Here is a 144,179-nt window from a genome sequence, read left to right as displayed (position 1 = left end):
GGAAATAAAACTGTAGAGTATCTCCATTGACCTTTAGCTTGGTTTGAAAAAGCTGTCTCACAAAATAATACAAATATTTGCTTTTTATAGTAGAACCCTCAACCAAAAGGAATAATTTCTAGAGAACTAGATATCTGTTTGTTCTGAAATCACCACCTAACGTTTTGAAGACTCTTTTCGTAAGGTAAAAGGTCTGTAAATCATTCTTGGTTTTCAAAATTGGTCTCAAAAGATTATCCATTTTAAGATAAGAACTAACCCATTTTCAGCATCTTCAACTCTTCACCTGTCATCCATTTATTCTTAAGGAGAAAATTGTTCACCCCATTCACTAAAGTTTATGGTTATTCAGAGTGTAATTCTAAAATATAGAAGATTAAAGATAAGAGGTCTTATTACAAGCCTGCTTACCATGTTCATAGGAAAGTAGTTTGACTGACATTACCAATACTGCCTATCATAACAGGGTAATGGCTTGAATCTTCAAGACAAGAGGTCTCATCACGAGCCGACTTGTTCAGTTAAATTATTACCAGTGAATGGCATTGTCAACAGCTGGCCACCAAACCAGGACAATGGCTTTTTATCTTATCAATGACAAAAAAAAAAAAAAAAACAGATAAAAAAATAAAATATGGAAACATATTTTAGTTGCATTCTGTTAACTACACGCTTATGTGAATGGAAAAGTGAATAATACTATGGTTAAAAGGTATCCTTGTCGAGACTATAAACGTTTGCTGGCAACAGAGGCTCTACCTATGACAGAGGGGTTAATTATAAAAGCTGATTTGGGAAAGTTTTTGTTTTATCATTATAAACTAATAAAGGCCTATTTTAAGACTTAGAATGTATTTATTTTTCTTGAAACCAAAAGAAAAGAAGTTAACTGAATTCACTTTGTTCAGAACGCGCGAATATCTAGTCAAATTAGAAGTTTTCCCTTCTGATTGAGTTTCTAGTTTTGAAAAGCTTAAGTGTTTGCATTACTATCAGAGATAACTGGTTCTTCCAGCGAATCGCCAATTGTTGTGCCCTACAACAACCCCCCATTTCATATCATTCTTATTTTCAAAAATTAACATATGGAATGGGTCCCTTTTTAAAAAATTTTGGCATCAATGCTTGTATGTTCAAAATAGGCCGCATAATCAAATGAGTTGTCATATATTTAAGCCTTTTTGGGACATCAATGTTTCAAATAATAAATCATCTTTTGTTATTGCGATAAAGCGATCGCAAGATCGCATATCGCAACAACATGAGAGATGCATTTAAATGGCATTTTGGTCTCCGCCGATGCGATATCGCTATCGGCGATTGGCAATGTTACATGCACACCACTAAGGGCACATAACTCATGTCCCGACGCGACACGATGTCGGCGATCGGCTATCGGTGATACCTCATGCGAAACCACTTTATGATTTAAATCCCGACCCAATGCGATATAGCTATCGGCCGTCGGCAGAATTCCACATACTTCGGTGAGGCACCCGGCTCCTATCCCCGATGCGATGCAATATCGCAATCGGTAACCCCAAACCATTGTATATGCGCCTACCTCTGTTTCCATGCGCTAGCCCGATGAGATATTGCTTATCGGCTGTCGGCACCACCTTTTGGTAATAATTGTGCAGCACCTATTCCCCGAAGCGATGCGATATCGCTCATCGGTGATCGACAGTTTTAAAAGCCATCTGTCAAAGCTTTAATTTTATATTCATATCCGGTTGATAAAGTGCGAATCCCAAAAATGCCGTTAATGCAAGGGATAAGGTAATGCGTGTGTATTTAAAAGATTTTACCCCTTCGATTAATGAACACCTGCGTTTAACCGTCAGAATATCTGTTGCACACTTAAGTGAGTCATTCACCCAGATAATGGTATAATCATCACATTTAATGGGTAGAAGACTTCAAATCACCATTAATTGCATCTGCAAATATCCTCTCAGCAATTGGATCCGCAACCACTTTTGGAAATTAATCTTGCCACGCTTCAAATGATATATCTATCCCACTGTGTAGCGTCATTGTTATTATGTTGTTACGATTTCTCTTGCAATTGTGTAGAATTCGTCTTTTGAGAGAAGCTCAAGTATGATGGTGAAAAGATCCAAGAGGGCTACGGGCTCTACTGTTACACCTGTAGCAGGTCAAGCCACTGAAAATAGCAAGAAAGGACTTGTTTCAGACACTACATGCACTGGTCTTAACAAGACTACATGGCAGGGCACATATAATTTGCTAGAAGCTGAGCAACCAAAAGTTTCAGGGATAGTAGCTACTGCGGACCCACTCAAAAAGTCTAATGCAACTCTTAAAGAGTTGGCTGATTCCTTTCTTCACAGAATAACGGCCAGAGAGCAAGTCCTTCCCTACACTGATGTAGTGCGATGGGCAATTGAGGAAATCCCAATCGTTGACAGAACGTTCCACACAAGAGACGAAAGGATTTTTGGGTCTTTCAAGTCAGAGCACCTGAGGGAAATGTATCATTTGCCCGAGCCAGAGAAAATCTACAACAAAGACTTCGTGGAGAAATTTGCAGCTGAAAATGAAGTACCATCCGAGCCCATTCGGGATTGGAGGCAGAACCCGGCCAAACACAAGCACGAAAGCTCGGGTAAGTACTCCGTCGATTCCTTGGCTTCTCCCTATTGCTATGCGGGAATTATGATGTGTAGGCTATGGGGATTACATGATTCTGCCAATTTTGATATAGAGATGGTTCCCCTAATGGAAGCAGCTGTTAATGGTTTTATCATGGATTGGGCCACCATTCTTTCTGATAAATTGACTATAGTTGTTCGGGATTTTAGAGCTAAATCTGTGGTCACCGAAAGGAAAATCCCTCCATTTTATTATAGTGCCTACATTATGGACACATTGTGTTTTAACTCTGAGTTTCCCATTCTCGGTTGGAGATGGACCAGCCAAGACCCTTTGCCCATTCATTTGTATCATCGGAAATTGTGGAAGTCCTCTTACAAGGACCATTTGTATCAAATTTGCAATGGATTTATGCTTCCCATTCATTACTCCATTTTTGACCGGCCTATTCCTAAAATCTCATATCTCGCTTCCTTCGACTTACCAGCTGTAGTAGGTTGGTTTGGAGAAGAGAATTTTACCTATATTAGGGTTTATGGGACCCAAGCCAAACCGCATGTTCTCCCTCTATATGTTCCAGACAAACTGTTAGCCCGAGAGATCTCCTACCAGATTATGGCCGAGAGTGTCACTCAAACTCTCAAGAAAGAGAAGAAGAGGGGCTGGCCCCCTTTTCCCTTGAGGATGGGTGTTTTTACTCTACATAATATTCAGCATGCAGAAAAGGAGGCAACAAAGATGCAAGCTTTATCCCTGCCCACTATGCCAGCCAGACTCTATGATCCACATAAAACTGCCTACAATGCTCTAGAACAGGCCAAATTGACCAAGATTGACCATCAAGAGGACGAGTTTGATGACCTGTTCGTAGCTGCTGATTCAATAGGCCAAACCAAGCAGCTTGCCAAGATGAGATACAATGATGAAAATTTAATCGAATTCAATAAACTTAGGGAGCAGAGGTTGCAAACTCTGCCCCTAAATTTATTGTCATTAACCACAGCATCCTCCTCAAGCGAGCCAGGTCAGAAACAGACGAGCCAACCTCCTGTTATAAATAAAGAACTAAAGAAACAACAGGCGGAAAGGCAAGAGAAGCAGCAGGCAGAGAAGCAGAGAAAGGAGCAAATGGATAAGCAGCAGAAAGAGCAGAAGGAATAAGAACAGAGAAAGTAGAAGCAGATGGAGGAACAGCGGAAGGAAGAAGAAGAGAAACAAAGGAAAGAACTGGCAGATAGGCAGAAAAAGGAATTAGCAGATAAGCAAAGAAGAGAGCAAGAAGAGAAACAGAGAAAGGAGTCAGAAGAACAGCAACAGAAAGAGTTGGAGGAGCAAAAGAGGTTGGAACAAGAAAAGGAAAAGAGTAAATCCCAGACCTCCATAGATCCTGAATTGCTGAAACAATGGAATCAATTCGATTCCATTATCAGTGGAAAGGAAGGCTCCAAAGACACACCGGACACCACTTCTTCTCAGGTTCTAAGCGGAACCAGCGGCCCACCCACTTCAAAGGAGCTCGAGGTAATCACCAAAGACCCTTCCAATCAGATTGTGCTCCAGGTGGAAGATATTCCTCCCCTGGATGTTTTCTACAGCCCTAGGCACAAAGCAGTTGTTAAGCGCTCAAGGAAGAGACGAAGGCTTGATCAACCTTCCATCTTTCCTGAGCAGACAGTTACGGGGAGTGTAGTCTGGAAGGAAGAATTGGACCCCTCCGATGATCTAACCAAGCTATCGCAGTATGCGGGAGCTTATTCTGCAGCGACTATTGATAAAGCATCGGAGGTAAGTCTTTTGTTAAAGACTAAGGACCAAGAAATTTGTGCATTGCAAGCAGAAGTAGCTGAAGCGCGAAACAAGGAAGCAAAGGTAGAAGAGCAGTTGCTGGCACAACAACAAGCAAACAATGTATTAACCCAGCAACTGCAGACTGAAAAACAGAAGATTGACCAGAGCGCAATCCAGAAGCAGAAAGAGTTAACAGAGGCATTGGCACAATTGAGAGCAGCAAACGAGCAAATGACGAAGTCAAAGGATGAGCAAATCGCTCAACTGTTGGCACAACTCGAAGATATCAAGGGCACCAAGAAAGTCGAGGATTTCAGAGCAGAGGCAGCTCAAATAAATAATGCATTAATCTCTCAGGTTAGACTCTTGTGCCAAAAACTAACTGAGGCTGAGCCATTATGTGAAGTATCTACAGTAGTATGTCAGCAAATTGAAAAAGCCAGAAATGAGCTAGATCAGACCGAAGAAACCATAACTTCATATCTTGATTGGCAAGATACTGATGTGGGGAAAGAAGCAAAATTGCCTAGGATCTATGAGCCATTCAAAGACATACTCTTCACGGAATGGAACACTCAAATGATGAAAGCGGAAAGGGCAGCTTCAAGGAGTAAAATGATTGCCAACAATATGATTGATTTGGTCAACAATACACTCTATTGGGCCAACATGATCTCTCAGTGTACACCTGGAAGCATAACCACGGCGAACATGATTGAGAAAACAAGTTATCATGGACTGGAGGAAAAGAGAAAGTTAATCGCTGGAGTAAATACTTTAACCTCCGACGCATATGCACTTTCTAATCAAGCCGCACACTCAAAGGTCGGCTCTTAAGTGTTTAACAGATGCTCTCAAGTGCCTGATCCTCGACTTTCAGGATGCCACATATGATGCCCAGCTCACGTTGCGTCTCAACACTCCACCGGAAGTACAGCCCATGCTTGCGATATGTCAGTTGAGGTTTAAAGGCAAAGAGCGCACCGAATGAGGCATTGCTGCCGACTGCCAGATTGCCAAGATAGATGGAGAAATATTTATTGATGCCAATTTCATAGTTTTCAGTTTTTCTTAGATATTTAGATTAGATTAGTATTTATAGACCCTTTCATTGTTTTGGAAAGGGTCGTAAAATTTTGTAATAGACTTAAAGGCTGAAGTTTGCACTACTGTGCTTCAGCCTATATTCTTTTATGAAACTCGACCGATAGTCCTTTATTTGACGAGAAGGTTGTTTTATGCATTTGTGCACTATTGTCTCTTGTTTGGAATGCTTTCTGGTTTGAAGGAAGGACTGCGACATAGCGATTTATATAATGGATTGTTGAGCAGCTTACATGGTACTATTATCTGCATCTGTCCTCTTTCTTTTCATATGAATTGCTGTGTTATTATCTTTTGCTATTATTGAATACATGTATGCGCTGTAACAGCAAATCTTCATTTCATTCCACTATTGGATGTTTTGTGATATGCCTTTCTTTTAATCATGCATGTAGCAATGATATGAAGGTCAATGTGTAGTAATTCGCTATGATCACTCTGCATAACTAATTATGCAGAGCAATCTTAAATGGTTTAAACGTCTATGCTTTAGTGTTAGAGTCATCTATATGCCTGCCTTAAAGCACAGATTATGAAACGCTACGCTTTGAAAGATTGATAAGTCCCGGGATTAGATTATTAGATTATATATTTTGCTAATAGTTTTAGTTATTCGCTTATCACTATCCTACCTCATAAGCTACTCGTCCATCCCACTTTTATCTATTATTGGGAAACTGGTCCCATTATCCCCAGTCGGAGCCACTATTCCAAACGGAAAAGGAACTGCTTTCAAGGTCCAGACCGGGTGGTTTCCCCTTTGTTTTGGCAGCGATTTTCGAGGCCTCAACAGGTCCCTATAACACTACTGTATTCCCCTTATTGTTATTGTTAGTGTAGCCCCGTATTGTTATTATTATGCCATACATTATTATTGTTATGTAGGCTTTGATTATATTATGACCCCTTAGACTCCTATATATACCAAGGAGGTTGTATCACTTGTATCATCTAAGAATTGTTCATTTATGTAATGTAAAGGAGGTTTCCCCCTTGAAGAGGCTAATTTTAAAGTTGTTGATCTATATTTTCTTCTATTTTTTGAGTTGATTGCATAACATTTGGTATTAGAGCGAACTTGTACAGAGTGCCACATGGCACTGGTGGAGCACATTAAGAAATATGAATTATGATGTTAAAGACACTTCCTTCCATACTACAACAAAAATGACCCCATTTATGGCACTTTATGGATATCATCCACCATCCATCACATCATCTTTATGAGAAAATTCTAAGGTTCAAACAGTGTTGTCAGAACGTGACGAAGAAGGAAAAATCATATTTGATCATGAAGAAGTAATGGAAACAAGAACTCAAAAGCTACATAATCTATTGATTTTAGAGTATCTCATTAAGTGGAAGAACTTACCCAGTGATGATTCCACATGGGAGGATGAGAATTTTTATACAGGAGCATTCAGAACTACTCAAGAATTGAGGACAACACTTTTTTGAAGGAGAGGTGTATGTTAGGTCCCTATATTACTAGTGTATTACCCTTATTGTTACTGTAGCCCCCTATTGTTATTTTTGTGCCCATGTATCCCCATGTTGTTATTGTTGTGCCCTATAGAAGTGATCCAAAATGATACAGATTGATCTAAAAGGGATTAATGGCAAAAAATTCAATGTGATGTGATTCGAGCGAAAACAACGGAATCACGTAGAGGTTAAAAAAAACGATTCTAACACAACTTGAACGGGAAAAATTTGCCTATGTATGCAGAAATTATTCAAGGTCAAAGTTACCTTCCAAGAAGGTCAAAGTCAAAGTCAAACTAGTCAAAGTCAATAGTCAACTCATGGTTCCAGGCAGTCAAGGGTCATGGTTCCAGTCTAACACATGGTGCATCTAGATGGCAAAAATTGGCAGCTTTTGATTGTTGGCATATGGACTAATCCCAAGGTGACACGTGGCCCTATCATAGGGTGACATGTGGCCTTTTATGGTTGGTAAAAATTATTGTTAGCAAATAGATAGACCAGATGGGATTTGATCTTGAGACCTATGCTCTGCAAATCCAACAACTTATCGATTGGGCTAACGATGGGTCTTGTTATAGAATCCCGCCACATATATTTAAAGGGATATGATTTATCATTTAACAAAAACAATGGCAGGAGCCCTCCATTATTGGTGGCCCCCACCATACCTCTGCCAACATATCCTCTGCCATATCATTAACCAACTCCTTTCACGTATGGTGATAAGGCCTACAAGCCATAAGCTTTAAATGTTTAATGTTATATATATGGTATAGGTGTGGGGTAGTAGGTCCGTTGAACTCGCCACTGAATCCTTTGAATTTTGTTTTTAATATGTTTTATACAATATACCATATTATAAAGTTTGGCAGGGAGGTCGGGATTTGACCCCTTGACCTCTCAAACATTATTATAAAAATTTAGCCAATGTTCCATAGGAAGCATAATTGTATTTTTATGCAACAAAGGTGTAATTGAGTAGAGAGTAGAGGTGACATAAAATAACTTTGGAGGCTCATTGTGGGAGTTCTAGGAGGTATTTTTGAAAGCCGAAATTTGCGTCGGGTTCCTGAGGTTGAAAAGAACATAGTAGGACCAATAGGGAGTCACATTTATACAAAACTCATTTAACTTGATGGATTTTATCAATTAATAGAGAAGGCCTCCCCACTATTAGAGTGGTTATTGATAGTTTGGTTTATAAGTGTGCATGTTCACTAGGTAAAGAAGCATTTGTGAAAGTAGATATGAATAAAATATTGAAACGAGGAAGGGTGCAAAAGTTGGAGGACGTTAACCACAATATTCAACTGGAAAATGCAGAACTGAAGAAATTACTCAAAGCCACAAATGTCGAGAAGCGAACATTGTGTCTTGAGTTGTAAAGGCAAAGTAGGAGAAAGTTGGAGAAAGTGTTGTTATACCTCTTGTAATAAGAAATGATGAAATGTGTGTACATTTAGAGAATATGTCATATGTGCTAGAGACTCAAGATGAAATTGAGGATACCTCCTATGTGCCATCCATGCAAGAAGATCGACAAAAATCTTCGTTTGGTAGTAAGGCATGCGAGATGTGAGGTGAATGAATGAACACAAAATCTTCACGACATACATATGCCAGAGATGATCATCCAAGGAATAATAAAGTTAGTTTTTATAGCATTCCTTTTGATTTTAGGAAGATTGGTGATGTGAAAAGTTTATGGCATAGAAAACTGCGCACTTTTTGTGGTTTATCTAACCATTGCGTTGTCAAGTGCTGGAAGAGAAGAGATTTATACAAGAAGATGATGGCCATGACGAAGAAGACGAAGTATGAAGAAAGTATTCCATGTTTTTGTGATGAGAAGAAATATATGAAATGATATTGCTCGTATTGCAAGAAAAATGACCATGACAAAGAACACTGATGAAGCTACATCCTAAATAGAAGCCTAAGTAGTTCACGATTAGAAAGGGAAGTGGAAGGGAAAATAGGAAGCGGGGAGCATAACAGAGCAGAATCATGGATTTGAGTCTGACATGAGACTAAAATATTAGTAGTGAGAATGAAAAGTGAAATCTTTCTGCTTACGTCTGCAAAAGTGTGCAAAGTAGCTGATCTAAAGTAAGAAAGCAAGATGGTGGCAACAGGTAGATCTGACCATGTTATGTTTCAAGAGACAACAACATTACGACATGAGGTGTCATCGTGAAGACTTGAAAAGAAGGGTAAAAAGATTGGTTTGTTTACCTTAGCATCTTTGTTTTTATCATCGCTATTGATGTGTTGTACATGGGTTGTGGTGAAAGAAATAGAAACAAAAATATGTGGAAACATGTAGACAACTAACAATATGTTTTCAGTTGTGATGGTGCTTTTACAATTGATTGTGATGAGACAGGTGCACATGACAAAATTACTTGGTGATATAGAATAGGTGGAGGAAAATTGTCTTCATGTCAAAACTAAGTAAAGTCTTTTGGTGGTCCAAAAGGTATTAGTGGGGAGGAATGATCCGAAATGATCAAGATTGATCTAAAAGGGATTAATGGCAAAAAATTCAAAGCCATTGGATTCGAGTGAAAGCAACACCATCGTGTGAAGCTCAAAAAAACAATTCCAACGCAACTTGAATGGGAAGAATATGACTCTGTATGCAAAAGTTATTCAAGGTCAAAGTTCTGGCCCAAGAAGGTCAAAGTCAAAGTCAAATTGGTCAAAGTCAACAATCAACTCATGATTCCGAGAATCCAAGGGTCATGGTTCCGGTCTGACATGTGGCGCATCCTGATGGCAAAAAGTGGAAACTTTTGATTGATGGCATATGGGCTTATCCCAAGGAGACATGTGGCCCTATCAAAGGGCGACACATGGCCTTTAATGGTTGGTCAAAAATATCGTTAGCAAACAAAAAAACCGGATGGGATTTGATCCTAAGACCTCTGATCTACAAATCCAGTGGCTTACCGATTGAGCTAATGGTGGTTCTTGTTATAGAATCCCACCACATATATTTAAAGGGATATGATTTATTATTTAACAAAAAAAATTGCGGGAGCCTGCCATTATTGGCGGTCCCCACCATACTTCCACTAACATATCCTCCACCATATCATTAACCAACTCCCTCCGTGTATGGTGATAAGGCCTACGGGCCATAAAATTTAAATTTTTAATGTTATATATGGTATGGGTGTGGGATGTCGGGTCCATTGACCTCGCCACTGAATCCTTTGAATTTTTATTTTATACATTTTATAGAATGTACCATATTATAATGTTTTGAAGGGTGTTCGGGATTTGATCCCTTGACCTCTCAAATATTATTATAAAAATTTATCCAATGCACCATAGGAAGAAAATTGTATTTTTATGCAGCAGAGGTGTAATTGAGAAGAGAGTAGAGGCAACATAACAGATATTTGGAGGCTGATTGTGGGAGTTTTAGGAGGTATTTTTGAGAGCTGAAAGTTGCATTGGGTTCCTGAGGTCGAGCAGAACACAATGGGACCAGTCAATAGTCATTTTTATATAAAAATAATGTACTTTTATAGCTATTATTAATTAATAGAGAAGGAATACCCACTGAAGACTGGGCCCGAAGATGTAGGATTTGAGATAGCCAAACTATGTTATCAACTTTATGGTATTATTTCTCTTGTGTGTTTTGCTATTGCTCTTTATTTACTGCAATTTCATTTCAATTTTTGTATGTCATTTAAGTTGAGATTTGCTTAACATTGATTTTAAATATATGCAAACACTTTTAAAAAGTCAATGAACCAAGTACTAATTTCGATCAGGATTCAAATCAAGAAGCCCACTATTTTTATTGTTGAGCCCTTACATTATTATTTTTATGTACTCTTTGATTATATTGTGATGCCTTAGACTCCTATATATAGCAAGTAGGTCTTATCATTTCTATCATCCAATAATTGTTCATTTATGTAATGTAAAGGAGGTTGCCCCTTCGAAGAGGCTGATTTTTAGGTCGTTGATCTATCTTTTCTTGTATTTTGTGAGTTGGTTGCATAACAATACTTCACCTCACAACTTGATATTATGCCACTGTAGGCTCAAGTAGTCTAGATTGATAAGATCAATTCCTTTCTTTTGGATTTGGATTGATTAATTAGAATCTTATTTTACATTGCAATCATTTAAGTAGAGATAACGTTTCTTTTTGAAAAATATTGTTAGCTTGCACATATAGTGCATGGTATCTCTCAAGTTTATGAATTCCCAAATTGATAATTTAATGTCCTAATTTATGCTAGTAAATTAGACTAACACTTCCCTTTGGTAGTATTTGAACATTTTTCTCCGTGTAAATTCAAAGAGTGATATACCTTCCATTGTTGAAGTGTTTTGATAGAAGTGCTAGAATACATAGTATGCATAAGCAATGTTGGTAATTTAGAAGACATGACTAGTGCAATCCAATGGTATCATAGACATTTCTTTCTCTTTCAAGTAAAGGAATATTGAGGCAAGTGTTGCATTGAAGGAGAAATATTATTGTGAAGTCTATTGTTTAATTCAATAATAGGCATAATTGTTCCTTCACTTAATTGACAAAAATTCAAATTTTAGGTAGAGTATGAAAAAGAAAAAGTGCAACCCTTTTAATTGGCAATCCATTGGAGAAGTTTGATGGGCATTAGTCTTTGATTTCCATAGCAAACAAGCCAAGGATTTGAAGCCAAATAATAAATATATCCTTTAGTCATGTTGGAGAAGAGAAGGACTAGGAGCTTGTATTTGACAAAGAATCTAGTTGAACTATCAATTCCATAGAGGATTCATATTAGTGAAATGAATACGCCATAAGTGTACCATTTATATATCATATAGGTATAAGAGAAGTTAAATCCTTAACCTTGAAATAGTTTCTAGAACTTTGGGGAAAAATAGACTCAACATGGGTAAATGATGAGAGAGAGAGAGAGAGAGAGAGAGAGAGAGAGAGAGACCTAAGGTTAATTAATGTGTAGATTCAAGAGGGGAACCACCACTTGAAGGAGAAGTACATATGTTGATTTTAAGATAGCACGTCAGGAAAAGGACCTTAAGACTTTTGTAAAATTATTGTCATTGCTAAAGGATCACTTTGTTGAATTCAAATACTTCCTACCTTTTTATGATAGATTGGGATAAGAGAATTTCAACTTGTGTAGTTGGTAGAGAAAGTATTTTAGTTATATAGGTGGAGATGCTCACTCAAATGATGGATTGACAATACTATGAAATAAAATGAAGGAGGAGGCATTGATAAAGATATAAGTAGCTTTCTATGATACCAAAGAAGAAAAAAATGTTGGAAATACTGGGGGGGGGGGGGGTGAATCAGTATTTCTTTTCAATTATTATTTTTATCAGTTAAAAACATTTATATTTGGAACAAAGAAATAGATAACAAGAATAGATGCTTTTATTACTGTGATCTTTGCAATAAATCAAGTACTATATATATATATATATATATATATATATATATATATATATATATATATATATATGGTTTCAATCAGTTGCCAAGCACCAGCTTGGACTCTTTGTGAGGCTCCAACCTCCAGAGCACCAAATTTGTCTTGTCAAGGCACCAACCTTGAATTTAGGAGCACCAACTCCCAGGACACCAATCCTTTCAGTTCTGAGGCACCAACCTCAAGGGCTCCAACCCTCTGCTGTAAAATATTTGGATCTGTTTGGTTGTAATTCTCTGCTCCTAACCCTGTTGGACCTATGACTTACTTCTGTCCTCATGTTCCTTCCACTTCTACTAGAACTTCGGCTTCCTTTGTTTCTTACAGTTTGCCAGCAAGCCTAAACTTTCCTTGTTCTATGTTTTATATGCCTGATACGCCTGACCTTTGGCTTCCTCCTTGCTCACTTGTGCTTTGGCTTCCTCAATGCTCGCTTGATCTTTTAGCTTCCTCTGTGCTCACTCTTTGGCTTCCTCTGTCTCTTCGAATTCATCAATACTCACAGGACACGTTAATTAGGAAGAGAGGTCATCTTTATTATTATTCAAACAATAGACTTATTCTTTACGGAAATCGCAACCTTCATGAACAGTCGGAGTTATTCCTTTAAACCCACAATCACAATCGCAACATTCTGGAGGTCTTTATAAGTCGTGCCCATAGTATAGCTGATGGTCGATAGTCGATTCCCCTATTTCCAATGAAGCGGAGGTGATTATGTTATTAACCAGTTTTTAATAACTACGTCAGGTCCATCGCCTTATCGCAATCGACAATTTATATTGTTACAATCCTTCAAGACTTACGATTGAACCGGATGCGATATTACATTAAACAAAAGTTAATACACCCATCAGGTCCGTATATATATATCGTAATCGCAGGTTTGCATCCCTTTGAGACTTGCGATATTGCAATTGGAGCTTTAATATGACAAGGCCTTAAACACTTGCGATACATAACTCCCGATACGGTGGATGTGATATAACATTAGGGCATATTACAATGGTGCAGTCGGGTCCATTCTCCACTGTACATTTCAACCCCCAAAATCCAACGGTCTACAACGATTTCGGGTGGATTGCTTGCATGAGAGTTACCCACCCGAAATGAGTAGTTTTTCTCTCTCCTGTAGTTGCTATTTGTCAACCATTGAATGGAATCGGGCGCTCTCCTCTAAATACCATTTACCATTTTGCATCTGCCTGAAATCCTGCTTATATATTTAAATCCACCCTTTTTCTTGGTTAACGCCCTGAATTCATTCGCTTCCGATGATTGTAGATCTTCTACCATCCTCAGCTCCACGGCTCTCGTTCGGATTCCTTTTCCACTAGAATGAAAACTCATCTCTGTCGTTCATCTCTTAATGCCATCCAATATGACTCCACAACTGACAACTTACAATATTATCTGCTTTGATATGTTCCTCTATGCTTCCAATGACCTATTCCTCTTACACTTTGGCTTCATGATGGCTTTCGATAACCTGTTTCCGATGAATTCTTTCAATATGCTTCTCTTGATAGCTCCTGTGACTTTCAATATTCCCTGCTCTAATATTCTACAATACTCCTCTGATGTGTTTCTCTTCTGATGGCTTTCCTGATGGCTTTGCTCCTTGGCTTCTTGCTCCTGTTTCTTCATGGATCCACTCTGCTTGGCTTCACATCATTGTTTACTCATCCAGGATATTGAAATATTGACATCAATGACAATCTAGGTCAACAATCTCCCCCTTTGTCATTGATGAAAATATACTTCTTCTCTCCCCCTTTGACATCAGTGGCAAAGGAGTGCACAAGGACTCCCCCTGACAAACTGCTCCCCCTGTCCTGCAACATATTTATGAATCAACTTAAGTGATGCTAAAGAGATAACCCCCATATTTTGATGAAGATGTTCAAATGCTTCTCGAGGAAGAGGTTTTGTGAAAATATTAGCTATCTGCTCCTTAGTATTGATATATTCCAATATGATGTTTTGTTCAGCTACTTGTTCATGAATGAAGTGATACTTGATTGGTATATGTTTGGTCTTTGAGTGCATCACTGGATTTTTGCTGAGGCTGATTGCACTTGTGTTATCACAATAGATAGTAATTGGATGATTTGTACCTATGTTGACATCTTTTAGAGCTTCCTTCATCCATAGTATTTGAGTACAACAATCTGCGCAGCCATATACTCGACTTCAGCTATAGATAGTGATATGGATGCCTGTTTTTTGCTGAGCCAAGATACTAAACAGTCTCTGAGGAAGAATGCATTTCCACTAGTACTTTTCCGATCTTCGACACTTCTTGCCCAATTAGCATCGGTGTATGCAGTCAAAGTAAGAGTTGAGCTCTTAGCGTACTAGAGACTGAAATCAGGAGTTCCTTTCAGGTATCTCAAAATTCGTTTTACAGCCAACAAATGGGATTGTTTAGGAGCTGATTGAAATCTTCCCACCATTCGTATTGCTTGCATAATGTTGGGTCTCGTAGTAGTTAAGTATAGAAGGGCTCCAATTATTGACCTGTAATGAGTTGCATTTACCGGAGGGGAGTCATTATTTTTTCTTAATTTGCAACTTGTGGTCATAAGTGTGCTCATGGGTGCACAGTCTTCCATTCCATATCTTTTAAGCATGTCTTTAAGATATTTGGCTTGAGATATAAACATGCATGTCGTGCTTTGAGATACTTGTAGTCCAAGGAAGTGAGATAACTCTCCTATCATTGACATCTTGAACTCTGTTGACATATTTTGAGAAAACTCATGGCTCATCTCATCTTATTACTAGAAAAAATCGGATCATCAACATAAACAAGTGTGACTAGTAACTTATCCTCATCCGTCTTTATGTAGAGATTACTTCCTGCCATGCCCTTCTTGAAGCCTTGTTGTTGTAGATAGTGATCCAATCTTGCGTACCAAGCTCTAGGAGCTTGTTTCAACCCATATAATGCCTTTTTCAACTTACAAACAAAGTCTTTTCCTTCTGTTAGATTAAACCCTTCTGGTTGCTCCATGTAGACTTCTTCCTTGAGTTCCCCATTCAAAAATGCTGATTTTACATCCATTTGATAGATTTTGAATCCTTTTGAGCAAGAAAATGCCAATAACATACTGATAGCTTCCACACGAGCTACTGGTGAAAATGTTTCTTCAAAGTCAATTCCTTCAATTTGTGAATAGCCTTTACAAACAAGTGCTCCCTTACTTTTGATGATTTTTCCATCTTCATTCATTTTGTTTTTAAACACCCACTCGGTTCCTATTATGTTTTTGTCCTTTGGACGAGGTACCAACTCCCATGTCTCATTCTTCCCAATCAGGATCCTTACTTGCTTGAGTAAATGTTTCTAGTTCTATCATGGGTAGAAGAGCAAATAATTTTTCTTTGGTGCATTTGTCATCCTTCTTCGGGTTTGCATCCCTTCATCTATATTGCCAATAATATGCTCTTCCAGGTGATATTTTTGGAGAATTTTCATCTTTGAAGGAGTTTGAGATGGTTCTTTTTCCTTGGGTATTTCTCGATTTTTTTCTTTTTCTTTAGGTTCTTCTTCTTCAATGAGAGGATCAACTTCATGTTCTTCATTTTCTTTCTTTGGAAGGTCTTCATCAATATTCACATTAATGCTTTCCACTATTTTCCATAGTCGGTTATTATAGCACTTGTAGGCTTTGCTCCGTGTAGAATATCCAAGGAAGATCCCTTCATCAACCCTAGAATCAAACTTTCCTGGTGAGCCATCATTGATTTTTATGAAGCACTTGCTTCCAGAATTCTTGAAGTATTTTATTGAAGCAGTTCTTCCTTTCCATAATTCATAAGGAGTCTTCTCATTATTTGGTCTTAACTGAGTTCGATTCAAGGTATAGACAGCTGTCTCGACTGCTTCTCTCCAGAATTTTGGCTATAAGTCAACTGCTATTAACATTGTTCTTGCCATTTCTTGAACTGTTCGGTTTCTTCTTTCAACTACCCCATTTTTCTTGGGTGTTCTGGTAGCAGAGAGTTCTCTCTTAATTCCATGTATTTTACAGAATTCATTAAATTCTTTTGATGTGAATTCTCCCCCTCTATCTGTTGTGAGGCACTTAATCTTTGAGTCCTTTTCATTTTCTACAAGAGTTTTAAGATTCTTAAAACACTCAAATGCTTCGGATTTATATTTTATAAAATATATCCACATCATTCTAGTATGGTCATCAACAAATAAAGAAAAGTACCTTTCTCCTTGGAGTGTCGGAGTTCTAGTTGGTCCACATAAATCAACATGGGTGATCTCCAAAGGCTTTGATGTAGAAAACTCCTTGGTCTTGTGGCTGGTTCTGGTTTTCTTTCCATGTTGACATGGACCACATATTCCTTGATTTGGTTTGAATAACTTTGGAATGTCTCACACTGCTTTAATCTTGCTGATATTGATCAAGTTATCAAAGCTTATATGTCCAAGTCGCTTGTGCCACAACCAAATTTCATCTATTTGACTTAAGTAGCGTTTATATTCTTGAATCTTGTTTAGAATGTAGATGTTGTCTGGTGTTCTAACCACTTTCGCTACAAGTTCCCTTGAGGAAGAGTTCCTTATTTCACAATCTTTGGTGCTAAAGACAACATTATGTCCTTGATCACAGATTTGGCTAATACTCAGGAGGTTGTGTTTGAGCCCGTTTACTAGCAAAGCATTTTGAGCTTTTCCTTTTCCATTAATAAGAGTAATAGTTCCTTTTCCAGCAATTTTGGCAGATCCACTTCCAAAGGATGCATTTCCTTCCTTTTTGTTCAATGAGACAAACTTCCTTTTGTCCCCTGTCATGTGTCTGGAGCATCCACTATCCACAAACCAATGATTTTCATTATTTTGAGCACATAGAGCTAGGCCACATTTATCCGTGTTGGGATTCTCACTTCTTTCTTTTCCTCTTTTGAGTGGGCAATTTTGTTCATTGTGTCCATTATTATTACATAATGAGCAAATCAGATTAAATTTGGCCAAGTGATCAAAATAATTGTAGGTCTTGATTTGTCCTTTCACTTTGGGGACATATGGTTTGTTTATTTGATCCTTCAGTTTTGGTGTGTCATTCTTATGAGACATGCAATGTCTAGCTTGATGACCAAAATTTTTACAATCGAAACAATGCCCAAAAAATATAACTTTTTACTTGTTGTAATAGCCATGATTTGAATCAACATTCTTCCTTGGAGTTACTCCCGCTTCATTCTTTGGATTTGAGATGGGCCTTTGATGAAATACTGTTTTGTATCTGTTGTAACATCCATGATTTGAATCAACATTCTTCCTTGGAGTTAATCTCTCTTCATTCTTTGGATCTGGGATGAGCCTTTGATGAAATAATCTTTCTTCTTTTGGGTTGCTGGAAAGTACGTCGGCATAGCTTTTCACATTATTCTTAGTACTTGATGATTCTCCTTTAAAACCTATTCCAGATTTTTCATGTTGAGGTTTTTGATTATTTAGGATAGTGTCAAGTATTTGAGAGATTTTCCAACCCTTTTTAACTTGCTCCAATTCCTTCCTTAGAGATACTATTTCAGCTTCACGTTCTTCGCAAGCTTCTTCTTTTTCTTTTAGCTTATTTTTCAAGAGATCTTCCCTTCTTTTCGTTTCCTCGTTTTCTACCTTCAGAGAAATGATTTTATTCCGTAATTTCTCATTTTCTTCAATGGCACTTATTAACAATTCATCTACATTTCCATCTAGCCCTGAGTCATCATCATTTTTGAATGCCATGAATAATACTTCTTGGCTTCCAGCATAGTCATTTTCTTCATCTAATTCTTCATTACCTCCTTTGCGGTGAGGGAACTGGTTAGTTGATTTATTTTTGATGACTACAAATTCATCTTCATCAGACTCATCTTGCTTAGAGAGTAAATTCTTCTTATTGAACCCTTTATTTTTGTATACCATCCTTTTAGAATTTTCTTCATCATCACTATCATGCTTATGAGGAAAATTTGTAGCATAATGACCTATTTTTCCACATTTGAAACAAATAAGAGGGTATTTACCTTTTAGCTTAGATCCTTTCTTCAGCCTTCATACAAATTGTGCCAATTCGGATTCAACATCAGAGTCATCACTACTGACATTCTTTTCTTTCCTCTTTTTTGATTTTGAGGCCTTGAATGTTGCATCTTTGGAACTTGGGCAACCTTTTCTCATCTCATAAGCAATGAGGATTCCATGGAGTTCATCAATCTTAAGAGTATCTAGATCCTTCATTTCTTCTATGGCACTTGCTTTGGAGTCAAATCTATCTGGGATAGATCTTAAGACCTTTTGAACAATGGCGCTTTCTTCAATGTTTTCTTCCAATCCTTTAAGAGAGTTGACCACTTCAGCTACTCGGAGAAAGTATGATGCAATATCTTCTTCATCATCTATTTTCAAACTTTCAAATTTCCTTCTATGAGTTTGAAGCTTTGCCTTCTTGACTTTGGCGTCCCCGTCGTATAAGCCAATTAGCGTATCCCATACTTATTTGGCAGAGTTACAATTCATGACTTTTGGAAATTCAGAATCAATGATTCCACTAGTGATGGAGTTTAAGGCTTTTGCATTTGCAACGTAGACTTTCCTCTCGTCTTGATCTGTTGGAAGAGTGGAAGGAGATATGTACTCATTTAAGACCAAATGCCAAACTTCAGGTCCAAGGGACATTAAGTAGTAGGACATTCTCTTTTTCCAGAAACCAAAATTTGTGCCATCGAACAGAGGAGGTCTTCCTGACACTTCTTGATTTCTCATCATGACTAAGAATCCTTCTTCAAGCTGTTAGGCTGATATGAAGAAGCCCACTCTAATACCAATTGTTGGAAATACTGGGGGGGTGAATCAATATTTCTTTTCAATTATTATTTTTATCAGTTAAAAACATTTATATTTGGAACACAGAAATAGATAACAGGAATAGATGCTTTTATTAATGTGATCTTTGCAATAAATCAAGTACAATATATATATGTATATATATATATATATATGTATAATATATATGTATATATATGTATATATATATATATATATATGTATATGTATATATATATATATATATCTATATATGTATATGTATATATATATATATATCTATATATGTATATGTATATATATATATATATATATATATATATATATATATATATATATATATATATATATATATATATATATATATATATATATATATATATATATATATATGGTTTCAATCAGTTGCCAAGCACCAACTTGGACTCTTTGTGAGGCTCCAACCTCAAGAGCACCAACTCCCAGGACACCAATCCTTTCAGTTCTGAGGCACCAACCTTAAGGGCTCCAACCCTCTACTGTAAAATGTCTAGATCTATTTGGTTGTAATTATCTGCTCCCAACCTTGCTGGACCTATGACTTACTTCTGTCCTCCTGTTCCTTCCACTTCTGCCAGAACTTCGGCTTCCTTTGTTTCTTACAGTTCGCCAGCGAGCCTAAAATTTCCTTGTTCTTTGTTTTATATTCCTGATATACTTGACCTTTGGCTTCCTCCTTGCTCGCTTGAGCTTCGGCTTCCTCAACGCTCGCTTGATCTTTCAGCTTCCTCTGTGCTCACTCTTCGGCTTCCTCTGTCTCTTCAAATTCATTAATACTCACAGGACACGTTAATTAGGAAGAGAGGACATCTTTATTATTATTCAAACAATATACTTATTCTTTATGGAAATCGCAACATTCATGAACAATCAGAGTTATTCCTTTAAACCCACAATCACAATCACTACATTCTGGAGGTCTTTATAATTCGTGTCCATGGTATAACCGATGGTCAATAGTCGATTCCCCTGCTGCCGACGAAGCGGATGCGATTATGTTATTAACCAGTTGTTAATAACTCTATCCGGTCCGTATATATATATATATATATATATATATATATATATATATATATATATATATATATATATATATATCGCAATTGCAGGTGCATCCCTTTGAGACTTGTGATATCGCAATCAGAGCTTTAATATGACAAGGCCTTAAACACTTGCGATACAGAACTCCCGATGCGGCGGATGCGCTATAACATTAGGGTGTATTAAAATGGTGTAGTCGGGTCCATTCTCCACCGTATATTTCAACCCCAAAATCCGATGGTCTACAACGATTTCGGGTGGACTACTTGCACAAGAGTTACCCACCTGAAATGGGTGGTTTTTCTTTCTCCTCTAGTTGCTACGTGTCAACCATTGAGTGGAATCAGACACTCTCCTCTAAATACCACTTACCATTTTGAATCAGTCTGAAATCCTGCTTATAGCTTTAAATCTGCCCTTCGTCTTGGTTAACGGCTTGAATTGATTCACTTCCGATGACCGTAGATCTTCTACCATCGACAACTCCACAACTCTCCTCTGAATTCCTTTTCCACTAGAAAGAAGACTCATCTCCATTGTTCATCTCTTAACGCCATCCAATACGACTCCACGGCTGACAAATTCCAATATTCTCTGCTCTGATATGTTCCTCTTTGCTTGCAATGACCTCTTCCTCTTATGATTTGGCTTCATGATGGCTTCCGATAACCTATTTCTGACGAATCCTTCTGATATGCTTCTCTTGATAGCTCATATGAATTCCGATATTCTCTGCTCTGATATTCTACAATACTCCTCTGATGTGTTCCTCTTTTGATGGCTTCCCTGATGGCTTTACTCCTTGGCTTCTGCTCCTGTTTCTTCATGGATCTGCTATGCTTGGCTTCACATCATTATTTACTCATCCAGAATATTGCCATATTGACATCAATGAAAATCTAGGTCAACAAAAAATCCTTCAATTTCTAAGGCAAAAGGCAACACAATTACCATGAAAAGCATGGTAAATTCACCTTCCTTAGATCCTTGTTTAGAGCACTCAGGTGCTTTTGAAATCATGCTTAATGCACTGATTCCAAGTTATAAAAATATATGAGATACGGTGGCCATGAGCTGGGAAAATAAATTAAATAATCATAAACCTCATTGTGGCTAAACCAATTGGTAGTATGTATGTATTGTCATTGATGTCAACTGCAGTGTCATTGATGTCAAAGGAAGTTTTATGTAGGTATGCATTGTCATTGATGCACAAGGAAGCTTAGGTAGATCCAAACCAAGATCAAGCAACAAAAGTAGTATGAGAGATTGAATGAAGTTTTAGTTTTGGGTAGTCTATCTTTGACGACATTTCTTATTCAATTTGGCTTAATCCAAATGAGAATTAAAAGTGTAGAATTGCTTAGCTTTCTCAGAGACCTTTCTAACGGTAGATGTCACTTCTTCTAAATCCAAAGGAATGAGGAGAAAAACAAGTTTGAAGTAAGGTAGATCAATGAAGCTTCCAACCTGGTCAAAGTTTCATATGGTAAATTGGAGCTTAGACTGGTATAGACTTCCTCGGGAAGTGAGCAAAATTATGAGGTCAAGGGCTAGTATGATCCTAACCCTTTAGAATATACCATAAGCACAAGATGGGATGAACATGATTGATGGGCCGAGGGCTAGTAGAAGGGCACACAAACTAATCCTGTGTGTGAAAATTTAAAATGATCATTTTTAGATAACTACAAAATTGTGTTTTCTTGTGAACTTAGTCTGCCTTAATCATGAACACTAATCCATGATTAACACTCATTAAACTTGATTAGGAAGATACCTGAGAGGATTGAGGAAGCTTAATTATACCAGGGAATCATATCCCTTGGGTTTGTATGACATGGCAAATCCACATGGATGACATAGTGGCAGTGACATGGAGGCCTCAAAGTGTGATGCATGGTACATGGAAATGACACCTTTGTCCATTCAAATGGATAATTGGCAAGTGAAACGTGGTAGGTGATGAAACCTTGACTAAACTAAGAGGAGGGGTGAATAATTTTAGTCCATTCATGGACACTAATATTATTTTCATTAAACTCATTAATTGAAATATTACATGAGAAACTTAACAAATAACAACCAACATATTGAATATGTGAACAACAAGTAATAAGCAAACCAAAACATCACACCAACACATAATAAAAAACATATTGACACCATATATAAGTGTAAACCCATAAAGGGAGAAGTCACGATTTTATTATTGTTGTGATGCAAAAGCAAGCTCCTAGTCCTTATTACATTTGATTTTCTATAGGCTCCAACCTATAGGAGGTGACTACCTCAAATTTTCTACAAGCTACAACATGCAAGGAAGCTCCAAGTCCCATATGATTCTGTAGGCTACAAACCACAAGAGGTTCCTACCTCAACCAGGTCTAATTGGATATTGATCAAGCCACAACTTGAAAGGAGACTACAATCCCTCGATATAAACAAGAAACAACAATTTTTTGTCACACCTGGTCATAAATTCAACATATCTCCATCTTCATTCTGCCTCTTCTTCCCTTCAAATTTGCTTCACATAAGCTTCATATGTGCTAGGTAACTAATGCATAACACCTAAATCAACTCTCACAATTCTCCAACTCTCTACATCTTCCATGCCTTCCAAAGACATATTTTTATAAAAAAAGGTTTGCTGGCTATTTGTATTCCACATAAGAATATGAAGTGAACAAGCTTGACTCTTTTCCTTCCACTCATTCGTTCTCAAAATATTCATATCATGAATATTAGAATCCAAAAATAAATAATCCATCCAATATTAATTTCAGCCACATGTAATGCTTAAATGCATCAACCTAATGCCAACATTATGTAAAAATATAGGAATAACATATGATAATTCATTTCTCATGATCAATAAAAGCATTTATCATTAGTGCATCATAACAATCTTTGAAACATATTTTCCTTTGCCTTGGAATTGCATCACAACATCTTCATGTCATTGTCTTAGCAGCCTTGTTGTCATGGAGTCTTGCCTTTGCCTTGCATCACAAAAATTCAGCTTAATCACAACAACAAATTCAATAAGCATTCTCTTGCATTATATAAGCTCATCATGACTTATCAAATCCATCAACACAACATATGCAAGCATAACTCAAACTATTTTGCATGCACCAACTATGCCATGATAATCAATGATAACAATGCCATCTTTAGGCACACATTAACAGTTAGAATCATGGCAAGCTCTAGTTGGGTGCAAAGAATGACATCGATACAATAGTGGCAGATGATGTGGCACATGGGTCCCCTATCGGGGCACTAGGGTATCAAACACTAGATACATAAATAATAGGCATCTCCCAACACTGCCTAATACCTGAAATGACGTGGTAGTGAGTAACATGGAAATTGAGTAGGCAAAGGCACCACATGAGAAGTCCTTATTGGTTCACGTTGGCCTGATGCAACACATGATGTAGAAGTGGCAGGTCCCTCCCAGGGATACCAAGGCATTGGGCACCAGAGTGTAGTTTGGTTTTGAAAGTCAAGGCCAAGCCAGTATGATGTGGTAGAGTACAACATGGTAGTGATGTGAAGGCAAGGAAGACCACGTGGCAGCTTGTGGTTTGTTCATCTTGGATTAATGTGGAAAACCAAGGAGCTTTGTGATTCACACCAAGGACTAGTTTGGTGAGGTTTATATGTGTATATCATTTTGGTCAAAATGGACAAAAACTAAAGTTTTATGCTAGAATAGTGTTAGATATTGTGGGTTTCTACTGGCCTACCGAGAGATCAAAACAAATACAAAGCAATGTGGTATGTGTGGGCCCATGTAATAAAGAAATTGTTGTTAATTAACAGAGTTGGAAGTTGACATGTCCTAGGCTACTAGGCATTCGAGGAGTGCGTAGAGCATTTGAGGGTTTAATCTTGTGGTCCCAACCCTAGGTTGTGAGGACAAGAATGGTAAGTGCTCAGTTCTGTGAAGAATGGAAAAGGTATTCATTTTGGACTGTGGTCTCGAGAATTGGTCATAAGGTTTCATAAGTCTAAATTTAAGCCCCCGAGGAGCCAAGGATCCATTGAAATAAATATTATCTAGGTAATTCAAAATGGATTTCCAACCATGAAATCAAAATAATAATCAAGGTTTTCTAGACCGTGCTTGATGGATTGTCGGCCCTGCTAGGATTTTGTTGAGCTAATGTAGTATAAATATCACAAGGCCAGAGATGTTTGAAGCAATAGTAAGTGCGTGCTATAGATATAGTTATGGTTATGGAGTGCGAAGAGTGAGAAATACAGGAAAGTCAAATGAAGTTATGTGCCATTGAACAAGAGAAGAATCCCGAGAATGAAATATATGGAAGATGTGTGATCGAAGAAGAATTCAAGAATGAAATTTGAATGGACATGCCAATATTGTATGTAGGTACAGAGCAAAGAGTGACATGCAGAACAAAGGAATAGCATATAAGACTTGGATAATATAGATTTGAAGATACAAAGCAAAGAATGATATGCATAAGAAAAATATACTTTGAATAAAGACAATTTGAATTAGCAATCAATCAATCTATACAATGGGAAAATCATGTGAATCTAAGTTTGAAAATGTGTGAAAAAGGGATATAATAGGCAACTTAGGTTGGTTCCTACAATTCTCAGGGGATTGGTGTCTCCTTCTAGTTGGTGCTTGTAAAACATTTTAGGGGATTGGTGTCTCCTTCTGTTGGTTTCAGTAAAACATTTCAAGGGATTGGTTTTTCCTTTTGGTTGGTTCCAGTAAAACATTTCAAGGGATGGGTGTCTCCTCCTTATTGGTGCCAATAATTTTTTTTAGGGGATTGGTGTCTCCTTCTAGTGGGTGCCATAAACCATTTAAGGAGATTTGTGTCTCCTTTTGGTTGTTATTAGTAAATCAATGTAACAATAGGTTGGTGCCTACCACGATAATTTATCATAAAATATGTTTCAAACTTATCTGGTGTATTCTTATGTTGTTGATGTGATTGACATTGTTGATGCATTGAATTGTTTTGATTGGTTAAAATTAGCCACTATATTGATTCATTCCCCTCTCAGTATAGCCATTTCTAACAAAACTAAGTGTCAAATATGAAGGCCTAGGTTTTAGGGGCATAGAGGAAAAGGCCATGTCCACCAATATAAAAAATTTGAAGGAAAAAGTTGTATATCTGATGTTATAATTAGAATAAAGGGAAACAACAAAGAAATATGCAAATAAACTACCACCATATCCTTCTTGCAGTGGACTGTAGAAGTGCATCAATGAGGAAATTTTCAGAGACTCAAGTTGCACCAGCACTTAGAGGAAGTAAGAGCAAATCAATTGGAACAAGAAGAAAAAAAAAAAGAGAGTAAGGTATCCCTTGTTTTTTACTATTTTAAGAATAAAGGCCATAGAAATTTGAATTGATGGTATGATAAGGTATATTACTTCTAGAAGGGAAGAAAGGCCATTATAAGGCTTCCCCGTAGGAGAAACATGCCACATGCCACAATCTTGAATGTTTTAAGAGGAATAATGGCAAGAAGAATTCCCCAATATAACATTAAACTTAGAGGCATATGCATTTAAGCAATCCCAATACTAGAAAGAACTTTTTCCAACATTGTGAAACAAATGGACATTGGGAATCTAAATGTTGGAGACTTCATCCATAATTTCATCTCAGAAACCAAAAGGTGATGAGAAGAGTGTGGAGAATAAAGAGTAAAGGGGATGAAGAGCTCCCTACATGTCAAGCCCAAGGAGCAGACTTTGTTCAACAAAGTGGATACCAAGATTATTCAAACCTCCATGGTAGCATTGATATATTTGTTTCCTACAACATATGGTTTACGCATATAGGTCATTAACATTAGGGATACCTTTAAACTCCATGACAAATGATGAAGAAAACAACTATTTTTTGTGCTTGGTTCCTTTAGTGAATTTTTTGAATGTATTCTTACGAGAAGTTTGGAGAAAAAGCTACAACCTAGATAGGTATCATAACTTATTTTCACTACATGTTGGATAATTTATATTATATGTAATTAAAAAATTCATGCACTAAGTCATTGATCTATGTAAATGGTAATATGGATGATTAGTTTTGCATCATTGGATTGTATTGTTGCACTTTATTGCATATATAACATTGTCACAATGGTTCCATTTAATTAATTATATGGAGTATGTTTGCATTGAGTTAACCATTGGCAAAAATAGTTTCTATTGGGACAATTTTTTTCTCAAAATACTATGTATATTTTGTGTCCCTAATGATGGGTGGAACATCCACTTGAAACATTAGATGTTTCCTATTCTCTACACAATATTTCCAGAAGAAATTTGTCACAATATGAACTCCAAATGTGAAAATATACACATTTAGATACAATAGTTTCTTGAAATTGTCCACTAACCATTCCTTATTCTATCCAAACCTTGAGAATTCCCCTCATCCTCAAGACCATAGGAATTGATGTCACTTACATCCATATATTTGTATAGTTTCTCATTTGTTTCAAGTAGAATAAAGTTTGTGATTCACACAAAATAATCCATTCAATTGATATTGCTGCAAAAATACAATGTTGTGTAAGAACATGCAAACAACAAAGCTATCTGCACGTTTGAAAGAAATTTATCTCAAGAAAAGAAAGTAGTCCATAGTTTTGTGGATTTTTTTTTTGTGATGGGACATTGATTGTTTGTTCTTGTAATTGGACATAATCATTGTTGAATGTGTGATGGGTAAGCACAATAGACAAGAAAAATCATATACATTTATTGTGGTAGAGATATTACTCGTAGGAATGTGTATATGTATATGGATCTTCAATGGGTAGAGGAATGGTTGTTAAGAGGGTTGTGCCATTACACATTTCAAGATGATGAATGCATTTGCAATTGACTTAAGGGTAGAGATTATAGTTGATTGAAATTACAGATACTTGGTTTTTAAGACCATAATTCAAATTAGTTTTTATTTACTGCCAGGAAAAACTACCTCCAAGTTTTATAATGAAAGAGAATTACACAATAAATATGGGAATGGATTATAATTTATGAACTAAACATATTTTTAATATTTAAAAGGATGATTCTCATAACAAAGAACCAATGGGAAAAATTCTATACTATTGGAATGATGAAACCAAAAACTAGAGCGAGAGCCATATCTATAACTAAACTAGAAGCCAAAGCCAAGAGATGGAGTCAAATCTAGAGTTACAGTGTACCCAAGAGCCAAATTTGAGAGCCACATTCCAAAGAAGCATATAGGGGGCACATTGATAAAGATTTTGGTTTCCTTAGAAGTTTTTGGAGACCAAAAGCCTCGCAATGGGGAGGCGTGATTTAAAATGGATAAAGAACAAACAATAAATGGTTAATGAGATTAATACACACAAGTAGTTGACAAAAGTTAGGTTTAACAAAGACAATGGAAGCACTAAACATGAGAAGACAAGAATGTGGGGAAATTTGAAGAGGAATGCTATCAACACGGGATGAAATATGAAAGAAGAGCATTGGAGACAAGGAGATGAAAGGAAAAGGATGCTTTGCCTTCAAGTGACACATCCAAGCCTACCGTGGCTTATATATTTTGGTGAATTTTCTAGGAAAGGGTTCTTTTAACAATTAGAAGAGGATGCAAAAGATAATCCTGACAATTGAAATTGATAAATAGCCTAGAAAACCATGAGACTACATTATAACCCTATAATTGTCAAGAATAAATACTTAACAAAGTCATTTGAATATTAGTTTTCTCATTTGGGTTTATTGGGTAAATAATTGTCTACTGTGAATGTATTCATGTGTGCATTATTGTTCTCATAATTTCATTTTTTGTATGAGTTCATAGTTCATAGTCAAAACCCATTCTCTTTTCATTTTGTGAAATTTGATATACATTATATGGTCAAATGCATTCACTACTCTTTATGGTTAATTCAATGACAATATCTAGTTAATGAAATACTTAGTTGTTTATCTAATAATTAGAATATACACAAGTCAATTAATACTACTATTGATTGATTTTGTGTTTTTTTTTTTGTGAGGATTGAGCAATAAATGGTTTATTTTGGAGTTGAGCTCTTTGCTTGTATACCCATATAATGGTATGGATTAGAGACAATTATTTGGACTCTTAATGATATCATTAACCCATTGGGGTGTTGTTGTACACACCGTTTATAGTAGTATTATTTCTATCTTAGAATAAATTCTTGTGACTCTTTTGGTCAATTACAATAGTTAGAGGACTTAGATTGTCCACTTATTGTTTAAGGGAGATCAATGGCTATGGTAGTAGATTGAATTATTTTTTGTCTTACCATATCCCAATTACTATTTTTAGTCCCTTAAAGTTACAAATTAGTACATCCTTAGACTAGTGGATATTTTTTCGTAAACTACATATGGTATAATTTAATAATCTATCCATCTCCCATGTTTTTTTACACACCATTGATGCCTCCAAGCCAAGAATCAACCTCTTAGTATTTCATGTGATATGTTCCATATGGTAATGTGGAATGGGGAACAAGGTGTATTAATTGAAGTGATTCATTATCTCCCTTAGAAATTTGTGTAGTGAATTGAACTTATTGTATGCTTAGATTGCTCCCCTCTCTCTCAATATAAGTTTAAATGTCAAGGAATAAGTTATACAACTCTAGGCCTTCAAACTAATTGTTGAGAATGCAACAAGATGATGGAGCTTAGTGGAAAGAAGTTGCCTTCACTAAGTGGGCCCGCAGGCTATTTTTGGCGCAAAGTCTATTTTTAGACTATGTCTATTTTTAGACATATGGATCATGGTCTATGAGTTCCAGGATGCTATTTATGGATGATTGGTCATGTTGGGAAAAATAGATGGAATTCTATTTTTGGATCACGACGGAGTGATCATAGTCTATTTTTAGACTGCTAGTTCAAAAATAGAAAAGTCAAATATTATTAGCTCATAATAATATTTGGACTATAAACATTATCTTATCCTCTTGGAGCACTTTAGTTTGAGCTACAGATGTGGCACATGCAGCTGTCAGAAGGAAATATGCTTTCTTTGTGGGTCAGTTGAGCTATTGCATGCAGGACTTCTGTTAGAACTCATGTGGTTGAGTTTCAGTGGAGTTTCAGTGGAGTTGATGGAGTTGTGTTCAGTTTGACTTGGTTGAACTAGTTGTATTTTAGTCTAACTAAAGAATACTCTAGTAATGAGTTGTGTGAGTTAAATATTAATTACTTCACTAATTATTAACTCATAAAGCAACTGAAGAATACATCAGTTAACTAAGTGCATGTACAGTTTAGTGGAGACAAGTGTTAGAGGTTGAGATTGCTATCAGTTGTGACTATTGTTGTGCATGAGATCTTACACAATCAATGGGATTGAGTTATGCCAATGAGGACTATGCAGTGTGGGCCAATACCAAGGAAATTATAGCCTATGCTCACGTGATTTTCACTTTGTATTGTGCAGTGGAGGCAGGAAAAGCAGCGAAGGAGATTTGAACCTGTGACTTGTTCGGATCTGAGCTAGTTTTGTGTGTAACAGGTGGAGATAGTACTGAGTACTTGTGAGGAGTATTGTACTATGCATTGTTACATGTTCTCAATCATTATAATATACAGATAGTGTGGGGTTTTCAGCTGTATGCTTTCCCCGGGTTACATACTGTGTTAATGTGTGCATGCGATTGATGTTTCATTGTTTTTAGTGCTGCTAAAGTGATGATCAACGTAGAGGAGGTTATGTATTATGCATGTATTCCGCAATAGTGTATAATCGGGATAATATCTGTGAATAAGTGTCATATTATTCAAAATTTCTACATGGTATCAGAGCTGTTGATCATCAGATCTATTATTCAGAAAGTGTTTACATCTTATTTCTTCAGGCAGAGTTTGTAATCGGGCCAGGTAGCCTCTGGATTCATCCTTCCTTTGGAAGGTGAGATATCCTGTAAAAGCCCATACAGTCAATCTCTGTACAAGAAATACTTTGTTCTCACGAATCTTAGATCAGAGGCAGTTGAGTTGTTGAGTAGGTGGAATTCTAATTTGCAGCAGTGTTTTCTTGGTATCAACGTGGCAATATCTTTCAACGGATTTCGATTGGAGTATGCTCTTGAGGGCAGCTCAAAACTATATTGCATGGAAGGACAGGATGGAGGCAGTGTTGGATGATAATGGGCTTAAGGATTTCATAGAGGTTGATGTCCCAAAGCCTACTGATGCTACTCAAGTTGATGCTTGGCAAAAGAAGACAACAAAGTGTCGAAGGATTCTGTTGTAGGGCGTGAAGGATCACATTATATCCAGCTTGCATGGAAAGGCTTCTCCATACTTGATGTGGAAAGCGTTGATAGATCTATTCCAAAGCAAGAGTGATCAGAGGAAGTTGGCGCTCAAGGATAAACTTAGAAACATCAAATGCGAGAAGGGAGACAGTATGCCCAAGTATCTCACGAAGTTCACTCAGTGTAGGGATGACCTGGGAAGTGTGGGGGTGACTGTTGATGATGAGGACTTGGTGAGCTTGGCTCTCCTTGGTCTTCTAAAGAGTTGGCATTCCTATCAGGACTCTGTCAATGGTCAGGAGAAATTTCCAGGATGGGAGAGACTTTGGTCAGATCTTGTGCAGGAGGAGATCAGGCGGAATATTAGGGACGAATCTTCATCAAAGGGACCCGATGAAGAAAATTGCGCTTTTGCTGCCAAATCAAAGAAGAGGAAGAACAAGAAAGCTTCTCATTCTGGTGTGAAAGGCAAGAAGTAGGACATGTCCAAGGTGAAGTGCTTTCACTGTCACCAACACGGACACTATGCCACAAATTGTCCGCAGAAGAAGAAGAACAAGCAAGCTGCTACATCTACAGCAGGAGAGGCTCTTGCCTCGCAGTTTGAGCTTGATTTTTCATTGATCGCATGCTTGGTTTCAAGTGTGATGGGATCGGTGTGGTTCTTGGACAGTGGTGCGTCTTTTCACATGACAGGAGATCAAGATTTGTTTTCTGATCTGGAGGAGAAAGATCTTGGAGTGCACATTGAGATGGGCAATGATGGTAGATATAGTGCGACCGGTATCGGTACCATTTCCTTTGAGAGGGAGTCTGGTAAACCCTTTGTATTGAAGGAAGTGATGCATGTTCTAGGATTGAAGAAGAATCTTATCTCTATGGTGATGTTAGAAGACAAGGGATATGATGTTGTTTTCTGCGAGGGAAAGGCTTTCCTGTGCAGTAAGACAACTAGAGAAACCTGGAAGATAGGGGTTCGAGTGAGGAACCTTTATCATGTAGATGGCTGCGCAGAAATGGCATGCAAGGCAGAAGGATTGGTGAGCTGGGATGATGGCAAGCTGTTGCACAGGAGATTGGGTCACCTTCACCATGGAGCCTTGAAGATACTGTAGTAGATCACTACTGGGCTTCCTAAAGGCACTCTTGCACAGTCAGATCAGTGTAAGGAGTGTACTTTGGGAAAGTTTGTGAAATCCACCTTTCACAAGAAGGATAGTCACGCCATGACGATCCTTGAGAGAATTCACACAGACGTGTGTGGACCTTTCTCAGTTGCTTCAACAACAAAGCACAGGTATTATGTGATTTTTGTTGATTATTTCTCTCGTAAGTGCTGATCTTCTTCATGCAGAAGAAGAGCGAGACATACTCAAAGTTCTGTGAGTTCAAAGCACTGGTCGAGAAGGAGTCGGGGAAGAAGGTGAAGGCTCTTAGGAGTGACAATGGTGGTGAATACATCTCTAGCGAGTTCAAGGATTTCTGCAGTGCAGAAGGGATTTGAAGAGAGCTCATAGCTCCCCATAACCGACAGTAGAATAGGGTTGCTAAGCGGAAGAATAGAATGATCGTGGGTGTTGCACAGGCAATGTTGCATGATCAGGGCCTACCCCTTCACTTGTGGGCGGAAGCATGCAGTACTGCAATATATGTGCAGAATCGTTGTCCTCACATGATACTTGGCATGAGTACACCTGAGGAGGTTTATTCTGGTAAGAAACCTGATCTTTCTCATTTGATGATTTTTGGTGCTAACATTTACATGCATGTGACGAAGGATGCCAAGAAGAAGTTGGAGCCGACCGCAGAGGTTGGGATATTTGTGGGGTACAATGATACACCCCACAACTATCGTGTGTATTTTCGAGACAGTGGCAAGACTGTTGTGCGACGGGATATAAAATTTCAGGAGGAGAAAGCCATGAAGTGTTCGCTTGAGAGGGAGCCACACTTGCATGAAGATGAGGAGCTATTAGTTCCTAAAGATGAGCTTCAGGACGTGGATTAGCCACAGGAAGAAGTTCATGGAGTGGAAGTGACCACTCATGCAGCGCCAACCATTAGAGGGCGAAAGCGCTTGACAGAAGTTGAGCGATTGGCTCAAGATGCAGAGAAAGTTGTAGGACCACCTACAGCCCAACGCAGGCAGAGACAGTCACCTGATCGGTACACTGGATACATGGCTCTTATGAGCAAATGTGTTGTGGCTGAGCCATCCTCTTTCGAGGAAGCTGTGTAGGATCCCACATGGGTAGACGCCATGGTGGAAGAGTATGATTCGATTGTCAGAAACAGTGCATGGGAGATTGTCCCAAGACCGGAAGGGAAATCAGTGGTGGGTTCGAGATGGATCTACAAAGTTAAGCAAGAAGCTGACGAGAGTGTGGAGAAGTACAAGGAAAGATTTGTTGCCCGAGGCTTTTCACAGATAGAGGGGATCGATTATGAGGAGACCTTTTCACCTGTCGCAAGGTATTCTTCCATACAGGTGATTCTTTCTCTCTCAGTGCAGATGGGATGGCACATTCATCAGAAGCATGTGAAGACTGCATTCCTCAATGGAGTCATTGAGGAGGAGGTGTACATAGAACAACTCAAAGGTTTTGAGATATTCAGCAGCGAGTCGCATGTGTGCAGGCTCAAGAGAGCGTTGTATGGGTTGAAACAAGCACCACATGCTTGGTATACACAGATAGACAACTATTTCACCGGAATTGGATTCTCCAAGAGTGAGGCGGATCCTAACCTATACCAGATTGTGGTGGAGGTTAAGTTGCTTATCATTGTACTTTATGTAGATGATTTGATTCTAACAGGTGATGAGCTGTTGATTCTTTCATGCAAGGATGATCTTGTTAAGGAGTTTGAGATGAAGGACTTGGGCCTCCTTCATTATTTCCTGGGATTGGAAATCTGGCAGCACAGTGATGGACTATTTTCTTCTCAGGGTAAGTATGCTCGGGAGATACTAGAGAAGTTCAACATGTATGGCTGCAAGCCTGTTGATACTCCTCTTCCTGGAGGTTGGAGGAAGGAGGATGCCACTTCAGCAGAAGAAGTGGATGCCACTGTTTATCGACAGTTGGTGGGGTCGCTTATGTATCTGGTCAATACATGACCCGATATATGCTATGCTGTTAACCAGCTTTCACAAGCTATGGTTAAGCCAACCAAGCTATTCTGGAAGGCAGGCAAGCATGTATTGCGTTATTTGAGAGGCACATCGAGATATGGATTGTGGTATAGACAGGAGGATGAGGTGAAGCTATGTGGCTTCACGGATGTAGATTGGGCAGGGAACCCAATGGACAGAAAGAGCACATCAGGAGGGGTCTTCAGTATCGGGTCGACAACAGTTTCTTGGTACAACAAGAAGCAGAGATCCGTGGCACTCAGTTCAACAGAGGTTGAGTATATGGCTGCAAGTTTGGCTACATGCGAGGCTATATGGGTGAGGAAGATTCTAGTCGGGTTGTTCGGTTCTCACTTGGAGCCTACTGTGATTTACTGTGATAACCAGAGTTGCATTAAACTCTCAGCTAATCCTGTATTTCATGATAGATCTAAGCACATTGACATCAGGTACCATCATATCGGAGATTGTGTGCAGCGGAGAATCAGGTTACTTTCATACATTCCAACGAAGGATCAGGATGCTGATATCTTGACGAAGGCGCTCACCAGGAGCAAATTCGAATACCACCGAGGCAGGATAGGGGTTTCTGATAATCCATATCTTGTTGAGAGGGAGTGTTGAGAATGCAACAAGATGATGGAGCTTAGTGGAAAGAAGTCGCCTTCACTAAGTGGGCCCGCACGTTATTTTTGGCGCAAAGTTTATTTTTAGACTATGTCTATTTTTAGACATATGGATCATGGTCTATGAGTTGCAGGATGTTATTTATGGATGATTGGTCATGTTGGGAAAAATAGATGGACTTCTATTTTTGGATCACAGCGGAGTGATCAAAGTCTATTTTTAGACTGCTAGTTCAAAAATAGAAAAGTCAAATATTATTAGCTCATAATAATATTTGGACTATAAACATTATCTTATCCTCTTGGAGCACTTCAGTTTGAGCTACATATGTGGCACATGCAGCTGTCAGAAGGAAATACGCTTTCTTTGTGGGTCAGTTGAGCTATTGCATGCAGGACTTTTGTTAGAACTCATGTGGTTGAGTTTCGGTGGAGTTGATTGTGGAGTTGATGGAGTTGTGTTCAGTTTGACTTGGTTGAACTAGTTGTATTTTAGTCTAACAAAAGAATACTCTAGTAATGAGTTGTGTGAATTAAATATTAATTAATTCACTAATTATTAACTCATAAAGCAACTGAAGAATACATCAGTTAACTCAGTGCATGTACAGTTCAGTGGAGACAGGTGTTAGAGGTTGAGATTGCTATCAGTTGTGACTATAGTTGTGCATGAGATCTTGCACAATCAATGGGATTGAGTTATGCCAATGAGGACTACGCAGTGTGGGCCAATACCAAGGAAATTATAGCTTGTTCTCACGTGATTTTCACTTTGTATTGTGTAGTGGAGGCAGGCAAAGTAGCGGAGGAGATTTGAACCCGTGACTTGTTCGGATCTGAGCTAGTTTTGTGTGTAACAGGTGGAGATAGTACTGAGTACTTGTGAGGAGTATTGTACTATGCATTGTTACATGCTCTCAATCATTATAATATACAGATAGTGTGGGGTTTTCAGCTGTATGCTTTCCCCAGGTTACATACAATGTTAATGTGCGCATGTGATTGATGTTTCATTGTTTTTAATGCTGCTAAAGTGATGATCAACGTAGAGGAGGTTATGTATTATGCATGTATTCCGCAATAGTGTATAATCGGGATAATCTATGTGAATAAGTGTCATATTATTCAAAATTTCTACACTAGTACTCATGGCAAAGAGGGGGTACCCTCAATTATTCTAAAGTTATTTTCCTAGCCTATCACACTAGAACAAATTTTCCATGAACTTCTAAATAGATTTATTGCAAAGACAATTTGATGCACGAAAAATAGTCTCTATTACTTAAGATGATTTGTTGTTTTCTTTATAAGTGGTGAAAGGAGAGATTAAGTATATATTATTGAAACTAAATTTTATTAACCTAATATAGAAGGATGCCTTAATTATGATTCCATATACACAAAAAACAGTGCAAAAGAAAATAAACATGCATCATAAGAAGAATCCAAACACTTTTCATTTAACAAGTTAATTTAACACTAAAAATAAAATGTATAAGGAAAGCATAGATCCATTAATTCATTCAACATAAAATATAAGACAAACAATAGAAGAACACATGCACAACTTGATTTATTTTTATTATTTCACTAGTGGAAATGTGTCAGCCAATCTTGATTACATAATAAAATCGATAGTTATGTAAATTACAATGGGGGTACTAGATGGGGACTATAAAATATTAGTATTATGCCTCCCTATTGGTTTCTTCCCATCATATAGAGCTCACAAAGGTGTTTACATAGAAGGAGAGAGACATAATAGAAATAATAGATGGATCCTCCTGCCTTGGGATGAATGAAACAATACAAAATGATAGGCATTTATTCTTTCAAAATCTAAGTATCTTATTGTTATCCAAAGTTTTTATTCTTTCTTATGATACTTGGGGCCACTTATATAGACTCTAAGAGGCCTGTTGTTAATATAAACAAGGCTTTACTCCTTGATTAAGGCTCACCACTCACTCTTAATCCTATAAAATTAAGGAAACATGTGAGAAACATAAATAAAAATGTGTGCTTGTTGTTTTGACTTCTTTCCCTTTTTGGAATCACTTCCATATTCATTCTAGGAAGGTGGTTTCATCAATTATGAATTCATAAAGAAGGGCAGCTAGGAAGGTGCTTGTTGTCTAAACAATATTTATGTTATAAGAGGAACCTCTTTAGGCACTTCCTACTATGGGTCTCTTGAGGTGAGTTCATATATAATGTTGAGTTGTCACCGCCCCTCCTCATCAACTACCTTACTTCCTCTCAAAATATTGAATTACTTCTTTATCTTTTTTGTGTGGTTGATGGGGCCTAGAGAGAGAAAAGGTTTATTTATGAGAGTCCAAGGGGAAATTGAAGGGTGCAAGTAATAGAAGGAGAGAGGAATAATAGAAATAATAGATGGATCATCCTACCATGGGATGAATGAAACAATACAAAATGATAGGCATTTATACTTTCAAAATTTGAGTAGTTTATTGTTATCCATTTTTTTGATTCTTTCTTCTGATACTTGGGGCCACTTATATAGATGCTAAGAGGCATATTCTTACTAGAAATAAGGCTCTTCCTTTGGGGTTCACCCATTGATTAAGGGTCACCACTCACTCTTAATCCTATAAAATTAAGGAAACATGTGAGAAACATAAATACAAATGTTTTCTTATTGTTTTGACTTATTTCTCTTTCTGGAATCACTTCCATCTTTATTCTAGGAAGGAGGTTTCGTCTATTATGAATTCATAAATAAGGGTGGCTAGGAAAGTGCTTATTTTCTAAAAAATATTTGAGTGAGAAGAGCACCTCTTAAGGCACTTCCTACTAGGGGTCTGTTGTGGCGACTTCATATACAATGTTAAGTTGTCACCACCCCTCCTCATCAACTACCTTACTTACTCTCAAAATATTGAAGTACTTCTCAATCCTTTTTGTGTGGTTGATGGGCCCTATAGAGAGAAAATGTTTCTTTATTGGATTCCAAGTGGAAATTTAAGGGTGAAACTAATTGAAGGCTTCTATGTGTGACGAAATGGTCCCTTTGTCTATTAAATTTGATAATCCACCCCTTAATAGCCCAATATAAATATGTGGAGAGTGTAACCCCAACTGATCGTCCCATGGATAAGGAACACATGACCTATCATAGTTACTAGGTCACTCATGAAGCCTTTAATGGGGTTTTACGCTATAGAATCCATCTCATTAATGATCCTCCATATTTTTAGTATGGAAATATAGGTATCAATGTCCATATACATGAACATTTCATCCTTAAATCCTAATAGATCCAAAACTTTGGTTGGGATCTTGTTAAGGATTTGGTTGACTGTCTCAACTATTGCATCCTTATTTTCAACTTCCTCCTTGGTTTCATTCAAATATTTCCTCACTTGCCAAAGGAGACCGTAAAATTATAGGTAGTATTATAGATGGTCTCAAAGTCTAGAAGTTACATTAGATACATAAGCCCAAACTATTATCTAAATATATTTCATAGTCATGTAAAACCTATCCTCTAGTAAGGCTTCTTCATACCTATTTTTCCAAGCATTCTGCTCAGTGAGTGGCACTTCTCCCTTTTTCTCCTCCTTCCATTTCTAAACTTAATCCATTTTTTACCTTACCTTTTTAAGTCTTATTTTCTCTTTTGGCTAATATTTGGGTGATAGTATCTTGGGTCAAACTATTTTGGTTCTTTTTCTTCCACTCAACTTGAAGAGTTGTTTAATCTATACTAAAGCTACAATACATTATCATCTATAACACCTTGAATCATAGTATTGAAGGTGATGGCCTTGTTCAATTTATCCTGCATGAGTTCATATTTTAAGGGCTTGATCCTCTTGTTCGCCTCATTCAATTGTAGGAATGTTCCTATTTTATTTATTTTATCATATTCTAGTAATGCCACCCTTTCCTCTAAGGTTCAATTTTTGTATTAAAGATGACATTTTAATTTCTCAAGAAATTGCTCTAAGGCTTGGTTTTTGCATTAAATATAACATTTTCATTTCTCAAGAAATTGCGTTCACTAGTCAATTTCTATTTTTCCTCTACCATCTACTAATTCAAAGGGAAAATAGAGCTATTTTATTAACTTATAATGCCTCAATCCCATTGTCCTTCTCCTTAACTGGGGAGACAACTTCAACAACTATTTATGATTTTCCCACTTTGTAGAAAAACTTGTCTTTTAGCTACCCCTTTCCTCCAAGTATTTTACTTGGGTAATCAAGAAATGGGTGATTATAAATGAAAACTTCTCCTTCAGATAATTACTTGAATGGCCACCTCTCACATACCTGTCATACACCATATTGCTAGATATATTTTCCATTCAAATATCACTCTTGCGATGCAATTAAAACTTCACTTGGGTAGCCCTCTAGTGCCTTAATTCCCATTTTTGATATGGTTTTTTGTGAGGGGATCTTAAAGGTGGTTATAGTTAGGGAAAAATTTGGTAGATGTGCGGATTTTCCATACTTTTTCCAAAAAACATTTTGCAAGTGTCCTTTTTTTCTAAAAATAATTCACCCAAATTTTAGTGGTTAAAATTATTTCACCTTAAGAATCACCAAAAATTTATAGAGACTATATAAATCATTAGAAATTTTAATATTTTTACAAAATTATCACCAGAAATTTTACAATTGGCATAGTAGGCACTAGTAAGAGTCACCAAGATTTCTACACATTAAGATAGATTTCCATCCTTAAAATCTTCCCATGTTATAATGTATTGGTTCATTTTTCATTGTGAATTGGAATGAGTTTGGGATATGTCATGTAATTAGAGGGTTTTATTGTAGATATATCATATTTGTCGCCCTCCTTTTCTTTTATCCTTGACTATCTCAAGAGGGTCACATGAGTCCAAGCACTGAATTATATCACACCATGAAGGTCACTAAGTAGTATTATATTAGATGTTAACACTAGGTGTGCCATGCATCCCTCTTGGTTTAGCTAGAGAATGAATGTTGGAGAATTTGAAAGGGAAAAGGGAAAATGATATAAAAGGTGAAGGTTCTCTACCCTATTGTGGTATGCTTGATTTAGATATGGCATTTTCAGCCTCATATTTTTTTACTCCTCCAATAATCCTATTCTATGTTTCTTACTCTCAAAGTCCTCTTCAACTTGCCCATCATCCGTCTTCCTATTCTTATATTATGTAGGGTCACCAGCTACTTTGTCTTTTCATCCATTCTTTCCTCATTTTCCTTTATTACCTCTTATACTTCCTCGATATCTTTATTGGATACTTTTTATTTTGCAAATTTTCCCCCTTCCTCTATCTTTCTTTCTTTTGCTTATTTTTCCTTTTCTTATGATTTCTTCTTTGGCCTCTAGCTCTAATTTACCTATTCATTTCCCATTGTGTCTTACACCTCTACTTGTTTTTCTTTACTCTCTTCCTCCTTTATCACTTTTCATGATTTCCTATATGTGCTAGATTTTTTGGCGTTCTTCTTACATTCTTTGTTTCTATTTTTGAATAGAAGTGGGTGGTGTGGGGTTATTAGGAGTAATCCCTTGGGTTAAAATCTCCATCATCTTCTCAAAATCAACATTTTGATTCGTTGGGGAGATAAAGGTAAGCAGTAAATTCATTTTTTAGTCTTGTGGGCAACAATATGCCCCCTAGACCTAGGTTCTTGGGTATATACTCCATGAATGAGGGGATTGGTTTAACCTTTCTAATATTCCCCTATCTCTCTAGTGACTTTAAATCTCATGGAATTCATTATAGGCATGGATTTCCCATATTTTGGGGATTCTCCCCAAATAGGTGTCATTATTTTTATAGATAAATATTCAAATCCTTCCTTTTCTCTTTAGATGTGCTAAGTCATATGGATTATCTTTTCTACTTCTTTTTCCTCCTCCTCCTCATCTTCTTGATTCCATTTAGATTCATCACTGTAGTGTGGAGAACTTCTCATCTTCAATCATATAATGATAATGGACCTTATCAAGCCAAAGCTACAACCTCATTCTCTACCATGCTTTTAGTTTTTCTTATTACATTTTTCATCCACCACCTCATGTCTTCTTAACATAGAAAAGGTTTTGAATCTCATCTCTACCTCATTGATCATAACATGCTTGGGCATATAGAAGGTGAAATAAATGAGTAATTTTGGCCTATAAAGTTGAGATTTAGTGAAGGATTTAAACATGAGCTTATTAAGGTCTACATCAACCTCCAAAATGGTGTTTACCTCTAGCTAGGTGTGCATGTTAACAATTTTTTCCTGTAGGGGCTTCTTCTCATGGTCATCAAGACTTTGCTTCTTTTTCCCTTTCTTTGTTGAAATAGTGAAATGTGGGTCATGCTTTTAGGGAGTATCCTAAGAGAAGTTCAATTTATTCACGATTAAGGTGGCCAATTTGTCCCCTTTTGAATATGAGAAAACATGATTTCCCATTCCAATGGGATAGTTAACATGACTCTTCTTTTTATACTTTAGAAAATGAACTTTCTTAATCTCCATCAACTGTTTGACATATTAAAATAAAAAAAATTATTGGATTAAGGAACTTAGGAAGTTTGGATGCAGAAGAATGAATATTGTACGTCTTGATCACCATGAAATCTACTCCTAACTACTAATTACCTCCTATGAGAGAATTCCCCAATTTTAGTTAAGGTTAGGTATTCTCAAGAACTCTTTTGGGTTTTTTCTCTAGTATGATAATGAAAGTAATGAACATGAATTTGTTTATGAATTCAAAAATAGAAAAAATTAGTTGACTATTCTTGATCCATGGTAGCTATTCAATACACTTAGTGGGTTGGCCATATTTGAATTATTAAAATCTAGGTGAACAAAGTGTTTCTTTAATAGAAAATGAATATATATACTAGGTATGAGGAGTAGCAAAACAACCTATCAATATTAAAGTTGGCTAATTGATGCCTCATGTTTATAGCTATGATGTCAACATATTTAAAATATGAGGTTGGGTATTAATGAAAAAGGCCAAGGATGGACATTATGCTTCCATCTATTGAAGAATAATCACCCCTTACTAGGATCAGGGTGAAAAAGGAAATGGATTCCTAAGCCTACATAGAGAATTTCTTGGTTTTGAAAGTGGAGGACAAGATTTGTGTAACACCCTAGTTACATAACAATATTTGGAATACAACTTTCTATTTTCTCATCAAGCTTGGTCATATATGTGAATTTACTCTAAACTTATGAGGATAATAATATAGTACCTATAGAGGTTCCTAACATGTAAGAGATTGAATTGGTAATGATTTGGAAAATCTTGATCTTACCATTTGTAGACATGTCAAACCAAATAGAGGGGTTCATTAGGGAACTTTTGAGGTCTAAAATGGGCCTCCTAAGAAAAATGTACAACCAAAATAAACTTTATAAGAACCAATAGGATTCAAGATGATGATCTCAACCATGGGGGATGATTCACCATTTTTGGAGTGAAAAAGTAAAAAGATTAAAAAATAATAAAATAATAAAACTACTTGTTCAACTCGTATTTTCAACTTATCTCATTTGCTAAAAATTCGAGTGGAAACACTTGTTGGATGCATAATTTGATTCCTCATCCAAGGAGTACCCATGTTGCATACTTTCGATGGGCCCTACTACACGAAAAACTGAGAAATACATGAAAAAACGTGATTGCAATCACATTTTTCATGTGTTTCTCGGTTTTTCGTGTAGCCGGGCCCATCGAAAGTATGAAACATGGGTACTCCTTGGATGAGGAATCAAATTATGCATCAAACAAGTGTTTCCACTCGAATTTTGAGTAAACCCATAGGGAGATAAGTTGAAAAAATAGTTTTTTCTTTTTTCCCTGTAAGATTTGATGATGTAATCTAATCTTATTTTATTATTTCCACTATTATTTTATAATTTCCTTAGGAGACCCATTTTAGACCTCAAACATCCCCTAATACAGTAGTGCTCAATATAGAGATCCATGAACTTTAGGAAAGGCTAAGTATTTTGGATGGTGTGACGTGCTATCTTAAAGACATAATAGGGGGTTCTCCCTCATCCCTATATAAATAAACCATGGGTGGCCCCAATTAACTAGTGAGGGTTGGTGGAACCTAGCTCAAGGTTTGTTTCCTTAATAAATTCATCTATGAAAGGGGGGATATATAAGGAAGGCATGTCACTTATGTCCAAGCAATGACCATTCCAATAGGAGAGTATTCTTCTAAAGGGTTCTTGACAACCTTCAACATGGTGTAAATAATTTTAAAAAGGAATAGAAACAATAGAGTGGTATTGTAGATAAAAATAATTGGGTGAACACTAGGGATAGAGTTTTCTTAGAAGGTGTTGGATTCAAGGTTACAGGGTCTAAACTTGTTCCAAAATAGTAGGGAAAAATAGAGCTTCATTGAATTTTGGGTAGCGGAGGCCCCGCGTAATGGTTTTGGGGCTCAAAGCCCACAATTTTGGGTAAAAGTATGGTAAAGGCTCCACGAGGTGCGCGGGGCATGAATTGTAATGAGTCACATCAAAGGGTTGTCTGCTCGAAAATAATGTAAGAAAATAGAAAGTGAGTCGGCCTTCCCATGGTCTGCGGACCATGGAAATGTATAAATAGAGCAAGGCTCTATGGTTAGAAAGTAGTTTTAGTTTTGGATCTTAATGTTATGGGTTTATGAAGACAATATTCTCTCTGCGTCTGTAAGTCCGAGTCAAGGGTGTTGGTAGATAGATAGAGGCTCTGCAGCTATGTGCGTAGAGGCCTAGTAGAGTCTGCAGTTGTGTGCTCGGACCCCCGCAGCTGAGTGCACAGGGAAGATCTGGTTGTATTGGCAGAAGATAAATAAAGATAAGAATTTCTGAATCATTGTGTGCTTTATCGCGAATCTCTGTGTTGCTTATGTTCTAATTTTATGCACTGTATTTAAGAATTATGATTGCGTGCATTGGGTATTATTGTTAAATGTTTGCTTAAAGACGGTAAAAAGAAGATCATATCTGTAATAAATTTAGTATTAAGAAAGCACATCTGTATAGATCTACGCGGAAGCCTGACAACAGTACAGAGTGGTGTGAGGCTGCAGAATAGTTCGTGACCCTTCCAGACCACATCAAGACATCCCAAGGGTGCAGAAACCTGGTTCCAGCACCCTCCCCTACTACCTCGGGTGAGACCTCAGTCTGCGCTCCGCGGGTTGTTGCCGAAAGGGCCAATAGTGTGGGATTTGTTTGGCTAATAACTCTTACGAACCTGGGTCAGGCCCTAATAAGACAACAAATGGTTCCATTGTTGGGACTAGGATTTTCCTAAGGATGTATGATGTCGTAACACTAGGACCCTACGAAGAAAGAACTTGAAGATTGGTTGGATCAGAAGCTTCACGAGTTCGTGGTATAGGAAAATAGAAATCCGCGAATATCTGAGGAAAGGTGGCTGGATCGCTACATATACACATAAATCTATGAGATCTTCTTCACGTCCTTCTCGACAAAATTGTATGAGTGGATCACGAGGCTTGTTGATAGTCAGGGAAGGTACAGGCTAGATCAACCCATCGTGTGGATGCCAGAGTTGGTGCGTAGGCTGGAAGCATCTGAAGATAAAATTGCACGGGCAGTAGATCACTGGTTGGATTGAATAATAGGAGGGTTTATCACTGAATTCGCGATAGACACAACTGTGAGTTACAGCAAAGCAGAAAGGCACTTTCTCCAAGGACCACAGGGTAAGTACATCAAATCGCTGAATACTTGGATTAAAATGCTCTTATGTGAAAAATGGGTTATGCACATCCATTGATGTCTTGGGTAACAAGGAGTGGAAGAGGCTATCGAGGGACAGAAGGATTAGAAAACAGTCCTCTAATTTCACTTTCGTGAGAAAGTGAGGAGGAGCTTGCAGGGTTCTCTCTGAGAAGCGCAGTCTAATTGATAAAGCAGTGCATTCCACTGATACCACTGCCATCCATGCCATCACCTACTTCACCTACATCAAACCCATCTTCACCTACCCCACCTCTGCCACCACCGAGGGTTGGAATGGTGAGTGCGATCAAGTTGCCGGTATTTAGAGGCGTAGGAAATGAGGAATCAGTTTAGTTTTGGTTCGTGGTAAAGGCTGTATGGGAAGCCCAAGGTGTAACAGATGATAACATCAAAAAGGCTACGCTAGTTAGCGCGTTGTAGGACCACGCATTGACGTGGTATATAAAGTACTCGATTGATCACCCGAATGTGGGAATAGCGGCGATTCAGGATGCATTGAACAAAGAATTTAGCAGGCCAAAATCAGAAACACAATCGATCATCAGGTTCAAGGAGATCAATATGCTACTTGGTGAAACCCCATGGGATTTGGATAAGAGATTGAAGAGTACAATCCGCGAGGTTAACATGACGCTGACAGATGCGCAACACTATCCGTGGTTTGTGGCATCTTTGACACCACATCTAAGGATGACGCTATCACAACAAAAGATTTCAACCCAAGCTGAAGCATTAGAGACAACAATGAGGTTGCATGAAACTCCAATACAAGATCCGGGGTTGGGAGTTCAACAAATCCACGCGCAACTACAAAACCTATACTTAGAAATGCAAAGTTTGAAGCAAGAAAGGGCGCCCTGACCGGAGGCGTGTACAGAAGTGGGGTGCATCAAATGTAAAGGTCAAGGTCACGACAAGGACCACTGCCCCGTATTCATGAACTATTTAGCGGGAGGGGGGTGATGCCATTAAGGCTGGAGGTACAAGTAGGGCCAAGTGCGGCACCTGCGCTCTGCTGCACGATTTGTCAAGTAGGAGGAATGCATGCAACAGACCACTGTCACCTGTTGTATAAGTATACCCAGACTCTGCAGCAGCTGTATTGCAACTTTTGTAGATCAGTGGGTCATGACGAGCGAACGTGTTGAAGCTACGAGCCAATGATGGAGAGGACCCCAGCCTATCGAATGCAGACTAAGGCATGGGGTTTTGACCCAGACGCAGGGCCACGTGGTGGATTCCAAGGACGCGGGCGAGGAAGAGGAGGAATCGGGACTGGATGAGGGCGCGAACAGTTTATCTATTATAATGCGGAGGGTCACGGTACTATGCTTGCAACTGTACTAACTCTACGAGAATATCTTGTCCACACTGTGAGCAGTTTGACCATGAAATGATAGATTGTCCGACACTGATTGCCCAAATGCGCGAAAAGGGGGTATTATAGCCTACTCCAAATATCCAAATGATGAGGTCTGAACCACGCGAAGAGGACCCCAACATAAACATGGTACTGAGGAATGGTGAAACTACAGGGGGAGATGCGAGGAAACAACCCGAAGAAGATGACAAGGGTCACAACGCTCCTACAAAGGAACTTGACTTTGAGATGGAATAGGTGAAGGGGACGTCTAAGGAAGCTCAGAAGAGTTTCACATAAGTCTCTACTCCAGGTAGTAGGGATCCAAGTGAGCCGAGAATGGATCCCTCTATGCTTACTACCTTTTTAGAGACATGTATGAAGTTGCTACGCGACAATAAGGCAATTAAAGGACTGCAAGAGCTGATCACTAGGTGCGTAGGATCAAGGGAGTCATGCGTAGTCCGGAAATTGGGAAAACATTCACTGTGCACCGGGCGGGAGATGCGAATGACGGTGCAAATCAGTGAGTATGAGATGGATTAGGTCATCCTAGATTTGGGGTCGGATGTGAATGTGTTGCCTAAGCAAACGTGGGAATGCATGGGTAGGCCCGCACTTCAGTGGTCTCCTATTCAACTACAAATGGCCAACCAGCAAAAGATCTTATCGATGGGAAGATTGCAAGGGGTGATAGTGGACATTGAAGGCGTAAGTACGCAAACAAACTTTGAGGTAATAGAAATTGTTGATGACAATAATCCATACCCTGCATTGCCAGGAATAGATTGTGCCATGGACATGAATGGGGTCATCAAACTAAAAAGATGCAAGATGACATTCGAGAAAAAGTCACTCCGTGTTATAGTTCCACTGGATCCAGCCGAAGGAGCACGCTACATCGAACTGGTGTGTGACGAGGAACTAGACTGCATCTACCAAATAACAATGCAAGACCAGGATCGGGTGAATCCCACAGCGGACAGGAGAATCTCATGGGAGCGCGATAGTTCCTGCACATCGGATTCAGATGAGGAGATCGAATGATGGCAGAACTGATTACATGAAGTCACAACACTCAACTGTAACATGATGATTAGATCATTGCGATGTGTGACAACCGAGGTACAGCAACAACCAGTGGATAGCGGTGCAATAAATAAGGAGGACTTCGTCAACCTCTGTGGAACTTCAATCATAGAGCAGAAGTGACATGGTGTGACGGAAGAAGAGCTGCATGCGACAATCACACCAGTGTGGCATGCACATAGGAAGATGAGGTGGAATAAGCGTGAAGGTAGAAGGCGGCTGCGGGTATGGGTTGGAGGACTTCCGTGGAAAATGCAGCAGTTTGGCACCCATCTACAAAGGAGGGCATGGCTGTATGCTGTGCAACCATTGACCCAACTGAATTTGCATGTAACAGGGGTTCGTTGGGCTGATAATACTATAAACAAAGCAGGGTGTGCGAAGAGAACTCTATCCATGGTTGGACGCGATGAAACCAGGGAAATGAAGAGAATTTCCCCGACCATCGCCCCTACAGTTTGACCTGAATGAGAAGACCTAACGAAAGGATCCAATAGTTGCAGGAAGTCATTCAACGTGACAACATGAGACTTGACAAACTAGAAGAAGTGGGGGCAAGGCTAAGGAGGAAAAGCACGAGGCTCGATGAAGAAATTGAAAAAATAAAAATAGGAGTCACACAAACGGGCCGCGCGAATGTGCAAATGAGGGGACTGGACCTGGCCGGCCCTCCTATGATACTAGAACGAGCCGTGACCCTGCTATCATGGTTGCAACTGCACCCTACTGAACAAGGGAGCACAGACCGCGATGCGCTACCTGATTCAAAGGTACGTGAAGGGTGCCCACAACCCGGGCTAGTAGGGAAGAGGAAGGCTCGCACGAGGGGTGCAACCACCTGACTATCTATAGGAGGCCCAGTCTCAGCGCTCCACGCAATTGAAAGAGGGCGTGAGACTATAAAAAAGTCTACAGGAAGGTTGCACGATTCGGTCGTGGTGCGCAAGGCCAATAAAAAGCATAGAACGTGTCCGCATACCAGGGACTGCGCTGTCATGTGGGAAGGATGGAAGGTGACTGTTGTAGCTACTATTCATGACAAGATGTCCCATTTAAGACATTGAGGAGCAGGTGGTGGGCCATTAAGACACAAGGCTGAATGGATTTGCTGCCAAAATCTCATTAATAAGCCACGAACGAGGAGCATGGCCAAATTTGAAGTCGAAAGGGTATATAAAGCACAGGTGGCTTGTTACCACACACCCTTTGGCCCCTTGCATAGTAAGTTGTTCAGGGTTCAAATAGAGTGGCATAGGATGAATGAGGCAGTCGTAAAAGGAAGCCCATGGTTTAAAGACATGCTGAAGGTAATACATGAGTCCCTACTCAGGTAGATATCCACAACCAAGGACGTTACAACTGAAATACATAAATCACCCGAGACGCCGCAGACCAAGAAGAACCCACAGGTAGCAGGACTGGTCCAGATGTCTCCGCGAAATCTGTGATTTGGCAAATTGTTGATGGGGGAAAAAGGAAAAATCGTTACTATTGAGAGCGATGAAGAAGAAGAGGATCCTCCGACCTATGTCGAAGAAATAGAACCTGAAGAAGAAATGAAAGAAGATATCCAGCCAGTAAAGCGACCCAAGTATGTTCCTCCAAGGAAAGGGAAGGCCAAGATACCTACAAATTTGGATGTCGTTGAGAGCATACTCATCACCCTGTCTCTCCCTAAAGGGGTTTCGTTCGAAGGCACAGTAACCGGCCGCATCCATACTATGAAATTTGAAGACTGGGACCTTGTGGATACTGCAAAGTTTCCCCATTTGGCAACTAGCGAACTAATGGAGCAAAGCATGGAGGTGGTTGTTACGACACTTCAGCCGCACGAATGGATGTGAAAGTTAGAAGAGGCTGAACTACTTTGCCTCTTGTCAATTCCACATTTTCATTGGCCCCCCATTACAATATTGGTCATTGGGCAACTGCTCTGCCTGGTACACAGTGGGTACTTATGGATAGAAAAACTTGTCCCCATCATGGCGGAGCTCATTCATAGGATCTCTCGGCTTCCCTGTGAAGGCAGGGACCCCGCGAAAATCATTGATATGAGTGGCAATCTGACGATGATAGAAGCCTTGAAGAAGAAATACAAATTGGAGAAAAAGTAGAGAGGGTATGCTATTGATAGTATTCCATACAAAGGGGTTTGCATTGCTACCCATTTTCTGGCAGGAAAAGTGATGCAGAAATGCCGAGGCAATGAGGCCCCAACAATATTTGTTGCGCTAGCTGAACAATGCGTAGAAGGGGAATGGTTCAATTGGGCACAGTTCCTCTGTGACGAATTCCTGACCAACTATAGAGGAGGCTCAAGAGGAGGGCAGGACCTTCCACTATGCGTGGTTGTTGTTATCCATCCTTTTGGTTACAAGTGAATTACCCAAAGATAGTCAGTTTCCTTCCCTAGACCAAGATTGGCTAGAGGTCTTAAAATATGCGTCGCTCTAGGTGACGAAGGACGCCACAAGAATCTGGGAAGTCAAGATTTTTTAGATACTGATGGATAAGAACATCCAATAGTGGATCAACCAACAACCCTGTCTATCTACCAAGATATATGACAGTGTGAAGAACGTAGCTGATTATAAGGTGGATGTGCACCATGTATACATCCGGGCGCGTAAGGATCCAGCACAGACATGGACCACACTTCCCTTCAATGCCATTGACGAGGCTATTTTTGCGGTATTGGATATCTGGCCACTGAAGTGGCACAGATCAGATGTGTTAGGGTGCGATGAGACCACCATCCAAAAAAAGAAGGCTGAGGCCAAGCACTTAGCACAATAGAAGTAGAACGAACAACATGCTGCGGAAGTATGGGTGACCAGGGAGGCAGCGTAGGCTTTTACAGGTAAGGCAAAAGCAAGAGGGGCTGCTACGACAGAGGATGAAAGCGGCCCAAATGTGACCACATAGCTGGCCACAGATATAGGGACGGAAGGTACAGTGCCAACCACCATCTGTTTGCCCTTAAAAAGACCACGACTGACAGAACAATCAAAGCCACGGAAGAAGACCAAGGTGTCTAAGTTGGACAGGGAACTTGTCACATTGACTGAAGGTGACCTGGGCGACATTAGGGATACAGTTTGCGAAGTCACCCGAGAGGCGCTCAACGAGGCCATGACGGAGCAGCAGACTATGTTGGGGTTGCTCCGCACGTAGCTGCAGGAATTCGGAGCACGGGCCTCACAGCCGGGAATCGTCACTACCCATGGAGCTACGGGTATGTCAGCAACTGAGCAGCTGCTACAGGCCAAAATGGCTAATACTATCACACTCCTGGCAGGAGCATTGACAGCAGAGAATGCAGCAGACAGAGTTGTGGTAGGCCGACTGACGGGGCTTGGATTAAATTTGGCTTCCCTCCCACGCGAGAGCTTATACTAGCTCTAGGATAGTGCAATGATGGAGCTCGGTGCTAGGGAAGGACATGCGGTACATGTACTTAATGAGCAGCGAATTAACATAGAAAAGTTGAGCCTCCAACGTAATGAAGCAGTAGCACAAAATCAGTAGTTGGAGAAAATTGTGGGGTAAGCATGTTGTCGTGCCCCTGAGCTGGAGATTGCAGCAGATTTACCTGTCGACATATGAATCCAAAAGTTGGCCAATGGGTTCCACAAAGAAAAGGAAGAAGCCGCGAGGATCCAGTTGGCCCTCAACTTGCATATTGCAGAACTAAAACTGAAATCATAGCCGTCTACACCACCGGAGGTCACAGAGTAGCGGAGAGGCATCATTCAATTCGGGAGAGAAACAATAGCACGTGCCATGCAGGAGTACGCCAGCTTGTTGGATCAATCACTTATTACGCTCACTTCACTATAGGAAGACCCAACCATACAAAAGTTGGAAACAAAGGCAAGGGAGCTACAACAAGCCTATGATAATGTCAGGGGGACCGTGCAGAAAATTGCTATTATGCAGTGCTTGGCCAAGATGAGTGAGGCTCGGGCTCTTAAGATGCAAGCTGACGCCACTCACCAGAAGGAAGTAGTGATTAAAGAACGTATCCAGCCTTGGTTGGATGAGTCATTCGCGGTTTCCACAACCATCAAGCGAAAGATGGCACACATGCAGGCAATATATGAACCTGGACAAGCAACTGACATTGATATTGATGCATCGGTGGCTCGCGTAGAATAGGTACAACAGATGGCGAAAGATTTTGTTGCAAGTGTAAGTGAAGTGCAGAAGTTTCTGAATGACCTCTGCACGAAGATTGCCGCACCAGATGAGTGACTCGGGACGAGTCACGATGATTGTGTTGGGGGCCTGTTGGGTAGCGGAGGCCCCACGTAATGGTTTTGGGGCTCAAATCCCACAATTTTGGGTAAAAGTATGGTAAAGGCTCCATGAGGTGCGTGGAGCACGAATTGTAATGAGTCAAGTTAAAGGGTTGTCCGTCTAAAAATAATGTAATAAAATAGAAAGTGAGTTGGAAAATGTATAAATAGAGCAAGGCTTTATGGTTAGTAAGTAGTTTTGGTTTTGGATCTTAATGTTATGGGTTTGTGAAGGCAATATTCTCTTTGCGTTTGTAACTCTGAGTCAAGGGTGTTGGTAGATAGATAGAGGCTCTATAGCTATGTGTGTAGAGGGTTGGTAGAGTCCACAGCTATGTGCGCGGACCCCTGCAGCTGAGTGCGCAGGGAAGATCTTGTTGTATTGACATAAGATAAATAAAGATAAGAATTTTTGAATCATTGCGTGCTTTATCACGAATCTATGTGTTGCTTATGTTCTAATTTTATGCACTGTCTTTAAGAATTATGATTGCGCACACTGGTTATTATTGTTAAATGTTTGCTTAAATATAGTAAAAAGAATATCAGACATGTGATAAATTCAGTAATAAGAAAGTGCATCTGTGTGGATCTACGCGGAAGCCTGACAGTAGTACATAGTAGTGCGAGGCCGCAGAACGGTTTGTGACCCTTCCAGACCACATCAAGACATCCCAAGGGTGCGGAAACCTAGTTCCAGCACCCTCCCCTACTACCTCGGGTGAGACCTCAGTCTGCACTCCGCGGGCTATTACCGGAAGGGCCAGTAGTTCGGGATTTGTTTGGCTAATAACTCTTCCGAACCTAGGTCAAGCCCCAATAAGCCAACATTGAATTTGTTAAAGATTCTTTTAATCAAATTTCACATGAAAAATGGTAGGGGAAAGATGAGTCTTTTATACATTTAATGAAATAACACTTCATTATGTTGGTCATGAGACTTCATAGATGGTGATCTAGTATGTTAACCACTACTTTTTTATTTCACAGTGGATATAAGGTAGGTTAGTATTTTTCAAAGGGATTTGGTCTTGAGGGCCCTCATGGAATTATTACATAGGTTGATATTTTATATCTCCATGGGTAAATATTCCTCCTTTTGTAGAACCAATTCTTTTTTGATGAGGTATCGACTATTCTTGTAATTTAACTAATGTTGGGCTAGTCTTTCCTTTCATTCCCTGTGTTGAAATTTGAATCATCAATAATATTTCATGGGATGAATCTCCACCATTCATGAAATCCTCATATTTTTTATCCCCTAATGGAACGATCTCTTGTGATGTAATATGAGCTACAGACACTTGATATTTTTTTAGGACCCATAATAGCTTTCCTCCCACAATTAATTTTAAGTCATCAATGTGTTTTGGCAATGTGAATATATTCCCTTCGTGGTACTTTTATTTTTCCTTAGTATAAACATGATTAAACCTTATGAAAGGTTCTAGGCCATTGATCTTAATCAATGGGTACTGATCTTGGATAGGATAATTGTTACAATGAAATATTAGCCATATATATGTGATAGAGGGACCTTGATCCAAAATTCATGATGTTTGATATTTATTTTATTTCTTGATGGGCCTACCTCATGTGATGAACTACTTGTTGTTGATCATACTTTAGTCAAGTTGCATGTTGTGATGAACTATAGGGTTGATGATCAACAACCCATAGTTCATCACAAGAGGTAGGCCCATAAAAAAGGGCTACTAGTTTTTGAACCTTAATTAGGTTGAATGTTGTGATGAAAATAGACCATTAATCTAACATAGTGGGGCATGTATCCGCCATTCATGGTACTTAAAACCTTTTCAAACACCAAAAACCAACCCATGTCAAAATTTAAGCTAATGATATTTTTCAATGTGGTAAAGATCTATCATTTGTGACCCTCTACCTTCTTTCAAAATTCAATAGGCCCATCCCCGATAAGACATTACCATTTATATACTTTTTGTGGGAGGATTTTTAGCTCTCTATGCCCATTAAAGGGAATATTCAATAATCTCATGCCCCTAGACAATCTTACAATGATTTCAATCTTTGGGGGTTTCTTTTGTAGAAAGGGTGATCACAAAATGCTTTTTGGATTCCTCATGGATTTTTTTTGGAGGAAAAAGGGGAGATTGAGGTATCATAGGATGATGAACAAACATAGGATTTACCTCAAGGTGGTGGATTTTATTAGGAATAAAATCACAAAGAAATGAATGAAAAATAAAAAAAGAGAATTTTGTGCTATGTCCACAAAGAAATAGCCATTCCTTCCTTTTATTCCATCCAAAAAAAATTTAGGGATTAGAACTTGTAGCACATATGCATCAACCTCCTCTTCTCTTTCTCACAATTTACTCTCTCTCAATTACAATGCTATCTTAATATTACATAATTGTTGTATAATTTCCTCATAAACAAAGGGCTTCCTTATAAGGAAGGAAAATAAAAAATGAACATAAAATCTACCATTAGATATATGACCTAAATATGGATGCTCCAAGTTGACTATGAAATTGCAATACTTTACAAGACAAAATATTCAAAAAAACTTATCTTCATGGGCACTTCCGTTGAACCCCAACACAAGGGGCTCCAAAGAGTTGTTTCTACCCTCTTTATAACCCTTGGAAATAATAGTATGATGAAACCCCCCCTACAAAATTGGGGTTCAAACATGACTTAAAAAAAGACCTATAGACTAAGAAGATAATTGTGCTCCACAACCATCAATCTCCCAATTGAATACTTATTACATTAGCTCCACTGCTACTACACCTACTAGAATATGCTTCAACTTTGGACCTTGCTAGTTTCTCATCTTCATAATCATTCTTGAAGACCAACTGAAACTAAGGAAAATCTTAATTTCTCCTTTGTTAATTCCTTTATCAACTTATATGTAGGATTTTGGCTAGTACTTTAGAACCCTTGGAAATAATAGTAAGGGGAACCCCCCCTAAAAAATTGGGGTTCAAACATGACTTAAAAAGAGACCTATAGACTAAGAAGATAATTACTATTATGAAACCAGCGCACAAAAAGATAGAAAAGAAATATCAACGCCTTAGAAATCAATATCTTCGAGGGGGTAACCTCCTTTACATTACACAAATGAACAATTCTTCGATGCTACAAATGATAAAACCTCCTTTCTATATATAAGAGTCTAAGGAGTCACAATACAATCAAATCCGACATAACAATAATAATATCAGGGCACAACAATAACAATTGTGGGCTTCGATGGGGCACAATAATAATAATATGGGGACAATAAGTGCACAACAATAAAAATAAGGGCTACAATGACAATAGTAATGGGGGAATCACTAGTATTATAGGGATATAACATGCCCGTCTCCTTCAAAAAAGTGTTGTCCTCAATGCTTGAGTAGGTATGGATACTTCTGTATAAAATTCTTATCCTCCCATGTGGAATCTTCAGCGGGTAAGTTCTTCCACATGACAAGATACACTAAAATTGATCGATTTTGCAGCTGTCGAATTCTTGTTTCTGCGACTGCTTCAGGTTCCAATATGATTTTTCCTTCCACATCAAGTTCTGACAATATTGTTTGAACTAGGATCTTGTCACCAATAACCTTCTTTAAGCATGAAACATGGAAAAATGGGTGCACTCAGGAAGTTGTAGGAAGCTCCAATTTGTATGCCATATTACCAATCTTTTGCAACACCTTGTATGCCTATAATACTTTGGTGATGATTTATTATCCTTCTTAGCTTGCTTGAGGGACATTTGTTTATATGGTTGTAGTTGTAGAAATACCTAGTCACCTATATCAAAACTTCTTTCACGGCGATGTTGATCTACTTGTTGTTTCATTCTATTCTGTGCCAAAGTTAGGTTATCCTTTAAGAGTTGGAGAACTCGTTGCTGATGCTCAATGTGATCTTCCATTGCTTGAACCTTAGAATTTTCTCTTAAATATGATGTGATGGACGATGGGTGATATCCATAAAGTGCCATAAATGGGGTCATTTTTGCTATAGTATGGAAGGAAGTGTTATACCACCATTCAGACAAAGGCAACCATTTGACCCATTGTGTCCGTTTATCAGATACAAAGCAACGAAGATATCCTTCTAAACATTTGTTTACTATCTTAGTTTTCCCATCAGATTGAGGATAATAAGATCAACTATAAGCTAACTGAATACCAAGACAAGAAAATAATTATGGCCAAAAATTTCCAGTGAAAATGGGATCTCTGTCGCTTACAATAATCTTTGGGTTTCCATGTAGCTTTTGAATTGTTTCCATAAATGCAATAGAAACTGTACTAGCTATAAATGGATGAGTTAATGCACAAAAGTGTGCATACTTGGTAAGTCTGTCAACTACCACCATGATGACACTCTTTCCTTCAGACTTGGGTGAACCTATGATAAAATACATTGAAACCTCCTCCCAACATTGACTTGGAATGGATAAAGGTTGTAATAGCCTGGGGTCTTAATTGTTTCAACTTTATTTTGTTGGAAAACAAAACATTCCACCACAAAATTTTGAATATCAGATCTAAGGCCATCCCAAAAAATTCCTTAACCATGTGGTAAGTTTTTAAAAATCCCAAGTGCCCTCCTAAGGGAGAGGCATGCAATTCCATAAGAATCTTTTGTTTGAGTTGGGAATTTTGACATAGGTATAAGTGATCCTTGTACCATAATGAATCATTTTTCTAGCTAAATGTATCAGATGTACTGGGATCTTGTTGTAACTTTTGAACGAGTGCCCGCACTTCTTCATAATTCTTCCATTCATCCCTTGCTTCGTTTATCCAATCTGGTTGGATAATAGAAATGGCACAAAGCAATGCTTCCACATCTTCATCCTTTCTTGAGAGTGCATTTGCCACAACATTTTGATTCACTTTTTTGTATATGATTTCAAAGTCATAACCCAACATCTTTGTGACCCATTTTTGTTGTTCTTCTGAAGATAATATTTTTTCTAAAAAGTATTTAAGACTATAATGATCTATTTTTACCTTGAGGTGTCTTCCCATTAGGTAGGGTCGCCATTTCTTAAGTGCATGTAGTATTTCCAACATTTCCTTCTCATAAATATCTTTGTGTAAATACTTTCCTTTGATTGGATGAATTTCGAAAGCAATGGGCCTTTCTTCTTGATTTAAAACATCACCAATTCCATTTCCTGAGGCATCACATTCCACAATAAAGGTTTTTGTGAAGGCCAACGTAGCTAATATCGGTGCTTGGAACATGGCCTCTTTAAGATGTTCAAAGGTCTTCGTTTCTTCTCGAGTCCATAAAAATGCATCTTTCTTCAATAATGTTGTTAGAGGTGCTTCTATTCTCCCATAATTCTTAACAAACTTGTGATAATACCATGTCAACCTGAGAAATCCTCACAAATGCTTTATGGATGTGGGGATTTTCCATTCCTTAATGGCTTTAATTTTTCTAGGGTCTACCTTAACACCTTCATGAGATACAATATGGCCCAGATATTCTACCTCTTGTACTCCAAATAAACATTTGGAATTTTTTGCATGTAATTGTTTCTCCTCCAATAGTTTTAGCACCTTGTCAACATGTTGAACATGATCCTTCCAAGACTTGATATAGATTATTATATCATCAAAAAATACTAACACAAATTTTCTAAGGAAGGGTTTGAAAATGGAATTTATCAAACCTTGAAATGTAGAAGGTGCATTGGTAAGGCCAAAAGGCATCAAAAAACATTCATAATGACCCTCATGAGTTCTAAATGTTGTTTTCATAATGTCTTCAGTCTTCATTATGATTTGATGATATACCGAATGAAGATCCAACTTGGTGAAGTAAATTGATGCATGCAATTCATCCAATAGTTCATTCAATAACAGGAATGGGAAATTCATCTTTAAAAGTGAGCTTGTTGATCTCCCTATAATCTGGAAACATGCACCATGATCCATCCTTCTTGTGCACCAATACTATTGGAGCAGAGAAATAACTTTGACTTGGTTGAATTTTACTAGCCTCTAGCATTTCTGCAACCATATGTTCAATTTCACTCTTTTGGGAATAAGGATATCTATATGGCCTGATGTTTGGAGGATGACTTCCTAGAATCAAATGAATAGCATGATCATGATCACGAATAGGTGGGATACCTTTGGGAGTCTCAAATAGCTTGGAATGATTATCCAAGACTTTTTGGGGATCTGGAGAAATAGATGATTTCAATGTGGGAACCTCTAGCAAACATAATCGTGCAATTACGTGTCATTTTTCTTTATTTATAAGCTTTGTCATTCCATTAGATCTGATTATCTTTCCTGGTTTACCTGTGATACCTCTTAATTCAAATTCCTTTCCTTCCAAAGTAAATTTCATGAAAATTTCTTCAAAATTAAAATCTATTGTACCCAAGGATTGTGGCCATTGGACTCCTAGTACAACATCAGAACCACTCATTAGAATGGAAAGCATTGGCCTATTCAATACATATCCTCCCATGGATAGCTTGATATTATGGCACTTTCCAAAGCAATTTATGGTTCCTCCACTTACAACCATCAATTGACACTCTAGTGCTGGATATAGGAAGCAATTCAATTCCTTGGCTATCTTACAAGGAATAAAATTATGGGTACTGCCCGAATCAATCAACACTATTACCTTTTTCTCTTGATATGTCCTTCTATCTTGATAGTTTCAAGAGTGGTAATTCCGGCTAATGCATTACAAGATATGGCCATATTCATTTCTTCTTTCTCTAGGGTTTGTTCATGGTGTATATCCTCTTCTTTTGACGTTTCTTATTCCTTTTCTTCCTCTTCTTCATAATCTATGTAAAATAATTTCTTCTTAGCACACTTATGACATTTAGTGTATTTTATATCACAACTGTAACAAAGACCTCTTTTTTCTTCCAATTGTTGGGGTGTCAACCTTGTAGGTTGTGGAATGCTAGGGGAAACAATAGTTTCATCCTTATAGTTGTGAGTGGTGGGATTCCTTGTTGCCATAATTTTTCTTTCCATTTTTCTTTCCAACCTGAATGCCTTCTCCAATGAGTCAGTTTCCCAAAGGAGAACTTCGTGTTGGATGTCATCCTTTAAAGTCCCTATGAATACATCAATCCTATGCTCCTTTGGAATATATTTTACCCTTATAGTAAATTTTTGGAAGTCCTCAATGTGCTCCATCATTGAACCCTTTTGTTTGAGGTTTATCAATTAGCTAAAAAAAATGTTGCTTTTTGTATCCTCATAATGTGCTATCATTTATTCTGTAAAAATTTCCCAAGTGACCATTTGTTTATGAGAGAAAAGGCATCGATACCTTACAAACTAATTTGTCTTCGAATATAAAGTTTCAATGCATATCTTTTGTATGTTTTGCACATTATGGAGATCGAAATATTGCTCCATTTGTAGTATCCATGTTACGAGATCCTTGCCATCAAAATTCCTCATATCGATCTTTGGAACATGGTGGCTCTTCAATCCAATGTTAGAGTCTATGAAATCATTATTAAAATTTCTTTTGTTCTCATCATGAGTTTCCTTTACTAGCCTTTCACCATTAGTAAGAATTCATTGTAGCAACTTAGTCAAATATATCTTCAAATCTTCCATGTCGCCTTTCAGTTTTTCTTCTGTACCATCCATCTTAGCGTCCATGCCACCCATCTTAGCTTCCACACCATCCATATTAACTTGCACGCCATTCATATTAGCTTCCATGCCATTCATATTAGCTTCCACGCCTTTCTTTAAACCGTCAATCTTAGCTTCTGTTACCTTTTGTGAGAGTGAAATTTGTTGCACTTGGTCTCGTAATTTTGATATATCATGTTGCATTTCTTCCTCTTCTTCATGAGTCATGCTAGATATTTTAGGTTTCTTATTAGGTGTTTCCATTTTATTTCTTCGGGGCATAAATTAATGATAATTATGCTTCACTATGCCCTTTGAAATTCAAACTAATTTTTCAACTCAAACTTATGAAATTTTTTAAAAAGACTATACAACTTTTTTCTCTTTTTAGAAGATTGATATTGAATCTATTGTATCTCTATAATTGAAAATCTCCAAGGTTTGAAATTTCTTCCTGAGATAACCCTCTGAGTCCTTTTCCAATGCCACCGGTCGGATCAAAATTGGATTCTCCAAGAAAGCGTTATGCCAAATCTCCCAAGATGGCCTGATTATATAATTTTTCAATAGAGAGAACTTGTATGACATGCCACGTGTCACAGTTTAGACCTTCGGATCTGAAAAAGATACACAAGAAACTACATGCCTTCCCATTTCTGTAACTTCTTACGAAATTTCATTTTGATGCTCAAAGAGAAAGTTATGACGATTTTCCCAAGGTCTCCTATTTGGAATGTAATTCAAGACTCTGTAAAAACCTAACTTCCTCAGATCATATCTCTAAAAATATAGCGAGACAAGATCTGAAATTGGGACCCAAGGTTCAGAACGAGTTCGACTCAAATGGGTGTTTCTTTTAGCTTCTGAAACATCACATAAAAAACATTATATCGAAAATTACACGATTACCTATTTGGAGTAGCGAAACCTTATAATCCAAAGCTCTGAAACAAAATTTTATGAAACCAGCTCACAAAAATATAGAAAAGAAAGATCAACGCCTAAGAAATCAGCCTCTTCGAGGGGGCAACCTCCTTTAGATTACAAAAATGAACAATTCTTTAATGCTACAATGAAAAAAACTCCTTTCTATATATAGGAGTCTAAGGAGTCACAATATAATCAAAGTCGACATAACAATAATAATATAAGGGCACAACAATAAAAATAGTGGGCTTCTATGGGGAACAATAATAACAATATGGGTACAATAGGGGCACACCAATAAAAATAAGGGTTACAATGACAATAGTAATGGGGGAATCACTAGTATTATAGGGGCCTAACAATTACGCTCCATAACGATCAATCTCCCAATTGGATACAAATTACATCAACTCCACTGCTACTACACCTACTAGACTATGCTTCAACTTTGGACCTTGCTAGTTTCTCATATTCATCATCATTCTTGAAGACCAACTGAAACTAAGAAAAATCTTAATTTCTCCTTTGTTAATGCCTTTGTCAACTTATATGCATGATTTTGGCTAGTCTGTATGTTTTCCAATTCAGCTACCCCTCTTCCAAAATTTATCATATGAAATGGTACCATAACTTCTTAGTCTTAGAGTGAAAGGAGGAGTTCTTTGCAAGATGAATGGAAGTATTGCTATCACTATATAACATGATATTCTCCCTCTTTTCTCCCATTTCCTCCAGAATATTTATAAATAAATGATCTCTTTACTAGTCTCTGTAGCAACATCATACTCTACTTTTGTTGTTGAAAGTGAAACAACACAATTTAAAAATTAAACTTGTTGTTGTTCCACCTATAGTAAAAAACATACCTAGTGGTGCTCCTCCTGCTATCTTTATCATCTGCCACATTTGAGTCAATATATCCTTGTAGAACAATGTTTGAAAATCCAAAGCATAATTCTTGAGAAGTAGTACCTCTCAAATACCTGAGAATCCACCTTACTACCTTTCAATGCTATTTACCTAGATTTAACTTATATTTTCTCATAACTACCACTTAATGTTAAATATTTGGCCTTATTCACACCATCATATACATCAAGCTTGAAACTACTGATGAATATGGAACCTTGGACATATAGTCTATCTCATCATCTGTCTTGGGGCACATCTCCTTAATCAATTTGAAATGGCTTTCCAAAGGGCTACTAATTGATTTTTGCATCTTCCATTTTAAATGTTTCCAACATATTTTCTAAGGAAATGCTATTTTATGATTTATCCACTCCCTTATTATTTTCATACCAAAGGTTTCCTTTGTAGCACCCAAATCATTCATAGAAAATGAATTAGCTAATTTTATTTTGAGCACATTTATACATTGCATGTTAAAAATTGCAACAAGCATGTCATCTACATACAATAACAAGACAATATAAATTCCATTATCTAGTCTCTTAAAATAAACACAATGGTCACATCGACATCTACAATAACCTTGTTCTATCATAACCTATCAAACTTCAAATAACATTGCCTTGGAGCTTTCTTTAACCTAAACAAGCTCTTCTTCACTTTGGATAATAAGTGTTCCTTCCCTTTGACTTCATATCCCTGTTCTTGTTGCATATAAATATCTTCCTCCAATTCCCTATGAAGAAAAGTTGTCTTTACATTTAATTTCTCAAGATGAAAATATTCCACTGCCATTAAAAAAAGTTTTAATTGAAGTCATTTTGACAATAAGAAAAAAATATTTCATCAAGATCTATACCTTTCTTATGTGCAAACCCCTTTACAACAAGTTTTTCCTTATACCTCTTTTGGCCTCCATCTTCTTCCTTTAACATGTAAACCCATCTATTCAATAATGCTCTTTTAACTACAGGAAATGGGACCAAGTACCAAGTCTAGCTATGTACTAAAGATTCCATCTCTTCTTTCATTCCTTGCTCCCATTTATTTTCATATTCTACTTGCATCGCTTCTTCATGTCTTTATGGTTCACCAAAATGAGTTATCAATACATAATGTGATGAAGGAGAGTATCGTTCAAGTGGCCTACTTAGCCTAAATGATCTTCTAATAACACTTGTAGGAGTTTTAGGTACTTGTTGTTGATGCTACTGTCGGACATTTTGATTTTCTGGCACCTTTTGGAATTTCTTTTTCTATGATTTCATCAAGCATTGTGTATTATATGTTTTCCTTTTCCCATTTCTTTCATTACAATTGATATTTGTACATGACATCATTAAATACCACATCTGTATTCTTAATGATTTTGTTTATTTTCATAATCTCATAAGTGATAGCCAACATCAATAACTCCATAGTTCTATTTTCTCCATCGATATGGACAAATGCTTCACAACCAAAAGTCTTCATAAATGAGTAGTTTACATTTTTACCTGTCCATGCCTCTTTTGGAATTCCACCATCCAAGGAAATTGAAAGCCTTCAATTTATTAAGTAAAAAAAAATATTACAACATTTTCCCAAAATTGTAAGAGAAATCTTACATGTAATCTCATAATCCTTGGACACGCCATGTGTGTCATATTCATCCTTTCTAACGCACCATTTTCTTGTGATCTTCTTGAATTGTATTCTCCCTACAAATCCCATGGTATGAAGTGTCTATCAAACTCCTTGCTGTAATACTCACCTCCATTATCCCATTTGCAACACTTCAACTTATTTCCCATCTCATTCTAAACCAATTGTTTCCTTTTTTTTTAAAAGTATCTAAGCCATCAAACTTGTTTCTAATTTAATAAACTAAAATTTTCCTAGTTGCATCATCAATTAAAGTAACATAATAATAAGATCCAACAAAAGATTGTTGGCATTATGATTCTGGTATGGCTCTATGTTACAGGTGTTGTAGTTGATGGAAACTCTCTTAAGTACTTGATGGCAACTCTCTTAAGTGGCAATGCTCTGTTCAGGCTCTCAAAATATGTTGGAAAATAAGAGGTACACAGGTACACTGTACAAAAGCTGTGGACCCGCAAGAATATCATAGATAAAGTGCGTACATACCCGCTGGTTACCCGTTCATGAGGTGCGGACCCCAGTTCACTCACTTCAAGGCAGAGAAGCGCGCTCACGTGGAGTTTCTTATGTTTGGCTCGTGGTATTTAGCCCGTCGTTCTTGATTCTATGGTTTTGGCCCGTGGTATAGGATCTATTTTAGCCCTGGTTTGGATCCCTTGTATTGGTTATTGATGGTTTTGTCCCATGGTGTGAATAAGGGATTGACTATAAATAGGGAAGGAGATCACTTGGCTAATGTATCTTTGCAAATTGAATATCTTAAGATCTGAAATATTGGGTTATCGGTTTAAAAGCTTGATCTATATAAAAGTGAAGTTGAAAGTGAATCTATGAAGTGTGATCTCTCGGGCGCATGATCATATCTGGGCATCTGACTATCTGTGGCACACTGGTGGACTGCCAATTTGGCCCTAATCAGAGGTACGCAGGTAATTAACAGTGCAAGTGTGAGGGTATGCAGAGCAGAAGAAGGCGCGGTGCGTGGGTACGCAGAGCAGAAGAAGGCGCAGTGTGTGGGTACGCAGAGCAGAAGAAGGCGCAATGCGTGGGTACGCAGCGCGATAGAAGGTTCAGGTGCGGAGGCACAGTAAAGATACGCGACGCGACAAAAGCCGCAGGTGCGGAGCTACAGTAGAGGTACGCAGCACGATAGAAGCTGCAGGTGCGGAGCTACAGTATATGTACGCGGCGCGACAGAAGGTGTAGGTGCGTAGATACGCAGTGCAACAGAAGGCTCTCTGTGGGTATACGTAGGGGAGAAGAAGGTGAAGTGCGGAGCCACGCAGGCCAGATAAAGAAAAACTAGGGATCTGTCTTAAGACTTTTGTTGGCTGAATTCTTTTATGTTGATAAGGTGTTCTGGGTTTAGTTTACTGTTACTATTGATCTGGTTACTGCAGTTGACTGGGTGATTTACTTGTACTTGATGATCTCTTGATGTTTATGGATCCAGTTTGAAAATTTATGAAAAGTGGTCCTTGAAAGAAAAGAAGTAGGGGTTGTAGCTCCCTTCCAAGAGAGACTGGAAAACGAGAGAGAGTTGTAGCTCTCTGCAGGTTGCAGCCTGCGTACTGGTAAAGGACTGCACCAGTACAAAACCATTGTAAAAGGATTTTCTAATTTGAAAGAAGATAGAGACATATTGCAGCAGGTGGTTTTCACCCACATTGGGTTTCCACCTTATATCTGGTGTTCTTTGGTGTGACTATCTGTTTTTCTTGTTCATGCTCATTATTTTATGGTACTGACATGCAAAAATAATTCAAAGTATAAATACGGAGGATTTATTAAAAGAACTTAATAATACTGATTCACCCCCCCCTCTCAGTATTATTTCCAACAATTGGTATCAGAGCAGGTCCTTCAGAGAAGCTTGATCGCTTGAAGGAAGATCATTCATCATGAGCAACTACGAGAGGGAAGCATCAATCAGGCCACCAATTTTTGATGGGACAAACTTCAATTATTGGAAGGTAAGAGTTACTGCCTATCTTCAATCTCTTGGTACAGAAGTTTGGGATATCATAGATACAGGCTACACTTTTCCTTCAGCTACTCCTACAGATACGGCCGAAAAGAAGAAATATGAAACAAATGCTAAAGCAGTCAATACTCTGTTGGGATGCTTATCTCAAATAGAATTCGTGAAGGTTATGCAATATAAATCCGCAAAAGAAATATGGGAAAAGATTGTCTTGAGCTACGAAGGAGATGAACAGGTAAAGCGTGCTAAACTTCAAACCCTCAGGATTCAGTATGATAATCTCAGAATGTATAATGATGAAAGTGTGGCTAACTATTTCCTTCGGGTAGAAGAGATTGTTAATTGCATGAAAAACTTAGGTGAAGAAATAAAAGAGGCTATTGTGGTTGAAAAAGTTCTAAGATCATTGTCCCCCAAGTTTGAATCTAAAGTGTCTACAATAGAAGAAAAGGAAAATCTACGAACTCTTACTATGTCTCAGTTACACGGAATTCTAACTGCTTATGAAATGAGAAAGGGAGGTCCATCAGACAAGAGAGAAGCTGTCTTCAAGGCTTCAGGCAAAGGAGACTACTATGAAGCAAGTCACGTGCCAGAAGAAGAAGAAGAATCAAATTTTGTCAGAAATCTTCAACGGGGTATTGGAAGGTTAAGAGGTAAGTTACCTTTTAAATGTTTTGCTTGTGGAAGAGTAGGTCATTATGCTGCGAAATGTCCTCATAAGGATAAGATTGACAAAGGAAAGGAACCTGCTAGATGGAGCAAGAAACAAAATGCAAATAAGAAAAGCTACTACACTCATGAAGATAGTGATGGTCTATCAAATAGTGATGAATATGAACGAGGTAATGACCATAAAATTTTAATGGCATTTGAAGATGATGATTACATGGATGCTATAGATGTGGATAGCTTTCATGAAGAAATTTCTAGACTCAAGACATGTATAGAAGAAAATAATATGATCATTGATACTCTACAATTTCAAATTGATGAAAAAGAAAAATATCTTGAAAAGTTAGAAGGTGAAATTGTTTGTCTTAGAAAAGAGATTGAGAAAACAAAGGCTATTAATCTTAGGTTTGTCAAAGGATCTGAAACTCTGGATGAGATCATCAATATACAACGTTCTCCACTAAACAAGACAGGTCTGGGGTATAATGGAGAAACTTCTCAAGCATCCACCTCAAAGAGTTATCTTGATGCAGCAAGAAGGAATGAACAAAAGCACAATGGAGATCACCAGGTAAAGCAGGGACGAATTACATCAAGAACAAACAAAGACTATCAGGTAAACCAGGGGCAATCTGTCTTAAGAATGAACAAAAGCTACAACCAGCCACAGGTAAAATCCTCTCAATTTGCTTCAAGAATGGATGACAATAGAAATTACAATCATTTGGCCAGAAGATTTGATAACCGCAGAAGTTTCTTCAATGGACAATGCTTCTCTTGCCATAATTTTGGTCGCAAAGCAACTCAATGTGTTGCATATAAAACAATCATGACTAGAGAAGCTCAAAAACAAAGAAGTATGACCGGGATTACAAAAAGGACCTATAACAACTTTTCGGCTCTTGAAAATGAAGTTGAATGTTCTATTTGCAATAACTTTGGTCATGAAGATTCTGAATGCAGGAGCAGGTTTCAGCAGACAAAGGAACAAGCCTCAAGCACCAAAACATGGAGAATAAAGGAACCACAAACAGAAAGATGTGGGATAGCATTTTATGCAGAGGGACAAGAAAATCTATGGTACATTGACAGTGGATGTTCGAAGCATATGACAGGTGATAAAGAAAAACTTGAATCATATTCTGCTTTAGAAAAGGGAAAGAAAGTTTCTTTTGGAAATGATACTCCTGCAGCTATAAAAGGAAAAGGCACTGCTCAGTTAAAAGAAAAGGTCAAAGCTGGAAATGTTTTGTATGTTGATGGATTGAAGCATAATCTTCTGAGTGTCAGCCAGATGTGTGATCAAGGAACCGAGGTGATATTTAGATCAAATGGATGTCTTGTTCGTGATCTTGATACAGGTAAAACAATGATCAAAGGTGAAAGAACTCCAAATAATCTATACATATTTGAAGAAGGACAACAACAATGCTATCTAAGCAAGGATGATGAAAACTGGTTATGGCACCGGAGGTTGGGGCATCTAAGCTTTTCACAAATAAGGAAAGCATGAAAATATCAGGCAGTTCGCGGTCTTCCAGATATCAAAATTGCAGACAACACCATATGCAAATCATGTCAATTTGGAAAGCAAACCAGAACTAACTTTCCAGAGAAGGAAGGATCAGCTAGCATGCCTCTTGAACTAGTACATACAGATATATGTGGTCCATTCAGGAAAAGGACATCTCAAGGAGAAGAATACTTGATATTATTCATTGACGATTTCTCCAAGTTTGTCTGGTTAGGACTTATGAAGCACAAAGATGAAGCATTTGAGAAATTCAAATCCTTTAAAGCCTTGGTTGAAAATGAATCAGGATACAAAATTAAGTGCCTCAGATCCGACAGAGGTGGGGAGTATACCTCAAATGAATTTTTCGATTTCTGTGAAGAACATGGGATAAGAAGGGAATTCTCTACAGCTAGAACTCCTCAGCAAAATGGAGTGGTGGAAAGGATGAACAGAACAGTCCAACAAATGGCTCGTGCTATGCTTGATGAGTCTGGAACTCCCGCAACTTTCTGGGGTGAAGCTGCATATGCTGCGGTTGTTATTCTCAACAAAACAAATGTCCGGGTGAACAGCACTCAAACCCCTCATGAGCTCTGGTATGGTGAGACTCCTTCGGTAAAGCACTTCAAAATCTTTGGGAGCAAATGCTATATTAAGAACACTGATGAGCAACTTGGCAAACTTGAACCTAGAGCAGATGAAGGCATTCTTCTTGGTTATTCTCCACACAGCAAAGCATACAAGTGCTACAATAAAAGACTTGGAAGAATTGTTGACAACATTGATGTAGTGGTTGATGAGAAGGGATACATTCCTAGGCAAGTAAATCATGAAGATATCGAAGAAGATGAAGACTACCCTCAAAGACAGAATGATGAAGAAGAAGGACCTCAAGAAGAACCAGAGGAGCAGATAAGGATAGAAGAGAAGACTCCATCCAGATATGTTCATAAGAATCATCCAGAATCTCAGATTTTGGGGCAGAAAGAAGCAGGTGTACAAACAAGAAGAACAATTGCAGAAGCTTCAAGCTATTTGGCATTACTCTCTTCTACTGAACCACAAAATTTGAAAGAGGCGTGCAAAGATGAATGTTGGGTCAAAGCAATGGATGAAGAACTTGAGCAGATCGAAAAGAACAACACTTGGGAGTTGGTTCCTAGACCAAAGGATAAGAATGTTATAGGGACAAAATGGGTCTTCAAAAATAAATTGAATGAAAATGGAGAAGTAATTAGAAACAAGGCCAGACTTGTTTGTAAAGGGTATGCGCAGCAAGAAGGAATAGATTTTGAAGAAACTTTTGCTCCTGTTGCAAGACTTGAGGCTATCCGAATGTTCCTTGCTCTCTCAAGCTTTCAAAACTTCAAAGTATTTCAAATGGACGTGAAATCAGCCTTTCTGAATGGAGACTTGGAAGAAGAAGTATACATTGAGCAGCCAGATGGTTTCATTCTTGTAAATGATCCAAATCTTGTATGCAGATTGAAAAAGGCTCTCTATGGTCTCAAACAAGCTCCAAGGGCTTGGTACTATCGTTTGGACAAATATCTTCATCGGCAAGGTTTTTCAAAAGGATCAGCAGATAGAAATCTTTATATAAAAGTTGAAAACGACAAATTGCTAATACTTGTTGTGTATGTAGATGACATTATCTTTGGCAGCAATGAAGAAGCTATGAGTCAAAGCTTTGCCTTGGTAATGCAGAAAGAATTCGAAATTTCCTTGCTGGGAGAACTGACATATTTTCTTGGTTTGCAAATCCAACAAAAAGAAGGAGGGATCTTTTTGTCTCAAACCAAGTATCTCAAGAAGATTTTGAAGAAATATAGCATGAAAGATGCAAAACCAGTATGTACACCCATGGTCACAGGATGTAGCCTCAGTGCAAATGATGAATCAGCAGCAGTGCATCAACCAACCTACAGATCTATGATTGGAAGTCTACTTTATTTGACAGGTACCCGACTAGACATAATGCATGCAGTAGGAATAGTTGGAAGATTTCAGGCAAATCCAAAGGAAACTCATCTTCAGGCAGTAAATAGAATCTTCAAATATCTTCAAGGAACTCAAAACTATGGCTTATGGTATCCTATAGATACAGATCCCACACTTCATGCTTATACAGATGCAGATTGGGCCGGAAGCGTGGATGAAAGGAAGAGCACAAGTGCTGGTGCATTCTTTATGGGTTCCAGATTAGTATCTTGGTTCAGCAAGAAACAGAGTTCGATTGCCTTGTTTACAGTTGAAGCGGAATATGTTGCTGCTGCATCCTGCTGCACTCAACTCCTTTGGATGATGCAGACCTTGCAGGATTTTAAAATCACTTGTATACCACCCATCTCCATCGTATGTGATAATACAAGTGCAATCAGCATTTCAAAGAACCCAGTCATGCATTCAAAGACCAAGCACATACCGATCAAGTATCATTTTCTCCGGGAACAAGTACTTGAACAAAAGGTCAAGTTGGAGTATGTTCCTTCTAAGGAACAAGTTGCTGATATACTCACCAAACCATTGCCCAGGGAGACCTTTGAATACCTCAGGCAAAAGATGGGGGTTGTTGATGCATCATCTTCTTGTTGAATCTCTTCTGATGGTTGGTTGTATGCAAGGCTCATATGCGTACATGTGCTAGGTTGCGGATTGATCGAAGATCGAATGGCACAGGTTCAAGGGGAGCATATAATGCATTGTTGGCATTATGGAGGAAGTACAAAAGAAGACCATGGATGCTGGTCTGAATATTGCTGCAATATGTCTCTATCTCTTTCATGGTCATTTATGGTGTTTGGTGGATTATGGTTCTTCTTTGCAGATCTGGTTTATAGTCAGGGGGAGCATGTTCTTAGGGGGAGCATAACCCTTTGCCCTTGATGTCAAAGGGGGAGAATGACGTTGAAGACCTTGAAGTTGCCATCAAGTCCAAAGGGGGAGATTGTTGGCATTATGATTCTGGTATGGCTCTATGTTACAGGTGTTGTAGTTGATGGCAACTCTCTTAAGTACTTGATGGCAACTCTCTTAAGTGGCAATGCTCTGTTCAGGCTCTCAAATATGTTGGAAAATAAGAGGTACGCAGGTACACCGTACAAAAGCTACGGACCCACAGGAATATCATAGATAAAGTGCGTACATACCCGCTGGTTACCCGTTCATGAGGTGCGGACCCCAGTTCACTCACTTCAAGGCAGAGAAGCGCGCTCACGTGGGGTTTCTTATGTTTGGCTCGTGGTATTTAGCCCGCCGTTCTTGATTCTATGGTTTTGGCCCGTGGTATAGGATCTATTTTAGCCCCGGTTTGGATCCCTTGTATTGGTTATTGATGGTTTTGTCCCATGGTGTGAATAAGGGCTTGACTATAAATAGGGAAGGAGATCACTTGGCTAATGTATCTTTGCAAATTGAATATCTTAAGATCTGAAATATTGGGTTATCGGTTTAAAAGCTTGATCTATATAAAAGTGAAGTTGAAAGTGAATCTATGAAGTGTGATCTCTCGGGCGCATGATCAGATCTGGGCATCTGACTATCTGTGGCACACTGGTGGACTGCCAATTTGGCCCTAATCAGAGGTACGCAGGTAATTAACGGTGCAAGTGCGAGGGTACGCAGAGCAGAAGAAGGCGCAGTGCGTGGGTACGCAGAGCAGAAGAAGGCGCAGTGCGTGGGTACGCAGAGCAGAAGAAGGCGCAGTGCGTGGGTACGCAGCGCGATAGAAGGTTCAGGTGCGGAGGCACAGTAAAGATACGCGGCGCGACAGAAGCCGCAGGTGCGGAGCTACAGTAGAGGTACGCGGCGCGATAGAAGCCGCAGGTGCGGAGCTACAGTATATGTACGCGGCGCGACAGAAGGTGCAGGTGCGTAGATACGCAGTGCAGCAGAAGGCTCTCTGCGGGTATACGCAGGGGAGCAGAAGGTGAAGTGCGGAGCCACGCAGGCCAGATAAAGAAAAACTGTGGATCTGTCTTTACGACTTTTGTTGGCTGAATTCTTTTCTGTTGATAAGGTGTTCTGGGTTTAGTTTACTGTTACTATTGATCTGGTTATTGCAGTTGACTAGGTGATTTACTTGTACTTGATGATCTCTTGATGTTTATGGATCTAGTTTGAAAATTTATGAAAAGTGGTCCTTGAAAGAAAAGAAGTAGGGGGTTGTAGCTCCCTTCCAGGAGAGACTGGAAAATGAGAGAGAGTTGTAGCTCTCTGCAGGTTGCAGCCTGCGTACTGGTAAAAGAATGCACCAGTACAAAACCATTGTAAAAGGAGTTTCTAATTTGAAAGAAGATAGAGACATATTGCAGTAGGTGGTTTTCACCCACATTGGGTTTCCACCTTATATCTGGTGTTCTTTGGTGTGACTATCTGTTTTTCTTGTTCATGCTCATTATTTTATGGTACTGACATGCAAAAATAATTCAAAGTATAAATAAGGAGGATTTATTAAAAGAACTTAATAATACTGATTCACCCCCCCCTCTCAGTATTATTTCCAACAGAGATGATAGCTGAGATTGTCCCCATAAATCTATATGTGCAAGCTCTAAGTTTTCACTCTTATTTTCATTCCCAACTCCGAGGAGCTTCTTTTCATTCACCCCTCTACCCTACACAAGCTTTCTCTAGTGAATTCAGCACACTTCTAGAATCGAGAAATTCGACCCAATAAATGGCTATGACTTATTCCCTACAAAACACTACCAACTTTTTTGTCTCAAGGTAGGAAAACTCTACAAATTTTCAGATGTCCTAACGCACTCCACCTGGAGAGATTTGTGCTCCATGAACTGTCTTTACACTTAGGAAGTGCGCAAAATTAGGAAAATTCTTGTAATGTAGCTCTAGGAGAGCCTTGAATTTGACTCCCAAACTTTCTTACTAGGGAGACACTCGAAGTCTCTTAAATTAGGGTGGGATTTCACTTTAAATCCCTATGTTAAATAACACTTCTCGTCTTGTGCTCAACATATCCAAGATAAGATGGAATGTAAAGTGTAATAAACGAAAGAAGATTGAAAAATGAATCCATCCTCCTTTTATAATTTCTCCTCATGCTTCTAGACTCCTTTTTAATTTTATTTTATTGGTGGGGGCCATTTTCCACTAAGTGACTTTTGCTGCCATTTTAATAAAATTATAATTTTCCCCTTTTAAATTAATATTACTGAAATTGGGAAAAATTCTTTAGCGACTACAATGTTCACAAAATTTTGGATATTACAAATTTCCTATAAATGTGACTATACAAACTTCACTTCCCAATTTCCCTGTTGAAATTAGATTTCTTCTTAAATTAATAATGCGCCTTACCTCTTTAAAAAAATATTGGTTTCCATTTTGTAATTTTACCCATGCCTTACCTTTTTCCAAAATGTTACATGGTTAATCATCACCCAAATAAACCTACCCAAATTAACCTTTAACATAATACTGAAAACATTTCCAATGGGGTGTGGCATGAAATGAAGCCCCTGAGCCTATCACCCAAGAATCAACAATGTTACCTAATGAAATGATTAAAGAATCTTGTAACACATCACCTAATACATTTGATTCCTTACTATTCTCTTGTTTTCCATCTCCTTTTTTTAATTTTAAAGACCAACAATCCTTCTTCTTATCTCCTTTCTTCCCATAGTGCCAGCATTCCAGCTTCCCTCGAGATTTGGATCTACCCTTCATAGAATTTCCATGATTCCCCAAGCTCTTTCTTCTCTCCCTTTTTCTTTCTCTATTCTCTATAGTCAAAGAATTACTTAACATATCACATATGCTTTTCCATTACGTTTCCTCACTAAGGATAAAACCAACAACACAATAAAACTTTCAAGTGTTTGAAACAAAGAAATAAGTGCTCATAGCCATGAACAAGCCATTCTAGCTTTCTGGAAATCAACATGTTGACAATGTTGGACTTGCCAACATTCAAAAGGGTCTCCCCGATATGTGGTCCCAATTATACCTCACACCTTTTGGTATAGGAGCCCCATCTTGAATACGACCGATTGTCATATTCTTAAATATTTACGTTGGATTTAGTTGACAGCAAGAGAGATAATCACATATGTGCCTTCGAAAAGCAAGTAAGTGTGCCTGGTGAATGTTCGGTTGTGAGTGCATCAAGGTTATTCTACTATGGAAGGGAAAGAAAGTGAGCCTATGAGAGAGAGGTTATAGGACCACCCTAGTAGAGACAAACAAAAAAGAGAATGTTTCATCTAACATCCAATGGAATAGTCCACAAAGACACGATGATAGTTACAACCATTAAAACACATTCTCAGTAGGATAACCACTAAAATAACCAAAATAGTTCAACTACTTTAAAATTGGTGAAAGAAACAAGAATCATAAACATTTATAGAACAGTCTTACAAATATTCATAACCCATTCATGAAAACAGGAAGGCCATTAGGATTCAAATATTAATTAAAAGTCCCAAGATGCATGAATACAATTAACATCAATTTCTTCAATAGTGGAGCATTGGAGCCACTACTTGCTCCCCAAAAGTACTAACTTGTCTCTCTAATTCCTTATGGGAGGAGCCAAGGAGAAAAGTCCTCTACATTAGAAAGGATGATCTATTTATAACTTAAGGAGTGGCCTTTCACATCCTCATGACTCTTGACTTTCTAACTTCTAGTGACCTTTGGACTTTTACAACCGTTGGAGTTCCAAATGAATTTTAGAATTACATATGAATTTTGGTATTACATGTCTTTTAGACTTCCATGACTCTTGGACTTCTACTCATTTGTATTTTAGAATGGTTACAATAACACACCTTGACTTCCACATCAACACATGATGAAACTAGACACATCGCTCTCTTGGATGACTGGGACTGACAATGATTGATGACATGGACTCTCTTTAGTGGTGACATAGATGCCACTATATTTTCTCTTTGTTCATCTTGTGATCATAGAACTTTCACCCTCTAAAGGGTCTTCAATATTGGAGTTCTTAGGGTGCTTCTATAATCAAGTTTCAACTGTGTTCTTAGTTCTTTTCATGGTTCCTTAGTTCATCCTCTTTGCCTAATCTTGCTCGTGGATGCTTTCCATGAGGTCCCTAGAATACCTGTTTCTACAATCACTCATGAAGAGAAATTATCAACCTGAAAATATCCTATTCTACCATGTTTTATGAAAATTTTCTTGTTTATGGCTTTTCATTGCACTAAAAATGGTAAAAAAATGCTTTAGGGTGAATGGGCACACTTTGAAAGGCTGAAGGGCTAAAGAGGAAGAGCTTCAAGGCTTCGGCATGCACTCAAAGAAAGAAATAGGTCAAGTTAGGGCGCATGTCACAAGTCCAAAGGACAACGGGGAAGGCTCCAGGCTTCCCAAGTGCGTTTTTTCTCAAGGGTGAGGGGAGGCTACAAGGTGCACTCCTGGAGGCTGAAGGCTAAGGCTTCGTGTTTTCGGGGTCCACTCATGTGACCAAGAGGCTTTAGGAAGGGCGCAAGGAGCACTCTTAAAGGCTGAAGGTTGGGGCTTCGTGCCTTTGGAGTGTGCTAGTGCACTCAAGAAGTTCAGGAGAGTGCATGGCATGTTGGGCAAGGTTGAAGGATTGAGATTCAGGTCTTCAGGGTGTGTCTATGCACTCAAGAAGGGTGCACTTCTTTGAGTCGAAGGAGTGCGCTCAAGGAATACTTAGTCATTTTAGAGGGCACAGTTCGGAACATGGAAGGGGATTCAAGATTTTGGAGTGCTCCCAACTCTCAAGGAGGGCGTAGGGTGCACTTCTGAACAACGAAGGGTCTCCCATCAAGGCTTTGTAGTGTGTTCATGTGCTCTTGGATTCAATGGGCTCGTTTTGCAACCGATTTTGTTTTAAGTCTGGATGGTCAGTCAAGGGGTAGGAAAGATGAGTTATAGGCACAAAACCATGTGCAACACATACTAACTCATCAAGAAAAATTAGACAAACTTGATCAGTAATGGATATACATAAAAAATGCCACTTTATGCACCTTCCTTAAGTATAACCAATGAAGTGTGTGCAACTGTGACCTAAAAGTGTTTTTACAACAATGGAAGTCCTATAACCATGAAATCCATATAGATATGTTTTAATCAATGTAGAGACACTTGAGAACATTTAAGAACACTTAAGACATATAAAACAACATAAAATGATACTTGATGACGGAGGAGACACTTGATATGACAATGAAGTAGGATCTAAAATTTGAATGTAGTGAAATTTTGAAGGGTCTTATAGCAACTACAACACTTGATGACACATTGGGTGAAATTCAGATTCTCTATTTGGGAATATTTTTCAGTAGAGGGTTGGACCTTTAGGAATTATTTATTGCCCAATTTCTTCGTTTCGACCCAGTGTCATACATAGCATCTTTTCTTTTCTCTACTTGGTTGAATTAACACAAAGATACACTGTATCACAATTGGTTCAATTCAGGAAAGGGTAATGTGCACAGTGATTTTATGATATTAAGAGTGTAGATTTTCATCTCTGGTTTTGCTCTACTACCAGTAGGCCTAGATAACACCCTGATAGAGTCACTTCAGGAGCACATACGTTGCTTCACTATTAGCGATCCTAGACAGTACCCTAGTGAAGTTGCTTGCTTCACCTCTCTGTGTAGGAAGCCTTTCTCTTCTTTCAAACTTTATTTATTTATTTAATAAAAAATTTCATTGGAACTTATTATTTTCAACAGGCAGAAGATGGATCCTGACTTATTGAGAGAAGAGGAGGTTTCCCCTTCAAAGAAGTATTTTAAGACCTCTGATATTGGTTTGTTCGTTTTAGATTTTCCCCTTATCCCTTCTCTACTAGATTGGAAAAGCATTAACACACAAGCATACATATACCAAGTTGAGTAGTTCATGTACTATCATAAACATGGATCTAATAGCTTCCCTCAAAGTTCTTCTATTGGATGAATCGTATTTTCCATCTGGACTTACCTCAACCTTTGACCTTTTCCCAAATAAAGAAAGTGAACAAACAAAAAGCCAAGTGTTGTAGTTGTCACACTTTCCTTTGATCGCACTACAAATTATTTGGGCCATGCACTTTACACATGTTTTATTTATGTACAATGATAAACAATAAGACACAGAAAGACAAGACTACATAACAGACAAACAACTGACACGAATAAAAGAACAAAAGGAAAAGAGAGCACAAACAATATGTAAAATAAGTGGAGCTCGTAGTTGCTATTGAAAATAATGCTTAAGGTCTTGGCCATTTACAGGAAGGGGGTCAATCCTCTCATCCAAATATTTCAACTTGAAGGCATTGTGGTTGAGCCTCTCTTCGACTGTGAATGGTCCAATCCATAATGGTTGGAACTTAGTGTGTTTACCTTTGTCTTCATGGTCGTTTTAGAACTAGGTCACCCACATCAAATCTCTTTGCCCCTATAGATTTTCTATCAAACCAATGCTTTACACGGTTTTGATGTGTGGAAAATCACTTTTTGGCTTTGAGCCTCTCTTCCTCAAGTTTGATTAAATTGTCTATCCTGCTCTAAACTAGTAGGAAAGGTTTTTCTTGTGACTCTTAGGAGAGATGCAAGGCTAGGAGATACAGGTTAGGGGGCAAGATAACTTCTTTATTGTACACTAGAAAGTATGATGAGGTTTTTAGGGATGGATTTGGAGTTGCACTTTCATCCCAATGTAATAGCCCTGGTCAAAAATCCATGTAATAAAAGTTAATAAAGGAAAAATAATATCCATGGTCATGGGATATGTATTCCAAGTTGAATGTTGGGAAAAGCATCCTAGTATGGGTGTTCATTTGGTTTATTATGACTATGGAAATTGGTAAAGGAAATGACTAAGGCTTTGGAAAGGAAAAGTGGAATTTATTGGCATTTATTTATGAAAATAATGGAAATTATGAGAACATGAAGGTGAAAGGTCACATGTTGCAAGTGAGGAGGAATATGAAGGAAAATGAAGAAAATAGAGGCCTCATTAATAAAAAGGCTTTTGAGGATTAGTTCATGGCTTTTGATCAGTTCAGTTTTCAAGCTCTCATTATATTCTCTCTCTCTCTCATACTCTTAGACATAGATTTTTCTTGGAGCACTCTTGGAGGAGAGTGGAATACCTAGGATTTGGAGCAAGAAGGAAAGAGTAGGAAATAACAAGAGGACATCGAGATCAACAACTATAATGGTTTTTTCTAGCAGGTATTGAGTTGCATGTATGATTTCCTTACTAGTTTTGGCATGCATGGCATATGCATTTGGTTTCTTGGTTATGATATGTCATTGGCATGGAGGATTTCCTAGATTGTCATTGGTTTTTCCTAGCCTTTCCATTTCCTAGATAACCATGGTGTTGTTCGTGTCTTTCCCTTTTTCTTTTTGGTTGGTTCTCATGTTCCTTTGGCTATGGGTTGAGTTATTTGTTTCTGGAGCCTTGGTTGGACAAACACACTAGAGCCCTGTAACATCTTGGGTTGAGTTATTAGTCCTGGAGCTTTGGTTGGAAAAACACTTTAGAGCCCTTGGTGGGTTGAGTTACTAGTCCTAGAGCCTTGGTTGGAGCAAATGCTCTAGAGCCCTAGACAACATTGGTAGATACCAATCTGGTGATGGTTAGTGATGTCCGACCGTGAGGTGGAATCACTGGTTGAGGGTTGAGGTGGTTTGGCCTCTGGAAGCCCTAGTTTGATTTTGATGGATTTGTTCTATGAGAACCCAAATTCATGTGTGGAATATGGCATGGGTGTGATTGGAATAAGAGAGGCTTGGTTCAACCAATCTATGGTCGGGTGGAATGTGGAAGTCCCGAACCTAGTTGGAATTTGCATTCATCAATAAAATCTCTCTTTCTCCTTAGTATTTTAGATCAATATGTGTTCCTGGGGCCTTGGTTGGACAAATGCTCTGGAAGCCTTATAAAAACTTGGGTTGGGTTACTAATCCTGGAAGCCTTGGTTGGAAAAACACTCTGGAGGCCTTGGTGGGTTGAGTTACTAGTACTATAATCCTTGGTTGGACAAACGCTCTGGAGTCCGACAATAGCTCCAGGTTGAGTTACTAGTCCTTCTTACACAGTATTTTGTCACACCTCCTGCACTTCCTCGTGACATACCCTGAGGTGGCCAAAACATGACCATCATGCAATGTACTTATTCATATATGCAACTCATATCCTCCCTAGAACATTGATGAGAAAATGCCTTGAGCTTTCCCCTGAAGAAATAGCTCCAAAAACCTAATTTTGAGACTTATCGCTCTTATGAGGTTAAAAACCGTGATGGTTTCTTGTTGCATCTGCTTGACCCATGATGGCATCACTCTTTTCCCTTGTATACCCATGATGATCCCCAAAATGACAATTTTCCCAAAGAGGGTGAGAAGCTTCGTGATCTAGAAACTTCCAAAGTGGTGAGCTGGACGTTGTTTAGCATAGATGAGGTCGAATTCTCCAAACTTGGCCTCTTGGTCTTATCCCTATGACCTACCTCCTTGAGATGAGGACCTATTCATATCTTTGGAGATCTCATAACTCCCTTTCCTTGCCTATACATTCATCTTCTCCCATTCCCAAATGGTTAGAGGCTCGTTGGTCTATGTCTATTTGCATAATTATGCTAAGATTGTGCCTAGAGGCTATTCATTTGACTTGGAGAAGGATTTCTTGGAGAGTTCTTGGCTTGGAGTTGGATTAACACTCAAGGAGAGCCTATCAACATCAAGGCTTTGGTTGTAAGCTTCCCTTTATTTTTTAATAATACACAACTGCTGGTTCATCTTCCCAAAATGCATATGTTCATGTATAATTTAGTTTGACATTCCTTGATCAGTTAAGGAGGTTGCTATTGGATTTGCTATTTGTTTTGGCATGACTTGTTGTGTGTTGATAACTTGTGCATGTGCATAAACACTGGGAGAAGCAGGAACAAGCTTGTGATACAAGTGGTTCAAGATCGAAATAGCATCAGAATGAGGTGCACCATCTCCTTTGCTCTTGTTTTCAATTATAATCTAGGAAGATGTCTAGTTGATTGTCACATCAGTTGCTAGACCCACTCATTGGGCTATAGGGATCATCTTTTTCCGCAGAGAGGATTTACCTTCATAATAAAATGACGACCCCAATAGGGAGCCTATAACACTTTGCATTCAATCCTTCACCTTGAATTTGTGATGAGTTTGACAAACAGTCAGTTTTCTAGCTTATTTGCTTTTCTGTAACTATTTTCACTCGCTGGTGATTGCTTGAGAACATTTATTTTTGTTTGGTCTTGAAGGTTTCTTATTTTTTCTTCATTTTTCTCACCCATCATGGGTTTACCTTTCATAGTGGTGATCACATTGTGCATGTTTTAATTACATTCGCAATGATCGTTGTTTTTCCTATGACAGGCACGATGATCCTAGAGTATGAGAGAAAATAGGGTTTTTCTTCTTGTTTTCAATCTTTGTGTCCTCTATCAGTGATTTTCTAGAGTGTCTATGGTGTTTTTGATTGATTGTCTTGATTAATTTTCAAAATTTGTCTCATTGGCTTTGAAGTGAAAACTGATTGAGTTCTAGGGTTTCTAGTCAACTGGTCATCACTCACTGCTTGTTGGTGTTGTTGAGATACTTGTTTTGATGATTGATAAAATGTTGTTTTTTGTGGAAATCATTGAAAACATCATTTTTCATTTGTTTTATCTTGTATTTCGAAATTTATTTTTTGTGAAAATGCATTAGATTAGTTGTAGTGAAAAGTTATTTTTTGAGATTCATGATTGATAATAGATCACATTTTTCAGTGATTGAAAGCTAAAAACTGTATTAGGTGCATCAAATCATTCAAAATGGAAATAAAAGAATAATTCATATAAGGCATATTTTTAAAGTAAATCCATTTTACTTTCGAAAAATTTGCATTTAGGATAGTTAGAAGTCAAGATCATTTTTTCTTTTGGCATTGCATTTAGGATAGTTAGAAGTCAAGATAATTTTTTCTTTTGGCATTGCATTTAGTGAAATGAAAGATTAGAATCTATTTTCACCTTTTGCATTTGGAAGATAGAAGTGAAAGTTAGTGGAATGAATTTTGTTTGATGCATTATTGATTGAAATTTCTTCCCTTGATTAGTCTAGCTTTCATTAAAACGAAAGTTTTCCTTTTCTTCTATAGTTGCATCATAGATGTTCAAATCTCATCGTTTTGAGCCTCAAAACTGAAACATAATTCAAGATCAAATTTAAAATCTATCAATTAATCTAAGGATCATTTGAAACATTAATGCTCATACTTACTGGTCTAGGCTAGAGATGTGTTCTAGAATCTATAAAACTTAGCAGCTGTCATTTGCTTTTGCATTAGACAATGCTAGCATGGACTTGTGATCCCCGCACCGTCAAGTATATAAAGGGAGACCCTCATAGGTTGCAAGCCTTTATGCATAGGAAGGCAATTCTTTTGCCTTGTAAACATGATACGCTGAAAACAACATTCGGGGAGATTGCTTGCACGTATGTCAGGTCCTTGGTAAATTTATTTGCTAAGGTGTATATTGCAGTTCATGGTTACTTGGTACTCCTTTTTGCCTAGAGTTACCTAAGTAGTCATTTCGATCTTTTCTGACTTCTTAAATTTGAAAATATCATCGAGTGCTTGGCCTTTCAAGCTTGATAAACCAATGAAAGTGATTAGAGTTACCTTTTAGTCCTTTTCTCGACTCTTAAAAGATGAAAAGGAAAAGTTTTTGTTTCACATTCTAAAATTAATTGACCGCAAAACAACATCCTTCCTGTGGAAATACTCCTTAGTAGATCTTAGGTTGATACTAATGGAAACATTTCCTAAGTCTACCAACCAAGGAAACCCCTCTAATGGGAATCCTAGTCCCTTTCCTTCTTTTGGAAGTACTGGTGCTCCCTATATGGCAATGTTGTCCCTTTCTGGATTGACCATTGGTCTGCTATTTTGGTTATTTTTGACCTTGGTGGTTTCGAGTGTCCAAAGTACTTTTCATCTGAGTTCTCCTTCACCTAAACAAGATAAACCTCATGTTGATCCTCAAGTTGACCCCTTCCCTTCTTTGCCTATTTCTTCACCTCGTTCTTCCTCTTCGCCTGGTGAAAGTCTAGATTCTAGTAACTAGGAAGCTAAGAAGAAGAAGAGGAGGACAAGGAAGAAGAAGAAAAATGAGCAAGGGGGAAACCAAGAAACCATTGCTACAGATGCAACTAATGAAGAAAAATCTTCCAACGAGCCTAGGAATTTAAAATTCCCTTGCATGTTATGTAAGGGTGACCACCTTCTTAGGAATTTTCTTGGTATTACCAAGGTCTTAGAAGTGTGTTCCACAGGTTCACATCGACCTTTTTCATTAGCCTCTGGCAATCATGCTGGTGATAAACCTTCAACTAGTAAAGATCATGGGAAAAAGGGAAAATTTAAATTTCCTTGTAATTTGTGTGAAGGTAATCATCCCATTCACCTTTTTCCTCTTATGGATGAAGCTTCCAAAGAGTTGGAAAACCTTACAGTTTCTCAACCTCGTCTTCTGACTGGGTATCGAAAGATTTCCCCTAATCCTTTACTAGTTGATCAAGTGATTGATCAAAAGTCATCTTTGGTCAACCTCACTCTCTTTGAAAGTGAGTCTCATGAGTCCATTCTTGACCAACCATTGGTTGAGAAAATGGTAGACTTGGCTCCACCTTCAGTTAATTGTACCTTTCTGGTAGAGAGTGAACCTCATACTACTTAGGTTCTTCTAGTTTCTTTTGTTTTGAATGAACTGGAGGGAAATCCTCTCATTCTTGAGGTGCATTAGAGTAGTTCTCCTATTCCCATAGAGAAAGAGGGAAGCTATCAAGTTCCTACGACACCCCCTCCTGGTAGTTTAGTCACTTCTTTTGATTGGAGTCGACTAGCAGGGTATCGCCTTCTATCTTATGTTCCTTTCTAGATTACAGTATAGGCTTACCATATGACCGTACCTAGCACAGTTATAGACGAGGGCACATTTGATAGAATTTTGTCCTCAACTACTTGGCAAGCTTTATGTTCTCCTCATCTTGTCCTCGCCACTCAGAATTTGTTAGGTTTTAACAGAGGAACCAATCAACTGTTAGGGATCCTTCCTAAGTTACCTATTACTTTGAGAGGAAAGACTATCTATATAGACATGATGGTTTTCCAAGGCCCGTTGGATTTTGTTCTACTCCTTGGCCATGACTATGTTTACATCATGGGAGCTCTTATTTCCTCCCTCTTTTGAGTGATGTGTTTCCTACATAAAGGAAGAATTGTGATCATTGATCAACTTACATTCGTTCGTCCAGAATCAACTCCCACTCCACCATCATCCCTAAGTGGTTCTTATATATAAGTGGTATCACCCTCACCACAAGTTAATTATGTGGCCACCTCTTCCATGCCCACATCTACTGATGATCTAGTAGGTGATGTAGTACACCATGTACTGGGGGAATTAGAGCCTGATTTTTCATTTGGAACCCTGAACATGTATCCCTTCCAGGGTGTTTTTATCCCATCTGATGAGTACCTATTGGAAGTCATGTCCTCATTTGGTCTGTGATAAAGGACCTTGGAGCATAGTTCCTTGTCTTTTGTCAAGCTCATTAAAAAATGAAACAAGGACCATGGAGCAGAGTTCCTTGTCCTGGGTCAAGCTCCTTAAAAAAATAAACAAGGTGTCATGAGCATGGTTCTTTTCATGTGTTAAGCTCATTAAAAAATGAAACAAATCCCCTTCCATTTTGAGTCTTTGATTAGATCTCGTAAAATCCTAGTTCAAGTCTTTCACTTGATCTCGTCAGTGAACCTTCATTCCATCCACCTGTTAGTAACCAGTAGTCTACTTAGGCGAACAAAATGAATCTTCGGGGGAATGTACCTTGAATTGAGTCATTATGTTGGGGGCATGCAAACTGATTCCAAGCATAGTTTATCTTTGTTTCAAGCTTGCGTAAAAATGAAACCAAATCCAAGAATAGTTTTTTCTCATGTTTCAAGCTTGTGAAAAAATGAAACCATCCTCAAGTATACTCAAGAATAGTTTCCCACGTTTCAAGATTGTGTAAAAATGAAACCATTTCCCATTTTACATCTCGTGACTACCATTTTTATCAGCCAATTTTTCCATATGAGCCTTGGTTCTTTCATTCCATCGTCACCATCTCTTTGGATGATCATATGCTTTCACTTGGTTGTTTTAACTGTGCTTGAGGAAAAACTGTGATGAGTGGTCTTATTAGTTAACCTCTTGAGCTTTACATGTTTTGAGCGGTTCCATCATGGTTAGAACTAGTTTCTATCCTTTTATACCACTCGTTCCTCTAGGAGGAGTCATCTTTCAGCTCTTTTTTGACTCTCGAAATATGAAAAGATCGTCGAGTACTTGTATTGTTGAACTCATTAAATTAAATGAATTGACATCCCCTCAGTATAAGTTTAACCTTCTTTTTGGGTTGAGATTGACTATTTATGAAAAAAGGAACACCTTGATCGACATGGTCAAGAGGTTCTCTCGAATATTTTTTTCTATCTTTTCGGGTTTGAGAGACAAATTATGAAAAGGGACATGATGGAGTTTTATTTTTCGTCTCTTTTTCAAACTCTCTAAATATGAAAAATCTACTAAGTTATTCTTTCGTCGGACTCGTAAAAAATTAAATGACGAAAGACTTGTCACCATGATGAGATCGAGTTTCTCCTTCTTGGGATTCGTAAAACTTACCAGGATGGATTCATCCGAAGGGTGAACTTATATGACAAACATATGGTATCCTCTTCAAGCTTGTGTAAAGCTAAAGAGGTACTCGCTAGAGATAGTGGGGAAAAAGTGAAAATGAAACATCCTTTGTATAGACAACATGTCGCTCTTGAACACAACACTCATCAGTTTCTCGTGTCGGGTTTGGGAAATCCTCACTCATTCACTTGTCCTTATGGGTTTGGGTTATCCATTTTACCTCTTATCTGACTATTCCACCTTGTCATTATGAACCTTGGTCCTATGTTGAGTCTAATGCTGCCACACTCTGAAGTCATGTCGCCAATATGATCAAGAGAAGTCCAATCTGCAGTTATTTACCTATACACTATTTGAGTCATTGTTACATTCTTGAAACTTATTCCACTTTGTTCCTCGTTTCATGTCAATTATGTGGGAATCATTATGACCCTCCTTCGATGGGTCATTTCCTATCGAATTCAACTCATTATCCAGGAAGATGGCTTAGAAAATCCCTTTCAGTACCTTAGAGCTTTCATGCCTTAATGGCATGTTCTTCTTATCTGACGACAGGTCTTCAACATTGGCCTTTAATCAGATGATTCCATGAGTGTTTGACTTCATCTTCGTTATCACATTCACATATTTTAATGTCATACCTTGAGAGCCATTGGCATTATGAGTGGTTCCACTAGTGCCTGTTAACGGTCTACATCAATGGCCAGTAATTAGGTGGTTTTCTAGCATGTTTGATTATGACATGTTCATTCACATGTTAGAATCCATACTTTGATCAGGCTGGGATGGAGTGCAAGATCCTGAGTCTTATCAGATATTATTAAGGCTGCGTGAAGTTATGTGTTATTCATGATTGTACACATGTTTCTTTTATACATATGGTTGTGACCATACTGTGGGACTTTATATTTATGATGATGATCCTTCTATTTCAGATGGGTGCATCAATAACTTGGATCATAGATTTATAGATGATCCTTCTTTTTTGGATGGCTATGCCCATGCCGTGGATCGTTTCATGTAGTCCTTATTATCCAGATGGTTGCACCCATGCCATAGATTCATGTCTTGCTCTCAGATATGTATATGTATATGTTTCCTTTATTTCTAGGTCTCCTGACAGTGTGTGTCCTCTTCCTTGCAAAAGCTCGTAAATAATCTTAGCCATCACTCCCCGTTCTGCCTTCATGCTTTAGGGGTCATCTGTTACACAGTATTTTATCACACCTATTACAATTCCCTATGACATACCCTGAAGTGCTCAAAACATGACCATCATGCAATGTACTTATTCATATATGCAGCTCATATACTCCCTAGAACATTGATTGGAAAATGCCTTAAGCTTTCCCCTAAAGATATAGCTCTAAAAACCTAATTTTGATACTCATTGCTCTTATGAGGTTAATAACCGCGATGGTAACTTGTTGCATCACGCTCAACCTGTGACGGCATCACTCTGTTCTCTTGTATACCCACGATGATCTCGAAAAAGAATATTTTCCCAAAGAGGGTGAGAAGATTCGTGATCTAGAAGCTTCCAGAGTGGTGAGCTGGAGGTTGTTTGGCATAGATGAGGTTGAATTCTCCCAACTTGGCCTCTTGGTCTTATCCCTATGACCTACCTCCTTGAGATGAGGACCTACTCCTATCTTTGGAGAGATCCTAACTCCCTTTCCTTGCCTATATATTCATCTTCTCCCATTCCCAAATGGTTAGAGGTTGGTTGGTCTATGTCTATTTGCACCCTTATGCTAAGATTGTGCCTAGAGGCTATTCATTTGACTTGGAGAAGGAGTGCTTGGAGAGTTCTTGGCTTGGACTTGGATTACCACTCAAGGAGAGCCTATCAACATCAAGGCTTTGGTTGTAAGCTTCCCTTTATTTTATAATAATACACAACTGCTGGTTCATCTTCCCAAAATGCATATGTTCATGTATCATTTAGCTTGACATTCCTTGATCAGTTAAGTAGGTTGCTATTGGATTTTATATTTGTTTTGGCATGTCTTGTTATGTATTTATCACTTGTGCAGGTGCATAAACACTGAGAGAAGCAAGAAAAAGCCCGTGATACAAGTGGTTCAAGGTCTTCAACAAAGGAGTTTGAAATAGCATCAGAATGAGGTAGGCCATATCCTTCGTTCTTCTTTTCAATTGTAATATAGGAAGATGTATAGTTGATTGTCACTACAATTGCTAGATCCACTCATTGGGCTAGAGGGACCGTCTCTATCTGCAAAGAGGATTTACCTTCACAATAGTCTTGGAAGCCTTTCTTGTAACAGTCACGTTTTAGCCCTGGACAACGGGGGTAGAGACCGATCTAGTGATTGTTAGTGATTTCTGACTATAAGGTGGAAACACTGGTTGAGGGTTGAGGTGGATTGGCCTCTGGAAGCCATGGTTTGGTTTTGTTTTGGTTATTCCATGAGATTCCACATTCATGCTTGGAATATGACATGGGGTTATTGGCTGAAAGATAGATCTGGTTCAAGCTAATCTATGGTTGGGTGGTACGTGGAAGTCCCTGACTTGGTTGGATTTTCATATGTTAATATAAGCTCCCTTTCCTTTGGTATTTCATGATTAAATGTGCTTGTCATTATTTGGCTTTAACGGTAGTGTCATCATTGATATATATCTGTTTATTTGCTGGTTATAAGCATGTTTTATGACATACTTCAATTATGGCTCTCATCATGTTTTTGTTAGTAGAGGAAATATTAATGAATGAATGACCTAATATATGATCTTACAGATATTATGAGGAGGTACCGGTCCTACCTAAGGATTCTTAGATAAGTATGAGATCCCTATGTTCATATTTTTTGTTATGACCTATAGATTTTATGTTTACGATATGTTTGACGGAATGGTTGTCATGGATGGTAGTGGTCAGGTTATGTCCTAATTCAATTTTTTTTGCATTACTAGCCTTGTTTCAATGTTTTATCATTTTTGGAAGTTTCATGAAGTTTTGGGCAGAGGCCTGAGTCATAGCCCTAAAAAAGTGGCTCAAAATTAGGGGGTCCCTGCAAAGAACTACCCGAAAAAGGTCACAATCGCATGGATTCCTTCTTGTGGGAGTGACAGAAGGGTCTTAGATGCATGGAAGGCTTGTTATGGGAATGACTAGGGGTCTAGTTCAACAAAAAATCAAGTTGTCTTAGGGGTTGGGAACTTGGAAGAGTTGGTTGTCTCCCAAAGTTTCTGCAGTTCCTAATGAAGGCTAGATTGGTCTTGTTTTGTTGTTTCCACTTCCTTAACTATACATGGGGAGTTGAATCATATCATAATAGCTTTTCATGACATGTTTACCCCAGTTGGCCAGTTAGCTTGGGTAAATGTGGGAGGAGGGTGTTACATGAGCATCAAACAAAGATAATTATCCGGTGCCATCCATGGAATACATCCTCCAAACAATATCTGGGTCCAAAATATTCTCATTGCTAGATGGTTTTTCTCACTATAATCAGGTGCTAGTGGTAGAACCAGACTGCCTAAAAATGACGTTCAGGACCTAGTGGGTAACTTTTTCCTTTAAGTGCATGCCATTCATACTTATTAATGTTGGCGCTACATTTCAGAGAGTAATGGACATTTATTTATGTGGCCTGATTGGCCAAAGCGTGGTAGTTTATAAGGATGATGTAACTATATTCTCTAAAATAGGCTCAGGGCATGTGCGTCATCTAAAACAAATATTTGAGAAATTTCGCAAGTATGGGATTTATCTCAATCCCAAGAAAAGCATCTTTGGTGTGTCAGAAGGAACTCTCTTAGGAAACATCATTACCAAGAGTAGAATCAAATTTGATCCAGAAAATGTCAAAACTATAGCTCAAATCCCATTCCTAGTAAATAAGAAGGCTATGCAATCTTTCTCGGGGAAGATTATTTTCTTGCATAAGTTCATCTCTGACTATGCTCAAATATTTAAACCATTACAGGAGATGATAAAGAAAGATGAAATCTATAAATGGGACAAAAGGGAGAATGTTTCTTTTTCTCATATTAAACAAGCTATTGCTGACGCTCCTACATTGTTTAGTCTTGATTATGACAAGGATTTCCTGCTTTACACTTTCACCTCAGATTCATCTATTGTGGCCGTATTGACACAAAAGGACGTTGAAGGAAATGAATGACCTATTTATTTCATGAGTGATGGTTTACAGGGGTCAGAACTGAATTACCCTGTCATTTGATAAACAAGATTATGTTGTACATAAGGAAGTTAAGAATTTCAGGTCCTATCTCCTCAAATCTCACATGAGCATTTATGTGCCTCATCTAGTGGTCAGAACACACTTTGCGCAATAGGAGCTAGGTGACAAGAGGGAAAATTGGATAAACTGTTTGCATGAATATGATATGGAGTTTAAGCTAGTTCATACTATTAAGGGTCATGGCCTCTATCAACTCGTAGCAAAATCAAGAGATGTTCCAGAGCAAGACCTTTTAGGATGGGAGTAGGAAACAAAGATGTATAACGTTGAACAAGTACCTCAATTCCATGGTATTCAAATATACGACAATTTCATAGAGCACAACACTTTTCCCGCACATTTATAAAATAAACAAAAGAGGGAAATTCACCTTAAAGCTCTATCTTATCAGCTCGTTCATGGAGTTCTTTTCAGAAAGAACCATAATGTCATGCTAAGATGCCTAGTGCCTCAGGACATAGATAAGGTGTTAGGAGATTTTCATGATGGACCGACATGTGGACATTATGAGGGTGATACAACCACACATAAAGTAATGAGGGTTGGTTATTATTGGCCTATTGTATTTAGGAACACTCATGCTTATGTCCAAAAGTGCCCAGCTTTTCAAATATGTGCCTGTTAAGACCAAAAGTCAACTGCCCCACTGCTACCAGTAGTAGTTGAGGAACCGTTACAACAGTGGGTACTAGATATTATTGGAGAAATATTTCCACACCCATGAAAGCAACATCGATTCATTTTAACAACATATTATTTTACTTGGTTCACCGAAGCAGTTCCTTTAAGACAAGTTAATGACCAAGAAGTCATCCAATTCTAAAAGCAGAACATTATAACCAGGTTTGGCATTCCAACATCTCTTGTCTTTGATAATGGAACTTATTTTTCTTCATTGAAACTTTATGAGTTCACATCAGAAAATGATATTGTATTAAAGCATGCATCAAATTATTACCCACAAGGAAATGGTTTAGTGGAATCAACAAACAAGAATCTCATTCACATAATCAAGAAAACTATTTTCTCTGAACATAGGAACTGGCACAATGCTTTGGTAAAAGCATTATAGGCTGACCATGTAACTCCTAAACCCTTCCTCAAAACATCACCATACTTCCTGGTATATGGTAATGAAGTTGTCTTTCCTCCTAACCTGTATCTCCTAACCTTGCATCTCTCCCAAGAGTCCTAAGGAATACTATGCCTTCTGGTTCAAAGCAGGATAAATACTTTGCTTAAACTTGGTTTTGGGTGACTTAGTATTGAAGTGGGATAAAGCCCATGAAGAGAAAGGAAACACATGAAGTTGTAATCTCTGTGGATAGGCCCTTATACCATCGAAGAAAAACTTGGCAATAATTCCTTCAAGCTAATATTTAGATGGGAGTATTGAACCTCGTCCCTTTAATGGTTGAGATTTGAAGCACTAATTTCAGTAGCAGCTCTAAATCACGTTCCATGTACAATTTTTTTTCTTTATCGTCTGTTGTCGGTCTCATTTTTGTCGTGTCAAGTCATGTCTCATTGTATTTTGTGTCCTAGTAATTGTACATAAATAAGACCTTGTGTGCAAGAGTGCACGACTCAAAAGGAGTAAAGAGGAAATGTGACAACCACAATAGTTGTCTATCTATTAGTTCTTTTTCTTTGTTTGGGAAGATGCCATAGGTTGAGCTAAGTCCAGACATAAAATATGATACATCCAAGAAGAAAACATTGAGAGAAACTATAAGATCCACATCTATTATAGTATCCCAACTCCTCAACTTGGTGTTAAATCTACTTGGTGTTTTTACATGCTTATCCAATCAAATAGAGAAAGGATAAGAGGAAAATCTATAGTGAGAAAACAATTATCAAAGCTTATATTAATACCTTTCTGAAGGGGAAACCTCTTGTTCTCTCAATAAGTTGGGATCTCTCTTCCTCCCATTGAAATAATAAGTGTCGAAGCACAATTCTATTAAATAAATAAATAAAGGGTGAAAGAAGAGAAAGACTTCCTACGTAGGGAGGTGAAGCGAGTGACTTCGCCAGGGTACTTTTCAGACTCGTTAGCAGTGAAGCAACTCTTTCACTTCTGTAGTGACTATGTCGGGGTACTGTCAAGGCCTACTGGTAGTAGAGAAACAACATAGATGAAGCTCATACTCTAAATATCTTAAACTCGCCATGTATATATTACCCTTTCCTAGATTGAAACAATTGCAATATGGCATATTTATTGTGTGTTTGAACCAAGGAAAGGAAAGTGAGGTGTTATGTATACAACTAGGTCAAAAGGGGATGTCAAGGAAATCTAATTGGTGAATCAACACTTCCTTAAGGGATAACCCTTTAACTAAAAATTTATTCCTAGGCAGAGAAGCTGAAGTTAGTCCAATGTGTCACCAAGTGTTTTCGTCGCTATAACACCCTCTAAAACTTCACTACATTCAAATTGTGGAGCCTACCAAACTGTGGTATAAAATGTCGCTTTGGTCATCAAGTGTTGATTCAAGTAATTTCACATGTTTCAAGTGCTATTGATTATTCCTAAGTGTCATCGCATTGTTTAAAACATCTCTAGTGCACTTCATGTTTATAATACCTTTGTTTGTTGTAAAACGACACTTTTGGTCGCAGTCGCACACAATTTATCTATTGTGCTTGGAGAGTGTTAGTAAACTAGTGTTTTTATGTGTACTTATTATTTTTCAATCTTGTCCAAGTCTTATTGATGATTTGGTATGTCTCACACTTGATTTTATTTTTAAACTCATTGTGTTTTCCCCTTGTTTTATCTTTCAGACTTAGACAAATTTTGGTTAGACAAGTTAGCCCACTAAGGCTAGGAGAGCACATAGTGCACTCTTAAGGCTTAGTCATGAACCCTTCCCTATTCGGAGTGCACCTTTCACCCTCCAAAAGTGCATAACACACTCCCAAGCATCATCCTCTCCTTCCCTTTCCGAACTGCGCTCTCATAGTAAGCCTTCCTCCTTGTTGAGTGCATGATGCATCACCGTGCAACATCATGGTCCCTTTAGCCTTCATCCTTGCACCCTGCACCCTTTTTGGCTTCTCTTGAGTGCACAACATAGTGGGAATGCAAAATCTTGACCCCTTCTTCCTTTAGAATTGCTCCCTCCGCCCTCTTTTGCTTTCTTGAGCACATAACACACTTTCAAGCCTCAATGGCCTTCCTTAACCCTTCGGACTTTCACCCTGCACCCTCCATCAAGCATGCCATTCCTTATTGAGTGTGAAACATATCCCCGAGCCTCAAGCACTCAATTCTTCCTCCTTGGAAATTCACCCTATGGCTAGAAGTTTCCTTATTCTTCCTAAGCACATTGATAAATAATGAACAAATTTTTTACATGAAACATGTTAGAATAGAATATTTTTTAGATTGATGCTTGCTTGCCATGAGTGATCTTAGTTGTAGGTATTCCAGAAAAACATGGAAAATATGCATTAAGATATCAAACAAAGAGGGAAATCAAAGGAAGCGTTCAAGAATAAAGAATACATGATGTGACAAAATGAAGAACATGGAAATCCTGATAATCGATGCAACCCAAAAGGCTCCATATGATCAAAGACCCTTTGGAGGGTGAAGACAACAACAACATGGAAGGTGCATGCAAGATCAAAGATACAAGAGGTAGCATTTTCACCTATTAAGAAATTCCATGTCATTATTCACTATGAGTCCATGTCATCAATAGTAGTGACTTGCCATGTTCACACCACATGATGATGTGGAAATCATGATGTAATTATGTAATTGCGGTTAATACAAAGAAGTAGAAATCCAAGAGTCATGTATGGACAAAAGAGAAATATGAATAAATCCAAAAGACATGTAATTCCAAAAGTCATATGTAATTCCAAAAGTCATTTAGAATTCCAAGAGTTATATAGAAGTCCAAAGGTCATTAGAAGTTGAAAAGTCATATGAGAAACTCAAGAGTCATGGGGATATGAAAGGTCATGCCTCAAGTTATAAAATAAGCCTCATTACTCAAGAAAAGGACTTTTCACCTTGGCTTCTCCTACAAGGCATTAGAGAGATAGAGATAGTACTTTTGGGGAGAAATTAGTGGTTCTAACGCTCCACTATTGGAGCTAGTGATGTTCATTGTACTCATGTGTCTTGGAAATTTTTCTTAATACTTGAAGCCATTCAACCATCATGTTTTGATGCATGTATCATTGATGTTTTGATACTATTCTTCTAATGTTTGTGGTTTATGTTTGCTTTCACATGTACTAAAGTAATTGAACTATTTCTGTGAATTTGGTGCTCAACTTGTTGGAAATGTGTTGTGATGATTTTAATGATCGTAGCATCTATGTGAAATACTTTGCTTGATATCTAATGATTCTTCCTTTCTTGTATGAGTGCGTATTTACTAGATTAGTAATACTACTTTTATTTTAGAGACTCACTTTTCTTCCTTGAAAAGAAAGAACCTTGATACATTTACAACCAAACATTAGAAAAGGCACACTCTCTTGCTCATTCAAAAGAACATGTGCGCTACTCTCTCATGCTAATTGCTTAATCCAAGTGAAATATTTAATTTAATGGCAGCCGAGCCATATTTCCAGATGGGACTCCTACACCAAACAATGTGAGCTTTAATTGGGACCTCATATCGGGGAGATCCCTTTTATGTTGGCGAGTTCCAACACCATCAATAGTAACATACAATCAAACAAGACCACAATCACTCATGTATAATGACTACAACTAGTGCAACTTTAGCATAATCAGAATTAACAAATCCCTACAACAAGATATTAGTGTATGGTCATTAATCTCATGGAAATGTTTATTCACATCATTTACATCCTCACATAGATTGTAGCAAATGATTTAGCATATGAACACAAGTAAACCAAGACATGCCATGCAACCATTCGACATATCATTCATTCACACTTTTAATATAAATTTATACAAGGTTATACATAAGAAAAACTTATCTTGAATTATGTTGAAGATGGAAAACTAAGTTCAGGACTACAACTCTCCACCCAACCGTAAACAAACTATAGCCAAGCTACTTTCAACTGTCACCCCTAAGCCAAATTCCAAGAACTAAGGTAGTATTTCTCAAGGAAATAAAAACAAAACAGGGACCCCATAGGTCTTAGCAGTCAACCAATGCACATGGAGTCCATAGGCCTACTACTACCACCCTTCAACTATCGAATAACCACACACACACTCCAGGGAATCTAGAGGCTTTACCTCCACCCTGGAAAAATGCAACACAATGGTTCCACCCAATTAAGGGAATTCATAACTCACTATCAGAACAAAATGAGAAACAATAAATGGAGATTCCAAGGCTTCCTTAATCATAAACAATCCAAAGCCTAAATCTCTACCCCAAGATGTCAAGGGATTCTAGAGAATTCCATCTCCAACCTCCAGCCCCCCAGGGTCTCCTGAGACTTAGCCTCACCTGAAGGAAACCTGTTTGTGCTCCTATTGCTCAACCAAAGGTATGAATGTCTTCTGAGAGTGGTGAAAGAAGCCAATGTCCTCCACACTACTGTAGTTGTCATTGTATGCTTATTAAACTCATGCACACGACCATGTGTTCTATGTCCTCTCCCTTCTTGCTCACGACCATGTGTTCTATGTCCTCTCCCAATTCCTGTGCGTATTTTAAGTTTTCCACACATTGTCTCTTGCATATGACCATGCAATTTTTTCCCATGAAGGATCTCTCTCTCTCTCTCTCTCTCTCTCTCTCTCTCTCTCTCTCTCATGTAGCTATTGTGCTCTCTCTCTCTATCTCTCTCTCTCTCTCTCTCTCTCTCTCTCTCTCTCTCTCTCTCTCTCTCTCTCTCTCTCTCTCTCTCTCTCATGTAGCTATTGTGCATCTCTCTCTCTCTCTCTCTCTCTCTCTCTCTCATGTAGCTATTGTGCATCTCTCTCTCTCTCTCTCTCTCATGTAGCTATTGTGCATCTCTCTCTCTCTCTCTCTCTCTCTCTCATGTAGCTATTGTGCATTAAATTTTGTCCTCTACTTGTTCATGCACAGACCCTAAAAAACACTCTCTCTCTCTCTCTCTCTCTCTCTCACGTAGCTATTGTGCATCTCTCTCTCTCTCTCTATCTCTCTCTCTCACGTAGCTATTGTGCATCTCTCTCTCTCTCTCTCTCTCTCTCTCTCTCACGTAGCTATTGTGCATCTCTCTCTCTCTCTCTCTCTCTCTCTCTCTCTCTCTCTCTCTCTCTCTATCTCTTATGTAGCTATTGTGCATTAAATTTTGTCCTCTACGTGTTCATGCACAGACCCTAAAAAACACGATGCATGTCCTTTTTTTTTCCTATATAGTTCCCATATAAGTATGGGATATGTCCCTTGCTTGCAGTTCATAAATTCATAAATTTATAGCACCAGTCCCATTAAAATCACCACATCAGTTCATTGAAAGCTCAAAAGATAACCTTCAATGTCTGTCCCAAGAGTCCAATTTCTTTCTTTAGCAAGTAAGCTAAATTTCCCAAGAAATTGACCTCCCTCAATACCTTGGAATATATGTCCCTTACTCAACCCATTTTAAGTTTTGAAATTCAAACATAGAAATCAAAATATTTACATAACATGCATAATCCAAATACAAGCTAGGCTATCACAAATCCTCCCCTTTGGGGGAACACTCTCCTCAGTGTTCTTTGTCCATATACAACAAAGAAAACATGCTAAAATAAAATTAAATAAAATAATGTCCATGGAGCTTTATATTTACATCTCTTTACAATATTTACATATAGATATATACATTTTCCTCAACCAACAAAAAAAATGGATAAGTTTTCTTCATGGCATCATCCATCCATTTCCCAAGTTTCTTCCTTGGGCCCAAAGTGCCTCCACTACACTTTGACTTGCTCTATGGATTGATTCTGAAGCATGAGACTCCTCCAGTCTAGAATTCATATTGTCTCTAGCTAAAAATATCCCTATGGTTCTAGTTGTAGCACATACCAATCAATAATATATTAGAACCATGTACATATATTTCAATTAAAGAAACATGGAAAACATCATGGATTTTAACTAAAGGAGGTAATACCATCCTATAGGAAACTAGTCCTATCCTCTCATGTATCTCAAAATTCCCATAAAACCATGGTGCCAACTTGGCACATGACCCAATCTTCAAAGAAATTTTATTAGGTCTAACCCTGAAGTAAACATGTTCCCCAACCTGGAACTATTTATGCACCATATGCTGATTCACATAGCTCTTTTTCCTATCTCATACTACCTTTAAATTCTATTTGATGACTTTCATCTACTACTCCATTTATTTTAACATATCAAGTCCAATGATGACTCTATTCACTAGATCACTCCAACTGATAGGTGTATTACATCTCCTCCTATACAATGCCTCATATTAGCTCATGTTTAAATACTCTTGGTACCCATTATTATATGTGAACTCTATAAGTGGAAGGTACTCTTCCCACTTCTTTTGCTGGTGTATTACATACATCCTTTACATGTCTTCAAGGATTTGGTTAACCATTTATGATTTCCCATCCATCTGTAGATGATAAGATATACTTAAGGAAAACTCTATCCCCAAGCCTGCAAATAGTTCCTTCCAAAACTTAGAAGTGAACTTAGAATCTAGATCTGAAATAATCTTCTTGGGAACCCCATGCAACCTCACAATATTCTTTATGAAGATTTGTGCCACCTCACTAGCTGACTTAATGGATTTGACAACTAATGAGCCACCATATTCAACTTATTAATGACCACCATAATTGCATCATGCTTCCTGGAGGTTCTAGGAAACCCTTTAATAAAGTCCATGGAGATCACCTCCCACTTCCATTCCAGAATTGGAATGGGTTGCAATAAACTGACTAGATTCTTGCATTCTACCTTCACTTTCTAGCACTCTGTTCATTTAACAATAAAATCAACCACTTCCTTTTTCAAATTAGGCCAAAAATAAAACTTATTGATCACCATGATATCTTTTGGTATCCCAGATGACCAGAATGTGGAATTACATGGAACTCTCTCATGATAAGTCTTTTCAATTCCTCATTGCTCGACACATAAATTCTATTCTTGAATCTAATCAAACCATCATTCGTGAGATGATATTCCTCCTCCTTTCCAACCTCACTACCAGATCTACCCCATAAGAAATTATGGCTTCCAAGTTATTCAATTGAATCCTTCTACTAAGTGCATCAACAACCCTATTCTATTTTCCCTTGATGTACTTTATATCAAAATCAAACTCACTAAGTGTGGCCATCCACCTAAATTGTCTAGCATTCATATTAGGTTGATTGAACATGTACTTTAACCCACCATAATCTGTAATGAGCATGAATCTCCTACCGAAGAGGTAACGCCTACACATATTTAAGGCATGAATGATGGAAACTAACTCAAATTCATGAGTCACATAGTTTTTCTCGTGCTCATTCAATTTATGGGACTCATAACAAACTACTTGTCTGTCCTGCATCAAGAATCCACTAAGCCCCTCCTTGCAAGAATTTTTATACACCACAAATTCTTTGTCTATATTTGCAATCCTCAACATTGATGCATTAGTGAGAAACTTCTTCAATTGCTCAAAACTTGCTACACATTTAGTTGTCCACTCAAACTTCTTTCCTTTCCTCTGTAAGGAGGTGATATGGTGGCCCATATTAGAGAAGTTTACGATGAAACTCCTGTAGTAGCTTGACAACCTCATGAAGGATTCTATCTCATTCACATTTCTCGGTGTTGACCACTCCATGATGGCCTTGATCTTTTCCAGGTCAACTAATATCCCCTCGGAGACATTGTGACCTAAGTAATGTATATGTGACTGGAATAATTCACACTTGATAATATTTTCTTAAATACTATTCTCCATCAACAACTATAACATTGCATCCAAGTGCTTCTCCTGCTCTTCTAAAATCCTTGAGTACACCAATATGTCATCAACAAAAACAATGAAAAGCTTGTCCAAGTAAGGATGAAACACACTGCTCATTAAGCACATGAATGTATCTCGGGCATCAGTGAGCCCAATGGGTACCACTATAAAATCATAATGCTCATATCTTGTCTGGAATATAGCATTATGGATGTATTCCTCCCTAATCCTCACTTGATGATACCCTGACGTCAAGTCAATCTTGGAGAAGACTGCTGCTCCCCGTAAATGGTCAAAGATGTCATCAATATGTGGTAATGGATACCTATTAATTTACTATAGTTAATGAATAATCTGAGGGTGCCATCCTTTTTCTTCACAAATAACACTGGTGCTCCTCATGGAGACACACTTGGCCTTATGTAGCCCTTATCTAACATCTCCTTTAGTTGTAACTTTAGCTTGACCAACTCAAGAGTGCTCATCTTGTATCATGCCTTGGATGTTGGTGTTGTTCCAGGCATCAAATCAATAGATAAATCTACCTCTATGAGAGGAGGTAATATAGGAACCTCCAGTAGAAACACATCTGCATACTACTACAAAAACAAATAACGTTTCAACAATTCGCTTTCCTCACTCTTAATACCACTACTACCTTTCTCATTTCTAGAAATTTGCACTGCATACAACATGCATACCTTTCTGCTATTGTAGTTGGATTGCATAACCATGATTCAACGTCACAGAAGTAGGATTTCTCCTACCTTGTAAAAATCTTCTTTCTCCTTTCTCATCTAAGCACTCAATTTCCTTTTCAAATAATTCCACTTTAGTGTGGTGCTTGTACAACTAATCCATGCCCAATAGCATGTTGTACACAACTAATGGTAACAAGTTTAGATGTGTGGATGCTGGCATGTCGTTGAGTTCAAATGCACATGACTTCACCCAATAATTAATTCTTCTTCCAGTCCTTGTTGCTAGCTAAACCAACCATGGTTCTACATGCATTTCCTTGGCCAACTGATACTATTCTACGAGCTTTGGACTGACATAACTATAGTTAGAATCCAAATCAATTAAAATGGAAACAACTTTGTTGCATATATTACCTTCCATCTCAATGATGGCTTCCTGGTGGTCTTCCTAGCAATTATCCACCGCTGCATAAATTCTAGGCATGCTTTTTGCAGTGTCTCCTACTATCCAAGCTTCTTGTGCACTGTAAATATGAGGTTCTACACTTTTCTTATGTGGGAAATCTCATTTTCAATGGTTCTCACCACACCGCCAACACTTCAGTGGCTCTTTTGCTTTAGACTTATGCTGATCTCTTGTGGGTAGTTGTGCATAACTTTTATCCACTTGACTAATTTTCTACTGAAATCAACCTTCATGAGATGGGGTCACATTTTCCTTTTTATCAATGACTATTTTGGCCATTTATTCTTATCTTTCCTACCACCTTTTGATTTCCAATCACCTTTAAAATCGAGACTCCTTTTTGCTTGTTCATAACAATGCTTTAATTTATTCATAGCATCATCCAAAGTTTGATGCTCATAAAACTCAATGTTATCTCTAAATGACATGGATATCCCACTGATAAATCATTGAAAATTTTCCTTCTCATCCTTGAGATATGGCACATATCTCAACATCTCAATAAATTTGGAATATACTCTTCATTTGATAGTTGGCCCATCTTCAGCTCTTTAAACTCCTTTGGCTTGTTGTCATCATATCTGTCTGATAAATATTTCTCTCTGAAGAGATTTTCAAACTCACTCAAAGTCAATATTTCTTATGTGATGCTATTTAAATTATTCAAATCCTCCCACCATATATTTTATTTTCCCTTCAGACTATAGGTAGCTATCTTTTCCTTCACATTCTCAAAATAGTCATGATGAAGAACTTCTTCATCCCAAGGAACCAATTTTCTGAATATTTAGATTTCTTCATTTCTCCATCAAATGTAGGTGGTTTGGATTTCTTGAATTCCTCATGCATATATCTTGTTTCTCTCTTCCTTTGATGGTGGTGATGATGATAATGATGACAATGAGGATGATTATAATGGGAACGGTGCTCTGCAGGTAGCATAGCTAGAATGTCTACTAGAATGATGCCCATGAGTGTTGGTTCTTCCTTCTGGGGTGCATAATGATGATTTCCTCTCATTGTGTCTTATTTGTCTTCTCTTCTTATTCAAAAGGGACTAGCTTATATCTATAGCTATCCCCCATATCATGCTACTTTTTTCTCCTCCATCCCTACCTCTTCATATCCATGTTGTGACCTGTCAAAGTTGTACTAATCCATTTTGTTCCTCATTATTCAATTCTCTATTGCCCTTTGCTTCTTTTGATGTGCTATCATTCACACACAACTATTATATGCATATTAACATAATCAAATAAACATAATCATGACCATGAACTTGCTTTCATGGGGCTACCATAGTAGCCTAGTTATAACAAAACATGCCATGTTAGAACATTAATATTAATCAAAGTCAAGCTACAAGAATTATCCCATATGCATGCATAATCACCATATATATCTATGTGTGTGTGCGTGTGTGTGTTTGTGTATCAGTCAACACAAGTGGTTAGTGCATTAGTCAACAATAAAATCTTATTAATCATCAGTGTTATGTTGCAAGTGAAATCACAATGTAATACATATATCAGTCATGCATGCAATCAATTAGATTCATATCAACTTTTACAACCTAAATATTAGTTTAGTTAATTTTCTAAAAATCATCATGAAATCCATTACAGGAAATTTTTTACTAACTTGCTCATGATAGAGCCCATCTAGTCCAAGTGTTGAAACTGGATGCTTTGATACCACACTGTAAAACCCCCTCCTAACCTCAAAACCCAACCAAATTTATATGGAGGAAATCATTATGCAAATCCAACTCCCAAGGTATAGTTATGGGGATGGGACCTAAACATTTTGAATCTTTCCAACTTCCTTAAAACTATAAATAAACGACATTGTTGTGTTCATCTCATCAAAATTATTCCAACGATATAATTTTTTCCTCAATTCAGCATACATATTTCAATTTATGGCCTCTTAAAGATAAGTTGTTTTTCACTTTACCACATCATCTTGGCCTCCATGTGGTAGCCATACAATGACCCATGTGGAAGGTGACTTGGAAGCAATACCATTGTGGACAAGGCCAAGTGGAAGGTGGGTTAACTGAACCAACTAGAGGTTGGCCCTGGTTTGCAACCTGTAACTTTTCCAAGCCTAGATCCGACCCCCAACTCTTGACCTAGGGATCGGCCCGACCTCCCTTGGGTCCTGTGAATGTTTTGGGGTTGGGGTCAGCCCAACCTTGACCTGGCCAATATCCCTGACCCCCCAACCTGATTGACCACATGACCTTTGATAGCACATAGTCTGGTCAGCCCACCATAGGTTAGGGTAGAGACTCATCGAGGTCCAACCTTCATAGCCGACCTCCCGGCCTCTGACCTGTGGGGTCCAAAAAAATTTAATTTTAACTCATTTTACAATGCTTTTGTAACATTCCACATACTTGATTTCTCCATTATTTTTCTAGGATTTTTCAATATTCTCAAGTGCTAGTTCCAACACTAAATTAACAATGTTTTTCAGGGAAATTTATTCATAATGTGGAAAACAATTACTCAATAGGATGATGCCAACAATAGGAGCACTTTCATGTGCAATTCTTTCCCAAAACATAGAGAGATGGAATGACTCATAAACAAAACGAGAACCATTCTCTCTTTGGCTCAATCAACCCCACCAGTTGAGTAAATAAATGAACAAGGATTCAACATCTCACAAATCAATCAATTCGACTAAAGAATTGAGTAACAAGGGATGGAGTCAAGCCTCGTTACCTTTAGTCCTGAAGGACTAATAAGCATACTAGCACCATGCTAACTTATTCAGAAATAAAACAAATAATTAAACAAGATTGCAATCATTCTTGTACAATCACTACAACTAGTGCAACTTCAACACTATCATAATTAACAAATCCTTGCAATAAGATATTAGTGTATGGCCATTAATCTCATGGAAACATTTATTCACACCATTTACATCCTCATATGTATTGTAACTAGCGATTTAGCATATGAACACAAATAAACCAAGACCTTCCATGTATCCATTTAGCATATCATTCATTCACACTTTTAACATGAAATTCATACAATGTTATACATAAGAAGAACTTATCTTGGATTGTATTGAAAATGGGAAACTAAGTTATGAATTGCAACTCTCCACCCAACCATAAACAAACTACAACCAAGCTACTTGCAAATATCAACCCCAAGCCAGATTATAGGGACTAGGGTGCTCTTGCTCAAGGAAATAAACACCAACTTCCAGCTGAAAGAAGGACTCCATAGGTCTTCCTACCTCCACCCACCAGCTACTAAATAATTAACCAATGCACAGGGAGTCTAGAGGCCCATGACCTCCACCCTTTAGCTATCCAATAGACACACATATACTCCAGGGAATCTAGAGGCTTTTCCTCCACCTTGGAAACATGCAACAAAGTGGTTCCACCCAATGAAGGGAATCCAAAACTGGTTATCAGAACAAAATGTGAAACACACAATGGATACTCCAAGGCTTTCTCAATCAAGAATCTAAGGCCTAAGCTTCTACCATAGGTTGTCAAGGGATTCTAGAGAATTTCATCTCCACCCTCTATCCCCCAAGGGTATCCTAGGACTTAGCCTCACCTGAAAGAAACCTGTTTGTGCTCCTATTGCTCAACCCAAGGTATGCATGTCTTCTGAGAATGGTAAAAGAATCCAATGTCCTCCACATTACTATAGATGTTACTATATGCTTATTAAGCCATGCACACTCCTTTTTCCTTTTTTGTGGTGTAATAGTTACTCCTCTGCCCTGCGGTAGCTAATAAAACTCTTGTATGTAGATGTAAACATGCCAAATATTCACCTATGAGCCTCCCTGGTGTTCTCATATGCACACAAGTCCAAAATCTACTCTTTGATGTGCACAAGATTCCTATATGTTTTTCTTGAGTATAATGATGATAATGTTGTGCCAAGAATTCTACTAGGATTTCGTATGTTCATGCCTCCTTGACAATATCAGAAGTGTTTAAAAATTCATGCATGTTCCCTTCTATGTGCATGTTCTTTCTATATTCTCCCTCTATGTTATTTTTTTTCAAGTCTCTTTCTTTCCCTTCTTGCTCATGACTATACATTCTTTGTCCTTTCCTAATTCTTGTGTGTATTCACTTTTTTCCACACACTCTCTCCTGCATATGACCATGCATTTTTTCCCATGAAGGTTATCTCTCTCTCTCTCTCCTTACATACACAGTTGTCCTATGTTTGTTTCTGCACATACTCCAAACAAAATGGTGCCTCTCCTTTTCCCTTATTTTTTTTGTTCTGTGCAATTCCCAAACAAGTATGGGTTGTCTCCCTTACTTGCATTTCATAAATTTATAGCACCATTCCCATTAAAATCACGACACCAATTCATTTAAATCTCAACAACCAAACTGCAATGGCTATCCCAATAGTCCAATTTCTTCCTTCAACAAGTAAGCTACATTTACAAAGCAATTGACATCCCTTAGTTCCTTGGAATCTGTGTCCCTTAATCAACCTATTTTTAATTTTGAAATTCAAACATAGAAATAAAAATATTTACATGGCATGCATAATCCAAATACAACCTAGGCTATCACATTGAAAAATAACAGGAAATGAAAATTGGAAAATAATATGATAGCTTAGACTACTATAGTACATGGTGGATTTGTTTCATATCTTGTTCTTTAAGAAATGAAAGCATTATAAATATTTCCTCAAACATAATAATCTCCCTTCCTAATTTTATAATTGGAAAGCATTATAAATATTTCCTCAAACTTATTCAATCATATAGGGTCCTTGCCATAAGCTATCAAACTATCCATGCTTGCTAGGGTCTCCATGCCTCATATCCCATAATAATACCAAGTCCCCTTCTTGGAAGTTTCTAGGCTTGTATTTATTTTCAAATACCTCCATTTGTTTAACATCCCTTAAAATTATGATATGCTTGGCCCCCCTATTCTTGAACCTATACCAACATATTTCTCCTTCTTTTGATTATATTTGGATCTAACATTATATCCTACAATAGTTTAACCATAGGAAACTATAATAGGTAGATGAGTAATACCATCTTACGCTAGACACTAAATAAAAAATGATTTTCCTATATCTCTCTTTGTGTTGATCTTATTTTCCCATAGGGCATACCTAAGTTGGTAGTCCCATGCCTTTTATTTTATACCACTGTCTTCTTTAATATCTTCATGAGGAATGAGAAATTTGGTAGTCCCAAGGATGGTATTATATTTTTGTAGAAAGATACCAATTTTAATGAACTAAAGGATTTCCAATTATTAGTCACAATTTTCATGGGTAGCTAAATCACGTTAAGGTATTTTCCTCTAGGAACCTAGTAATGAATTTTTCAATGGCTATCATGATGGGGATGGATTCTACCAATTTGGTAAATAAATCTATGATAGTTATGATCTACCTATTTTGGGCACTAGAAGGGGGATGCATTTTATCTATGAAGTTAAGACCCTGTCACTAAAAAGGAGATTATACTTGTATAGGATTTTAGGTTTAGTACTAGGGTTCTTTGTCTACCCATGTATATTTGGATTTCTGCATGGAAATATCTAAAAGACTTATACACATGAAAAAATAGAGTGGGCCAATAATATACAAACCTAGTATTTTGTAGGATTTTTCTTTAGTTGAAAAGAGACCTCCATAAATCCCTTAGCGAAAGTAATCAACTAAGTATTCTAATACTTCCAGTAGCATTCGAGTAGTAGAACATCATGGAATTTTTGGTGTATATTTTCATGAGTTGCATAATAATATACTTTTCTAAGCTTTACAGACATTTTTTGAGATGTATCCATCCCTTAGGGATTGATGAGCTTTAGAATTATAACAAAAATGTGGTTCTCTTATTTCTTCCAACTTTAGTCATCAACCCTGGGTTCGTACAAACTTAAGGGGTGCCATGCACTATATGTTCAAGCCAAAATTTCTTTATCTTATTGTGCAACTACTTGTGCTCATGAAGGGAAAATGTTACCCTAAGTTATAGCTCAAGTGAAGGGAAACCATTTCATGGCTACTACTACATGTTTAATTGCAAGGAAAGTTAACCAAAGTAGATCCTACTTAATAAATCATAACTAATTCAACTTTAAAAGAATACTACAAACAAAGGAAAGACTTGTTTCTAATTTTAAATTGTAAATAAGAAAGAATGATATCAATATAAGTTGTAGAAATCGAAGTAACAAGAAAGCATAAACACACAACCAAATTGAAAGAATCAATATCCATTCCATAATTCTCCTTCTATTCAACCTCATTTCTTGGTTCCATTGATGGTATTACATAGAAAACATACATTTCTATAGAGAAAATTATGAAATGAAAGCTTTTGTTCTATTTTACATGAACAATCATAGAACTATAGGAAACTTCCGCATAAATTCTAGATTTTCAATTAAAAGGATACCTACCTTTGTAACTGCAATTACTTATAAAAGAGACTAAAACATTCATGTAAGTGTAAGACTCACTTAGGAAAGTAAATGCACTATTAAACCTATCTTTTATATGAACATGCAAATCCACCATGCATTAATATGTTGTAACAAACAAGGAATGTTGAAAATAATTTTAATTAAGAAATCATGTAAATGAAATGAAATAAATACACAAGGGTCCCTGGATCCTCTATGGGTGGGCCCTCTCCAAGTTTCTCAGATACATTTAAGAAATAAACACTAGATTGTTGGGTAACAAAAATGCTTCATTAAATTGTTGAAATAAGGCACATAAATAGTTGCTTACTTGATCATAGAGGTCTAAATTTGTAGAGTAGGAGAATGATAATAATACTAGATAAATTCTAATCCCATGCCTCTATTTCTTCTTATACAAAGTGCAAGGAACAAGCTTCTCTATAGGAGGATTGATTTCCCTCAAAAATACTGAAATTAGGGCCTATTTTCTAGCATGTCTCCTAGTCACACAAAAATGCACTCCTAGTAGGTTGAGTTTCTTTAAATGGAACACAAGTTGCCTTGGGTCAAGTTATGCTACATGGGGGAATATTATCCATAAAATATCTCCTTGTTGTTGGACAATAGTATCTTCATAATATTTTTCAAATCATCACTTTATCTGCATAAAACGGTATAAAATATTCCAAAGGTATAATTTTTAAGAACTCCTAAGTTACACAAAATAATCATGCAATATTCACAATATTTATCAAGGCAAGGTCAAATCATGCAAAATTGATCAAAATGGCATAAAGTATGGGCATACAAGATTTCCATTATCTGGTCCCATAAAGCATATCAACTTACGATTCAAGAGGTGAGAGATTTTACTATATCAAGGATATTGGTGATAACATATCTTGAATGTGAGCCTTTTATGTTTCTTCTAGAATATTTCTAAGAACTCTTCAATTGCATTGATGCCTACAACTTTTATATTTGTTTATACTATTAATTCTCCATACCTTGACCTGTAATTAGCTTAGTCAGATTGATTGCCAATTCATATTCCTATATATAAGTGATCTACTTCCAACCTTTTCCATCAACATCTAGTTTACATAACATGCCTTTGATTGAAATATGACATACATATAAAATTTCTTAAGCTTATTGTTAGATTTGGAGTAACTTGGAAGGTATTTATGAGAGAGGACAACCCATCAATAAGTTGATTGTTGGGCGATTTACCAAAAATGGGGTTTTGGACTTGTTACACTAAAAAATGTCACCATGACTATTTGCAGTTAGTATGACTCCATCCACTGTCATACTATCCTCCTTGGCAAGTCTCATGCCTCTGATCTCCATGTCAAACTTCAAGAAAGAGAGAAAAGTCATTTAAAGTCAATTATCTCTGGTACACAGTTTCTCTTAGCCTTACCTGCGGGTACGCAACCCAAGTTCACAATACCTGCGTACTTGTACGCTCTGTATGTAAAGGGGTGGGTGCGTACTCCTGTAAAGGTCAAAAGGCGCAAGTTTCACTCCAAAAAAGTTACTTGTGGTCATTTCTAGAGTCTTCTAGAAGTATGTTTGACGTGTATGAAGCACCTCCAGATGGTTCATGTATCCCTACCAAAGAGGAACTTATCCCATCAATAGGGGAGCTATCCCATCCAAAGAGGGGCTTATCCCATTGATGGTGGACCTGAATAACTTCCTCTAGAGCATTATAAATACAGGCATTGGGCCAAAGGGAGGGGAGGTTGAAAGCTGAACATTTCTAAGGGTAGATGCTGCTGGAATTAGGACTTCCTTGTAGAAGCTTGTGAGGAGAGATTACCATCTTTACTTGTTTCCATTGGGAGGTGGGTGAGCTGATCAGAGTAAGGGAGAACTCTTGTGGACCCTGGGAGGAGCTTGCACAACACCAAGGCTCAGGTTGTAATGGTTCCTATTGTTACCTTTTAATACAAATTAGTTCATTCTTCTCAACAATTTGTTATTAATGAGTTGTTTCATATACTCCTTGGTCTATATGTTAAATATGTTTTATTTTATGTGATATTCAGGTGCTATTTAATCGTTTGATTGTTGGTGAATGCAGGTTTCGAAGGGAAGGAGGAGCTCATCCAGATCAACGAAGCTGGACTACTACAACAGCGTTGGATTACAAGTAGGATCTAAACACTTGATTTCTCATATTGTAAAAGCATATTTAGAGAAGGATTGCTCTTATTTGTCTTGTTTGTCATTAGAGAGTCTTAGGCTTTCTAGGAAGGTCGGTTGTGTCCGCACTAATGACTCTTTCCACGTGACAAAATGGCGACTCCGCTGGGGAATCCATGAATGTGTTTGAGTTCTTTTTGATTTGATATTTTGGTCTGAGAAAAATTGCTTGTTTTCTGATTTTTGGTTGTCTAGTTGTGTATTTGGGTGGGTTAGCTTAGAGTCAATTTAGTTTTTTATTTTTCTTAGCCTTGCCAGCAGTACGCAGTCTCTGGGTTTAACACAATGCGTACTTGTACGCACTGCGTCTTTGCGCACAGTGCGTACCCGCGCCTGTGTGAACAGATGACCTGCGTACCCCTGTCAATTTTGAGAAAATTTCAATTTTTGCTTCTTTGCTCTTTAGATTTTGTTTTCAATTTGTTTTTACTGCCCAGATCCATCAGTTTACTGTCAAAGATCTTCACCTGAATTTGTCCCGTTAGTGTCGAGGGTTTTGGTGGAATTCATAGGGATTTTGCCTTAGGGTTTGATTTTTAATTGGTCCTGCAGTGACTTTGGCATTAGAGGTTGTCAAACTTTGGATCTCCCTGGTTTTGATCAGTCCTCTTAGGAGTCGGACCTGTCATAGAAGTCACCCTAGTGAGAGACCTACCTTTGTGTCTTCTCTTTGCGAATCTCGAAAAGTTTGTTTGTTAAAGCTTTGAATTCCATTCTTGAGAAAAAAGAACAAAAAGATTTCGATTTTGTTTTTTGGTTAGTTTATGATTCTGCATGAACTGATCCTTAGTTGCATTTTGACTAAGTAAAACATCCGGGAATCATTCTTGTAGGCTTTTGTCCTCATTATTTTTACTTTTAGGTAAATTTGCTTTTGATTTGCTTTTGAATGAATTTGATTTGATTGTATTAGATTTGTTAAATTCGATTTGATAAAATAGTTTTACATGCTTTATTAACATAGAAAAAAAACACAAAAATTCTTTTGGAAAAAGTTTTCTTTGGTAGCATTTGTAGACTTTTGGGAGAAAAAGGAAATTTCGTAGAGTAATTAGTGGTCATGAGTTGTGTGTTTTGAAAAGATAAAGAGAATTGTTTCTTTGATTTTCTTTACTAAGAAAGTTGTTTTCTATAAAATTTGCATTTTCCAACTCTCTTAGTTAGGAGATTCATTGAAAAGGAAAGGTAGTGTAAATCATCTTAGGTGCATCTTTGTAGTGGTTGTGAGTCGAGTCTACACACCACCAGTTTCATCTCCATCACCTTTTTGTCTTTAAGAAAAACCATAAAATTAACGCTTAAAGTAAAATCAACTTAGTAACTTTTATTTACTAGGGCTCTGAAACACCAATTGAGATCAGGTTAGTGTCTTGGAGTAGGAGAGTAATTAACTCTGCAAGACAACAAAACCAAACAAGTAGCTTATCTTGTGATAGAATAAATCCAATTGTCCCATTTGTACTCTGGGAAAGCTCCTCTTAAAGGAGAAGCACGAGCTCGTGTCCGAACCAGTGAGGGGATCAATCCTCCCTCGTTGGGAACGACGCCAGACACGCACGTATTACAAATGGTAAACCTCGAATTAACCATTGTCGAGGAGCCAGGGGTCACTTGTCGGTAAACCTTGGATTATTGTCAAGGAACCGGCAAGGGGATTGAGCTTGATACTCTGCCCTTGCATGCTGTCGGAGTGTAGACTGTTCCCCCAGGTGCATTTGTTGCGGTTGGTAACCTTAGAGACCATTATCTTTAGGATTCTACCGAGGTGACGGTGGAGGGAAGATCCCACTGTACCTGGAGTAGACGTCGGCTAGACTCACTTGGATTTCCGGGGGGTTCACTTCACTCGATACGGTTAAAGTGGAGGAACTTGTGCCGGTCTATTCATTAAGCAGGTTGCCGGGGTAACTGTTCCACCCGCCACTTCTGTACTGAATCCGGCGATGTTGGGTTTCATCTCCAACTAGCGTTTTCAGTCTGGAAGGCTACTGTTTGTGCTTGGTTTGACGCCCTAGATTCTTTAGGCGTATGATTCAAATTTGTTTGGTTCTTTAGAGACTTTAGGTGGTTTGTTTTGAGATTTTACTTTGTTTGCGTGTGCAGTAGTTAAAAGTTTTTAACTGTGGCGGAATTACCGAGACAGTCCCGTAGACTTCGGGGCAAGTCTCCTGAGGTTGTTTCTGTGGCCGAATTGTTGAGAAAATCCCGTAGGCTTTGGGGTGAATCTCCTCAAGAGGTCGCAAGTCATTACGAAGGTTTAAAGGTCCTTGTAACTCCTCCTAGCGGCAGTAGAGTAGGTTCACCAGAAGAAGGAGAGTCTTCGTTGGTAGCCCATCAAGATTACCAAAGTCTAGAAACAGGTTATAATCCTGAAGCAGTTGAAGTTTCTGAGCTTGCTGGTAGTTTTTCATCTACTAGTGATATAGGCGAAGAACCTGAAATATCTGAACCTGTTACTCCAACTTCTAGTGTACCAGATTCACCCAGGGTAGAAAGAGTCATCACCGAAAATGTTCCTACTGGTTTGATAGCTATTGAAGAACTTGCTCCAGAGGAAGAATTAGGCGTATCTACCCTTGAAGATCAACCTACTATTGATCTAAGGGAGCGTGAATCTATCTTTTACAGTCCTCCTAGAAGTACTACTTGGTACCTTTCGTTAACCAATTATTTAGACAACTCAGGGGTAGGTTTTTCTCCACCTCGTACTCCTTTTCCACCTGGAGGTATTTATACTCCGGTAAATATGTCTGGTCAGTCGTCCATGTTTACTCAATCTCCTGAATCTTTCTTACATGGCGGTCCTTCTGTTCCCACCGGGTATCAGTCACTTTCTGGTACCTTTGCGGGGGCATCTCCTCAACCCATTGATCATGGGTTATTAGCTAGAAACAATGGTAATAAACCGTTGGGTGTAGGGGACATTTACATGATGTTAGGATCAGTTCCCGTTTCTCAACCTCAAGGTGGCCAATTACCGCCTGGGGGGTAGCCTCAATTAACACCTGGGGGGCAACCTCAAGGTACACAAATTGTGTCTGGGGGGCAGCTTCAAGGTCAGTATGTACCCATGGTACAATACATGCCTCAAGGTCAACCCCAGCCTCAATATGTACCCCAGGGTCAACCTCAGTATCAATATTTACCTCAAGGGTATCAACCCCAAGGGTATCAACCTCAAGGGTATCAACCTCAAGGTCAAGGTCAACCCCAGTATCAGTATTTACCCCAAGGTTATCAACCTCAAGGTCAATACTCGAGTCAAAGTTATCAACCACCTCAAGGTCAGTCATATGTTCAAGGTATGGGAACTTTGCCTTTCAGTTATCAATCCTATCCTCAATCCGGTTATGGATCTAAGTATCCTCAACCTGTTACGGGTCAATACCCCGAAATGATAGTGTGGGATCCATCGCAAGGTCAACAGGTGTTGCAGCCAAGTATACAGTTGGTACCCCAAACTGGACAACCCGTAGTTTCTGGTTCACTCCAGCAACCGCAACCTGTCCAGTCAAATGTTCAAACTTCTGTAACTTCGGTAGTTACTCAGCCGCCAATTGCACCTAGTACTCCATCTCAAACGGCTGCTGCAACTACCGCAACATCTACCGCACTTACTTCTGGAGTATCGACAGCTCCAGTTTCTACTGTCTCTGCAACCACTCCTCAGACATCTTTACCGTTGTCCGGATCTACGATTCAAACCACGGTCCAGATGCCTGTAGGGCAGCCTGGTTTAAGCACTGTTGTAACAAGTCAACCTCAATTTACCCACCAACAGTACCAGGGACAGTACCAATTCGGTCCTGCTGTCCAACAACCGGTTTACCAGTATCAACCGTATCCTGGGTACACTTATCAACAACCTCACCAACCCCAGTACGGTCCAGTTAATCCTGGTTTTCCAGGAGGATATAATATCCCTAATGCAATTCCTGTTCCTAGTTATCCAGGATATCCTCCTCCTGGGACTGGTCTTGTGACCCAGAGTTTTAGAGATCCTAACCGGAAGTTACCGTTTATCGCAACTTTGGATTTACCAGACTTGACGTGCCTAACGAACGATCCAATTCAATATCTTCCGTTCTGGCCGCCAATGCCAAATAAGTTTCCCAGTGATATACCCAAGTTCGAAGGTAAGTCTGGAGAGGATCCGTCCAATCACGTGATGACTTACCACCTCTGGTGTGCTTCCAATTCTATCTCGGATGATTCGATCCGCTTACGTCTTTTCCAGCGTACGCTCATTGGTCTCACGGCCAAGTGGTACATTGAGTTACCACGGGCCTCTTTTTACAATTTTAGCCAATTAGCTACCTCGTTCCTAACTCATTTTCAGTTGCCAGTCAGATACGATAACGGCACGAAGCTATTAACTTCATTAAAATAGTCGACCTCCACTTATATTTCCGATCATATTCATGAATGGAGATGTCGAAGACGTTTAGTGAAAGTTTTTATCCCGGACCAAATCTTAGCTGAATGGTTTGTAAAATCATTATAACCGAAGATTACTAAAGATGTAGCTAAGGCTGGAGTAGTTACTGAGGAGCAAGTCATTGCTCAAGCCCAGTACCTTGACTTAGTTTACACTCAGTCGGGTACGTTGCACGAGAAGATCCCAGATCTTCCTAAGTCAAATCAAATTGTTGCTGCTCCTTCGGGGTCTCATGCTGCTGATGGCATGATTGGTACGGTGAATACTAAAAGTAATAAGAAATCCTCAAAGAATTCTTCTCCAATCATAACCTTATCGGACTCCCCGACAGGAGAATCTTCTCCTGAAATTACTGCCGATATTCATGTTGTAGAGTCATCTACGGCTAAATCAAAAAACGGTGGTAAGAAAAAAGGCAAGAAGAAGGATAAAGCAGACAAGGCTCCAAAGGAGAATAAAGAGAAGTCGGAATCTAACGATGAAAAGCGCAAACCTCGCTATCCTTGTTTAATTTGTGAAGAAGATCATTTCACAAGAGATTTCCCTCATCGGGCAGAGGTTGTGAAAATCGTTAAGGGTTCCCCAACTCCTGCTGTTTTGAAAGATCCATTTCTGAAGCAGGAGAGTAAAATGATAGGTTCTTCCTCGAGTGCCAGTGAAGAGCCCATATTGATGATGTCTCATGTACGGATTGCGACTCGATCGCAAGATTATGGTAGTAAGAATCCTGTTGATGGTAAAGAAGCAGAATCTTCTCATTCTAATCCATCAACCTCAGCTCCCGGTTCTGATCCACTACAGATCGAGAAACCTAACCCGGACTTGATAATTAAACCGCCCGCCAAGGGTATACTTCGAAAGTCTGCTTTCAATCCACATGCGAGAGCAGCTCGGAATTATAACATTGTTGAGGATTTAGCTGTTTCACCCTCAGCAATGTCGGCTTTGGAAGTGCTGCAATCATGCCCATCACAACGAAAATTACTCTTGTCGGCTATAGGTGCTGTTGATATTCAGGACCCAAACCTGATAATCTTTGATCTAGAAAATAGTACACCGCGTCTCCCTCATCAATTGGCTTTCCAGATTCCAGTGATAGTAAAAAACAGGCCTATTCATCGGACCGTAATTGATGAAGGAGCTTCTACGTGTATTATGTCGATTCAGTGTTGGAGATCGCTTGGTTCTCCTTCACTGAACCAATCCCCGACGATTCTTAAGGCCTTTGATGGCCGTGGGTTCCATCCGTTTGGCATTCTACAGGATTTGCCTATAGGGGTTGAAGGAAAAACCGTTAGTCTGGATGTGGAGGTGGTTGATGCCCCTCTAGACTACAACCCTCTTTTGGGTTGCAGTTGGTCTTATGCTATGACAGCAGTCGTGTCATCGGTCTTCAGAGTTATAAAGTTTCCACATAATGGTAAGATCATGACGATAGACCAGCTGGCTTACTTTTCATCTGACCCAGCCTCTTCAGAGAGTATCCAGCATGTCGGTAAAACGACTATCCCTTACAGGGATGTTGGTGTAGGATTGGTTAAAGATTCTGGTTTACTGGGAACTTTTCCCTTTCCTTCCATCAATGCATACCCTTCATTCGCATCCATTCATATGATTACTTCAGATACTATTATTTACGATGATCCTTGGATTGTCCCATTTGAATCTGAAATAGACTCCTTCGGTAATGCAATGCCTTTGAGTCCATATGAAATTGCTTATGAGGCCGTGCAGTCTTTTTCCGACTCCAGTTCAACCCAATTCGACCAAATGAATGTGGTCCGTGAGGAATCACTTTTCACATCAACCTCAGAACGAATAAAGTTTCCCGAAGTTGTGTCATCTGACGAACAACTTCGCGAAATCCTAAGTGTAGACGATCTACCATGGGAAGATCTTCATCATAGATCTTCATTTTTACCTGAGGCTGATGACTTTGGAAATGATTTTTCATCAATTTTTACAGCTGAATATGTCAAGGACGCTCAGAATCCCATGAAACATCCTGATTCAGAGTTGAATTTGGGAAACATTTCCCAAACTATTGCCATCGACATTTCAGTCAAAACCGGAGTCATTGAAAACATTCATATAGGTGCCTCGTGTACAGATAACGAAATTCAAACATACAAGGTCCTATTTCAAGAATTCCGTGACGTGTTTGCCTGGTCCTATGAGGAAATGCTAGGAATTGATCCCTCCATTGTTGTTCATGAAATCAAGACCTACCCGGACGCTAAACCCGTTCGACAACGTCTGCGTCAGATACACCCTAGGAAAGTGGTTGCGATTAAAGCAGAAGTCGAGAAGCTGTTGAAAGCAGGTTTCATTTATCCGATCCCGTTAACGGATTGGGTATCGAATATTGTTCCGATTAACAAGAAACAAGGAACAATAAGAATATGTATCGACTATAGGGATATAAATCGTGCTTGTCCAAAAGACAACTATCCTACACCCTATATCGATCAAATAATTGATGATTGTGCCGGTAGTGAAATATTTTCCTTTATGAACGGTTTTTCCGGTTACAACCAAATCAATATTCTACCTGCCGATCAACCAAAAACGACTTTCATTTGTCCTTGGGGGACATTTGCTTATTGCAAATTACCTTTCAGACTTAAGAATGCCGGAGCCACTTTCCAACAGGCAATGTCTTACACGTTTCACGACATCAAGCACATTGTGCAACCGTATCTCGATGACTTGCCTGCTCATTCTTTACATCGAGCTGATCACCTTGTCCACTTACGCGCTATTTTTATGAGGTTTCGGCATTATCTAATTTGGTTGAACCCACACAAATGTGTTTTCTGCATAGAAGTGGGACGATTGCTAGGATTTGTTGTTTCAAAAGCTGGTATCCGCGTCGATCCCTCGAAGGTCGAAGCTATCATCAAATTGCCTCCTCCCTCGAGTTTGCGCCAACTCCAAAGTTTGCAGGGGAAAGCAAACTTTTTACGTCGATTCATTCCTAACTACGCCGAGGTTACAAAGGGTTTCACCCGGTTGTTGAAACAAAACGCTCAATTTTCTTGGGATGAGATAGCTCAGAAATCTTTTGATGCACTTAAGCACGCGTTGACCCATGCACCGTTGCTGCATCCTCCCAACTACAACCAGGACTACTTTTTGTATCTCGCCGACTCCCACTCCACCATTGGAATGGTCTTAGTTCAGGAAGATGAATTCGGAACGGAACATGTGATATATTATCTTAGTAGGATGTTAAATCCCACTGAGCTAAAATATTTGCATGTGGAGAAATTGGCCCTGGCATCTGTTCAGGCTGTCCAGCGTTTTCGTCATTACATTATTCTCCGTAAAACTACAGTGATTTCGGATTGCAACCCTATGATCTACATTTTGACAAAACAATTGCTAGGGGGCAAGTACTCCAAATGGATTGTTATCCTGCAAGAGTTCGATTTGGAATTCGAGAAGTCCAAATCTAAGAAATCCTTAGTTTTTGCGGAATTGATGTGTGACTTCCCACGTGCTGACACGGATACTGTGGCAGAGCAACCCACATCGGACGAATCTCTGTTTCTTATCAGCACTTTAGATCCTTGGTATGGGGATATAATCGTCTATCTCCAAACCCAATCCTTTCGGCCCGAAGCTTCAAAGTCGGAACACCAGAAAATTCGATTCCAGTCCCAACAATACAGAATTACTGGAGATACTCTTTATCGTCGTGGGACGGACTTGGTTTTTCATCGTTGCTTAACTCATGAAGAGGCAGAAAGGGTTTTGAATGACTGTCATTCTGGAGCGTGTGGCAGTCATATGTCTAGGTATGCCACAGCTCAGAAGGTGTTGCGTGCTAGCTATTTCTGGCCGTCCATGTTTAAAGATTGTATCATTGCGGTCCGAAAATGCCACAACTGTCAAGTGTTTGATCACAAGATGCGCGCACCACCTGCTCCTCTCCACCATATAATTGCCGTTGGTCCTTTTGCTAAATGGGGTATCGATTTTATTACTTGTAACCCTCACTCGGCTGGGGGGCATGCGTATATCATCCTTGCGGTTGATTATTTTACTAAATGGGCCGAGGCGATGCCTACATTCGAGGCAAGCGGCAAAACAGCAGCGATTTTCGTATTCAATCATATTATTGCTAGGTTTGGTGTCCCACAAGCGATCATCACTGACCATGGGCGCCATTTTCGAAACATTATGATGACAGAACTTACAAGCCAGCTTGGTTTACGCCATGATAGTTCTACTCCTTATTATCCCCAAGCAAACGGTTTGGTTGAATCTATCAACAAAGTTCTAGTTATCATGATCCGACGAATCATTGGTATTCATCGGCCGAATTGGCACAACATGTTATTTTCAGCGCTTTGGGCGTATCGAACCTCAGTAAAAACATCAAAAGGGTTCACTCCTTTCCAGCTAGTTTATGGTTTGGAAGCAGTGTTGCCCATTGAATGCGAAATCCCATCACTTCAAATGGCTATCGAATTACTCCCAGCTACTTCCGAAGAGGAGAAGCGTCTGTTATACTTAGCTAAATTAGATGAGACTCGGCGTGATGCTGCTTTGGCAATCGAGACTCATGCAAAAAGGATGAAAGCTTAGTATGACCGTAACGTGACCCCTCGTAATTTTTCGGAAGGAGACCTAGTGCTATTATATGATCAAGCTAACGATAAATTAGGTGCTGGAAAATTCGTTCCCATGTGGCATGGGCCCTACATTGTCAAGCGAAAGCTAGCAAAAGGGGCCTATGAGCTGGTAGATTTTGATGGGGACTCTTTGGGTAAGCCCAGAAATGGACTTTACCTAAAGAGGTATTATGCTTAAATGGTGGGTATGGAGATTTAGTTAGTTCTAGTTAGGTTACTTTTCTTTTTAGCTAGTATGTTTGCTTAGTTTAGGCTGTGTGCTTAGTTTAAAGAGTGTTTTTTTGTCGTTATTCTGGCTTATCTTGGTTTTACTCTTGATATTGCAGATGTCGACGCCTCTCCAAACATACATTGGATTTGCTGATGGTGCTTGTCGTAGTACACGGAATATCTCTTCCGCAGCTTGGGTTATCTATTCGCCCTCTGACGAGTTAGTTTCTATGCATGGGGTGAGCCTCGGTCAAACAACAAACAACATTGCAGAATACAGTGCAGTGATTGAATTATTATCTGAATCTATTTCATTTGGGATTCGGAGTTTGATAGTGAGGTTAGATTCTGAACTCGTTGTATTACAGCTTAATAGAGTCTATGCCATTAGAAATCCAGTGTTATTAAGATTATTTTTGAGGGTGCGTCTCTTGGAACGTGAATTTGATTACATTGAATATCAGCATATTCCAAGGTCTTTAAATACATTAGCAGATGCAATGGCGTCTCGAATGTTAAATAGACATTTGTAACAATCATAAATGTAAATTTATAAACATTTCATCACACATGTTTAACAAAATAAGCCGGTAATAATGATATATATAGATAGGAGTGTGTCAAAAATATACATCGTCTTCGATCATAGGTTGAAAAACACCTTATGATTGGCAAAAATGATAAGTACAAAAACCAAAAATGTCATATGTGTCTACAAAAGTGACTAGCCAATCACTGGTGGTGCTCTCTATACGAGACCACTGCCCGCGCTACCCTACACAGGAACCTCCTGAAAGGTCCTGGGACTGCGACCACGTAGCGCTGAAGTCGGATAGGAATGTCATCTATAGTGGTCTCTGGTATATCCGCCGTCAGACGCTCTAGATCCTGTTCCAGCTCGGCTAAGGTCTCTGCGGCCGCATCCTGTGGGGCTGGTGCTGGTACAGCTGGTACTCTCCTCTCAAAAGCCCGGAGGTTGGCCGGACGCCGTGGACCTACATCTGCATTTTGAAAATTTGTGTTGTCAGTTTTGAGGCGATATAAAAAAAAAAAAATTGCATAATCTAAAAACTTGTGAAAAATGAAATACCTCTGTCGTCCCATTGTTCTCCCTGTGGAAGAACCATGTCCGGATCATTGCGAAAATCCATTCCGGCATACGGAAAATCCTGAATCGCAAAAACCTGGCCCTCCAGCAAGTGAAAGTAACCATCAGGAAATTGAACAACTGCTGCTCCCTCGTCAGGATGCCGGGCCATTACCGCGACCCATATCGTCAACTTAGGCTCCCGAGGAGCCCCAACTGGAACTGTAAGATGCTGGGGGATCAGCATTGGAACTCTCTCTAGGGCAAAGCTCACAACTAAAGGCCCATATCCAAAGGTCTTCAGTTGTCCTCTCTTTGCCCTGGTTAGTTGGCCCTTCATATTGGCCAACACAGCATCGCACCAGTTGAAAATGGTGCCTTGGAAGCAATCTATAGCCATCCGCATTTGGTAACCAGTGGCTATGTGCAAAGCGGCAGCGCCGCAAAGTCTGGTAACTGTAAAGGCAATTACCATGAGTTCAGGTCGGGATATATATTTGATTTCTATCCCCTTCTCCTGGTTTTGATTGTTGCACCACTCTAGCCGGAGACTATCAAGGGATTGGCCACCTGGCCTAGTCCCGAATAGAGAGAGTTGCTCGCCCCTGTTGGGCAAGCTAGTGAGAAAATATATGTCGGAGGACTCTATCTCGAGCTGGTTTTCTCCGATGTAAAAACATTGATCCTGAATATTCCACCTTTCAACCAGCCACTCTAAGAATGGCACCTGGGCCCTCATGCTAGGTATAGCCCAGTACTTATAGAGACCGCATGCCTTTAACGCATCAATAGAAGGTTGATGACCTATTGCGGCCAAATCAACGTCTTTGTGCTCTCTTTCACGCCAATCTAGCATGGTGAGTGACCTACACACCAAAATACAATAGTTAGAATTCATTAAACAATTTTTGATTGGTTAAAATTGGGGTTTGGGGTTTAAAAAACCGCGTTTCACGGGGTACGCACCCCGCGTTCAGAAGACAGAGCAGCGGTATGCAGCTGGTCTGAAGGCGAGTTGCGTACCCCGACCTTTTTCCCATATACGAAAAAGTCGGGGTACGCAGGTCGCCCATGGGGCACCTGCGTCCCCAGAGAAACGCATTTTAAAACCCTAAACCCTCCAAAAAATCAAACTAAAACTTGAAATGAAATTTTAAATGGATGAAATTGAAGAGGAGGATGTTGTGAAATACCTGAAAGAGACGGCGCTCGATTCTGACGGTCGGATTCTCCGCAAAGTCCACGGGAAGTTTTCTTGTCAAAAGCCCTTTTCTCAACCTCAGCAGTAAAATGGTAAAAATGACATGGTAAAAAGTCTTTTTATAGGTTTTTTGGATGAATGAATGCTAAGTTTGTTTATTTTTCACCATGAAAGGACATTTTTCAATGTATTTTTACCCATCTTAAACAGGTATGAGTAATGTGTCGTTTTTGTGCAGGACAAAAGGACTTTAGAGCAAAATCATCATTTTTCACGAACCAAAACATCAGAGTCATCTTTTAAGCTCTTTTCTGACTCCTAAAAACATGAAAAGATTGCCGAGCGTTTCTTTTACACTCGTTAAAACGGAACTAAAAGACGGTCCCCTTATAACTCTTTTCTGACCGTAAAAACAAGAAAAGATTGTCGGGTTTTTGTCGTTTCAAACTCGATACGGAAATAAAACGACATGTCCTTGATCGCTTTTTACTTTTCAGGTCAGAGACACTAATCATGAAAGTACTCCTTGGTCGTGAGATCAAGCGGTTCTCTCAGGTATTATTTTATACTTTTTCGGGCTTGGGAGACACAAATTTATGAAAAAGTTCACCGTGGAGTCTTCTTTAGTTTTTTCAGACTCTCTAAAAATGAAAAACACCGAGTTTCTCCTATACTGGACTCGTTAAAATTTCACAGTAAAGGACCTGTTCGATTACAAACAGGAACGGACCACTCCTTCTTAGGGTCCGAATCTAAACTAAGTTGGACTCATCCGAAGGATGAGCTTATAATCAAGCATATGTTATCCTCCTCAAGCTTGTAAAAAATAAAGAGGTACTTGCCAGAAATGGTGGGGGAAAAGAGAGAAGAATGAACCGATTTGTCATCCTTTGTTACAGAAGAACCTTATCACCGCTCTTGAACACGACACTTTCCGTTCACCTGGGTTGGGAAATCCTTTGCCTTAAAAGCTGATCAAACCACTTTGAAAGTCTTCAACCGTTTCCGGGTATTAACTTTGGGTCAATCGTCACCAAACCATCTGTCGTGTCGTTATGTGTTCAAGAGGTCTCTGCAAATAAACCATTCATATGCAAAATACTTGTCATCCATTTGACCATCCCTGAGTCAGTCCTTACAGCAACATTTCTTCAACTTGAACAATGATTTCGTGTTGTGGGCTTGCCTGCAATGAGTCGCTTTCTATCGACATCAGCACATTATCTAGAAAGATGACTTAGAAATCGTCAGTACCTTGAAGTCTGCATGCATCAATGGCAGGTTTCTCGCCTTTGACGACAGTTTACATCATTGACTTTCGATCGAAGGATTCCGTGACGTGTTCGACATCAACTCATTCATTCACATTTCATGGATTGTACTGGGTACTTTGAGAACCATTGACATCACTGGTGGTCTCTCTCACACTTGTTAACGGTTTACATCATTGACTGGTAATCAAGTGGTTTCTACCATGCTCGACATCAACTCATTTATTCGCATGGATAGAATCGTACCAATTCAGGAAGTAGAAATGAAGACCCTGGATCTAGTTTCCACCATCCAGGCTGCGAGGAGTTTTGTATTCATTATAAAGTAGACTAATCATAAACAGATGGCTGCGTCCATACTGTGTCTACAAAAGTCTATGATTGTAATGTACTGCAAAATCATTCTTGTATCAGAGTAGTAGTTAGATTGTTAGTTAAAGTTTTCAATCTGAGTATGGGAATGCCTACCTCAGCGATGATATCATCTTATATATGTATTTTGTGTTGAAAATTTGCAGGTTCTAACCAGGTCCTCCACAAGATACTCCTTGAAATGATAAAGTACTTCACCCTTCCTAGATCATAAAAACCCTAATCTATTACAGGCTTCGCACTTTAGGGGGCAATCTGTTACACTAAAAAATGTCACCATGACTATTTGCAGTTAGTATGACTCCATCCACTGTCATACTATCCTCCTTGGCAAGTCTCATGCCTCTGCTCTCCATGTCAAACTTCAAGAAAGAGAGAAAAGTCATTTAAAGTCAATTATCTCTGGTACGCAGTTTCTCTTAGCCTTACCTGCGGTTACGCAACCCAAGTTCACAATACCTGCGTACTTGTACGCTCTGTATATAAAGGGGTGGGTGCGTACTCCTGTAAAGGTCAAAAGGCGCAAGTTTCACTCCAAAAAAGTTACTTGTGGTCATTTCTAGAGTCTTCTAGAAGTATGTTTGACATGTATGAAGCGCCTCCAGATGGTTCATGTATCCCTACCAAAGAGGAACTTATCCCATCAATAGGGGAGCTATCCCATCCAAAGAGGGACTTATCCCATTGATGGTGGACCTGAATAACTTCCTCTAGAGCATTATAAATATAGGCATTGGGCCAAAGGGAGGGGAGGTTGAAAGTTGAACATTTCTAAGGGTAGATGCTGCTGGAATTAGGACTTCCTTGTAGAAGCTTGTGAGGAGAGATTACCATCTTTACTTGTTTCCATTGGGAGGTGGGTGAGATGATCAAAGTAAGGGAGAACTCTTGTGGACCCTGGGAGGAGCTTGCACAACACCAAGGCTCAAGTTGTAATGGTTCCTTTTGTTACCTTTTAATACAAATTAGTCCATTCTTCTCAACAATTTGTTATTAATGAGTTGTTTCATATACTCCTTGGTCTATATGTTAAATATGTTTTATTTTATGTGATATTCAGGTGCTATTTAATCGTTTGATTGTTGGTGAATGCAGGTTTCGAAGGGAAGGAGGAGCTCATCCGGATCAACGAAGCTGGACTACTACAACAACGTTGGATTACAGGTAGGATCTAAACACTTGATTTCTCATATTGTAAAAGCATATTTAGAGAAGGATTGCTCTTATTTGTCTTGTTTGTCATTAGAGAGTCTTAGGCTTTCTAGGAAGGTCGGTTGTGTCCGCACTAACGACTCTTTCCACGTGACAGGACCCAAGTAAGGGGTTTAGGACCAAGAAATAAATAATTAAATATTCTAAGGGTCAAAGAAACGAAAACCCTAGATCTAGAAGGTTTCCTAAGTGACCGAAGGAAAAGTATTTAAAGAGCCTAAGGTGAGGTTCATGGAACAGGAAGTGCAAAAGAAGATGTAATCGCTCTTGTGCTAAGATAGCCCTAGAGAGGCCAATATACTCTTTTTCTATGAAGGTTGAGGAGGGCTAAAAGGTGCCAAGTGTTGCTACAAAGTGGCCATATTCAACTGCAACCAAGAGAACAAGTCACAAAGGTGAATAAATCCTTAGATCTAAGGGCTGAGGTAAGCATAAGGTAGTTGAAGGCATCTAGGATTGCTTGGTCGTGATTTGTGCTCAGAAATTAGGCTGGAAATGGAGGATGAGGCCTGAGGATGAGGCTCAAGGACCTCAACATCCTTGAAAAAGTGAGTATAGATTAAAATGGCTGAGGGGAGATTCATTATACAACATAGCAATCATTCTTGTGTTGATTATAAAATAAGGGAACAATATATCTGTAGAAATTTTGAATAATAAACACTTATTCACAAAGATTATCCCAATTATACACTATTGTGGAATACATGCATAATACACATCCTCCTCTACGTTGATCATCAATTTAGCAACATCAAAAACAATGAAACATCAATCGCATGCACACATTAACACAATATGTATCCCGGGGAAAGCTTACAGCTGAAAACCCCACACTATCTGTATATTAATGATTGAGAACATGTAACAATACATAGTACAGTACTCCTCACAAGTACTCAACACTATCTCTACCTGTTACACACCAAACTAGCTCAGATCCGAACAAGTCACAGGTTCAAATCTCCTCCGCTGCTTTGCCTGCCTCTATTGCACAATACCAAGTGAGAATCACGTGAGCACAGGCTATTTCACTGGGCATATACTGCGCAATCCTCATGGGCATACTCAATCCATTGATTGTGCAAGATCTCATGCACAACTATAGTCACAACTGATAGCAATCTCAACCTCTAACACCTATCTCCATTGAACTGTACATGCACTGAGTTAACTGATGTATTCTTTAGTTGCTTTATGAGTTAATAATTAGTGAATTAATTTAATCAATTAATTCACATCACTCATCACTAGTCTATTTGCAGTTAGACTAATTACAACTAGTTTAACCAAGTCAAACTGAACACAACTCCATCAACTCCACAATCAACTCCACCAAATGAGTTCTAACTGAAGTCCTGCATGCAATAGCTCAACTGACCCACAAAGAAAGTGTATTTACTTCTGACAGCTGCATGTGCCACATCTGTAGCTCAAACTGAAGTGCTCCAAGAGGATAAGATAATGTTTATAGTCCAAATATTATTATGAGACAATAATATTTGACTTTTTTTATTTTTGACTAGCAGTCTAAAAATAGACTCTGATCACTCCTGCTGTGATCCAAAAATACAAGTCCATCTATTTTTCCCAACATGACCAATCATCCATAAAATACATCCTGCAACTCATAGACCATGATCCATATGTCTAAAAATAGACATAGTCTAAAAATAGACTTTGTGCCAAAAATGCCCTGCGGGCCCACTTAGTGAAGGCGACTCCTTTCCACTAAGCTCCATCATCTTGTTGCATTCTCAACACTCCCTCTCAAAAAGATATGGATTATCAGCAACCCATATCCTACCTTGGTGGTATTCGAATTTGCTCCTGGTGAGTACCTTCGTCAAGATATCAACATCCTGATCCTCCGTTGGAATGTATGAAAGTAACATGATTCTCCGCTGCACACAATCTCTGATATGATGGTACCTGATGTCAATGTGCTTAGGTATATCATGAAATACAGGATTAGCTGAGAGTTCAATGCAACTCTGGTTATCACAATAAATCACAGTAGGCTCCAAGTGAGAACCGAACAAACCGACCAGAATCTTCCTCATCCATATAGCCTTTCATGCAGCCAAACTTGCTGCCATATACTCGGCCTCTACTGAACTAAGTGCCACGGATCTCTGCTTCCTGCTGTACCAAGAAACTGCTGTCGAACTGATACTGAAGACCCCTCCTGATGTGCTCTTTCTTTCCGTTGGGCTCCCTGGCCAATCTGCATCAGTGAAGCCACATAGCTTCACCTCATCCTCCTGTCTATACCACAATCCATATCCCAATGTGCCTCTCAAATAACGCAATACATGCTTGCCTGCCTTCTAGAAGAGCTTGGTTGGCTTAACCATAGCTTGTGAAAGCTGGTTAAAAGCATAGCATATATCGGGTCGTGTATTGACCAGATACATAAGCGACCCCACCAACTGTCGATAAACAGTGGCATCCACTTCTTCTGCTGAAGTGGCATCCTCATTCCTCCAATCTCCAGGAAGAGGAGTATCAATAGGCTTGCAGCCATGCATGTTGAACTTCTCCAGTATCTCTTGATCATACTTACCCTAAGAAACAAATATTCCATCACTGCGCTGCCAGATTTCCAATCCCAGGAAATAATGAAGGAGGCCCAAGTCCTTCATCTCAAACTCCTTAGCAAGATCATCCTTGCATGAAAGTATTAACAACTCATCACCCGTTAGAATCAAATCATCTACATAAAGTACAATGATAAGCAAGTTACCCTCCACCACAATCTGGTATATGTTAGGATCCGCCTCACTCTTGGAGAATCCAAGTCTGGTGAAATAACTGTCTATCCATGTGTACCAAGCACGTGGTGCTTGTTTCAACCCATACAACGCTCTCTTGAGCCTGCACACATGCGACTTGCTGCTGAAGATCTCAAAACCTTCGGGTTGTTCTATGTACACCTCCTCCTCAATGACTCAGTTGAGGAACGCAGTCTTCACATCCATCTGATGAATGTGCCATCCCATCTGCGCTGAGAGAGCAAGAATCGTCCGTATGGAAGAATACCTTGCAACATGTGTAAAGGTCTCCTCATAATCGATCCCCTCTATCTGTGAAAAGCCTCAGGCAACAAATCTTGCCTTGTACTTCTCCACACTCCCGTCAGCTGCTTGCTTAACTTTGTAGATCCATCTCGAACCCACCACTGATTTCCCTTCTGGTCTTGGGAAAATCTCCCATGCACTGTTTCTGACAATCGAATCATACTCTTCCACCATGGCGTCTACCCATGCGGGATCCTCCACAGCTTCCTCGAAAGAGGATGGCTCAGTCACAACACATTTGCTCATAAGAGCCATGTATCCAGTGTACCGATCAGGTGACTGTCTCTGCCTGCATTGGGCTGTAGGTGGTCCTACAACTTTCTCTACATCTTGAGCCAGTCGCTCAGCTTCTGTCAAGTGCTTTCTCCCTCTGATGGTTGGCGCTGCATGAGTGGTCTCTTCCACTCCATGAACCTCGTCCTGTGGCTGATCCACATCCTGAAGCTCATCTTTAGGAACTAATAGCTCCTCATCTGCATGCAAGTGTAGCTCCCTCTCAAGCAAACACTTCATGGCTTTCTCCTCCTGAAATTTTATATCCCATCACACAACAGTTTTGCCACTGTCTGGCAAATACACACGATAGTTGTGGGGCATATCAGTGTACCCCAAAAATATCCCAACCTCTGCGGTCAGCTCCAACTTCTTCCTGGCATCCTTCGTCACATGCATGTAAACGTTAGCACCAAAAATCCTGAAATGAGAAAGATCAGGCTTCTTACCAGAATAGGCCTCCTCGGGTGTACTCATGCCAAGTATCCTATGAGGACAACGGTTCTGCACATAAACTGTTGTATTGCATGCTTCCGCCCACAAGTGAAGGGGTAGGCCCTGATCATGCAACATCGCCCGTGCAGCACCCACGATTGTTATGTTCTTCCGCTCAACAACCTTGTTTCGCTGTGGGTTATGGGGAGCTATGATCTCTCTTCGAATCCATTCTGCACTGCAAAAGTCCTTGAACTCGCCAGAGATGTATTCACCACCATTATCACTCCTAAGAGCCTTCACCTTCTTCCCCGACTCCTTCTCGACTAGTGCTTTGAACTCACATAACTTTGAGTATGTCTCGCTCTTCTTCTGCATGAAGAAGATCCAACACTTACGAGAGAAATCATCAACAAAAATCACATAATACTCGTGTTTTGTTATTGAAGCTACTGAGAAAGGTCCACACACGTTTGTGTGAATTCTCTCAAGGATCGTCGTGGCGTGACTATCCTTATCATGAAAGGTGGCTTTCACAAACTTTCCCAAAGTACACCCCTTGCACCGATCTGACTGCGCAAGAGTGCCTTTAGGAAGCCCTATAGTGATCTGCTGCAGTATCTTCAAGGCTCCATGGTGAAGGTGACCCAATCTCCTTTGCCACAGCTCACCATCATCCTGGCTCACCAATCCTTCTGCCTTGCATTCCATTGTTGCACAACCATCTACATGCAACTGATAAAGGTTCCTCACTCGAACCCTTATCTTCCGGTTTTCTCCAGTTGTCTTACTGCGTAGGAAAGCCTTTCCCTCGCTGAAAACAACATCATACCCCTTGTCTTCTAACATTGCCACTGAGATAATATTCTTCTTCAATCCTGGAACATGCATCACTTCCTTCAATACGAAGGGTTTATCAGACTCCCTCTCAAAGGAAATGGTACCGATATCGGTCGCACTGTATCTACCATCATTGCCCATCTCGATGTGCACTCCAAGATCTTTCTCCTCCAGATCAGAAAACAAATCTCGATCTCCTGTCATGTGAAAGGACGCACCACTGTCCAAGAACCACACCAATCCCATCACACTTGAAACCAAGCATGCGATCAATGAAAAATCAAGCTCAAACTGTGAGGCTAGAGCCTCTCCTGCTGCAGATCCAGCAGCTTGCTTGTTCTTCTTCTTCTGCGGACAATTAGTGGCATAGTGTCAGTGCTGGTGACAGTGAAAACACTTCACCTTGGACATATCCTGCTTCTTGCCTTTCGCACTTGACTAAGAAGCTTTCTTGTTCTTCCCCTTCTTTGCTTTGGTAGCCAAAGCACAATTTTCTTCATCAGGTGCCTTTGATGAAGATCCGTCCATGGTATTCCGCCTGATCTCCTCTTGCACAAGATCTGACCAAAGTCTCTCCCATCCTGGAAATTTCTCCCGACCATTGACAGAGTTCTGATAGGAATGCCAACTCTTCAGAAGACCAAGCAAAGCCAAGCTCACCAAGTCCTGATCATCGACAGTCACCCCCACACTTCCCAGCTCATCCCTGCATTGGGTGAACTTCGTGAGATACTTGGGCATAATATCTCCCTTCTCACATTTGATGTTTCTGAGTTTATCTTTGAGTGCCAGCTTCCTTTGATCGCTCTTGATTTGGAATAGATCTATCAACGCTTTCCACATCAAGTATGGAGAAGCCTTTCCATGCAAGCTGGACACAATGTGATCCTTCACACCCTCCAACAGAATCCTTCGACACTTTGCTATCTTCTTTTTCCAAGCATCAACTTGAGTAGCACCAGTAGGCTTTGGTACATCAGCCTCTATGAAATCATTTAGCCCATTATCATCCAACACTGCCTCCATCCTGTCCTTCCATGCAATATAGTTTGAGCTGCCCTCAAGAGCATACTCTAATTGCAATCCATTGAAAGACATTGCCACGTTGATACCAAGAAAACACTGCTGCAAATTCGAATTCCACCAGCTCCAAACTCAACCGCCTCTGATCTAAGATTTGTGAGAACAAAGTATTTCTCATATAGAGATTGATTGTATGGGCTTTTACCGGATATCTCACCTTCCAAAGGAAGGATGAATCCAGAGGCTACCTGGCCCGATTACAGACTTTGCCTAAAGAAATAAAATGTAAACACTTCCTGAATAGTAGATCTAATGATCAATAGCTCTGATACCATGTAGAAATTTTGAATAATAAACACTTATTCACAGAGATTATCCCGATTATACACTATTGTGGAATACATGCATAATACATAACCTCCTCTACGTTGATCATCAATTTAGCAACATCAAAAACAATGAAACATCAATCGCATGCACACATTCACACAGTATGTATCCCGGGGAAAATTACAGCTGAAAACCCCACACTATCTGTATATTAATGATTGAGAACATGTAACAATACATAGTACAATAATCCTCACAAGTACTCAGCACTATCTCCACCTGCTACACACAAAACTAGCTCAGATCCGAACAAGTCACAGGTTCAAATATCCTCTGCTGCTTTGCCTACCTCTATTGCACAATACCAAGTGAAAATCACGTGAACACAGGCTATTTCACTGGGCATATACTATGCAATCCTCATGGGCATACTCAATCCATTGATTGTACAAGATCTCATGCACAACTATAGTCACAACTGATAGCAATCTCAACCTCTAACACATGTCTCCACTGAACTGTACATGCACTGAGTTAACTGATGTATTCTTTAGTTTATTTATGAGTTAATAATTAGTGAATTAATTTAATCAATTAATTCACATCACTCATCACTAGTCTGTTTGCAGTTAGACTAATTACAACTAGTTTAACCAAGTCAAACTGAACACAACTCCATCAACTTCACAATCAACTCCACCAAATGAGTTCTAACTGAAGTCCTGCATGCAATAGCTCAACTGACCCGCAAAGAAAGCGTATTTCCTTCTAAAAGCTGCATGTGCCACATCTGTAGCTCAAACTGAAGTGCTCTAGGAGGACAAGATAATGTTTATAGTCCAAATATTATTATGAGACAATAATTTTTGACTTTTCTATTTTTGACTAGCATTCTAAAAATAGACTCTGATCACTCCTGCTGTGATCCAAAAATAGAAGTCCATTTATTTTTCCCAACAAGACCAATCATCCATAAACAACATCTTGCGACTCATAGACCATGATCCATATGTCTAAAAATAGACTTTGTGCAAAAAATGCCCTGTGGGCCCACTTAGTGAAGGTGACTCCTTTCCACTAAGCTCCATCATCTTGTTGCATTCTCAACAATATCCTCAAATGAGAATGAGCTTTGATACATTTTTTGAGTTTACGAGTGTTCTTTTTATCAAGGAGAAAGAGATTGAATATGTTTTGTGTTTATAGAAGGAGATGGATGTGTAATAGGAAGTTTGTTGAGGCTATAGAGAGGAGGATGAAACCATAAGAAGCATATAGATAAACTTATCTATGTTTTTTTTGTTTAGTTGAGAGGAGGACTGCAGCCCTAGAGTGGGCATAAGGCCTCAGACCGCTGATTCGTAGATGGTTGTAACCTTAATGAAAGCCAACTGAGTATTGGAGGATATTATCTAAGGTATATATGGGAATTAAAGCTGACTATGATTAGGCTACAGGCCTAATAGGAGGTAGAAAAACCTTAGAGGATTAGACAGATAGGCCCAAGTTTCCTCAGTTATGCGGATGTCTTCTGAATAGTTACTAATTGTGTAGATGATTATTGAGTATATTCTTGGAGTTCTATTCATCCGTGGCTTGTATGGACAAAGTTGTTTAGGACTTAAGTAAAATTATCCAAGGAGAAAATTCACTATAGGAAGCATACCTCTATTTATCAAACCTCTAAGTGTTTTGGAGTAGAAAAACCCTTGTTAGCAGCTAATAGAAGGAAGCTAAGGACCTGCCATGTTTAAAGGAAAATAAGAGTAGAAAGTGCTGATCTAGATGGTCTACTTAAACAAGTAAGATAAGTTTTCTTTTTTTCTATTTCTTTTGGAAAATTACATATATGATGGTGTAGAGTACAAGCCCTAGTCGTATACTATGTCTACTAGTTGTATAAGAGATTGAGGGCTAATATCTCTAGTATGGGAGCCTCGTGATTCTCCTATAAATGAAGTAATAAAATAATCAAGATTTGGGCTCATATATCTATGCACTAAATTGATTTCACTATTGAAGATTTCCACTATGCAATGTGCTAGTAGGTTGTGGGTATTTCGATGTGTTTGTGATAATGTTTTAGACATAGACTTGAATCTGAAGTGCCAAGGAAAAATCAACACTTAAAACACATACTCCCTAAATGATTTTAGATGTTTGACTAGTATGTAAGCTTGTTTCTCCATAATATTTTATTTCAACTGAACATATTTCAGTACCTTATTTAAAAAGAAAATGGGTTTTCCATGACCATCATTTTTGCTCTAGAATAAGACATAAAATACCATGTGCTCTAAAGAAAAATAGAATATCATAAAATATTTGTTGTCATAAAAAATTCTTAATAAATGGGTCTCTCTAAGGGATTTTTATTTTTATTTTTTAAAATTTATTTATATGGGCCTTTGGATGGATCAATATTTTGATATTATTATTCTCTTTTTAACATTCCAAACATATACTTGGTGAGCTCATTAAATGTATGGGTAATCTCTATAGGAAATTGATTTTCTTAAAAGAAAAACTATATGGCCTTCACGTGTGATAATGCTTATACCCTCAACCCTTCCTGGATCAAGTCTTACACCTTGGAAATACACAATCTGACCCAACAATTTGGATCCACCATTTTAAATAAATAATTCTTTGAGTTGAGGGATATTCCAAATTATGTACATCTCTCAATGACATACCTTAGATATAATTCAAATAAATTGCAATGAAAAGGTCTTTGATGTCAACAAATGTATAATCCATGACCCCTATTAAAAACGAGTCCAACATTACCTAACCCAAAATACATTATTATGTAGGAAATGGTATCCCATTATGTTGTAAAGGTAGTCTTCAACATGTCTTCTATGTCCATTCTTACTTGATTGGATCTTGAGAAATTATCCGTCATGGAGATCCTTTTATACCTAACCACATTTTGTATCATCTGGTCCATCTTGGAAAAAGGTAGTTTTCTTTGAGAAATGCTCTATTTAGGTTTCTAATACCACACAGATCCTTTTTTATAATGGATAGAATATTAACTACCCATGCAAACCATTTCATATGTATGGTTATTTTTGCATCACACAAATGCTTAATCTATTTTTAGATGGGAGGGCATAGTTTGAGGTTCGATCGTCTTTTTCTTTTAGCTTAATAGGTGGATAAATTCTTTGAGAGGAATATAGAATTTAAATATGGATGGTCATAGGTATTTATATCCATGTATCTTTAGTAAAAACATTTTTTTAATTCTTGGAACAATTTGACATAGTCCTCTTTTTCAGCAAGATATAATATCTTCAACAACTTGATAAATTAAGGGTTCTCTTTGGGGAATATATTGTAATCCTCTACATTGTATAATTCATGGTTAAATAGAGGGTTCTAAAGGCACGCATTGGAGTCAAATATCCTCCCCAAAGTCTCTAAGGCACTAGGGATAAAGTTTGTTCTTAGTTGAGTAACTCTTTGCCCTCCAATTATGTTAGGAGAAACATGGCGGGGTGATTAAGTTGGGTGTGTGTTATATTATTTGCAAAACTACCCCCATCTAAGATTCATTGCACTAGGAATAGTGGGATGTTTGTAGGGGGTGCCTTTGAAAAAAAAATTGGGCAATATTTTGAAACCTTTTTTGGTGGTTTCTAGCACTCAATTTTCACTTTTAGCAGTTTTATGGTGCATGGTGGTTCATCCAAAGCTTTTGTAATTTTGATTAAGGAACTATAATTATATTCTAAATGAGGCTAAATGGATTGGTGGTTTATGGATGACACAAGATATACATATTATATTGTAACATTACAAAGTTTAATATATTAAAAAATATTTTTCATTTTCTTGATTTCACTTTCCAAGGTAAAATGAATTATTTAATTTATGATTGTGCCATTGCATCTTTTATGTTTTATTAAGAATATATTTGCAACAATTAACTATACAGGGTTAAAACCTATGGGTTGACCCAACTATAATTCACTTTCTTCTTATTCTCCACCTAAATCAATATTTATATATGTGTACTTGTCCACCATGCTTAGAAATATTTTAATTTGAGCATCATCTTCAAGCACTAGCCACCCGTTAATATTGTCAAGGAATAGTAGCTAAGGACACAACCATAATGGAATAAGATAAGTGATATAGAATCGTGGAGTGAAATTAAAAACAAATTTAATTGAATTCTCTACTTTATGGTTGGCTTCTCTAGGTGCAATAATGATTCTCATAACATCAAATAAATTTTCAAACATGTTCCAAACCACATGCTTGTATTGATTAAATCTTGGGTGTCTATTCTAGTATTCTTCTCTCACCCAGTTTACTATTAGGTCCAAATCTCCAAAGAAGTTCAATATTTTGATGCCCATTTTACTTGCCATGTCTAGTTCCAAATTTAGAGTCTCATACTCTACCACATTATTTTTTTGCACAAAAGGTCACATTGAGGGCGGGCAAGGGGGGTGAGAGGGGGGGCGGGGGGGGGGGTGGTTAGGGGTAAATTAGCGTGAGAGAAATTTTACGGTTTCATAATTTTTCATATTCAAACAAACATATATCAATGCATCATAACCATAAGCATCATATAATCGAATAGAGCAATGCATCATAATCCATAAACAACACATCAAGAAGCCATCACATCACATAGAGACATAAGATTTGACATGGAAGCCCATACAGGAGAAAACTACAAATTCTTCTTCTTCATTTGCTTCAATTCATTACATAGATTTACAGGCTTTGGCCTATTGGAGGCAACCACCCCCAGGAAATGAAAGATGAAACTTATGGTAGGCTACAACCTAATTGAGCCACCAACCTTGAAATAATGCAAACAACTACTCATTGTAGGCTACAGCTTGGTTGAGGCACCAACCTCGATGATGAGTGAGCTCCAACCTGCTCTAGGTTCCAACCTGTGCTAGGATCCAACCTAATTGAGGATACAACCTCAATGATGAGCAGACTCCAACCTACTCTAGGCTCCAACGTCGATGGAGGAACCCACCTCCTTCTTAAACTCCTTGTGGACCTCTGTTACATATCATTTTCAAAATGGATCCAATGTCATCATAAATCATTATTTGTTTATAAAGAGAAATAATCACAACCTGTAATCTTTATTTCCACCAAAACCTATAAATGTTGTCACCATCATCTCAAATTGCATACACTTTCACTATTATCACTTACATTGTAACCTGTAAAATACTCACTTCAATAGTCATCGTCACACCCTGTAAAAAATATTACCACAATGAATAAAATTATATCAATCTTTGTCATTAACTATATTGTTGTTGTCCATACTCTAATCCAACTCATTCATCAATTTGGTCACTCAAATTCCTTCTTGGAACTAGTTCTAGTCTTATTTCGAAAGCCTATGCAATTTTCTCATGAACGCCAAAATCATATAAAGAGATTTTGGAAATCAAATATTGGTTAACAAGGAATTTCATACCTTGGAATACATCCACCTCTAAGCCCTGAATATCATGCTTCTTCTGTTAAAATTAGGCAGTGTCGGGACAATTTTTCCCTTAGAAAAACCCAAAGCCCTATATGAATCCCATCTCGCCAAAGGAAGAATTATAAAATAAAATTATTTGGAACAAATATTTATAAGAGGATTTTTGTTAGTCATAAGGATAATTCAATTGGTCCAAAATTAATTTGACAAATAAAAGAAAATATTATTGGGCAAATTTAAATTTTCAATTTAATTATCTCCCTCCATATTAAAGTCAGCCTTAAAGCAAGGGATTCAATTAATATAAATAGAGACCGATGAGATATCATCGAAATCGTCATCTAGGAGTACTATTTGGAATTTTGTATCTATGGATCAAGTCTAGCATTGAAGTTATAAGAGATTGAAGTTTTGTTTGAGATCAAAGTATTGCTTATTTTCTCTAGATCGAAATTTTGTTGTCAATATGGTCTCACTATAGCTCTCATATCTTTGTTGACATATGATTTCACTACAAGTATTTCTCATCATTAGTATCACAAGCTATATATTTGTGATAGGGCCTCTCACACAGTTTATAAGTGGTAGGGTCTCGATGTTTCACAATAACATCTCCTTGGTGACTTCACTCGTCCTATATTACAATATTTCAAGGGAACCACTTTAATCTACAGTATTGGAATCACTTGAATCTACAATCTGTTGGAAATACTAAGAGGGGGATGAATCAATATTTCTTTTCGATTGTTACTTTTACCAGTTAGATCACTTATATTTAGAACACAAAATGAACAATAATAGTAAATTTTATTATTAATTTCTTCATTACAATAAATCAAGTACAATATATGTAGGGCTCCAACCCTAGATGAAGACACCAATCTTCAATCTCCTAGGCTCCAACCTTGTCAATTTTGAGGCACCAACCTTAAGGGATCCAACCCTATATTTGGTTTAGGCTCTGACTTGGTTTCTTGAGGGCTCCAATCCTCTAGGGCTCCAACCCTATCCTTCAAGGCATCAACCTTGTCTTTTCGAGGCTCCAACCCTTACTTTACTTCGTCAAGATGTATTTGGTTATACTTGATAGCTCCCAATGTCTTCTTCAACAAGCCTTGTCAATCTTCAGTTATGCATTCCCTTAGTCTCCACGTCACATCATCAATGCCAACCTTGTTCTTCACATGAAGGTGTCACCATTGCTCTTCATGTTACCCAAGCAAAAATCTTCAAGTTCATCTCATGATGGCTTCAATGCATCATGGTATTCAATGATATCCACAAATATTCAATATGTTGCTTTAAAAAGTTCTCCAACTCTGTCCTATTATGTTCTTAAGAGAAGACTTCAACAAGCTCTATTTTTCTGATCCCAATAAATTAGCACTTCGACCTCGACAACTATGACAACTTCAACCACGGTAATTACAGAAAATTCGACCATGGCAACTTTGATAGCTTCGATCACGACAACTATGGTAGCTTCGACCACGGAAACTACGATAGCTTCGACCAAGATTTTATTCCCAAATAGAATTATCCTTTTTTTCATACTAAACAATAGTCTCTTCATTCTCCTCGGCCTTCTATCTTCTTCTGTACTTCGTATCTTTGAATTCTTGCCCGAACTTCTAATCAAAATGAAGTGTTTAGACCTCTATTTTTAGAGATTTCATTTATTACTAAAGGGACACATCTATTTGAAGTGAGTCCGACTTGTATGACTGAGTGTAGGTTGGCTCACTGCTAGGAATAATTTCCTTAACGTAAAAATTCAATATCTCACAAACTATTGGGAGTTTCGGGGCAAATAAAGGCTTGTTAGAAAGAGGAAAAAATCCTCTTTAAGATGGTCTAGGATCCATTTTGGAATGATGCCTCCAAGGTGTCCAAATTATTTTTTATTTGTGACTGTCCTTAGATTTTATGCATAAAAATTTTGGGACAACATGAGGAATGTTTGGGACAACGTGGCTTCTTCATTCTTTGGCTTCTTAATTGTTATCAATGTCATCATAGGATCACAACGTAATATGTAGGAGTGAAACATCCATGTAGCATGACACATCAACAATGTCATCATATACTAGTGCAGTCATAGTGCAACATCATTAGGAGAACTCCAAAATAATCTTCCAACTATCAAATGATCTCCAATGATGTTATCAAGACCTCATCAAGTGCCATCATCAATTGTGGTTATGCATCAAGAGTATTACATCATCAAATGTAAACAAGCATCTATTGTCTTCAACCTTATCATCTCATTCTAGGGTTTCATGATATTCATTAGGCATATCAAGAATATTTTCCATCTCGGCCAATGCCATATTGACATCAATAACAACATTGATTCAAAATCTCCCCCTTTGTCATTGATGGCAATATTTTTTCCCCTCCAACAATCTCTCCCCCTTTGACATCAATGGAAAACGGGGTGCCCAACTATTCCCCCTGTGAAGTTACTTCTTTTCATCATATTTTCTTTATCAATAATAGTTCTTCATAGGTATGTTACTCCCCTTGTCATGGTCCTCTTTCTTCTGGCAATGTGGTCCATGATAGATGTGTTTACATTTCTTCATGTGATGAACCAACTCCCCCTGCCTTCATAAACTCTTCTAGATTCTTTAGACAAGAAATATTTATGCGTTGTGATCAATAAATCTTTAACAATAGTCCATCGGATAAGTAAGGAATAATGTTCTTCAATGGAGTTACTCCCAAGAGATGATCTATCAAAATATGATCGTTCATGTGTGACTCATCAAGGATTTCATAGGGCACATTAATGGATAGCTTCTCCAATAATGCCTAATCATCATAAGCTCCCCCTAATTGTATGCACAATCTTCCTTTTGGCAAAGTCTCCCCATCAAATACTTGGAATATCAAGGATGACTTCATCAAGTCAACAACATATGTTGTTGGCTAGAGTGTTCAAGGGACTTCCGGATTCAATTTGCTTCCTTCTCCATACTTGTATAACTTTCTTCTCTAGCATGGTTCTTCCTTGTGTAGGGGCCCAAGTCAAGTTACAATCACGTGACATATGTCCAATGTGATGACACTTGAAGCACTCTATGTTGATCATGAATAATAATTCATGATTTCTTGCAAAATTTCTTCCCGAAGATTGACGGGGACCATTATATTTATCTTTGTGATATGCCCTAAAATATTTTTCCATGTGCCCAAAGTTTGTACAAGAATAGAAATAACCAACGAATATACTTAGGTACTTGGGAGAAGAAGGTTTCCTTTATGTACTTCTGAAGTATTTTTGCCTTGGGATACTTTGATGATAACCATTTCTTCTTGAATCCTTGACACCATCTACATTTCCTCTTGGAGGAAGGTTTCTTCCATAGTTATCTTCACTCTTCTTCTTTACTTTGGTGGAACTGAGAGCATCAACATTTCTTCCAGGATTCCTCACATCCTTGTTGTTTGAAGAATTAGGGTTTTTATCATTCTTGCTTGAGGATTCACCTGCATAGCCAAGACCTGATTTATCGAGAGGGGACCTTTGATGACTTAGGATGTCATCTAGGGTTTGAGAAATTTTCAAGTTCTTATTCAGCAAGTCAACTTCCTTTTTAAGAAAGACAATTTATTCCTTCATTTTCTTGCATTCTTCATCCTTATTTGATAGAATGATCTTCATTTATTCCTTCATCTTGGTTGCTTCACATGATTGATCCTTAAGAGAAGTGATTTCTGATTTTAACTTGGTGATGTCATCATCCTTTTCTTTTAGTTGGCATATCATGGTGTTTCTCTCCTTTTCTGCTTCATCAACTTGTCCTTCTATGAATTTCAAAGCTTCCATCACCGTCTCAACTCCTTGTGCTTGTTTCCTTTCTTCTTCTAGTTGAGATCTAAGGGAGGATACCTATTCCTTGTATTGACCAATCTCTACTTCAAGTTTGTTCAAGACTTTGTGCCTGTTTCAAGGTGGCTTGACAAGGTATATTCCTGTTTCTTTGCCTTATCCAATTGATTTGTCATGGATATGACTTCTTCATGATGCTTTCTCTTGTTTTGATGAAATTCTTCCTTAATCTTGGCGAACTCCTCATCTCTTTCTTGTACTTGAAGCTTGATAAGGTCAAATTCCTTCCTTGTCTTGTCCTGGTCACCAACTCGTGCTTTCTTCTTAAGTTCCTCATTTTCCTTTTTCAATTTGTTACTCTTCCATGGTAGCTATAAGTTTAGTGAGGAGATCTTCTAGGTCTTCTTTAGCCTTGATGTTATCACTTTTATATTCACCTTCCTTGATGGGCTCTAGATTTCCTTCTTGTTTTCCATCATTTTCTTGACTAGAGATCATTGTCAATGCTCCTTTTGAGTGAAGATCATGAAGTTTATCCCATATGCCTTTTGCTGATGAGCATTTTTCAAAATTGGCCTTCATAGAATCAGGTAGCCCATTCAAGATTGTTTTTATTGCTCTTGTATTATGTTCCTTGGATTCTCCATCCATCATGCTATCAACAATTACCGATTTCTAGACTTCAATGCCTTCAGTCCTTAAGAAATTCCTCATTCTTGCTTCCCATATATCAAAGTTTCCATTGAAGAATGGAGCCTTCACAAATTGATTGACTTCAATTTCGGTAATTTAGGGAGACACATCTTTAGGAGGACTGGAGACTTTCTTCCTTGGCTTCGCCATTTGTGTTCTAATGATCAACCTTCAAGCTGTTAGGATTTGAGTGAAGGTATTGGCTCTGATACCAATTGTTGGAATACTGAGTGGGGGTGAATCAATATTTATTTTCAATTGTTACTTTTACCAGTTAGATCACTTATATTTAGAACAAAAAATGAACAATAAGAATAAATGTTTTTATTAATTTCTTCTTTACAATAAATCAATTATAATATATGTAGGGCTCCAACCCTAGATGGAGACACCAATATTCAATCTCCTAGGCTCCAACCTATATTTTCCAAGCACCGAATCGGACTTCCAAGGATCCAACCTTGTCAATTTTGACGCACCAACTTCAAGGGCTCCAACCCTATATTTGGTTCAGGCTTTGACTTGGTTTCTTGAGGACTCCAATCCTCTAGGGTTCCAACCCTATCCTTCAAGGCACCAACCTTATCTTTTTGAGGCTCCAACCCTTACTTTACTTCGTTAAGATGTATTTGGTTATACTTCATAGCTCCCAATGTCTTCTTCAATAAGCCTTGTTAATCTTTAGTTATGCCTTCCCTTAGTCTCCACGTCACATCATCGATGATAACCTTGTTCTTCACATGAAGGTGTCACCACTGCTCTTCATGTTACCCAAACAAAACTTCTTCAAGGTGACCTCATGATGGCTTCAATGCATCATGGTCTTCAATGTGTTGCTTCACAAATTTCTCCAACTCTGTCCTATTCTGTTCTTAAGAGAAGACTTGAACAAGCTCTATTTTTCCAATCCCAATAAATCAACACTTCAACCTCAACAACTATGACAACTTTGACCATGACAACGTCAACCACGGTAAGTATGGAAAATTTGACCATGGAAACTACGACAGCTTCGATCATGGCAACTACGACAACTTCGACCATGGAAACTATGACAACTTTGACCAAGATTTTATGCCCAAACAAAATTATCCTTTTTTTCATACTAAACAATAGTCTCCTTGTTCTCCTCAGCCTTCTGTCCTCTTCTGTACTTCGTACATATGAATTCTTGCCCAAATTACTGATCAAAATGAAGTGTTTAGACCTCTATTTATAGATATTTCGTTTATAACTGAAGGGACACATCTATTTGAAGTGAGGCCGACTTGTATGACTGAGTGTAGGTCGGCTCACTGCTAAGAATAATTTCCTTAACTTAAAAATTCAATATCTCACAAAATATTGGGAGTTTTGGGGAAAATAAAGGCTCGTTGGAAAGAGGAAAAAAACCTCTTTAAGATGACATAGGATCCATTTTGAAATTATGCCTCGAAGGTGTCCAAATTAGTTTTTCTTTGTGATTTTCCTTAAATTTTATCCATAAAAAGTTTGGGACAACATGAGGAATGTTTGGGACAGCGTGGCTTGTTCATTGTTATCAATGTCATCATAGGATCATAGAGTCATTATGTAGGAGTTCAACATCCATGTAGCATGACACATCAACAATGTAATCATATACTAGTGCATTCATAGTGCAACATTATTAGGAGAACTCCAAAATAATCTTCGAACCATCCAATGATCTCCAACCATTTTATCAAGACCTCATCAAGTGCCATCATTAATTTTGGTCATTCATCAAGAGTATTACATCATAAAATGTAACCAAGCATCTATTTTCTTCAACCTTATCATCTCATTCCAGGGTTTCATGATATTCATAAGGCATATCAAGAATATTTACCATCTCAGCCAATCCCATATTGAAATCAATGAAAACATTGTTTAACATAATCTTGGATTCACATTCTCTTTACTGTATTAACATCACATTACAATTTTCACATGACATGGATGGAACAAGTTTCACGCTCTTGATCTCTGTAATTTCACATGCATTTCACACTAGATCTCACTTGACTATAATGGCATCATCATCACTATTTTATTATGGTTCATCGCAAATAGATTATACAAGACTAATTTGGTCTTAGCTTTATGCAAAGTTTTATATGGCCTTGGTTCATAACCACTTGTATATATTTGTCTCAACATAGTCTCTACAATATATGTATGATTGATATAGTCTCAATAATGTATGCTCATGATCTTTCCCATCTATATACAGATACTAGCACATGTCCAGTTATGTATGGCATCCAATTCAATGATATGTATGGGATTATTAACATCATAGCTTAGTTATATCTTTGCGACTCATAATAGTGGTGGTATCGCTATGTTGCAAATCTAATGTTAGGATGACAAAGTTATAGATGAGAATATTATGTGACAATCTTTTTCACAAACAAAGTTGTGAACAAGATGAGAATAGGTCGTGGGTATCCTAATGTATTGACTTATCGCTCAATATTTTTTTACTTTGTGTCACAGTTGAACTATTGATGAAACCTAATAGAACATGAAGAAGAATTCTGAGTTTTCCCCTTTGTGGGGTTTTCCCCTGGTCTTCGACCAATCCTGGTGTCTCTATGTGTTATGAAACCGGCTCACCAAAAGATGGAAAAGATATATGAATGCCTTAGAATTTAGCATCTTCGAGGGGGAAACCTCCTTTACATTACACAAATGAACAATTATTGGATGATACATATGAAAAGACCTCCTTTGTATATATAGGAGTCTAAGGGGTCATAATATAATCAAATCTGACATAACAATAATAATGTAAGGGCACAATAATAAAAATAGTGGGCTTCTATGGGGCACAATAGTAACAATATGGGGACTACATGGCTACAACAATATAATAAGGGGGTTGTACTAATAACAATAAGGGGTTACACTAGTAGTATAGGGGCCTAACACTATGTGTGAATGTTTTTCTTCTGATGTTCCTCTTATTTTCGTTTCATTGTTGATGATGTTGTTATTTCTACATAATTTCATATGATGTGATGATGTTATGGGGTGAATGAATATGTAAATGATGAATATATATGAATGCAATTATCAAAACAAAGAAAAATTAAGTCAGTAGAAAAATTAACATGGTTTCAGAGTTGGGCTAAAGGAAAGTCATCATGATCACCCTTATAAAGACACTAATGATGATGAAGTGAACGTGGTGGAGACTTAAAATAATTCTAGGGTTTGAAGGAAGCCCTAGGCAACATTGAAGAGCTAGGGTTTGGTAAATAACATAAGATTAGGGCTTGAGAGAAACCCTTGATGTATAACATGAGGTTAGGGTTTGGAAGCAACCCATGAATCATGCATGTAAGAAGGACCTAGATATGATTAGCTCAATGGGGTCCAAACTCATGTGAATAAAAGAACTTTGACCAATGACTATAGGATTGGAAACCCTAACCTGGATCTGATATGTCTTTTGGGCTCATCTCTTGGATAATCTCTTGAAGATTCAATGTAACCCTAGATAGCCTAGGTGAGCCTGGCTGTTGATGAAGACGATTGAAAATATTGAAGTCAACATTGATATATAAATGACGGAATACAATGACTCTTAGAAGTTGGATCAAGAAGGAGCTTATCACTTCCTTCAATCCTCGTCAAAGATAAGTACCTTCTAGAGTTATACTATTTCTTTATGACACTATTATTGTTTGTATTTATTGTTTTGATTATTTCTTATCCTTCCAGCATGAATATTTGAGTATTTGAATACCTCTAATTCTATGATGATGATATGATTAGCTGATCTTACTTGAGATGTTGGAAAAGAGAGTTAGTGTAGGAAGATGAAGTTGAAGCAAGAAGAGGAAGATGGATGCAAGTTTATGTAAGTTAACAAAATAACATAAAACATGGTATGCAAATTCTTCAAATGGAAATGAAGTTAATAAGGCATCCGAATAATACAAGGTATGTATAGTATATTGTTTCAATGTTATGATTTAACTGCAATGTTGGATGGCAAGTTATGCCCTGAGGTATGACAAGAATATCACCCTTCGTAATTACTTAAGTCATGCATAACAACCAAATTCATATGAAAGTAGGTTTTCTCTCTAGTACATATGATATATTGATGCACTTTGTAATAATAGTTAATATGATATCCTTGATACTTAGCATTTAGATACCTGTCATGTGATTGAATTTCATATGTGGTAACTTGATGCTATTGTCAATTCTTGTAATGAGTATGGTAACCTTGATGGCAATAATTTGGTTGTAAGATTTATCTACTTATTATTTTCTTGTTGATCTTGATAAGGAATTGATAATCTATAATTGTTATAATGTCTTAATGACATGGTAAATTTGACAATGTGACAAAATGGATGCCCTAACTTTAAGGTAATAGGATTTTGATGGAAATGATTGTATTTCATGATAGAAAGTTGATATTGTATGGAGATACATTTTTTAGTTACCTTATCTATATGATATTACCCTTGATGAATGTTTAATGTCATGTTCATATGTGACAATAAAGTAGCTAATGGTGACTTGTCATGACTATATATATATATATATATATATATATATATATATATATATATATATATAGTTTGACTTTGTGCTATGAAAGTGTTTTTTATGCATGAAAGTAATATGAGAGATAGGTTGATGTCATGATTGATGATGATTGAAGAGATTTCCCATTCAAAGGGAGATACCCTTGATGAGATCCCAACACTTACTATTTATTTACAATGGATAATTAGAAGTCCCATGATTGCAGAATGAAACAAGTCTTCTATTAATGAACATTTGGTATTATTGAAGACATGTTGCTAATCAATTTTATGTGCTAAAAATTCATTGCTCACGGGACTGGCTTACCCCAAGCAGTTTCAATATCCACATCTCATATAGAAGTATAGTAAAGGAATTCCTTATTAAAATAAGTGCATTATCATAATCATGGCTTGTTGGATGGAGTTGATGGATTATTGTTACTAGATTTGGAAGATATCATAATGAGCAATCAATCAGATGGGTCCTTTTGTTCAATACACCCCAAGCCAAATATATTCTGGACATATATAGTTGGGTTAGAGACATCTTCATGGATTGAATGAATGTTGTTGTATAAGACAATATTAGGCTTGATGTTTGCTACCTCCCCGTGTGAGAGGGATAAATGATGAATACGATATTATTTTCTTTATGATATGACAAAATTGATGTCCTATATGAACATGAAAACACAAAACTGCTACTCTTGGTAATGAATGAGGCAGTGTGATTGAACTCTTCAGTGATTTGTTTAAGTTGGTACCATATACGAGCACTTTGATATGTTTTTGATCTTCAGAGAGGAGAATGGATTAATGGATGTGACCCTCGTGGTTAAATGTCCTGATTGATCAAGAACACTAAGCATAGCTCCTCTCCCTTTTTTGTGCTCCCGAGGAGGGAATGAAGCATTTAGGGCTCTTGGGGTTGAATTATATTTTGACAATAACATGGTTTTGATACTTACCCTTGTGGTAAGTGGTATCTCACCTATTGTCACCATAGAGTGTGCATGATCCTTGTCATTTACAAGAAGTTGGGTATCTCCACCTATCATGATTAGAAGAGTATACCCTAGTATGCATCCTATCCACAAGCAGGACCTGTTAGGATTTCCTCCCCATCTGGCCAATGGGTTGAGATGACTTGAGATGGTGTGATCCTTGCTTATCAAGTGGTATCTCGCTCAAGTATAGAGGGTGCAGGTGTTTTCACTTAACTCTTTAGGGTAAATGTGGGAATATCATTAGACATTGGGATGGTTGTGATATCTACCCTATATGGCATGTTGTATCTCACTCGTTGACTAAGAAACAAGATGGATGTGATCCTTGCTAGTAGATGTAGCTCACCCATTGTCTCTAGATGATAGGATGTATGTGATCCTTACCTCTCATAGAAAGTCATATCTAATTTGTTGTCATTAAGACAAAGTATGGTTGTGATCCTTACTTGTAAGTTGTATCTCACCTATTTTCATTGGATAGAGGGTTGTAGCATTGGATCCCTACTAGTCGAGATTCCCAGGTTGTGGCATTGGGCTCCCAACTGGTAGATATTATAGTTTGAATTGGGATTCTGTACGATGTCAGATCATTCTTCTTTAGATTTGAGATTGTGAACAGATGAACATGGGAAAAGATGAACCAAGACGAGATATGAATTCATAACTATGATGATTCTATTTCAGATGACTGCATTGATTATTGGATATTGGATGGAAGCCATATTCTCCCCTGTGGTAATTATTTTGGTTTGAGATGGACTCCCCGATGATGATTATTCTTCTTCTATTAGATTGAAATTATTCAGCTCGTGATCAAAGGAAAAGATATGATGATATAGCTAAGATGGAGGTCATGTGATTTGAATTGGAAACTAGTAAGGTTCGAAGTATTGATCTCTCCTATCATTGGTTATGGATTCCTCCTCTTTCATGACAAGATGTGAGATGGGTCTTATTGATTATATTGATGTCTATCTTCGGTATGTAGTCTCAAGATATGTCATGATGCAACTATGATGAGATAAGACTTGTGATGAAGATGGAAATTTATCCTTATCTGAGAGGGAGTGTTATAATTGGGCAACGTCTGGACATGTTTCCCCTAACGGAAACCCTAAGCCCTATATGAAGCCCATATCACCAAAGGAAGAATTATAAGATAATTTCATTTGGAACAAATATTTATAAGAGGGTGTATGTTGGTCATAAGGATAATTCAATTGGTCCAAAATTAATTTGACAAATAAAAGAAAATATTATTGGGAAAAGTTAAATTTTGAATTTAATTATCTCCCTCCATATTAAAGTTAACCTTTAAGCAAGGGATCCAATTAATATAAATAGAGATCGAGAGATCTCACTTAGATCATCGCATGGAGTATTCTTCGGAAGTTTGTAGCTGTGGATTAAGTTTGACATTAATGTTCTAAGGGATCGAAGTTTTATTTGGGATCGAGGTTTGCTTTTTTTCTCTATATTGAAGTTATGTTGGCATATATGGTCTCACTATAGCTCTCACATCTCTGTTGGCATATGATTACACTAGAAGTCTTTCGCATCGCTGGTATCACACACTTTAGCTTGGTGACACGTCCTTACACACAATTTCTTAGTGGTAGGGTCTTGATGTTTCACAGTAGCATCTCCTTAGTGACTTAACTTGTCTTGTATTACAATATTTCAATTGCAACACTTTAATCTACAATATTTCCATCACTTTAATCTACAATATTAGCATCACATTCTCTTTACTGTCTTGGCATCACATTACAATTTTCTCATGATAGGGATGGCATAAGTTTCACACTCTTGACCTTTGTAATGTCTCATATATTTTGCACTAGATCTCACTTGGCTATAATGACATCATCATTACTATTTTATTATGGTTAATCATAGATAGATTGTACATGACTAATTTGGTCTCGCCTGAAATTTTTTATACAGTCTCGTCTCACAACCACTTGTATATATTTGTCTCAACACAGTCTCTACGACATATGTATTATTAGTATAGTCTCAATAATGTATGCTCATGGTCTGGCCCCTCTATCTACAAACACCAACACATATCCAATTATGTATGACATCACAATTCATTGATATGTATGGGATTATTGACATCATAACTTAGTTATAGCTTTTCAGTTCAAAACAATGGTGGTATCTCTATGTTTCAACTCTAATGTCAGTACGACAAAGTTACTGATGACAATATTATGTGACAATCTTGTTCACAAACAAAGTT

The sequence above is a fragment of the Pinus tabuliformis genome, chromosome 3_2 (genome assembly GCF_031772625.1).
Source record: "Pinus tabuliformis cultivar Carrire ecotype Pingquan chromosome 3_2, CPIR1, whole genome shotgun sequence".
Taxonomy (NCBI): domain Eukaryota; kingdom Viridiplantae; phylum Streptophyta; class Pinopsida; order Pinales; family Pinaceae; genus Pinus; species Pinus tabuliformis.
This window is presented reverse-complemented; position numbering follows the sequence as displayed.